The sequence below is a fragment of the Drosophila willistoni genome (genome assembly GCF_018902025.1).
Source record: "Drosophila willistoni isolate 14030-0811.24 chromosome 2L unlocalized genomic scaffold, UCI_dwil_1.1 Seg168, whole genome shotgun sequence".
Lineage (NCBI taxonomy): Eukaryota > Metazoa > Arthropoda > Insecta > Diptera > Drosophilidae > Drosophila > Drosophila willistoni.
In genome coordinates this window covers 1,069,973-1,205,621 of record NW_025814047.1, presented here as the reverse complement: position 1 = coordinate 1,205,621, position 135,649 = coordinate 1,069,973, and the positions used below count along the sequence as shown (strand labels likewise).

Here is a 135,649-nt window from a genome sequence, read left to right as displayed (position 1 = left end):
AAATAAATAAGATGAAATAGTCTGCCAGTATACATACCAAATTTAATATCTGTAGCTGTTATAATTTTTAAGGAAATTATTTTTATATAAATTCTGGGGACAAAAGGGGGCGTGGCCAAAATAAAAAAGAAACCTATATACTTACATAATACACAAGTCTACATACCAAATTTGGTGGCTCTAGCCATGGACATGGCCAGATCGAGTCGGCTGTTGATGCTAATCAAGAATATATATATATATATATGGCGTCAGAAAAGCTTTCTTCTGCATACATTTTGGCGACTTTAATATACCATTTCACCCTATGTGGGATTAAACTTTCCCTTATTATTTTATTTATTATTATTACTGGATGTAATTTCATTATATTTGTCTTTATTATTAATAAGTTTCTTAAAGGGATGTTATTTATTTTTAGTTGGACATAGCGATTTGATTGGACGTACTCGGTAGATCTGTTTGGTACACTTGATCTGTCTGGGCTATCTGATCCGATTGATGACAATTTTCGGACCATTCCATTCTATTCTGACCACTGGTACTTTCTCTATGCCTTTTAGTGGGTTAATTTACCACAGAGATTTGATTCTGAGGTTGATTCTGAATCTGATAATTAAGGGGATTTCCTTGTCTGCCCTGATTAAGATTTTGTTTAAATTCTTCTCGAAGCTGTTGGTTATTTTGAGGAGTAGGATTTGAATTATTGTATTGGTTGTTTTGCCTATAATAGGTTTGCCTTCAAATATTTTGGATTGATCTGTAGTTTGAGTTTCCTGAAGTACTTTGATTGTTAGTTTTGGTTTCCTCGGTGGAACTATTTTCATATTGACCATCTCTCTGAGCTACTTGCATTAAATTAGACACTGTAGAAATATCAAACTTCGCTAATGTCATGTAAAGTTTGTATGCTAATCTTTTGATAATAACATCTTTGATTGTGTTATTCATGGCATTTGTGTATAATACGGTGTTGGCCGCGTCGCCTTCTAATGCTAACCTATTTACTATAATGAATGACTTATGTTCTAAATCTACAATAAACTTACGAAGGTCTACTCCAAAAGAAGTGTGGTATAGCCGTCGTAGTAGTTCTTCATAAGGCGTTTGTACCTTATATTCGCTGATGAGGGCGGCCCGCAACTCGCTCCAATTGTTGGCTGAAGTTCGCTGTACTTCTCCAGTGAGCTGCATCTCTATAGTGCCGTACATCAAACTATGTTAGCAGACGTCCCTCGTCGGGTAGAGTTGTAAAATATAATCATCTCACCGTATGAGCGTGCTCAAGATCAAAGCGTTACCCTCGAAATTGGGCAACTGTCTAAGCATGGTGAGTGCCTGGTTCAGGGTGGCTTCTTCTAGTGCCATCTTGGATAATTTGTCCAACGTTGAAAAAAAAGAGTTCGAAATCATAGAAGGTTGTCGGTTCCATTATTTCTTTCCAATACTGTATTTCGAACTTCAAGTTTAGATGTCGAAAGATTCTTTTGCGGATAAAACGAAAAACAAAACATTTTTCGTGGGCTTTTGGCCTTAATTGCTTACAGCTCTTTATTGTTTTCATGTTTAGCACAAAAAGTCTCGATCACAGGCCAGATTTGATAACTGTAACCGTGTCTTGACACAAGTTTCGCACATTTATTTATTTAATGATACAAAAAAGTCTGGTCCATCAGGCAACCTTAGATTCGATATCCGTAACGGTCGCTTATACACACGTTTTGCATATATTTCGTTTTATCCTACCGACTGCGCCAGTTATAAATCCATTTCTTTTATTAATTAAAAAAAATATGGATTGGTGGAACTCAAAGAAACGATCTTTATTGAAAGCAAGCGTCTTGAGAACTAACTTATGATTATTCACACAAATATGTTTAAAGTTCGGTTAGAAAGCTTTTGATGTTAGTAGTGGGAGCTTTTGATCGGATGACAAGGGATCTTGAATTTAATTGGCTTATACACTTGCTCTCATATCTCTGCGTACACTCAAGAAAATTGTTGTATTTTAAGTTTGACCATCAATAATTCAAATAGTTCCACCGAGTAGAAACAAGATACCGAATTTTTTCTTTTTTATTTGTTTAGTTATTAAACTTAATATTTACTATCATTCCATTAAACAAAACTAAAGCATAATATAACCATTAGAAAAAACACAAAACAAAAAGAGACTTTCACAAAAGTCTGTGAATAGGGATTCCGGGAGAAGGAAAATAACCCAATCTTCATTCAATCTTCATTCGTTGAAAGACAAAAGTACAGTAGTATTATATTTTCTTTAGTGCATCTGATTTGATGAAGCCGCTTCAGATGGCCACGATGTTTATTCTTAAACAGTCTGCGTACATAATAAATGCTTAAAATGCTTTTTGGTTATGTTTTAATATGTGCTTGGATAGCCTTTTTTCTTTAGCACCTCCGCCAGACGTCTAGGCATTGATTCTACAAGCTTTCTAGTATCCTCTGTGGTTACTTAGCTCCTTTAGCATTGCTTTTGAGGTAATGGTATGCTGTCGTTTTTCGAGCACTTAATTCAAAAATGTATGTTTAACAATTACTTTCAGTCTCATTGCATTTTTTTTTTCATTGCATTGCGTTAGGTAATAAATATATTTTGCAATTATTTTTAAAGAAAATGGGCAAAATAAAACATAACTTGCCCAAAAAAGTATGCTAAGTATCTCATTAAACATAATATTTTCTTTAAATCCAGGGCCAAGATTCATGAAAAATCTAAAAAATGTTCTTAAAGTTGATCAATATCATTATCAGCACAAGTAATAAATACACTTGAAGCAAGCAACTGCTTCTGACGGCCGTGGAATTCGAGAAATGCTTTTGGAAGCTTTTTTCTACGCTTAAACAAAAAATCAAGAGATCTGAACATCAATTTTTATGCGAAAATCTGCGATTCTATTGTTCTTATTGGCCTGACGGTTTAGCTTATATGTATAGCAACCAGGAACTGTGTAGTACTCCATACCGCTTTCGGTAGCTAACCTTATTTTCTGATTCGTTCTCCTCTTTGTGTATGCATTAATGAGACAATAAAGTCGCGCAAACCATTTGTGGTCGTTTGCATCTGCCATCTAAAAAAATGAACTTAAAAAAAATTAAGTTAGTAATAAATATTTTAATGCAATTTACAAAAAAAAATATCAAAGAAGCTAACTTCGGCTATGCCGAAGTTTATATACCCTTGCAGTATACTTGGCAATAATATTTTTACTTTTTGAAATTTCTTTCCCTTCAACTCAATTCATCAATACACAAACAAAATATTATTTCTTTTTTTACCACAAGTTTTTCTTCTTCCATCATTTTCTAAGCAAAGCACGGCACGCATACACATACAGTTCATGTAGCGTTGCGTCTGTGTGTGTATGCGTGTGCTCTGTTGATTTGATGATGGCAGTAGTAGGCAGCAAGCAGCGCTGCCGGCAGCGTTTGAACCGATTTATATTGACTGTAACTTGTGTTCTATTTATCGGATCAGATTCAAATTTTGGGATCTGAGATTTTATATCTATTACTATCATATTGGTAAATTTCATGGGGATACTCCAATTTTTGCAAAAATGTTTCTTCTAGAGCTATATGATATAGTGGTCCGATCCCAAAGATTTTCATACTTTATCTCACCCGGGTAAAAAAAAGCTCCCAAAAAAAATTTCATCCCGATAGCTCTTAAGATGGCTGAGTAAAACGCGTACGCACCGACGGACAGACGGACAGACGGACAGACGGTCAGACGGACAGACGGACAGACGGACATGGCTATATCGACTTAGCTTCTCATGCTGATCAAGAATATATATACTTTATGGGGTTGGAAACGTCTCCTTCTGTGCGTTACAAACATCTGACCAATTTTATAATACCCTCTGCAAGGGTATAAAAATGCGAAATTTAGTTCTCCACCATGTTCTGGGCCTACCCACGATAGCTGAACGAATAGGCCGACACAGCACGCAATATAGAGACCGCCTCGAAGCTCATCCGAATCCCTTAGCCAATGATGTGGCCGTCAACACCTCCAGGCGTAGGCTAAAGGGTCTGCATCGTTTGGACACACGACCAACACGGATGGCCCAAATTCGATGTAAAAGCTGTCGGAAGCTGAGACAACAAATAAAATGAAGTAAGTAAGTCGTCTCGCCGACTTGGGTATACCATACACCAGGTGAAACACATATTTAAAATTTCGAAAACCAAATGTATGTCTTTTAAATTGCTTTAACATGCCTCTCATACCATATGCTATCTCGCTCACTCTACAAACACACGAGCACTCTAGCGCCGCCACTAGCCTACGACCAATTCTGCCCTTAGCGTAGCATTTTGTTACTTTATATACGTATATTTTGTATGTTTCTAGTAATTTGGTAGTTTGATAGCAAAAAATAAGATTTATTAGTCTGCCAAATTTGATCGCGATGGTCAAAAAAATGCAAGAGCCAATCGGTTTTTTCTAAATTATGGAGTGGCAACATATTAAAATATATATACTCTGCGCGCATACTAAGCCAGTATACATACTAAAGTTGGTGACTTTAGCTTTGTTAGTTTTGGAGAAAGTTTATTTTGCGGGGGCGGAAATGGGCGTGGCAAAATTTTTAAATAGTCAATATCTGCGCGTCTATTAAGCTAGCTTACATACCAAATTTAATGTCGGTAGCTTTCATAGTTTTTAAGAAAATCTGTTTTTTGTAAATTCCGGGGACGGAAGGGGGCGTGGCAAAAAGTTGGAACAATTATTTTCTCCGCGCTAACTAAACGAGAATATAAACCAAATTTGATGTCTTTACATACGGACGGACGGACATGGCTAGATCGACTCGGTTGTTGATCCTGATCAAGAATATATATACTTTGTGGGGTCGGAGATGCTTCCTTCTGCCTGTTACATACATTGGCGACTTTAATATACCAATTCACCCGACTTTCGAAAGTCGTGTGAGTAAATTCGGAAATGCCCTGTAGTACATATATAAATATGAGATAAGAATGAATTGATTAAATATTTTCGTACACAACATTTTCGTTTTGGTCAATGTCGAATACAAACACATATTTAAATTGAAATAGATTTTGCACTAAGAAAAGAATAAATTCTTATCGCGACAAACGACAAGACAATCCGAAAAATATATAATTCAATGAATATTTCAAAATTAAATCATTGCTCTCGGAGACATTATCTCAGCCGCAAGTGTTAACTAAAATAAACATTATCAAATCCCAATTTGTATATATTCTGGATTACTTTCCAAAATGAGAAGGAAAAGTGTCCTCCCACTTGTTGGCCTTATCCTTGTTCTTGGTTTCCAGCATGTAATCTCAGAATCTCTTCTCTCAAAGGACGATCACGGGGTAAGTGGCCAAGTGAATATTACAAAGTGAAGTTCAATCTAATTGACAAATCTGTTTACATAGGACTGTGGATTCTCCAGTGACGAGAAAGATTCGTGTGCCTTATATTGCTATAGGTCTATGAAACTCGGTCTAGCTTATATAATTGAGTTGAAAGAAAAAATCAAAATACTCGAAGAGAATCATTCTGAGAGGGAAATTAGTCAACTAAGCAAAGCAGTTGAGAATTTGCAAAGTAAAATTGATCACCAGAATATACAGATAGCTAATATTAACGATTTTATCACAAACTCAGTCAGGCAGAAAGAGGTGGAAGAGAAAGCCAAATCTCAAACTGAGATGGACAATTTTAAGAGACAAGTTGAACAATTGAAAGAGAATTTAGAAAATGTTCAACGTCAAGCAGCAAAAGATAGGGAAGAAAGCTTAACTGAACAAAAATATTTAAGAAATAAAATTGAACAAATCTTAAGAGACAAGAACACGGAAATAGATGGGGCTAGAAATAGAGAAATAGAGAATCTAAAAGAGAAATTAGCTTCCCAAAAATCAGATTTAGACAAAGCAATTAAAGACCTCGAGTCGAAAAACAAGGAATTTGAAGAATATCAGACTGAGGAAAAGAATTCTAGCAACAAAATTGGAGAATTAAATTCTAAAATCTCATCATTTAAGAAAACGTTAGAAGAATCTGAAACTCAGTTGACTGATTCGAATCATTTACTTGAAAGAAAATTAAGCCAAACTGCGGAAGATTTAGTCGAGTGTCAAAAGAGAATACGAACTGGTTGTAAAGGCCTCTCATCGGGAATTCATAAAATTGAAATTGCCGGACTTGATCCAATTTCTGTTCTCTGCGAGGGAGATATAGAAGGTGGTGGATGGATAGTTATTCATAAACGATTTGATGGCAGCGTAGACTTTAATCGAACTTGGACCGAGTATCGTAATGGCTTTGGTAATATGAAAGGAGAATTTTTTATTGGTCTGGAGAATTTGCATCGTATTACCAATTCCCAAACCTATGAACTTTATGTGCAATTGGAATATCACAGTAAACCTTCCGAATTTGCTAGTTATAATAATTTTACAATTGGCAACGAAACTACAAAATATAAGTTGGAGTCGTTGGGAGAGTTTAAAGGAACAGCTTATAATGCTATGGAGTTCAATTTAAAGCAAGCATTTTCCAGTTATGATCAAGATAATGATCAATGGGAAGGTTTTAATTGTGCTCAAAGGTATGGAGGTTGGTGGCATAAAAGTTGCACCGATGCGTAAGTAACCAATTTAATTATACAAGAATGAACAATTGTTAAATATTTTGTTTATCTTAATTAGCCACCTCAACGCAAAATATTTCAATAGAAAAGTCCAGAATTGTTCAAGTATGATCTGGTATTGGTGTAATTCTCTCAAATCTGTCCAGATGCTTATCCGACCAAAATAAAGATTAACTTCATTTCAAAATTAACAAAAAACATGTAAAACTATGCAATCAAAAAAACGTATATTTCAGCAACAAAAAAAGTAATTTTCAAACATAACTTCTGGACGGACCCAATCTTGAGTGGACAATTTCCGTTTACTGTTATGTCTCATTGTTATAAGACATTCGCTGTCTTCTTAAAAGAGTGTTTACTGTAGTTCAAATGTAAACATAATTTAATTTTCTGCAATTTACTGTAATAATGTACAAATAAAAAAAAAAATCACTCTAAAAAAATTGCGACATCTTTTTTTTATCTAAATAAAATGCGTTCTATTCAATTTATCTTACAGTATACAAATATGTCCTAACCAAGGAGTGAACCAGAGAACAGGGCTCACGATTATTCGATCATGCGGAGGTTTGTATACCGTTTCAAGTTCCTGTATTCGGTGATCCCTTGGCAAATTGTTGTGTCGAAAGAAAAGAAAGAAAGAGCATGACGAGGTGAGTTCATAAAGTTGGTTTATCTGCTCATCTGCCATTCCGTCTGGATCAACATGCAAACTATATATCCCGTTAAAGGTATAGCGCCAAGTCTAACCAGACGTCAATAGAAATACAATAAAATTATGGTTTTTATCTTCTTTTGATCAGAAAAACTAATAAATAAATAAACCAAACTTAGGAATATTTAATCGAGTCTCAAAGGAATTATAAACTCAATTTTAAAACAATAAATAAAAAAAAAAATTTGAACCAAGCCTCTTTAAAAAAATTGAACTAATAGAAAAACCAGAGGGCCGGGGCTAACTTCGACCGCGTCAAAGTTTGTATACCCTTGCAACTTTTTTGGTAACTCTTTCCTTACCAATATCCATCAAAGTGGAAAAACGTTTTATCTAAAAAAGCTGTTTCCGAAAGAACGGCCTACAATCTTAGCATAGCAAATAACGACGATATTGATCAAAATCACTGTTTTCCACCGATCGTTCCTATGGGAGCTATATGATATAGTTACCCGATCTTTATCAAATTCGGCACAGTCATTAATAGATATATTAAACTAACGAATATTTAATTTAAAAGCAATCACGTTAAAAATAACGAAGTTATTGACAAAAGTCACTGTTTTCAACCGATCGTGCTGTAAAGGCGCTTGTTGCTAGAGATTGGCAACATTTAAACAAAATGCAATGTTGCAATGTTAGCGGGGATGATTGTATGCCATGATCGTACGTTGCCAAGCACATATCTTCGGGTCAGCGCATGCCGCCTCTCTTGAGCAGCCTCTGTGGGTGCAGAGAGACGGCCAAAGAGAAGAAAACTTTATCTATGCAAATGAAGCAATAAAAATTCTCCTGTTGCTAAGGGAATGCTTTCTAATGGGAGCAAAAGAGAAAGGCAGTGGGGTCTATAGGACCGTTTTATAGAATCCAGGATGGCGGCGAGGTGGATACACCAAGCGTCTGTTTTAATAGGTTTCTAAGTTCTTCGGGCCATCTGTAGGAGTCATTGCAAATTGGTAATTCGGCAAAGTCAGACGGTTAATGGTCAAGTGATACTTAAAGCAATTAACTAAGTCGCTGAAAAAAAAAAATTTTTAAGTTAAAATCCCGCATAATTAATCCAAAAGAATTATGTACATATATTTATGGTTGGTGAAGTTCATTTCCTTTCAAAGTGCTTAAAAGTGTTAAATATATACATTTGGGCAAGCCCTCAAGAGGGCGGAACCACATTTGGTTTGCCAAGGCGATACCCGTCACATAAGGTGAGAAAGTAGAAAAATATAACTAAAAAAAAATAGGTGTCTGTCCTTCTGTTTGTGTTTTGCGCATAGAATTTTAGCAAACGTTTAATTTTTTTTTATCAGCATAACCAAAAAGAAAAAAAAAAAAAAAGATAAACACTTGCACTGGCGGCGTACCATTTTTCGCATACCCGAAAGCGCTAATCGGATAATCACCCCAAGAGACGCATACCAACTTACATCAATATACAAGAACATAACTATCAGCTGATCGAGCGAATGACCTAAGTATCCATATCTACCTATATTTCATCTACAGAAGAAAAACAAAGAACAAAGCGCAAATACAAAAAGATACCGAAAAAGAAAAGAACTTTGAAGGGCAACTAAGCGCTCGCCCGAATGCATACATAGGATGTCGATTGGTTAGCAGTTTTAGTTAAGCTAGGTTTAGGTATAGAAAAACGTATAAATTAAATTTTTTTTTGTTGTTAGTTTTTTTTTGCAATCTCAAGTCAAGTACTTTAATGATTAGATGTAAGAAAAAAATAATTAAATTTTGAACTATGTAAAGATAAAGGCAAGCAGCAAAGTCAGCAGAAAAGACATACAAAGACAAAAAAAAAAAGAAAAAAAAATAAAACAACTAAAATCTTTTATATACATGGATGGATAGGTAATAGCATTACAGGGTATGCATATTCGGTGCTAGAAAATTTTTTTTATATATTTCTTTCCTTAAAACAGCAGTACGGAGAAAGCGCTTTCGACGTTGGATAAAGAAGCTGTAAGTAATGTACACCCAATATTTATTTATGTAAAAACAAAAAAAAAATGTTCTTCACCCCTTGCACCTGCCCCTTTTTCCCTTAAAATAACTAAAGCAATATTCCCCAACATAAAATAAAAGAAAGAAGAGAAAAACAAAAAAAAAAAAAACAAAAAAAGAAATATTCCCGTTATCATGCGTGGGCAAATCGTGCCCTTGTATGTTCTTTTGGCTTAGCTACTTCTGCTAAATTGTCTGTGCGCCTAATCTACAACTGTTGCTAGCGCTAGGTCTTGCTTATTATTTGATGCTTGCTTATTATTTTTCTATCTTTGTTTTTTTGGTATTCTCTTCCTCTTGTCGCATGCACGCTCACTTTTAATAATATAATAATGAGAAAGGCAGGCAGGTCGATGAAAATATAAATAAATAATTGTGGTAACTGGATTTCGGCAGAACTACACCCCTTTTGTCGACGAGCTAGTGCCGGAAATTTACAGCGTGCCAGCCGATAGCCAGCTACTGCCAGACCCGCCCAACTATACGTTACCCGTTACAGTGCCTATGGGAGCTATATGATGTAGTCCCCGATCTTGATCAAATTTGGCATAGTCGTTTATATGTATAATAAAATCATTAATATTAAATTTCACGACAATAGCTCAGAAAATAACGAAGTTATTGAGAAAAGTCACTGTTCGTGACTTTGCCGTTTGTATGGGAGCTATATGATATAGTGATCCGATCCGGCTGAATCCGAGATATACAACGCCTGCAGTATATACAAGCCTACATGCAAAATTTCAGCTCTGTAGCTCTTACGGTCTAGGAGGAGTTTGCGTTGATCCAGACGGACGGACAGACGGACAGACGGACGGACGGACGCACATGGCTATATAAACTCGTCTCGTCATGCTGATCAAGAATATATATACTTTATATGGTCGGAGATGCTTCCTTCTATGCGTTGCACACTTCTGACCAAAATTAATATACCCTTTTTGCAACGGTATAATAAATACATACTATGAAGGGTATACATGACATGCGGGTGGAGGGCACCAGTCCGTCTCTGGTCTAAAGGGCAGCTTAACGGGCTGATGCAGCAGATTGAAGGCCAGTACATTATCAAAGGTTTCCATCCTGAATCATGTTGATGTTGAGGTCTCTGTGGATGACTAAGGAGACGCTTCTCCTATTCTTTGAGAAGTTTGTGTTGAAATCGTTGGAGATTTTCAATGTTAGAGCCTAAGGACGTGAACGAGAGAACAGTCAACACAGGTTTGGAAATGTCCTTTTTGCTCAGATCTCCTGTCGAATAGTGCATTATGTACAATTTCATGTCTTCTTTGGACATTAAACGGCTGTAAAGTGTGAAGCCCAAATACTTTACCTTATGCACACTCGGAAGAAACGTTCCGTTAAGGCTGACTGGAGGGCGAAAGCTTTCACGCCTGACATAGAAGAGTCTTTCTTGATTTCCTAGAAGACTGTCAAGGTAAACAAGGAGCAGAACACCGGCTAAGGCTAAGGGATAACACAATCCCCTGAACAATACTGACTTCCGACCAGACCCAACTTCACCCACAAATCAAAGATATTTTTGTTTGATTTATTTACCAATGTAATATTTTTATTGCAGTATAAACAAGCCTACGAGCAAAATTCAACCTTGTAGCTCTAACGGTCCAGGAGAAGTTTGCGTCGATTCAGATGGCCGGACGGACGGACGGACGGACATGGCTTTATAAATTCGTCTCGTCATTCTGATCAAGAATATATATACTTTGTGTGGTCGGAGACGCTTCCTACTATGGGTTGCACAATTTCGACCACAATTAATTTACCCTTTTTGCAAGGGTATAAAAAAAAGCCTTTAAAGTTTAAACATGGTAAACCATCGAAGAGGTTAGAAATTTCTTCAGAATGTTAGTCATTCGCACCCAAGCCCAAGAGGGTCCAATGTGTGATAAACGGTAAGGGCGGCGCGACAAAGAACTAAGTTACGGTTCTAACACTAATACTAACGCCTAGTTAATGTAAACCAAGTTAATCTTTTTTATAAAAGTGTATATAAATAAAGTCTGTTACACGAATGAATTTCAACCATATTTCAACCATATTGTGAAATGGTATATTAAAGTCGCCAAAATGTATGACGATCAAGTCATGTCCGTACGTCCGTCCGTATGAACACCTAGATCTCGGAGACTATAAAAGCTAGAGCTAGGTAGTGTCGTGTAGCATACTACGTATTTGGTAATTAGTAAATGCGTACATTTTGTATGTGCAAAGATTTTGCCACGCCCCTTTCCGCCAACGTAACTTGAAAAAAACTCGATTATCTCCAGTAATTTTTTACCTTGTGCAATTTTCCACCCTTAACTTTGATACAAATACCCAGTAAAATACCAAATTTGATCAGATTCGGACTAAAATTAGCCTAGTTATACACATAAACGTTATTCCATAAGGTCGGAGTTGGCCGTTGGCTGGTGGGGGCGCTAGTGAGCAAGATACTAAGATATGCTTGTAAAAAGCATGTGAACAGTATTTTTGAAAAATGCATAAATGCATTTGTTATTATAAATTTGAAATATTTGTTTTACTGGTGTATGGTACAGCTAAGTCGGCGAGACGACTTAATTACTTGTTGCAGAGAATGTCCTTCAACTAAATGATTTAAGTCCGTCAACTGAGATTAAGCGTTAACGTTTGAATTTAATTCTTTAATTTCATTCTTAGAACTCTTATCTTTAGCCTGACATTCCTTTAATTCGTTTTGTTTCGACTCAAGGTCATTCATCGCTTTATCAAGACTTGATTTTTGGTTTGCCGATTTCTCTTTTAAGTTCTCAATTATTTCTCTGTTCAATTTCGTTTCTACTTCTATATGCCTATTTCTCACCTCCTCTATTTCCCTCTCTATTTTCTTATCTGTCAAAATTTGTTAAGCTTTATTTCTTAAACTATTTCGTTCCACTTTGTTTTCATCTCTTTGTATTGCTGTTTCACGTCGAAAAGTTTCTAAAACAATTCATTCGTTATGGTTGTACAATTTCCTGCATACAGTTTACTGATATTTTATGTTGTTTCGAAATCAAAATGTATCCTTAGCTTAGTAAGTTTCTTTTCAATCTGATTAAAGGGGCTATTATACCCACATGGACTTAACAAAAAGTTTAAATATAGATACAATTGATTCCTCAAAAAATTCAAGCTAATCGGTAAAGTAATTTTAGAGATATAAATGAATTTGTAGACATTTTTTAAAGTCGGAAATCGGTTTTCCCAGAAATGGCTTATCCAAATAGGCTTAAGTCTTTAGAAAATATTTCACAAAACATTGATCAACGGATTAAAATAAATAAATCAAATGCAGCTTGGAGTTTCAGTCAGAAACGTGATTTCCTTTCTATCATTTTGTCTATCGTTTGTATTCATCTTTCGTTTTATAGAACACATTGAGATGTATAATTTCAGATACTCTATACGAACCAAGTACTTCTAGGACACCCTTTACCATTGAATCCATAAAATATTCTTCATCAATTTCTAATTGATCAACCTGACCCATTTCTGCAGATATAATCTAAAATATTAAAAGAACCAAACTCATCATACCAATACCATCATATACTTCACCTACTTTTTGTATACAACTATATGATATAGTGGTCTAATCCTAAAGATCTTCATACTTGACAGACCCCAGATAATAAAAATCACAGAAACAAAAATGTCAGCTCTTAAGATGGATGACATACAGACGGGCATGTCTATATTAACTCAGCTTATCATGCTGATCAAGAATATATATACTTTATGGGGTCGGGAACGTCTCCTTCTGTGCAATACAAACATCTGACCAATTTTATAATACCCTCTGCAAGCGTAAAAAATGACTTTTTATTTCTCGTAAAACTGAAATAATATATTTTGCATATAGCAGTCCTCGGTAGATGAGTTGTCTAACGGGCCCACAACGAGGGTCTCTCTATTTTATGTTTGCTATAAAAACAAACAACTGGTTATATTCTGATTGTGTAAGTCCAATATTAGAAATAAATTACTAGGGTGGGTTCACGAGAACGATGTGCAGGATGTATATAATGAGGCAACTTAGAACTTGGGCGTACTGCATCTTGGTGTTTGAATAGTGTCACAAAGAATGTGGAATAAGCGCCTATGTTACTGTATTAATAAATAATCTCGTCCTAATATGCAATGTAACGGGTTTTAATTTACTTCCTACTGATTCAAACCCAAAAGAATTCATTAGTTTTGGTTACACAATCTGTGGCTAATGCATTTTTTGTTTGTATTCTCACAGCTTCTCATAGATATAAGTGTGAAATCTTTAAATCTTTAGCTAGATATCAGCTAGAAAAGTATAAAATTTGTTAGTCTTGTTGATGCTATACGAATCATATAGACATTTGTTATACCATAGGGTAATATGGTAACAGGCAGTACGAACCCCATAAAGTATATACATATATTCTTGATCAGTATCAACAGCCGTCTGTCTGTCCGAATGAACGCCTAGATCTCGGAGACTATGTGGCAGGCCCGGACTGTCCCACCGGGCAACCGGGCAAATGCCCGGTGGGCCCTCAAGGTAGGGGGCCCCTTTTGATGAAATTTTATGTAGTAGAGTAGCAGTTTTTAGTCACTAGGGCCCTTCGTACGAGGTTCCCACTAAGAATCATTTTTGTAGCATTTTGGGCGCTGGGGCCCCTGTCGTTCACAGGCTCTGTAAGACACTCGAATTTCAGGCATTGTTTTCCAAAGCGCAGAAGTATTATTTAGCAGAGGTAAATGTAAATTTATTTTTACAAGGTTCTACTACACAAGGTTCCTAGTAAAATACGTCGCAGAAAAAGAAAAGGTTATCGGGTGAAAAAAACCGTGATAAACCAATCGATGAACCTCAACAAAAATTTACGGTAGAAGTTCACAGTGTCATTATTGATAAAACCATTTCTGCAATTAAATCACGGTTTACGGAACATGGAAAACTAGCAGCAGATTTCTCATGCCTCGACCCGAAAAAGTTTCCTCATATCGTAGCTGTTTCTTGCCTATAAATTTCTTTTGACACTTTCTTATACGCAAGTAGCTTGCGAAAGATAATTTTCCAAGTTAAAATATGTATGTCAAAAATAGATTGAGAAGCTGTTTGACGCAAAAGCATTTAGAAATTTCTTGCTTATGGCAGTTGAAAAAAAAAAAACTTGAATCAAATTGATGATGAACGAATTATTAACGCCTTATCCTTACGGAGCAATTTACTTGAAAAGCTTTTGACTGTTTAATGAGTGTTAAAATGTAGTAAAATTACGCCTTACGTAGAAGCGCATTGTGGAAAAAAGATAGGCAAATTAAAATGTTTGTTTGTTTCGTTTTATTCACATAAACGATCATACTTGATGTAAAACTCAAAAATGTGTACCTTTAATTTTCCTCGGAAATAATTTTTTAAGCATATAGTATAGGGGGCCCTTTAAGTTGTATGCCCGGTGGGTCCTTAGGGTCCCAGTCCGGGCCTGCTATGTAATATGTAAAGTGATTAAGTTTGTTCAAAATTTCTTCTACGCCTCCTTCCGCCCCGCAATTTAAACCAAAGTGCTTTTTATACCATACACCCATAGGGTGAAATGGTATATTAAAGTCGCCAAAATGTATGTAACAGGCAGAAGGAAGCATCTCCGACCCCACAAAGTATATATATTCTTGATCAGGATCAACAACCGAGTCGATCTAGCCATGTCCGTCTGTCCGTCCGTCTGTCCGTCTGTCCGTCCGTCCGTCTGTCCGTCCGTCCGTCTGTCCGTCTGTCCGTATGAACACCTAGATCTCGGAGACTGTAAGAGCTAGAGCCACCAAATTTGGTATGTAGACTCGTGTAGTATGTAGAGTGATCAAGTTTATTTCAAATTTTTGCCACGCCCCTTTCCGCCCCCGCAATTTAAAAAAAGCGTTTATCTTAAAAACTATTCTAGCTAGAGACACCATATTTGGTATATATATATTCGCTTAGTAAATGCACACATTTTGTATGTATACAAATTTCGCCACGCCCTTTTCCGCCCCCGTAATTTGAAAAACTTGATTATCTCCCGTATGTTTTTACCTTATGCAATCAAATTTGGCACACTTAAATTTAATACTAATATCTAGCAAAATACCAAATTTGATCAAAATCGGACAAAAAGCAGTCGAGTTATGCATATAAACGTTTTTCCATAAGGCCGGATTTGGCCGTTGGCTGGTGGGGGCGCTAGGGTGCTGATATGATTGAGTGAGCGAAATACTAAGATATGCTTGTAAGAAGCATATGAAAATGCATTTGTTTAACAAAGTTGAAATATTTGCTTTACTGGTGTATGGTATACCTAAGTCGGCGAGACGACTTACTTACTTCATTTTGGTATGTATTCTCGTTTAGTAAATGCTCACATTATGTATGTGTAAGAATTTTGCCACGCCCATTTGGCGGACCAATGTAATTGAAATCGGGAAAGCCGGAGCTAACTTCGATCGCGCCAAAGTTTGTATACCTCTCCAAGTTTTTGTTACACTTCATTTCCCTATAGCCGTAGAAAAGAATTTTTATAAATAAAAGTGATTAGTTATGGATCCAAGTTACTTTTTGCCACCAATCGTCTCTATGGAAGCTATATGATATAGTCACCCAAACTTGATTATATTTAGCACAGTCATTTCTAGCTATGTGGGAGCTATATGATAAGTCACCTGATCAAATTTGGCATAGTCGTTTTTAGGTGTAATAAATTACCAACATTAAATTTCATGACAACAGATTAAAATAAAGAAAGTTACTGAGAAAAGTAAAGCTATAAAAAAAGAAGCTAGATGATATAGTGGTCCGATCCGGCTGAATCCGAGGTATACAAAAGAATATACAAGCCTTCATGCAACATTTCAACCCTGTAGCTCTACGTTCTAGGAGTAGTTTGCGTCGATTCAGACGGACTGATCATATACTTTATATGGTCGGAGATGCTTCCCGCTATGCGTTGTACAATTCTGACCAAAGTAATTATATATACAAGGGTATAAAATGAATTAAAATGGACAGAATCACTGGTCACGATGGCTTTTGCACAGTTTGTCGTGGAAAGGGAGAACAGTTTTTTTAAAGTAAAGCATTTCATGGTGTGTGGATGCATTTCCAAATAAAATGTTGGATCTATTTTGATGCTGGAGGCTACAATTGACGCCGAAAAACACAAGGATTTCAAATGGCGTTGTACCCAGTTTGGAATGTATAACAGAGCGAGAACCAAACCTAATTTAAAGATGATTCTGCTCTTTGCTAAAGGCCCGTTCTGTAAATATCCTCATAAACACGAACCATTTAACCACTTTTTATACCCTTGCAAAAAGGGTATATTAATTTTGGTCAAAAGTGTGCAACGCATAGAAGGAAGCATCTCCGACCATATAAAGTATATATATTCTTGATCAGCTCGACGAGACGAGTTCAAATAGCCATGTCCGTCCGTCCGTCCGTCCGTCCGTCCGTCCGTCCGTCTGGATCAACGCAAACTCCTCCTAGACCGTAAGAGCTACGGAGCTGAAATTTTGCATGTAGGCTTGTATATACTGCAGGCGTTGTATATCTCGGATTCAGCCGGATCGGATCATTATATCATATAGCTCCCATACAAAAGGCAAAGTCACGAACAGTGACTTTTCTTAATAACTTCGTTATTTTCTGAGCTATTGTCGTGAATTTTAATATTGGTGAGTTAATTACACATATAAACGACTATGCCAAATTTGATCAAGATCGGGTGACTATATCATATAGCTCCCATAGGAACGATCTTTCGAAAACAGTGACTTTGGTGAATAACTTCGTTACTTTTGACGCGATTGCTTTCAAATTAAACATTTGTTAGTTTAATATATCTGTTAATGATTGTGCCAAATTTGATAAGGATCGGGTAACTATATCATATAGCTCCCATAGGAACGATCGGTGTAAAACAGTGACTTTCATCAATAACTCCGTTATTTCCTATGTAGGCCGTTTTTTCGCAAACATTAGCCTTTTTAGCTTAAACGTCTTTCCACTTTTGATGGCTATAGGTAAGGAAAGAGTTACCAAAAATGTTGCAAGGGTATACAAACTTTGACGCGGTCGAAGTTAGCCCCGGCCCTCTGGTTTTCAACTTACGATTTATTTGTAACCTTTAAATTACACGACTTAAACAAGACATGGGCATTTTTTCGCTGGATTAGGTAGGCAATAGTCCTAATATGAATCCCATCGAAAATTGTTGGGCCCATATGTCATCCAAAATTAAAAGTAAAGCCTTTAAACGTGGTAAATCTTAGGAAAACCTTCAAAGAAGTGTGGTACAACGAATCCACATCCATTCGCATCCATTTTCCATAAGTTCCAAAGTGTGATTAACGGTAAGGGCGGCAGGACAATAGTACTAAGCTACGGTTCTAGCACTAATACCAACGCCATAAATGACTATGCCAAATTTTAGCAAGATCGGGTGACTATATCATATAGCTCCCATAGGAAAACAGTGACTTTGATCAATATCTTAGTTTTTTCCTATGCTAAGATTGTAGGCCGTTCTTTCGCAAACATTAACCTTTTTAGCTTGGACGTTTTCCCATTTTGATGGCTATAGGTAAGGAAAGAGTTACTGTTTTTTTTAAAATTGTGCCACGCCCATTCCCCATTGTTTTGATCAAAAACTAATAAAACCAAGACCACAAAATTTGGTATGTAGATTTGTTTGGTATGAGTGCAGATAAGGATTATTTAAAATTTTTGCCACGCCCACTTGATAGATTTGATAATCTAGAAATACTGAATACCTGTCGCAATTTCTGGACTATCGAACCCAATTTCAGCACACTAATTAGCCCTATTAATATCTAACAGCCTACCAAATTTTAAAATCGGACTAGAAACTCGTTTATACGTATAAACGAGGCTTACTAGGTGGTCCATAAGGAAGGAGTTGGCCGTAGGCTGGTGGCGGCGCTAGAGTGCTCGCTTGTTTTTGTGAGAGTGAGCGAGATAGCATATGCTATAAGGGCATAACATACATTTGGTGTTCGAAATTTAAAATATTTGTTCACCTGGTGCATGGTATACCGATGTCGGCGAGACGACTAACTCACTTTCTTTTTTTATTTTATTTTATAAAATTAGCTATAATACATTAAAGTTAACAATAGTATAACTAATTGTTGGGAGGGGGGAGCGCTAGCGTCGAGGCCTTCGGCTCAATTACTTAATTTTATTTTGTTAATGTAGTAACTAAAACTGTATATGTAAATGCATTGAAAACTGTACTAGAAAGAATGTTGAATAGGGATTCCGGGAGAAGGAAAATAACCCAATCTTCATTCGTTGAATTCAAAATATGAACTGATTTTATTTACAAAAGTGTTGTGTATATAAATAAACTCTTAGACTCTAGGCGACAATTGTTCTTAAAAACACTTATTCTAATGACCCACGTTTTCGGGGGTTTAAAAATTGTTTATATTTCACGCTCATCGTTGGCTAATTGATAACGGGCCGCGGCAATATTTCATGCTTAGCGTTGGCTAATTGATAACGCGCCGCTGCAATATGGTCCAAAATCCAGATTTTGTGGCATTAACTAGAAGGAATGAAGTTACAGAGGTGAAACTTTGCACATATAACCATGTTAGGATGCATAATAAAAAATAAAAAAAATTGGAGTGATTTGACCACGCCCTCTTGACCTCCCATACAAGCCCATGCAGCGTATACGTAATGTGATTTAAATTAATTTGGGATTAAAATAATTATAGCAATTAAAAGTCAACAACTTAAATTTTAATATTTTATTTTGAACTGTTATTAAAAAAAAAAATTTTTGTTTTTATTAAGCAATACAAACTATAAATAAACAACTTTGATTTTATTTAAAATAAGATATTTTTGACGATTGCAGCGCGCTGTTATAATCTTAAGTGTTTTCCACAGAGTGTGGATGCATGTTTTGTTTGGTTTTAAGCAATAATTGTCATATGAATCTCTGTGACTTATTTTTGTGTTATGTTTTTGTTTCGTTTTGTATATTTCTTGGTGCATCTGATTTGGTGAAGCCATTTCAGATGAACACGATGTTTAATCTTAAACAAATGTCGTGTGACCCAAAAGAATCATTTTTAAAAAAAAGGTTGAGGTTAATATGGTAAAATTATAAATCTGCAAATAAAGTTTAACATTTCTTATTTATGCAAAAAATATTCAAAGTTCAAAATTCTCACAATTCTCACACAATTCGCAGAGTTTAATGATGTTTATCTGATCTCGTATGAATGGTCGCTCTTTTGGAGCATTTTTCTCAACAGATAAAAATACAAGGCCCTGAATTTTTTTTACGATTGAAAGTACTCTAAAAATACTTCAAAAAATTATTATTTATTTACATATTAAATTTTATTCTGCTTGCGAAAGTAGTACATATGTATATATAAATAAGAGATAAGAAACAATTGTTTTGACATTTTCGTACACAACCTTTTCGTTTTGGTCAATGTCAGAATGCAAACACATAATTGAATTGATATAGATTTTGCACTAACAATAAGAAGAGAATAAATTCTTATCGCGACAAACGACAAGACAATCCGAAAAATATATAATTCAATGAATATTTCCAAATGAAATCATTGCTCTCAGAGACATTATCTCAGTCGCAAGTGTAAAGTATATTGAACATTATTAAATTCATAACTTTCGTATATTCCGCATTACTTTCCAAAATGAGAAGGAAAAGTGTCCTCCCACTTGTTGGCCTCTTCCTTGTTCTTGGTTTCCAGCATGTAATCTCAGAATCTCTTCTCCCAAAGGGCGATCACGGGGTAAGTGGCCAAGTGAATAGTACAAAGTGAAGTTTAATCTAATTGACAAATCTGTTTACATAGGACTGTGGATTCTCCAGTGACGAGAAAGATTCGTGTGCCTTATATTGCTATAGGTCTATGAAACTCGGTCTAGCTTATATAAATGAGTTGAAAGAAAAAATCAAAATGCTCGAGGAGAATCATTCAGAAAATGAAAATAGTCAGCTAAGCAAAGCAGTTGAGAAGTTGCAAAGTAAAATTGATCAACAGAATATACAAATAGCTAAGATTAACGATTTTATCACAAACTCAGTTAACAGGCAGAAAGAGGTGGAAGAGAAAGCCAAATCTCAAACTGAGATAGACAGTTTTAAGAGAAAAGTAAAACAATTGAAAAAGAATTTAAGAAATGTTCAATGCCAAGCAGCAAAAGATAAGCAAGAAAGCTTAGCTGAACAAAGAAAAAAAAATAGAGAAATAGAGAATCTAAAAGAGAAATTAGCTACCCAAAAGTCAGATTTAGAAAAAGCAGTTAAAGACCTCGAGTCGAAAAACAAGGAATTTGAAGAATATCAGATTAAGGAAAAGAATTCTAGCAACAAAATTGGAGAATTAAATTCTAAAATTTCATCCGTACAGAAAAAGTTAGAAGAATCTGAGACTCAATTGACTGATTCGAATCATTTAATTGAAAAACATTCCCTACAACTAAACCAAACTAAGGAATATTTAATCGAGTGTCAGAAGAGAATACCAATAACTGGTTGCAAAGGCCTCTCTTCGGGAATTCATCAAACTGAGATTCCGGGGAGTGATCCGATTTCTGTCCTCTGCGAGGGAGATTTGGAAGGTGGTGGATGGATAATTATTCATAAACGATTTGATGGCAGCGTAGACTTTAATCGAACTTGGACTGAGTATCGTAATGGGTTCGGAAATAAGGAAGGAGAATTTTTTATTGGTCTTGAGATTTTGCATCGTATTACCAATTCCCAAACCTATGAACTTTATGTGCGATTGGGATATCACGATGGAACTTTCCTATTTGCTAGTTATGGTAATTTTAGAATTGGCAACGAAACATCGAAATATAACTTGGAGTCGTTGGGAAAGTTTAAAGGAACAGCTGAGGATGTTATGAAGCACCATTTATATCAAGCATTTACCAGTTTTGATCAAGATAATGATCAATGGGATCATGGTAATTGTGCTAGAGAGAAGAATGGAGCCTGGTGGCATAATTATTGTGGCTGGGTGTAAATAACCAATTTAATTAAACAATAATGAACAATTGTCAAATATTTTGTTTATCTCAAATAGCAACCTCAACGGAAAATATTTCAATGAAGAAGTTAAGGATCGTTTGAGTATGAGCTGGTTTGACTTTATTTCTCTCAAATCAGTGCAGATGCTTATCCGACCAAAATAAAGTTGGATACCATGCCAAAATCAACGAAAGTCTCACACATATATATGCAATTTAAAAAAATTTATAAATTTTGTAATTTAAATTTCATGAGTGCATTGCAGAAAGGAGAATTTTAAACTCAATTTTAAAACAATAAACAAAAAGTTTTTATTAAAAAACAAATCTGAACCAAGCCTCTTTTGCTGCAGCACAGTCAAAGTCGGCGGTGTATGAAGTATTGCGGATGGGACTCGGAACTCTAGACATCGACTTACATACATAGTAGTGTCTGAGGAGGTAGCAGTAATTAGACGCAAAGACCTGCTTGATTTCCTAGAAGACTGCGAAGGTAAACAAGGAACAGGACACCGGCTAAGGCTAAGGGATAATACAATCTCCTGAACAATACTGACTTCTGACCAGACCAAACTTCACCCACAAATCAAAGACATTTTTGTTTAATTTATTTACAAAAGTAATATTTTTACTATTTTATTTTTGTTACTTTTCCTTTTCGTTCTTTTTTCTTTTTGTTGGTTTTGTTTTTGGGTCTTCTGTTTTGAAATCTTAAAAGAAATATCTATAAATTGTTTGTTTTGTTCATGATGGTCTAGCAAACAGTTTGCATTTCTTTATCTTCATTTTGATCTCTAAGGACAACAGATTTTTGGATTTGAATGTGGACAACAAATGGAGTGGACCCATATATGAATATGGAGTGGCTTCCATTATCGTTGTGTGAACAAAAGGAAAACAAACGCTTGCCATGAAATCGATTTTCTTTTTTAGTTAACAATCGTTATCATTTCATCATTAACTTTGCATCTTTTGTTTAAACTATTAGCTAAAAGTAAATGGTTTTTGCTTTTGCTTAGCTTTTTGCATTTATTTTTTTTTTTTTTCTTTCCGTTTCTTGTTTTTTTTTTTGTTTTTTTGTTTAAATATTTTGGTTTGCTGTTTTTTTGTATGTTTTTTGTTTACTTTTTTTTTGTTTTGTTTGTATTTAATTGATATCGATTGGAACTGCTTATCGAGGCTGCGTTTGAACACCTAACGATTTCATTCGATTTCTTGCTTGCTAGAGTTTTACTTTCTAATATGTAATAATAATCATAATAATAATCGTAATAATAATAATAATAATAATAATAATAATATGCCATATTGTATATAGTAATAATAATATGCGTGGGCCTTGTAATAATAGTGTATATATATATAATTTGCGTTTCATCATTATCAATTATAAACAAATTTCACTTTGAATCAATTAGCCTTAATTACAAACTACAATTCGCGTATAATTCTTTCGATCCGATCCAATCCTGATCGTTTAATATATATTTCTATATATATATATGTATATATTTATATATAATTGTATTAATAATTTTGTTAGGTTTTTCTTGTTTATTTGTGGCTTAAATACTTAAATTTTTCTTTGCTTTTCTTCTTCTCTATGTTTTTAGTTTTTTTTTTTTTTTGCTAGGCTTGTGCATTTGCTTAGCTTGTTTCTTGTATTTTGTGTCAATTGTTTATGCAATTTCTTGTTTATCGTTAATTGTATTGTTTAATTGGAAGTCAGCAATACAATTTTTCATCTGCCCTAGTCATATGATGTCTATGGCCTCAACTTATGGACTTATGGAATTGATCTAATTGGTTTTCTCTTCATTCCTTGGCTCACTTTCTTTTTCTTCTTCTGTTTTATAATAATTTCATAATCTGGAATCTCGGCGTTTAAGTGTGTGTGTTTGTGGAGGGGGTGGCGAGGGGGGCTAGCTGTTTTTGGGGGGGCGCATGGCTTGGCCAGGCTAACTTAGCTAACTTTTCTCTCTTTTTATTTTAAAACTTTTCCTTTTGTGGTGGTGGCTTTTTAATGGAACTTATCATATTAATATTCATAATTATTTTTTTGTTTCGTTTATAAATTGTTAGCGCTGATCAATTCTATATATATCCCAAATATATATATGTGTTTGTGTATATAAATTGATTTGCATCTATATATGCTTGTATGTATGTATGTGTGGATGTGTATATATATATATATATGGATTTATTTAACAAACTACTAATATTTTGGTTTCTCTACCAAAAAATCTACGCATAGTTATATATATATATATGTATCGTTTGATCGCACCCGATAATATATTACATATATATACATAAATATGTATATAAGTATGTATATGTATGTATATGTATGTTGTATGTGTATATATTTGAAATATGTTTTCTCTTTTGTGTTTTCGCAATTTGTTTTGCACATATTTTTCTTTCTTTTCCCATTTGTTGCTTCGCATTTTTGTTTTATGCAAAAATTTCAAACATAATTTTGTAAAAAAAAAAAAAAAAAAAAAACAACAAAATATATGTATATATATATAAAACAAGAGAACCAGATAATCGGGTTAAGGTCGGCTACACCGAAATTGTTATACCCTTGCAAAATGTACAATTCAAACAATCATTTAAAATGTGAAAGAATCAATTTCGGCTACATTTCAACCTGAGAAACAAATAAAATGCATTTGGACCGTTGTTTCCCTTAGGGGAACTATATGATAAATCAAATATATATAACAAATTTTTCTTGTAACAGTTATCGCCATATATTTTACATATAATATGTGTCTAGTCCACAAGACTTTTACCTAATCATGTGTATTAACAGAATTAGTTACTTTTCTATATGGCCAATCTCTGTTGCAAATATTTTCAACATAATCATTTTCAATACGAATAATAATTGCTCTTCTTTTATTTGTTTTCTCAGGCCAAATTCCACTGGCATTTGCCTACAAAATGTTTACTCTTCTTGTTTGATTTGCTTTTGTCATTTTTTTGTGTTTTTCGTTTTTGCATTTTTCTTTTGTTTTTTGTTTTTGTTTTTTTTTTTTTTGCTTTTGTTTTAAAATATCACCAATATACATATTTCATGTTGCTTTTGCTTTTCGACTGCCAGTTGCATTTGTTTTGTTTTTGTTTTGTAAATTTTTTTATGTTTCTCCTTTTTGTTTTTACAAAAAATGTTTTAAATAAAATTAAATACAATATAAAATGTACAACTATTTTGTGTTTTTTTTTTCGTTTGTATTTTAAAAAATTTGTTTGTTGGTTCTTTGCTCTATTTTTAAACGAATTTCTCTCATTTTGCAATAAAAAAAAAAAAAAACAATGAAATATTTTTTCTTTCTCTTTTTGTGTGGTTTGTGTTTGGGCGGGGAGGGCGGTACGAGCAATGCACTGGGCGTGGCCAAATATTTTTGCTTTAAGTACAAGTGCTTAAGTTGGATTGGCTATTTTGGTTTAGTAAATAAATTTAATTAGATCTCTCATTTAAAGTACTTGCAAATACTTTCATTTTTTCTCTTTTTCCGTCTCAATGTCTCTCAATTGATTCGCGTATTCGAAATGGAATGTCTTTTAATGCTGCCACGCCCACGTGGACATTGCCCCAGCTTGGACCGTGGACAGCTTTAAGTGGTTTATCGATTATATTAATACAATGTACAGACGATGCCAAGCAAATTGAACTGTTACCAATGTTTAGGTAATGATAAGGAATTGTTGAATTGATTTAAACTGTTGCACACTAAACTAATACCGTACATTTTAGTGTTGGTAAGCGTTATGAAGTTTTTTAGATTACTGTTGCTTTCAAAATTGAGTGCAAAAGTCATAAAAGGACAGCAAGTGAAGGAAGTTAACATTAAACATCTCACAAAGGAATCAATTAAAGCTCGAAAATAGAATTTCAAACCATAATTTTAGAGATTAAAGTTAAAGATGGCCATTGGATTGACATTGGTAACAGTTTTGTTATTGCCGCAATTCTGTAGTTATAGTTAGTGGCGATGATTTACATATACAATACAAGCCCGAGGAAAATTTCGAAATTTTTTTTTAGAGTACAATGAAAAACGAACTTAAAACTTATGCATACAAAAAAATTCACGCACAAATAACAAACAAATTAACTTCGAGTGCGGGCGGGCAGGGGGCAGGGGTAAAGTGTTTTTTTCTTAATAACAACAACAGGCAACAAAATCTTAAAAAAAAAGAAACCTAAAACAAACTGAGACAGCCAAGGGCCTAATACACAGTGTTCCCAAAACTGACTGCAATCAGGTGAGGATCAGTTATCTTTGATCAGTGATCTTTTGATCAGTTATCGTTAGTGATCTACGGTATATTAAAGTCCTGCAGATTGAAGTTGTCCGTGTCCAGCGAATTGATTAGATCTTGTGTAGAGAAATTGGCATCCACGGGAATGTTGCCCAAAAGTTCGAGGCACAAATCGTTGGAGTTGGCCACCACCGAATTGATGGTCTGACTTATGGAGCTGGCACTGGCAATTGTGGTCGAGGCTACTCCAACTCCACCGCCGCCGGCTCCATTATTGTTGCCAGCTGAACTCATCTGGAGTAGTTGCTGCTGCTGCTGCTGTTGCTGATGTGTTGTTGTTGTGGTGCTTTGGACAAATTGTTGCTGCTGTTGCATGGTGATCTGCTGTTGTTGTGTCTGTGACATGTGCATGCTGGACATTTGCATTTGGCTGGCGGTCATCATGTTGCCACCGCCTCCAGTTTGTGGCTGTTGTTGCTGCTGCTGCTGCTGCTGCTGTTGGAGTAATTGCTGCATCTGTTGCATGTTGTTACCACCACCAGGAACCATTTGATGTTGCTGCTGCTGTTGTTGTTGTTGTCGCATCAATTGCTGCTGCATTTGCGCCGGAGTCAATTGCATTTGTGGCACATTGGGCCCAGCCATCATGCCACCATTGCCGCCATTTGGTGCCCCGCCATTGGGTGCTCCACCATTGGGCATAAAGTTACCTAAAAATTAAAAATATTAGAAATTGTTCTTTGTGTTTTCTTACGGGCCAACTTACCGCCATTGAATCCACCGGGTCCCTGGCGCATTGGTCCGCCTGGACCGGCTCCTGGTCCACCACCAAAGCCCATTTGTTGCTGCTGTTGTGTCATCATCATGTGACGCCATTCCTGTTGCGAACCCATGGGCATGCCGTCGGGCGTTACTTGGACATTCGGCGGTCGCTGTTGTGGTCCACCCATTGGACCGGGAACACCTGCACCGCCACCACCTCCGCCGCCGCCGTAAGGACCCATGCCGCCACGGGGTCCTGGGCCACCAGCGCCTCCGCCATGTTGCTGCATATACATGGCAGCCGCTGCATGCTGTGGCCGCATCATGGGACCCGATGGTGGTATCGGTTGTTGCGTCATGCGTCGCATGGCCGCCGCCTGGGCAGCACTGTTGGGGAACCGACCACCGCCGCCTACACCCACACCGCCGACACCATTGCCGCCGGGCCCTCCGGCGCCTCCGACGCCACCGACTCCGCCAACGCCTCCGCCCACCGTCTGCTGCATCATCTGGGCCTGCATCAACTGCGCCTTGTTGTACTCCGGCGGCGGTGGACGGGCTCCGGTCATGTGCTGTTGCTGCTGCTGCTGTTGCATTGCCTGGGCACGCATCATCTGCTGCTGCTGCAAGAACTTGGCCTGGTTGGGTCCACCCGGACCGCCCATCATCATCTGGGCATTGGGAGCTCCCGCATTGGGATTCATTTGCATGGGATTCATTGGACCGCCGCCCATTTGCATGCCCGGCATGCCGCCCATAGGTCCACCCAATTGATTCATTGCACCATTGTTGGGCACTCCGCCGCTGACACCGCCAACTCCACCAGCTCCGACGCCCACGCCCACGCCCACACCAACGCCGACACCAACTCCTACACCAGGACCGCCTTGTTGCATGAGCGGACCATTTGGTCCATTCGCATTGGCCGCTGCCTGCGCCTGCGCCGCTGCTGCCGCCGCTGCAGCTGCCGCCGCCTGAGCCTGCGTCTGACGCTGTCGCATATTTGGAGGCACCTGCTGCTGCTGCTGTTGTTGTTGTTGTTGTTGTTGCTGCTGCTGCTGTTGGGCGGCCGCTGCTGCTGCTGCTGCCGCTGCCGCCTGTTGCTGCTGCTGGGAGAAATTCATGCTTTGGCTTTGATTAAGCGAGAAGCCATCGGAGGGTACTGAAGAAAAGAACCAAAAAGACGCAAAGATTAGACGATTGCAAAGAGGTAATCAATATTAAGAGGTTTTGGTTTACCATTTGAATTGTTCATATTTTGATTTGGTTGCTGCTGCTGTTGTTGCTGTCCCGTATTCGGACCACCAACATTGCCACCTGGCTGTTGTTGTTGCTGCTGAGGATTGGGACCATTATTGCCGCCACCCGGCTGCTGTTGCGATTGCTGCTGCTGCTGCTGTTGGGCCTGTTGAGCCTGTTGTTGGCTAAAGAACACACCTTGCTGGGCAGCTACGGAAACATTGCTCTTCATGTCGCTACTAAGATGCAGATGCTGACCAGCCGACACCTTGAATCAAAAAAAAACAAAGAGAAAACAAAAGAATGCATTGATTACAAAATTCCTTACATCACAATTCACAATTCAAGTGGTCTAAATCAACAGATTGACTTTCTGTCTCGCTCTTTCTCTCTCTCTCTCGCACTCGCTAATTTGTGTGGCATTTTAGGGCGCAAAGATTTGAAGCTAATACGCAACACATTGCTTGGCATATCCAACACCTACTCCATTTTCAACTGTCTTATTTGCTGTCACCTCTTACCCAGCAATGAGATGGCAGGATACTCACACACACACACGCACACACACACTCACACAGATGGAACAGCTTATTATCGCCATGGCTGCATTCCCTCCACACATAAATCTCTTGACACTTTTTTCATAGTCTACTTTTGTGGGCAGGCAAAGCTTCTTTCAGAAGCATCATTATGGACTGGTTTGGGTAAGGAGAGAGAGATAGAGACATAGAGAGAGACAGAGAGAGAGGAGCGCTTGAATGAGACTGGGAGCTGAGGGCAAAAAAGCAACAAATTTGCAATTTATTTGTTGTTCTAATGGGGAGTAGAGTGTCGACTCGACTAGACGATCAATGCCAAAGCACCTTGTCCTCGTCGTTGTCCTCGTTGTCGTCCTCGTCGGTCCCCGTCCCCGTCCCCATCACCGTCCTTGTCCCCGTCCCCGTCCACGTCATAGTCGTCGCCTTTGCCAATGTCCTCGTCGACGTCTATGTTTGTGTTTGTGTTCAAGTCCATGTCCTCGTCACTGTCGTCTCTCTTTCTCTCCCATTTTCTCAACTTATAAGGCAAGCCAATAAATCTTTGCCACACTCATCCATGTCACAGACTGGTCACAGTGTTGCAAGATTTTTGCGCAATTGAAACTCTAATTATTATTAGTAACTTGTGTTTAACTAGCTAATTGAGAGCAAAACTTTTCATCAATCTGTCAAATTTCATGCAAAATTTGTTCATTTGCTTTGCTTTACCTGTGCACTGTGGGCAAAAACTCTACAGTTTTATGTCGTTAAATAACTAAAATGTTCTATATATATTAAGAAATATTTTCCCTTGATTTTGGATTATATTATTAAAAGGAAATCAGCTGTTTTAGACTTGTTTATCTCTATCGATTCTAAATGTGGTGTGTAAATTATTAAACTATTGAACATTTTAGTAAGTCATAAATAGGTAAAATCTTTCATAAATAGTTATACATAAATGTATATATTTTTTTTATTTCACTTCTTTTGACTAATTTGCCTTTTTTTTGGTTGACTTTCAATGTAATTTGGGTAGTTTTGTAATTTTAGGTTCATTTTTTTGCAATATTTTGCCCATGTGTTGTTTTAGGAAAAGCGTAACAAAATGTTTTTATCGTTTTATGGATGCTAAACTCATGTGCATAAAAGAGTAAACGTATAAAGTTATTAACAAAAGTTTATTGAATTTTCAATTATAGAAATTTTGTATGTGTGTTATGCAAAAATATTTGCTATTTGATGTTCTTGTCTTGGGAAATTTGGCAAAGATTTTGTTCTACTTTAACCATTAAAGAACTTGAAAGAAGTTAAAACAAAATGCATGTAAATTATGTTTTTCTTTCTGTCTTTTTATATATGTATATGAACTTTTTCCACATCTAAAGACAATATACATACAAATCTGAAGAACATCTTTAAAGAATCAGCTATTTCCATTTTGCTATTTGACAAATGATGCAAAGATTTAGTAGGGGATTTCAATAATTTCTTACTTCTATTTTACTCTCTTTGAAAGTTTCGAAAAATTTTAAAGTCTTTAGCTGTCAATTGACAATTTTCGCCCATAGTTCTTATGGCTAGACTAGTTATTCGTTTATGTCATTTGGTTGCCTCACTGCCTCCGCCGTCTCCGACCCGCCCGCCTTGCTTTTGTCAAAATTTTGTTTGGTCCTGGTTTGTTGGCGCTTTTGTGAATGCGCGAACTAAGCAACTTTTGTGGCCATCGTCGCGGTGTTTTGTGTTATTGTAATTGCTTGTTGGTTTAATTTATTGTTTTGTGTTTGTGCAGCAGCTCACGCATTTTCCATTTGCGTGTACGTGTGCGAATGTCCTCGTGTGCGTGTGTGTGTGTGTGTCTGTGTGTGTGAGCGTGGCATAAAGTACACTGATTAAAAGTCATGGACTCGTTGGGCTAATTGAAGTTTAGTGCCATAACCGCCATTGTCCATGAAGGTTTCGGCAATGACTCTACTCTTCACCTTCCCCCCGTTCCCTTTTGGTTTGCTTTTTTTGTGCTCTACCTCTTCTTGGTCGTAAATCATTTGCATGCATGTGCCACCTCGCGCTCTCTCTCTCCCTCTCTCTCTCCCTCTCTATCTTGATTTGAGGTGTGAAAAAGGCAAACTACCACACAAGTGCAAAAGAAAAAATGGTCATGAATAAATTGCTTAAATTGATGGAGATTTTTCCAAGCACTTTAAACTAAAGATTAATGATTTTCAGTTCTTCTTTCTCTTAATTATATTCCAAATTGTGCATTTTCGTTAAAGTGACCTCGTAAAAGTCTCAATAAGGTTTTCGGTCAACATTGAAAGACTAGCTAACATTTTAGTAGCATACTTTTTAGCGCCAAACCAGGGGTGGATTTTAGATCTAGAGGTTAGACGGCTAGAGGAGGGGAGAGAGGGCTGCATGGCTATATGAGTTCATAAAACAAATCATTACAGCAGCTTTCATAAAAGGGCAAACATACATGCCCAACCCTCTATTCAATCTATAAGAAAGAAAGAGAGAGAGAGAGAGAGAAGGGGAGAGGGATAAAGGACTGACTACATACATAAAATATCAATAAAAAAGTTTAAAGGTAACTGCCGACGATGACGACTTGACGGCGGCAAGGAACAAGAGCAGGAGCAGTGCCAGTGCCAGTGCCAGTGCCAGGATTCAGGACCACGGACCAAGGCTCGGGTAAGCCTCGGAATACCGCACGAGCGCGTAAATCCTGCAGCTATTACCCCAACGTCGCCATATTGATTGCGCTGGAGACAAGGCCCCCGCCTTCGCCCCTTTACACACACACACACACATATGGTAGCGACAAGGACTCTGGCTGGCTCTAAGCAGGAAATGCGCATTTGACAAGCCAAAAAGATTGCCCCTCCTCACACCCACGCGCCACGTCAAGGGAATGATATTTGAGCAAAGAATATAGAGATTGGGGTGCCCCTTGCATAGAGAAAGAGACTTGACAATGATATATGTGACTATTCTTGGTAGTTGTATGTGTGTGTGTGTGTGTGTGTCCCAGTGTATGTTGGTATGACACAAAAAAAAATGTATAGAAAGCAAGTAAAGAAGAAACATCAGAAAGAAATAAAACAAAACTCCAAAAGGGGCTGGTTTTCTTTAGTCAGTTAGTTAGTCCAAGCACAACTGTACCGACATCGTCTTCAACTCCCCATCCCACTCTCCACTCCGTCCCTGTTTTATCATAAAATTCATACTTGTTGCCCGGGCACTTAAAATAATTGAAAAGCGAAACTTGCCATCCATGTCAGAGAGGCAACGACGTGCCGCATCAAACTCCAAGAAATTTCCACACGTTTTAATTGTTACAACATTTTGTGGCAATTTCATTTTCTTGTGATCGATTTGCCTAGTTTTCCTTTTGGCTTGAGACCACTTCGCGCTCATAATTGAAAGTTACTTTAAAACAACTTGGCAGACAGCCCAAAAAAAAAAGAAGAACAGACAGACAAGAGAGCGAGTGGGTGGGATTCGCGGGCGGAAGGGAGTCAATGAAATTAGCAAAACGACCACGCCTACCATCTATAACGCCCACAATACGCCTAACCATTATAAGTACCCCAACATGATTTTGTCTGCGCTTTGGCTTCATTTCTTTTTAGTTCTTCTCTTTCTACTCGTGTTTTTTCCTCCTTTTTTTTTTTTTGGCACAGAAGCCAAAAAATCCAAATGAAGCCAAGAGAATGTGCAGCAGAAGCAGGAGTAGAGCAGACAACACAGGGTGGTGATGTTGCTTCACCCAGTTGTTGTTGTCCGTGAGGCGAGAGGAGCAGGCGGGGGCATGGGGCATGTCATTGGATATTTGTGTGACACAAAACTAGCTGAAGCCTCCTGCCAGCCAGCCAAGTAAGTATTCGATTCTGCCACTCCATTTGCCTCTTCAGGAGGAGCTTGTTGCGATATTTAACGAAATTATGACAGGCCAAGGAGGAAAAATCGTAAAGGACGCAAAAACCAAAAAAGAAAATGTCATTTGGCATGGCGTTAAAGCGAAGCGAATTTGATTTTTAATTGCCAATGACAAGAACCAGAAGGGAGCGAGAAAAACCCAGATGAAATGAGACTAGGCAAAAGAAAGCAAGTAAGAAGGAAAGAAGAAAGCATTAAAGCATGATTGGATTGACTAGGTTAGTCGATAGGTCAAGTAAGCGAAAGGCAGTAAGAGTTTCAGGAATCTTTAGGAGCTTAAATATGAAACTCATTAATGAGCTTGCAAAGGACTTAAATCATAGAGAATATTTTGAGAATATCATAAATTACCGCTCTTATATAACCAAACAGTATTAAATCTAGATTTTAAATGGATTTTGGATAAAGCCAAACACATTGGTCAACTGTTAATCCGTTTCCCTAGAACTGAAGAACTCCAAAGATACAAAGTTGGATTACCTGAGAATTTTTCACAATAAAAACCTGTTTAAGTCAAGTATAGAAGAGTAACTAACTAACTATCTTTTAAACTAAAGCTGTACTAGACTTTAAAGTCTTGGAAACATAAGATTTTAGTACTATCGATGGGGATAGAACTTCATAAGGTTTTTGTTTCTTAATTTTCACATTATATTTCTTTGATTTGATAGCAATTCTTGCTAAAAATAAACTCTTTCAAAGGGCTAAGCCATCCAAGGGCAATCCTTTATCACTTCGTAATAGTTGCAACACATAACTAAATCGAAATGGATATCTAAGCTGTATATCATTGTGTCTTGTATTATCTCATGCTCATTATCTAATACCAATTCACTCCTTATGATAACATGGTATCATTCAAGGCCTAAAGCCTTTTACTTTATCAATTTTAGATGATAATATTATCAAATCAAGTATTCCTTTAGTCTTCCTTTAATTGCCTCAAATGTGTTACTTCCTTAAACAAGAAAGTTAGAGGAACAGATTTTCAGATGCTAGGATCAGAGACTAGTTGATTGCTTTGCATCCTGAACAACAAAAGTGAATGCTAGTCGAATCCTGTTTGGTTATAACTTTCATCAACTGGCCAACAAACCTCATCAGGATTGCGTTTTGCTGTTGCTGGCGTTTTGGCCAACTTTCAACGCGCATTCACAACACCTCCCCCTGCCCCCTCAAGCCACCCACAATTTCGCTGGCCTCAAAGGATTTCAATTCCCAAGCTTAGTGGAAACGAATGTGGGAGTGGAAGGCGAATGTCAATATGTGTAAAAGAGAGACAGCTAACGAATGAGTGGGCAATAGAAAGGAGGAAGGGAGATGCTGTATGTGAGTGAAAACTTTTGAAACAGTTGCAGTTTCCACACAATGCAAGGGAATCTCAGCCAAAATGAGATAGAGAAATGGTGGGGGGTGGGGTGTTCAAAAAGGGGGCATACAGGCCCATGATATTTGACTGTGGTTCTCTCAGTGTCTCTTGGCGTACATGTATGTGTGTGTGTATGTGAGTGTATCAGTGTGCATTGCAGCCTGTCAATGATCATAAATTAAACTTGCAATAATTATAAATTAAATTTTGGCATAAATGGCCATGAGAGCGCCATATGCATATACATATACCCCCAAAAACAAAAGAGGGGGGAATGGTATGGGGTGGGGGATAGTAAGGGACACAACCACCACCAGCACCAATAATAACACACACACACACACACACACTCACACACAATATGCAACGGCTGTCGGTTTCGGTATCCAAAATGGACTCATACATATGTCAAATTGTACGAGAGAAACAGAGAGATAGAGAGAGAACGAAAGAGAGACAAACAAAAGGGACCAACCGATTGAGGGGTCTAAGAGGTGAGTTTCGAATTCGATTTGTGTGTGTTTGTTGGCTTAATTTAAAAGGGTTTTATATGAACCAAACCCAATCCAATCGTTAGCTTTCTCTCTCTCTCTCTTTCTCTGTCGTTTTCTGGCCCCCCTTTTATTTTCAAAAAACACTCAGACGCACCTGTGAAAATTTATGAAAACATTTTAATGGATCGTCTGTCAAAGTGTACAATGTGTTGTTATGTCCAGTGCGCCTCATGCCAATGTTGTTAGCCAAAAGAGTTGCCAAATTAAGCTTTTATTAGCCGCATAGAAGTGTTCTATTCTGCTCTGATTTCAAATGGGATAAATTTCATAGATACTGCGCTTAGAAATTTATTTAAAATTGGAGTTTAATTTGATTTAAATCATCTTTAGAATATTGGAATATAAAAAACAATTCTTTCAACGCCTAAACAAGTTGAGAATTACAAGCGAATGTTCTCCTACGAATTTTTGTAAGTTTGACTCATTTACAACATATTTATCTTAATTTTAGATATAAATGATATGAAGCAGTCTTAAATCATTATAATTTTAAGAATTAAATGACTATGAAGTGAAGTCAAAAAGAGTCAAAAAGAATTTTTCGTTTATCTTGGCTAAAACACGTTTAGGTCAAGGCATATCATAGCAAAAATTGTGGCATTAGCTTAAAAACAAGCAGAGGATCAATAATTATCGACTATAATCGACATAAACTATCAACATAAAAGTTATTTGATTACAATCATTCAATTTGTAAATCATTAATTATTTTCTCAATACTAAATAGGGCAAAGAAAAGCATTAATTTAGCTTTAACTGATTAATGCTAAAGTAAAATATGAAAGACAATTCAAATTCTAAGTCTCTACTGTCTTTTATAAATTTGAATTGCCATTGCCTGTTTCTTCCTCCTTCTAAATTGTTGTCCATGTGTCACATTTTTGTCATGGGCCTAACTAATGGACTAAAAGAGTAAAACGGTAACCAGACTTAACCAGACTTAATCTGAACTAATGCGTTTTATTCCTATCAAATTTTCATTGATTTGTCCTGCTGTTGTTCATCCTTACATGTTTCTCTGATGGTCCTTTGCAATTTGCATTGGTTTTTCAGATTGAATGAATGGGACAATTCCGACACAATGTCAAATGAACATTTTTCGAGTTTTGCATCTTAATTTAATTGAAATTTCAATTGGTTAATCCATTTGCAGTTTACTTTGCCATAATGAGTTGTCAAATGGAATTCAATCATATTGCCATAATTGAACCCTATTAAAGGAAAAAGAAGAAAATCATATTTGACCAGTCATTTGGAAAAATTAATTTTTGTCGTTTTTAGTGTGTGTGTGTGTGTGTTTATTTTTTGCGTGTCTTGTTCAATAAAATTGCAACAATTGCCTGGCTAATTGGATTGTGAAAGAGAGAGAGAAATCCATTTATAGAAACAAGAGTGAGATACCCTAATTATCTGCTTATTATGATTACTTCCTCAACTAAATAACATGTGAGAAAGAGGCGACAGAGACAGAGAGAGAGGGGGGAGAGAGAAAGTCAAGGTGATTATGTCTTGTTAGTAAACCTTTATTTTTGCTAAACGATAACGAATAAACTCAAAACAGCCAGCCAGCCAGCTAGCTCGCCATAATGCATTCATTTTCGTTCAGTTTGGATGACTCAGGGCAAAAGTATCTGATAGATAAAACAGCTGCATGGCAACGATGACAAACACTGAGCACAACAATGATTCTCGCGATTCGAAATCAAAATAGCAATGAGATGAATTCTTATTCTTACCCCCCTCCACCCTTTCCACACAACGAAGCTTCCATCTAGGCGATCTAAAGCAAAGCCATCTGATGCAATGCAACATCTGCTTAACGATCAAGAGGCAAAAAGGGGAAGTGCCTCCGACTACTCATCACTGATTCAACGCACTACAACTAGTGCGACGACACTACAACTACAACTACGAGAGAGATTGAGAAGCACAAAGAGAGTGAAACATAAAGGAAGAGATGGGCCAAGTGAGAAAATCACAATTTGCAATCAAGTGTAGAGCAGGGGTAGGCACAAAGAGAGCCAGCTCAAACTGTCAATGTATGCGTGCGCTTGCTTGTGTACGTAAGCTGCTTTACACTGCGCGAATCGTATGTGAAGAAACGAATAAAAAAATTAAACTGCAAGTGAAAAATAATAATTCCGACCTAATTGTTGTTCAGAAACTCAACTATTTCCTTTACTTCTATATTGTTTGGATAACTTTTTATACGAAGGAGATCTTCTAAATAGCTATCAGTAAGACTATTTCGAATTGAATCTTTAATTAATTTCATTGTCGAAAATGTGGATTCGCTTATATTGTAATATACTTTTTACCCTATTGGGACAAAATATAAATAATGGCAAAATATTTTTGTTGTTGCCATGTAAGAAAGTGAAGCATTAATTTTTCTGCGTGTAGCTGCGTAACAAAGCGACATAGTACTGCTTTCGTCAAAAGTCTGTGCGACACTAGCTGTTTTTTTATGCACTCAACTTGTACTTCGTGCTCACATCGGCATGCACACAGACGGCCACACGAGCAATTGCCGAGCAAAAGTGCCCGCACGGGCTATGGGCGCCTACCTCTGGTGTAGAGCATGGAAATCTATGAAAAATCGTATGTAATATGTTCCGTTTGACAATTTTTAGACTTTTCTTGCAAGATTTACATTTTAGTTAGGAAATGGATTTAATCTCTGAAGATCTAAAATTAAAAAAATATGTTTAAGTTTATATTTGAGGACTTTTTTGAAGAAAGAAATATTGATTTATTGAGATTATAATCAGATATAAATTTCTCATATAGCTAAACATTCTCATTGAAGTTCTATGTCCACTTACTTTCTTTTTTCTTTTCCCTGAATTAACTAAAGTTAACCCAAAGCTTTTACTTTTGGGTTTTTATGTCTGTTAGTTTTTTCTGCTCTCGATTTCAATTATAAATTGACAAAGCAAATGCCTAAAGACCAATTTAGTTGCAAGTATAATTACTTTGATTATTTGTCTCTTTTGTTGTTGAATTTTGCATTTGGTATTTGAAATTCTGCTGGCGTTGCTGCATTAGAAAGTTCAACATTCATTAGTTTTATTTACACGCATTTCCAATACAATGACACACACACACGCACACACACACACACACAGATAGGAGTACAACAAAAGGCAAATACAAATGAGCGGAAAATGCATGGAAAATTATTGCAAATTTGGCAAAATGTCCGCCCAATTCAGCCACCAAATAACAATTTGAAATAAGAATCACCTGAAATTTGCTTTTTATTTGATGCTGATTTTCGATTTTCAATTCAATATGTATACATGCATTTTCATTGCAGAGGAAAATGCAAATTGAAAATGGAGAGAAAATAGTGTGATGAAAATTAGATGGGCGGAAAGTGCAACATAGTGTTAATGTTAATCTCTGTTTCATGGAAAAGCCAATAAGCTAAATGCGTGGAAATTTTATTGCAAAAGTTGGAGAAATACACACAGAGAGCAAGAGAGAGAGAGAGAGAGAGAGTGAGAAAGAAAAAGGGATAAAAAGAGGTTTGATTGGGGAGGTACAACAACAATCGGTTAAAGTTAATTACTTAATTTATTAGTCCAAACCGCAATAGCAACAGCTGACAGAGTTTTTGTTTTACTTTGTTTGCTTGCGTTTTTTTTTTCTTTTTTTGTTTTTGTTTCTCTTGTTAATGTCGTTGCCATTGTTGTTGTCGTTAGTGATGCATTAAAACAATAAGCAATTAATAATAATAAAAGCAAACAAATACATTTGGTTAGCCACAAAGTGTGGCCAGGTATGACATGGTCTTCTGATCCTGCAAAACTTTACTCTACGCATACCCTGTATCCAAATAGAAGGGCATATAAGTACTATTGATTGGCATCCAAATTGGGTTTTCTATCTCTAATATTCTGTGATTCAGTCAGTTATTGTATAATCCTTAGTCCCTACATATTTGGCATTATAAAGTTAGATCGAGCGACTCTATATAGGGAAAATTTAGATGTTTTTCTATATTTATATGATGGACTACCATCACTTGTGATAAAACTATTAAGCAAGAGGCAAAATCTTTTCCAATTCGTTGGCAATTTCCAAGGAGTCTTTGGTAAGAGCAACAGGATATTGTAAAGTCGTCACTTTGTTGGTTTTTTTTGTTTCTTTTGTGTGTCATTTGTTTTTTTCTCTTTTTTGCCCATTTACATTTTCAATTACTTTGTGAGGAAAGTGATGAAGAGTGTGGTCGGTTGGGCACGCACTTTTGGCCACGCCCACAAAAAATACATGGAACCAAACCATACTAAATGGAAATACATATACATACATATATATAGATATATAAAGAGAGATGTAAGTCAGCAGATTTTCAAGAGAAGCAGAAAAACGAGATCAAAAGTAAGCGCTCAGACAATATATAAAATTACACATACGACCCGTTGGCCACCCCATGCCCCCGCCCAAACTGCAAACTCAGTTGGACAAGAGTGACTATCTGTGTGACTTGTTTGTTCGTCGTTGCGGTTTCATATTAGAGACACGGAATGAGAGGAGTTGGCTTTGCCCTTTTTAGATTCTACCTACATGTACATATGTATATATACTTTTTAATTACAGGCTGCGTTGTGTCCTCGTCACAGAATGAGACAGTTGTCGTTGTTGCTAGTGTTGGTTACCTTTAGTTTTTTTTTTTCCTGTACACCTTTTGCAGTTAAACATTTTGTCATTTGACAGAGACAGACAGTTCCATGGCCCAGGCAAAAATTACTTTATTAGCGTGTTTTGAGTATTTTGCGGCCCCTTTTTTTTTACATTATTGATTTTTTTTGTCTTGCCCTCTTTTGGCACATTGCTTCATCTAGTAGTTGGACATGCATAACATTTGAACTTTAGCTAAAAGAATCGCCATAAACTGGCCTCAATTACTCATTCTTATTTTGTAGAAGAAGAATTTTTGTTTTTAGTTTTTAAACATTTATATGTTTATCTGTAGCTAATCCTTTTTCCAGTGTGTATGTGTGTGTGTGTGTGTGTGTATAAGAGGTCCCTGGATTTTATGGTCATGGCAATAAAACAAGGCAAATGTAAGTAAACACAACTTTTTGACCACTTTACTTCTCCCCCACCATCTGGCTTTTTGAACATCTCATGCTCTCCCCATTTTTGGCGCCCTTGTTTGTTGTTGAAAAAGTAATTAATTTGATAAAGTGGCTGGGCAAAACGCTTTTCAAGGGGCCAAGTAGTATGTTTGTGAGAGATTCAAGGTGTCGTTATAAGCAGCAGCTGGAATGGGCGTGGGAGTAGGAGTAGGAGACAAAATGGTAGACATATTTATGACCAAATATACAAGGCAACAGATTGTGCAAGTTAATGAAATGAGTTTTTCGTCTGCTGGGTCGGCTGTTGCTGCTTTTGTCATTTCCAGCGCGATCTAAAAATGGGTACACACCAATTGTTTTCTGTTGCAAGTGCAACTGGAAAATTTGTGACCAAATTTTAATGGAATTTCAAATGTGGTGCATCATGTACTACTATCATTCCCACCTCCTCTTCCCCCATCTAAAGGCTTTGCTCTGTATTTTTTCTCTCACCAGCTTTATCACTCTGGTTCAGTCCTTTTGTAACAATTTACACTTGACCAAAGCTCAACCCGCTCGTTTGTCTTCTGTTTGTTTGCCTGGCTGGCTGGCTGACTGCCTGCCTTTGACAGCTGCATAGAGCATCGAACCCTTCTCCCACCCACCCGCTCTTCTTTCCTATTTTTCCAGTTTTAGTCCTCTATCTCTTTACCGAACATTTTATATGAATTTCCGTCCGAGTGGCATGAAATTTAAACAAATTGTGCAAATACTTTTTGATATGAATGTCTCGTCGTCTCATCTCTCTATAGTAAACTTTGTTGTTGTTGTTTTTGGTTTTTTTATATTCAACTACTACTAAATGTATGCAAGTATGTATTTGTGTCGGTGTGTGTGTGTATTGGCCAATGCCGGACAGAGGGCAAATAAAAACTAATTTGAATATTCAAACTGCAGCCAGTGATAACAAACTTTGAACTGGAACAGGCCTAAGTAAATGCCCTTGCCAACATTTCTGGTCTTATTGTCGACAAAGAGTCGACCAACTGGATATCCCTTGTAAATACCCTCTACTTATGGCCACATATCTTTTGCAAATTTCAAGGGGTATTAACCAAAAACCGACAGCAGAAAGCAAAACCCGTCAAGAGACTCTCTCTTTTTTGGACTGTTTTGTAAATCTTTTGGCAAGCGACTTTAGTCTGAAATCGCTTTTTATGCCTGGCAGCCTATAAATATGCGACGTGAGCTGTTTGCAGAGAGCAATCACATACACACACACACTCACACTCACACAATATTCCTTGCTGCCCAACCACCACCCGCACATGGCGTAAAAATATAGCATACTTTTTAACGCTATTTGTTTGCCTGTTTTGCTGGGCCAAGATTAGAAAAATATTCAAGTTAGGGTAACAATGTGTTTTCTTTTTTTCGTGTTTGGTTGCGGCAACAGAAGAAATTATACCAAAAATGAAATGGCAGTGTACGAGAGCAAAGAAATAACAACAACATCAACAAGAAAAAGTTCGCGAAATATCCATTAAAATAGATTAAAAACTAAAATATTTATATATATGTTTGCATATATTTTCCAAAATCCCCAAAGGCGTATGAGGGGGGTAAAGGGGGCCGAAGGTGGGGCAGATGAAAAAGGTGAAAGTATTAAAAGTACTTGCTGTTGCTTTCCCGAAACGTCAACGCGTTGTTATATCAAGCAGATTACACGGCATAATAATCACGACGAGGCGAGGACACACACACACACCAGTCGTTCCTGCCCCCCAAACACACTTTCTCACACACACACACACACTCCCATTGAATTGGTTAAAGTGTGGGTGGGATGGGTGAAGTAGTACGTTGGGGTTAAGCACACGCGCAAATATTAAATTTTATATGCCACGAAAACGAGAAAACCAAGCCCGTCGAAGAAGTAGAAAAAGTAGCTAGCAAAAGGAACACACACAGAGAGAGAAAGAGAGAGAGAAAAGGAAGAAAGAAATGGGTATTGAAGTCCTGCAAATGGCAATCATCCAGTATCCAATACAGGACAGGTAACAAAGTAAATAACTGGGGATAAGCGTTAATAAAAGGCCAAAGAAGAGAAAGAGTAAAGTCTGATTGAATTCGGTTGGTGTATTAAACAGCAGGATAATCAGAGCAATGATACTTCCACAAGGATCTCTTTCGGCCAACGATCTATAAAAAGTTTTCCAAAAAAAAAATCACCAAAAACACGTACGCAAGAATATGTTGAGTTGTGAAAAGATTTCTTTCATCGCTCGCTTGCTATCTCTCTCGGGGAGCAGGAACAAAAATATACAAAAAAAACTTTATCAACTTTTTTCACCTTTCCCCATTCTCTCTTTCGGTGCTTTATCTATCTATCTCTGTCGCTCAACACCTGTCAAATTGATTGAAACGAAGCAACAAGAACAATATCAACTGCGAGTAAAACATGCAAAGGACAAACTTTTGCTGCGTTATAGTTTTTTTATACCCTGCAATGCATTCACGTTTTGACAATTGTCGCATCAGGCGAAGGCAACAAAAATTTAAATCCAAAATCTAAATTGACTATAGATGCTTCATTTTATTTCAGTGTCCTTTTTGGAACTCTAAAGTTTACTTCTCATTTTGTCATAGAAAAATCTTTGTCATCAATCATTTGGATCAGCAATATATACCCAACATACGAATTTACATTCACTTGGTCAATGATTGCAAAATACAAATTGGTAATGGCCGAAAAAGGAACCAATTTCTCTTGGCCAAGAAAACTACATAACACATTTTGTTGCAAACATTGCGATGCGCCAAAAACCATCAGGCAGCCTATAGCCATCTTTAGCCCCCATCCCTTGCGGGGACCCCTCTTATTCGCTATATATCCACAACCCGCTTCCCTTTTCATTATTGCCGCTTCTGTCTAACCTACTGCCCACGAATGGGAATATAAAAGGTAAATAATGTGACCTTTGAGAGCATCAAATGCGTTGTGTAATGGCAGCCTAAAAACAAAATGACGCGGGGGCCAACAGAACCGAAACCAGAGCCAAAAAACAGGACCAAACTGAGAGAGACCAAAGAGTCCTCTGCATGGGGGGGTGGGGGAAACGAGATGTAAGCTTGTTAGACGATAGGGATAGGGGAATGAGGCAGGCTCATCGTTACAGTTTGATAGGGATGTGCTAAAGTGGCAACTACACCAACAACAACAACAGCAACAACAACAGCAACAATGGGCAACAACAAGAGGCAAACATTTGGTGAATTATGAATGCATGACGCACAGGCAAAAGAATACGCAAAAAAAAAAAAAAAATAACAACAAAGCGCAAAGAAAGTAAAAGGAAAGAGAAAAAGGAAAGCAACATTTCAGCTGTGGCATAGATTTTATGTTGCGAGCTGTAAAAGTTTAAGCCGTAAATATTTTAGGTGATTTCCTTTTTTGCTGCTTCTTCTCTCCTCTTGCTTCTACAAATTAGAAGTTAAACTTAGTTTGCCCGCCCCCCCATTCAATTGATGTTGGGCGGTGCAAAATTTATAGAGGTTAACTGTCATTAATAGTACTAAACACAAGTTTAGAATCTAATCCAAGCAGGCAAATGGCATCTAGGCGAATTATATGTCATGTGGAAAAACTTTTCAGAACTTGATATGCCTTTCGTTTTGTTTCCTGCCTTGGCGCAGGCGCTTTAATGTCCAAAATGTTCTCTATATCTCTCTCTCTCTCTCTCACACACACACGAGAATTCTCTATCTCTGTTGGTCATTATGTGTTTTTGGGTTTTGCTTTTCGGCTAGATCTTTTTGTTCTTGCACACACACACACACACACACACATTATGGTTATAAATTATTTATTGTTTTTTGATACAGGGCTGTGTCGTTGTTGCTCGTGGTCGCATGTGTAGCCTGGGCAACTTCATTAAGTCACAGCGGCAAAGTCATAAAATCTCATAAACCCCGCCACCGACCCCCCCTCTCTCTCACACTCCCTCACTCTCACTCTCCCTCTCTCTTAGGAATGAAAGAAGAAAATATAATTTCCGCACATTTTCACGTTTTGCACATTTCCGTTGCATACTTTTGTGCGCCCAGGCATTTCAATGTTGATGACGCTGATGATGGGTTCGCTCGCCTGCTCATTCGTTCATTCGTTTTGTTCAAAAAAGAAAAACTCTCTCCTCGGTATTATTGTATTTTATACAAATTTGTTTGGCTAGCTAGCTATATACTATACCCTATACTAACTATACAATATATGTATGTATGTGTGTGTGTGTGTGTGTATAGCAACTACAACAACTGTCAGTGGAACATTGTTTGGCATTCCATTCCTGCGGCGACCACCCCCACCCCACCCTCCCTCTTATATCCACCCACTCGTTACACCCTGATGTTATTGTTGCTCTTGGCATTTTAACGAGTTAATGCAGGACATGCAAATGTGAACATTTTTGAATTCATTGAACTTTTACACACGACGTCGCGACATCGTGTGTCCTCGTTGGTCGTAACAACAATTTTTTTTTAGAGTAATCTTGATTATATTACTTATATTTAAATGCCAAGTTCTCTTTTGGATTATTCGAAATAGTTGGGAAAAGCTCATTAGGCAAATATTTAACAAGAATATATATTTCCATTTTCCATTTTTCTTGCTTTCTTCTGCTGTTTTATGGCATCAACCCTGATGGCTGCCTTCTTCTTGTTCTTCTTCTTCTTCTATGTTTTTCGGTCTACGTTTTGGGGTTTTTTAATGAGTCCTATGCAAATATATCGTTAGCCTTAAGTGTGTATACGTGTTGTTGTTGACTTGAGAGCATTTTGTCTTTTGTGCTGTGTGATAAGAAGATTGTGAAAATGTGCCAAAGCAAAAGTCAATGCGTTGATTTGACCAGCAAATAACAACAGAAAATACGATTAAATAAAAAAGGGGGTGTTGGATGCAGGAGCTTAAAAGGAGTGATAAACTAGACGCTAATGCCCTCAAGGGTTACCATAAGACTGGGGTGGTGGAATGTTGCTAGGGTGGCTCGGGTGGCCAGTGGCTAGAAACCAGAAAAATTTCAATCTCAATCGTCAACAAGTTTTTGCCCTCACTTTGGTCACTTTGGTCCTGACTGCCACACCTCCCTCCTCACTACACCGTGCGCCCACTCAATTTTCATCTTACCAATAGCGTACAGAACTCTCAACTCTTGGCTCAACTATTTTTATATGCAGAGAGTGAGCGAGCAAGTGAATACAGAAGGCGAGGAGGTAAAGTTGGGTCGAGGTTTGACGGGGGGCTTGGCTTGGATAATGCATAGACGAAAAATTCATGGCAAAACTTGAGCTGGGCAAGTGAAGGAGCCAAACGGAGGACCCTTTAGCCAGAGCAAAACTAAAGCTCAAAACGGAAATTTCAACCGTGTCCTTTTTGCACACACACACACACACACATAGGAGGGAACGTCCTGCTCTTGGTAGCTTCTCCTTTTACTCTTTTACGTTTTCTCTATTTCGATTTTTTTTCCTGTTGTTGTTGTTGGTTCCCTTTTTTTTGGCTGTTTTCTGATGAAAACTACTCAACGACATGAAACTTAACTTAAAAAGTTTTGCACTTTCATTTTGTAAATGAAATGTTGTTGCTGTTGTTGCCGCCGTTGTGAAATAACAGGAAAACAATTTAGAGCGGATAATGAATATGGGTTAGGTTAGGTTCTATGCTATGTAAAGCAAGTGATATGTACATATACATATATGAGTGAGTCTATGGGGAGAATCATTAAACAAATGCAAAAGGCAGGAGACAGGAGAACAGGAGGAGACAAGAGTCAGTAGGCAGCGGCATTTGAAAAGAGACCCATGAGAAATGAAACAACCAAAGGGGATCGTTGTGCTGTTGATTATATAAATGAATGCACATATGAATAGCCTCGATTAGTACAGATAAAGCCAAGGTGTATAGAATATACATTCAGGAATCAATAAATCGCGTTTGTAATCTCTTTTTCTTTTCTCCCAAATGACATCTGAACTAAGAATCACTTCATCATCTTTTTGTTAACGATTACAACGTCCTTTCTCTGCTCGCAGCTCGGCAGCAACAACTATTCATTTCATTTCATATCGTTTCGTTTCGTTGTTGGCTTTTTTTGTTTGTTCTCATTTCATTTCATGGCTCACGTAATGAAAATGGCTTACACATGGCAAAGCGGACGCTCAAACGGTCCGACGTCGCAGCGTTGTGCTCATCGGTCGTTCTGCTTCGTGAGTCGACAACGACGAACTGAAGCCGAACACCAGGTCGCAGGACAATTTTATGAACAGATGTGTGGTAAAATTAATGGACAGAGATAAACTTGAAACGAGTGGAATGGCGGTGAGGGGGGAGGGAGGGTGGGTGGGCACGGGTAACGAGTGTGCCGTCTAAAGGGGGTTAAATGTCTGGCTTAAAGTGTGTGTGAGTGTGTGTGTGAGAGCACGCTACGTGTTCAGAGAGTCTGACTGGTCTGAGAGCCAAAGAGAATTAGCGAGTGAGAGCAACGAAGGGGGGGTTGGGTTGGGGTTACCAGACCAAAGGGTCGTTTGCTTTTGCTTGTTTGCCTGACATGATTTATGATCCCAAGCAACCGAATTGGAGTGAAATGTTCTTTGAGTGGAGTAAACCTTTGAGTGAGTGAATGAGTGACTTGACGAGCAAAAGAGCAAGTTAAGCCACCCTCTTTTTCACTCTCTCTCTCTCTCTCTCTCTCTCTCTCGCTGTCTCTTTGTCTCACCCTCTCACACAAGAGTTCGTTTCTGTATTTATGTCAAATGTATAGACAGTAGAATGGGGGAGGGAGGAATCGGTGGGGTCGTCGGGCCGGAGAATTGTTTGGAATGAAACTTTGCTGCTTTGCTTGTCGGGATTTTTGTCAAAGCTGTTGACTTCGTTACGCTGATAACTTAAATATGCATGGGAAATTTACATACGTGTCAATGGTATTAAGTGGCGTTATGTTATTTGGGATAAGCGTCATCTATGAAGTCCCCAAGTGGTTGGTATATAGTATGAAGAAAGGGATGGGGGGACCAATTGTGGGCATATGGACCAACTATTATTAGCTAAAAACGTTCTTGTTCTTCTTGCACTCACCTGTATGCCATGAGCTCCGCCACCCTGTTGGCTTATATGAAGCTGTTGTGTCTGCTTCATTTGCAATGTTGTTGTGGTTGCCTGTTGTTGTTGCTGCTGCTGCTGCTGTTGTTGCTGGGTTGAGTTTGTTGCATTGCCAGCATTGGGATTATTTTGCTGCCCATTGCCACGCTGTTGCTGCTGCTGCTGAGGTTGCTGCTGCTGCTGTTGTTGTTGTTGCGGGCCTCCCGGCTGTTGTTGTTGCTGCTGCTGTGGAAGATTTCCGCCGGGCTGCTGATTGCCATTGGGACCATTGCCACCTCGAGGCGGACAATTGAGGAAGTTGGCAGCGGCTGCGGCGGCAGCAGCATTGGCGGCATTTTGATTGAATGGCGAGTATTGTTGTTGCTGTTGTTGGAGTTGTTGTTGCTGCTGTTGCTGCTGTGGCACCTGTTGCTGCTGCTTGGAGAAATTGGGAACGCCTCCCATTTTCGCTTGCTGCTGTTGATGATGTTGTTGCTGCTGCTGTTGTTGTTGCTGCTGTTGCTGCTGTTGCATCGCCTGTTGTTGCTGCAGACGCTTGAGATCGAAATCATTTTGTGAGGAATAGAATAGTTCCTGCTTGATATCTAGGAAGTTCTGCTGTACATTCATGCCGGGACCAGGCACAGGACCTGGACCAGGACCCTTTTGATGGAATTGTGGTGGCAAGTGTTGCTGTTGGGGCTGCTGTTGCTGTTGCTGTTGGGGATTGTTTGGACCGAGACCAAAGTCATTGGGAAAACCACCGCCAAAATCATTATAGCGTCCTCCTCCTGGCTGACCGCCCATCATCTGAGCATGTGGTTGCTGCTGTTGTTGTTGCTGCTGCTGCTGTTGCTGCTGCTGATGTTGTTGCTGCATGTTGTGCGGTGTCGGCCTTGGAAAGCCACCCATGCCACCCAAAGCATTCTTATGCTGATGTTGCTCAGCCATTTGCTTGAGTGTCTGGGCAGCCATAGAGTGCTCCTGCATGACGCCAGCTCCACCATTGCCACCCGTATTGGGTCCATTTGGTCCGTTCTGGAAGCCATTGCCACCGACACCGCCACCGCCACGCATTTTCATGCCACCTTGCTGGCCACTGCCATCCACCATGCCACCGCCCATGCCAAAGCCACCGAATCCATGACCCAATCCGCCTTCTGATTTCACATTCAGACTGTTGATCAAATCCTGAGCATTCGGCGGCTCCACTTTGATCCCATCTTCTGTCTTGATATCCAACAGCGGCTTCTCATCGAAGCCATCGAGAAAACTGGGATTAAAGTCCTGCAGATTATTGATGAGATCCTTGAACGTGTCATTGTTCTCTGAATTATCATCGCCCAGCAGATCGGGAAACCCGGGAAATTGTCCATTGCCACCATCTTTGTCCAGGCCGGCCAAATCGGGAAAATCATGATCGGGTTCCCTTTTGCATTCCACTAAATTGGCCAAATTGCCCAAAGCGGATTTGCCTTGCTGGCCTTGTTGGCCTGGCATGCCGCCGCCACCCATTCCAGGATGTCCGCCCATGCCACCGGGTCCCGGCACACCGCCGTGCATGCCGCCACCCCCAGGACCCGCTCCTCCTCGTCCATTATTGCCGAGGCCACCCAGTCCGGTGCCTTGTTGTTGCTGCTGTGAGTGATCGTTGCCGCTGTTTCCACCACCACCACCGCTGCCTCCTCCGCCGCCGCCGCCGTTTCCTCCTCCTCCACCACCGCCGCCCACTCCTGGTTCACTCTTCACCGAGGTATTGGTGAGAGCTTTCACCGTAACATTCGTACTAATCTGTTGCGGCTGTGAATTTGCCGCCGATGTGGTAAACTCCAGCTGTTGCACAATCTCCACAGAGAATTTGGTTAGATTCTCAGAACCGTTGTTGTTGCCATTACCATTGTTGCCACCAGTGTTGTTGCCATTGTTATTGTTGTTGTTATTATTTGTATTATTGTTATTATTGGGCAATTTATGCGGCGGTTCATAATTTTCGGCGCCATTGTCAACATCCTCCGCTGGTCGTTTTAAGAATTTTTGTTGCTAAAAAGACACAAGCGAAAGAGAAACATTAGAACATTAGATTGCTTTTTACATTAATTATTTTACACGTCAAAATTCAAAATTTTTCTTAGAATTCCTTGAAATAACACAACATTGATTGATTTCTTATTTCAACATCAGTGAAAATAATTACTTCGAGTATAAAGTGTCCTTTTTTTTTGGCTCGACCATTTAAAAAAAAACAAAAAGCTTAAATGAGCTTAAAATATATTTATAGAAAAAGGTTTGTCTACAATTAGACAACCCTACAAATTATCAAATTTCTTCGTTTCAATTAATGACATTTTTTTGATTGACCAAAGTCCTGAGAGTAATTTATATTACTAAATATCTCAGAAAGATATTTTAAATTAAACAACTTGGTCAAAAATGAAAAATTAAACATTTTTAGTAGTCCAAAATAACTAAAAACGGCATAAAGCAAAAGCCAAATCAAATTTTATTAATGTAAAATGAATTTTAAGGAATTTTAGATCTTAAATCTGTGTAAGATTATATCTTTAATACGTATATAATGATCAATTTGTTTATAGTTACATTTCGCTTACCCAAATATTCATAGATAGTTCGTTTTTAGTAGATTTGTTGTGCTTAGTTTAAGTTTATGTAGATGTAAATTAAGCATAGAAGTTTCGTTTTAAACTTTGGTTGATTTTGGCTTTACTTAAAGAGTTAAGAGTTTTTGTTTTTTTTTTCTTTTGTTGGTTTTTGTTTTGGTTATTATTTGTATTAATTAAACATTAAAGTTCTGGAGGAGATTACTCTTTAGATTTATGTATTTTTTTGATCAGTTTAGACTTGCTGATAGAAGTGCGAAGAGTGTTGATTTTGTTGCTGTTGTTCTTCTTGTCGTCCGACGTTGCTGTGAGACATTGACAGAGTTGCCAAATGTCGCCAATGTTGCATTTTGTTGCGTTTACTTCGTGGATTTCGCATTTGGCTTTGCTTTTTTTTTGTTTTTATCTCTCAATAATTCTTTCTGGTTGGTTCTTGATTAAGTTCTTTTTGTCGTATTTAATTACAATTTGATATTTTCTGCTTATATATAAATTCGATTAACACTTATTCAAATAGGTTCAACAATTACAACAACAACAAAAACAGCCAAAAAGGCCAAAAGCACGAAAATCAATTCGCTGACTTGGCAAATAATCAAAAGAAATTCAACTTGCAAGTACGACGTGCACAAATTATTGAAAAACCATAAGAAAAACACAAAGAGAAAAACCCCAGAATAACATGAAAATTGCAACAACAATAGAATCTTCATTTTGTGACATTAACTCGAAGCCTAGATACCCTTTAAACGTTTTGTTGAAAATCAATATATTTCAATATATAAAAAAAAATCTTCTTTTAAGATTTCAAGTTAAATTAGAGCTAAAGTTTTGACTTTAAGGTTTCTTTTCCATAATTTTAAAACAAAAATTTTAACTTTTCTTATTCCTCTTAAAATACAAAACATTTATACAAAGCGTTTTGAGTTTTGCTTTTACCTTTAGCTGTTTAATCGATATTAATCTTTCCACATATTTCAGTTTTATCCCCCAAACCCCAACTTTTGTGTTAACTTTAGTTCTAACTCAAGGATATTAAGCTTGATTAAGAACTCAAACCAATTATCTAATTAGGAAAGTATAAGCTTCTCTCGCCTCCATCGATTGCAGGGTATAACAAGTGCCTTTGCCTTCTTTTCTTTACACACTTCTTTTTCATTTTCACCCACCTCCAGCCAGCTTCTTGCTCACTTCTAATCAGAGCGCCAAAAAGAGCGCGTTAAACGAACAAGTGGGTGCAGAATAGGTAGAAAAGAGCAAGCAAGAAAGAGATAGAGAGAGAGAGAGAGATGGAGAAATGTCTGACTTTGCTTTTGTTTTACTTTGCTTGGTTTATTTTTTTGCATTGCAAAGTGAAACAATCACATTTAAATCAGTCTGAGTTTGCCTTTTCTTTTTGGTTTTTTTCTTCTTCCTAGCTTTTTCTTTTGTTGTCGCGCGACGTTTCTGCTGTTTATTTTGCTTTTAATTAATGCAAAATGTATACAAAATAGCTGGGCACCATCAAAACAAAACCCAACAACACCCAACGACATCCACAACAACAATGTGTGTGTATGAGCGCGTGTCTGTGCGTTTAGAATGGACACTGAGCTGTGTGTGTGTTCCAGCACTGAGACCAAGCAGAAGGAACTTCAAGTTGAACATGCAAAGGAAATTCAATCCAAATTCAATTACGAAAACGAAATACCTTGGCCCTTAACAAGGTTCTCCACACCCTTTCCCTTGCCTATTCATGTTTCTAAAAAGGAAGCTTCATTAAAAAGTCATCTGTGGTTACTATAAACTGCTCTTTTCAATTTCAAAGGAAAGAAACCGAAAATCTGTTTGCAATTTTTGGAAAACTAAAACTCGCTTGCTTTGAGGTAGAATTTTCCAAGAGAATATAGCTACATATGAATGTGAAGAATTCGTTGAAACTTTATGTTTCAATTTTATATAGGTAAAACTCAGATAGGATGGGCTATAAGATACACCCGAACCATTTTGACTATATACATATGTATCTAGCAATAGTTTATCGTCTAAATCTTAAAAATTTAACAAAGGTTTATTCAAAAACTAGCATTTTACACGAATTATCATAAACTATAGATTTTAATCCAAGTTAATATTAACTTCAAAGAGCTCATAAGCTAGATTTCGAATTTCTCTATACAAATTTGTGATCCATGGGAGATACTACAGTATATATATAATATCGACAACTGATTTTATTTGGTCACTGTGAACACAAACGTTGCTAAAATTATTATCGATTAATAAACAAAAGGCAGATTTTCAAGGAATAACTACATTTTTTATTCATTGAAAAACTTTTTTAAAAAATTTCGAAAGTTATCCATTCAAAATGGCGCAATAATTGAGAAAAAATTTCATCTATCTCCTTTTGAATGCATAAAAAATTATATAACAATTTTTAAATTAAATTTCGATAAATTTCTCTGATTTCAGCTTATAAAATAATGATGGAAAAAACTTGATAAAAACATTAAATTCTATCCACTTATGTATCTATGGCAACTAATCATATTAATTTGATTGTTTTCTGTAATAATGACTTGATAGTCTTAGGGATATCCTTTTTATTGTTTTTGTCTTCTATGTGGTTACAATCAATCAAAGTGATTTACTTTCCTCACCAACCCCTTTCAGTTACGACAATTTCGCTAATCCTACTAATAACTTGATGAGACACTTTACAAAGGCACCCACACGCACACACACATACACACGCAGGGACACACTCCAATTGGACTCTTTTGGACTGGACCATAAAACCGAGTCGATACACGCGCCAACACTTTTCCCATTTCGCTTGGCTCATCATTATGAATATGGAAAGCTGTTTCATAAATTTGTTTTTCTTTTTCGGGGCATTGCTTCGGTATCATCACCCTGTCTCTCTCTCTCTCTCTCTCTCACTCTCTTTTCTTCCTCTATCTCGCTGTCTTTCTCTCTCTCACACACTGTGTCTTTGTATCTCGCGCATTTTGTCTGTTTCTCTCTCGTGATGGAAACGTGACGACACAAAGAATGCAAACTTGCTCTGGGCTAGCAAGGAGAGGAGAGGAGAGGAAGGGTACACACATACAATCACACACACACACACAGAGAGACACATAGAGACAGATAGTCATATAGCATGGTATAGAGCAGAGTCAAGTCCAATACCAGAGACTCGCACAATTTTACAAACTTAAAAGTAATTTAGTTTTTTACGACTCCGTTGTGGTAATAAAAATGTTTTACTCACTTACTATAGCCCTCGCATTTTCGCCCTTTCTCTCTCACTCCCCATAGCCTCAGCTCTTTCCCACACTCTCCCACTGTCTCTCCCCCTGTCTCGCTGTCTCTCTTTCTCCCCGATAGTTCCCACCTACAACTCTATACCTAAACCTTTTGCTCCCCCCATCATCCATCTCCCCCCTCTTTGGCCATTCTCCTATTTAACTGCATTTACATTTATCGATGCGTTGCTGCGTCGGCAACGACAACGATAGCAGCGACGTCAGCGTCGGCATTAGCGTCGACGTTGTCGTCGTCATGGCTGCTGCCTGTTGGACGTTTTTTTATGTCTCTAGCCTAAGGACGGAGAGTGGGACTGCGGCTTGACTTTAAAAATACTGTTAAGATTTACGCATTGACATCGTTAAATACTTGAAAAATCATCCAAACAATTGTTTGCCGTAAATCTCTACAAACTCTACAAAACGAGTTGGTAGGGATAACAGACTAGACTTTGTCACAAAAACAGTTATAAAAACTCATTAACTCTACAATGACTATTAGAAGTCTATAAACTAAACGAAACTTGCCACCTTCCCCTCGGTTCCTCTGAAGCATTAAACTTTGAAACTTTACAATTTATTTAAGGTAATTTATTTACAAACTCTCCAAACTCTACAGTAATTTGCATAAGCCAGGGCACAATCATATGAAAACTTTACAATCTCTATAAATTACTTAAAGAGACAATTATAAGAAGTTTAAGTCTTTGGTATGCATCTCAAGTATTTCTGCAAAGTCTCCAAAGTCTACACTGCTTTTAGAAACAGACTTAAGCTTTCACTATCAATATTAATAAGTATTTCCATTAAAATACCATGTCAGAAAGTATGTAACTACAAAAAGTCTCCAGGCTCTACACCGCAAACTTAAGACTCCAGTAGAAAGTAGTATTATTTCACACTCTCCAAAAATGTCTCCAATTTTTACAAACTTTACAAAGTCTTAACGAGCGGCGCTAGTCTTAAATTGAATTTCAAATGACCCAATGCCCTTTCAATCAATTACAGATTCATTTCCATGTGAACTTTTCCAAAAGTCTCCAACTATTATCATGTCTGAGTTTTTACTTGCAACAACTTTTTCAAAGTCATTTGAAATCTGCACAAATCTCCGATTAATATTACGTTTTGCTATGTTTGTATGTAGAAAGAAGAAAGTCGAGAAATATTGCAGCTCATGTCTCTGAAGCTGACGCGTGATGGCTTTTTTAGGTTTTTTTTTGTGCTTTTGTTTTTGTTTCTGTTTTTGCTCTTTAACTGTCTGATTTGAAATGAAATATACTTTTATTTTTTTCTGTCCATCTGTCTGTCTGTCTGTTTTGCTATATGAAGCGAACAGCAATGATGATGAGAAATAATACTATTGCTGCTGCTGCTACAGTGAAAAACAGAGAAAAGAAACAACAGAGAGACAACAACAACCAGAAAAAAATTATGCCGCGAACCTTGACACATTAAAATAAGCAACAGTCAGAGCAGCAGCAGAGCAACTACATACATAACTACGTCGCATTGTGAGTAAGAAGACGGAAAGTCGTCAGAGTGAATATGTTTTTATTTATTTATTTCTTTTTTTTTTTTTCGTTGGCGTGTAAAAATAAATGCGAAAAGCTACGCGCTAAAGTTGTTTTTTTTTTCTCTCTTTTTTTGTTCCTCTTCTCGCTATTTTCATATTTTCAATGAACGAAATGTTCCGGCGTACGCGTCGTATGATTAATGCGAATTAACAGAGGCAAAGTAAACTGAACTGAACTGAACTGACCAACGAGGGCCACCCAACAGTGAGCGAGCGAGCGAGTGAGTAAGTGAGTGAAATGAACGGAAATGGTGGCCCAAAATTCATGGAAAGCCTTCGGCTTTTATGTTCGTAAATGCCAGTGCCGAGTGAAGCAGGAGAATGAGGAAAACTATATACATATACATATATATCTTTATTGAAAGCTCTACTTGAGCGATTCTAGTGAAGTGAATCATATTTTAGATAATACCTCATACAAGATCAGTTGAGTCAAAACCCAAAGTCTTATTTAACACTATTTACTTTCTACTTTATCAAGATAGTGGCTTAACAATTTTCTTTAACTCTATATATTCAATGAATCATACTTGAAATACGTGATACAAAAATAAGATATGATATCACTTGAAACCACTAAAGATCTATCAATTCATCGAATTAATCTTTAAAACATGTATCAAGCTAAAGTTATTAAATGATGTCAGCTTATGATGATGAAGAACTAGCTTAACTTCCTTTAAAAACATATCAGTTACATAAGATTTAGATATCTAAAAACCAGTAGTAATTGAGATTCATTTCAAAAAATGTAGTTTAAAGCAAACTTTTTTGTTGTTGTTGTCTAGATCTCAAAAGTTTTTTCTTTTCTAATGAGCGATTGCACTTAGTCAAACTCTATGAACATTTATTCACAACAATTAATTAAAAATGTAACATAAAACTCACTTTCAAGTGTCAGACTATAACTACATTTACCCCCCACCGCAATCCCTCCATCTCTGTCACACACACACTCTTTTCCTCTTTTATTTTTTGCTATATATATCCCACCTTCTACTTAGTATTCTCCAATTAATTCTTGGCTATTTCACCAAGTTGGTTGGTTCCCTCATTCTCGGCTGACTCCCATCGAATATACACGGCGTATGCGTAATATTTTCATTTTTGTTCCCCCCCTTGCTCACTCTCTGCAGTCTGAAGGACTGACACGCCCCCTACTTGTGCTCGCATTACATTTTCCATAATATTAATTTTGCTTTGTAGGGTAGAGCAGAAGGGGGGAGGGAGAGAAGAAGTTGGGGGAAAAAGAAAAAAACCAACGAAAAATACAAGGAGATGAAAAAAATTATAAATCATTTTTCAACTCATTTAACTGAGTGTTGCCTTGCGAAAAACTAATGAGAAATTATGATGGCGAAAATTAATTAAAGGCTGCTGTAGCCATTCAAAACTGTAAAATCGCCAACAATAATTACGGCCAATAAAAGTAATGCATTTACATAAACATAGTATCTATGTTTGAGTGTGAGTATGTTTGTGTGTGTGTGTATCTATGTGCACTTAAAGTTGTATGTGATCGGCAGCCGCAATTTCCGCATCTTCAATTTTTGTCTTTCTCTCTCTCTATCTTTCTCTTTATATATCAACTGACTCCAAAAATTTGGCTTTATTTCTGTTGTTGGCCATTTGGTTTGCATACCCTGTATTTGCAATAGCTGAAAGGGTATATTCGACTTAGCACAAGCAAAAGAAAACCAATGAAAAAGTCATTTGAAAGCTAAAATAGATAAATAAACCTCAGAGCTGTGCCTTAAAGCATTACCATTACTTTTTCATTAGCATTGAAAACAAAAACAAATGCTAATGAAAATTGTTGCATTGGCATTGAAAATGAAAAGTAATGACAAATTTTCGTTTGGCATTGAGTAATGCTAATGAAAATTAACAAAATTTCAAATCAAAATAAACATGAAATTTTTCTTAAATCTGACTTTAGAAAGAATAGCAGAGCCCCGAACTGCTTTATCCAAGTAAAAGTAAGGGTATTTTCTAGTCGACTACATAATTTTTACCACTGATTGCTGGTTGTCGAGCTGCTGCTGCTGCCTGAGAAATTCTTGTGTCTTGTGTCCATTCAACCAAAAGACAAACACGACAAAGGAATGCTCCTAGATGTAAAATGAACGACAAATTTATATACTTAAAAAGTGAATCAAAGTGAAGTAGGCAGAAGTAATGCACGATCGACTGGCACTTGATTGTATGTATGTATGCATTTCTGATTATTCTTAGGGTGTTCTTCTGTTCTAAAATTATCAAACTTTTGAATTCTGAAATGGGGAACACAAAGAATACAACCCAAAATCACAATTAAATGTTTTCCATTTGTAATTATTTCAAATTAATGGTCATAAGATTATAATCTGAAAACCAAGTTAAACTTTTAAAATTGCAATGAAGTTTTAAAGTTTTTTTCCTTCGAGATCTGCAAAAAAAAGATCTTCAAAGACGCCCTAACAGAACACAGAACACAAAACCCATAAAAACCACTTTACAACTTTGAATGATGAAACACTTAATAAGCACAAAATAAGCAAATAATTTGCAAATAAAACATACATTATATGTTTTAACATTTAACGTTGTTGACTTATTTTGGAAGTTTTATTTTGCATTTCATGAATTTTGTACTTGGATTTAATTGGCTTTATTTTCTATATTGCCAAGAAAATGGATTTATTTTTCTCAGCAATTTTCGTTATGATTTATGCATGGCGAATTGATTTATTATTTTTCAAAAAAACAAATTTTTAATTTTGTTCTTTTGGCCGGGGGTATGGGGAAGGCGAGGGGGGAATCTTATTAGTCGTCGGCACCTAATAAATTTTACATTTGCTATGCATAATTTTTCACACAATAACACACAAAATAAAAACTAAGAGATACAAATGTCAAATAAATAACACACACACACTCACACTAGGAAAAACCCCTACACACACACAGAGAAATGTTTGCAAATTATTTTCAAATTGGCCAAAAAGTTACTAAATCGTTAATCTCTGCCGTAAAATTCTTCACTTCACTTTACCAAAATAAATGAGATTCATAAGAATTTTTTTTTTTTTTTGTTGACTGATTCTTTTGAAACTGAATTTTACCAGAATTCTATATTGTTTGGTTTTTTTCTTTTGCCATTTGTTCTGAATCATAATTTTGTTTTTTGCTGGCAAATTTGTTTTATAATTTGTTTGATAAGAAATAATTCTTATTATATATATTAAAATATATTCCGTATACTGATACGATATATGCTATAAATTTTTAATTTCGTTTCATTTGAAAACTATGATCATACATTTTAGAAAATTAAAAAAACCAATTAAATTATTTCAAAATGGGTTTAAAATTTAATAGTTGTTATTGTTGATTATTTATTTTGACTTTTTGTTGTTGTTGTTGTTGGTTGTAAGATTTATTTGTTGCTATTGTTAAGAAAAATGTTGCTTGCTGTTGGTTGAGCCGCTTTTTATGCCACTTGATGTTGTAGTATTATAGTTTTTTTTTTTGTTTTTTATCGCTTAGGAGGGAACACGAACGAACCGCAATGAAAATGCACACACACACACACACACAAACACAACGCGAAACGAAACGCGACACAACAAAAAGAAAAAATCGCTTTTCTTTTGCTTTTTCTTTTGCCTGTCAGTTGGTGTTTGGGTATTGCTGGTGCTGCTGCTACAACTGATGATGATGATGGTTTGTTGTTTTTTTGTTTTTTCTTTCTTGTGTTTGGTTTTCTGTTTTCCGTTTGCTGCTTTAGGCCGCTTGGGGTGTCGTGCGCCGTTTGGCAGTCGGTTGAGTACTGGCACGAGCCGTTGTCAGCGAAACAGCACGAACCAAACAACAGCCGCAGCCGCGGTCAACAACAGCAGCAGCGGCAGAGACAGAGACAGCGACGTCGGCAGCGTGAAAGTTTGCGTTTTGCATTGTTGCAGTGTGCGTATGTATGTGTGTCTATGGAGAGAGGTGGGGTGGTGGTGTAGATGGGGGATGTTATGTTGGGTACTGTTAGGTCTTAACATTTTAACAGAGAGGCTGTTGATAAGCTTCGTAGTCACTGTTAGCATGCTGCATGTCACTCGTTCTCTATATCTATCTATCTCTCTTGTCTGTTGTCTCTCTCTCGCTCTCTCTATCTCTCAGTTGGTTTGTCTCACTCACTCTCTCTCTCGCTCGCTTGGTCCCACTCTCCCTCTGTGTCTCTCTCTTTGTAGCTCGCTCATTTCGGCTTTCATGTTCAAACCAATTCGTTTGTCATTTGTTTAATGACACAAATATTTGTACAAAGTGTTTGCATTTATGTATGCCGCGACCCCCGGGCGATCCCATCGCATCGTGCCAGCCCGCACCCCTCCATCGCCATCTCCATCTCCCTCAACCCCAACTCTTTTTCAATTTCCATTTGCAATTTGATTTTGGCGTCAGGAAAGTTTTCTCTCTGTTTCTCCTTCTATCCATAAATTTTATTACCACTAATAGACTAATAATAATGCGGCTAATGAACAATCAAAAAGAGAGTGAAGAGTGAAATTATTTTTACATACACACACACAATATTGTAATATTTCGTCGAGGCTTTCAGGCAAATTGAATTGGTGCTAGGACACTATCCCTCCTCCCTTCTAACCCTGCTGAGTAAAAAAAAAAACAAAACTGGACCAACAACAAACAAGCAGCAGCAACAACAACAACAACAACAAGGTAAACAACTAAATAAGGAAGTGACACCGGAAGGAAGCAGGCAGCGAGAGATTTGAACGTCGACAGCGACGCGTGGCGGAATGCGCAAAGGAATGTCAAAATGAAAGGAGACACCAGCTTAAGAAAAGGAATAACAAGAGTAGGACGATGGGAACCGAGGATGAGAAGGAGGAGTAGCAGAAGAATCACTCAAAATGTTTGAGTGTCTCTCGCCTTTGGGTTTCTCGCTCTTTCGAGCAAGCCAACGACACCGGCCGGCTGAAACTAGTTAAAGCCACTGTGCGTCTCCTACCCAACCGCGATATGCTCCATTCCCACTAGCCATCATCAGCCAAGCCAGCCATCCAGCCAGCTAGCCATCCTTCACTCAGGTCCATAGCGTAGCCACACACAAACACACTTACACACACTCCACACTCACACTCTGTCTCTCTCCCATTCTGCTGCTGTTGCTGCTGCTGCCGCCGCCACGCACTTTGCAGCTTAACCTATAAAAATTCCACAGCAACAACATTCAGGTTCGGGGTACCGACTACATTGAGCGACGACGGCGACGACGACAAACAACGACGCCGACGATGACTGCAGCATGGAATAGTACGTAGGTCCACATGTACGTAGTATATGTATCTGTATCTGTATCTACATATTTTATATGTTACTTTACTCTCTAGTTAACTCTGGGCGCCTGTTACACACGCGACGAAGTTGCCAACACATACACGCATGCAACGGACAACGGCAATAGCAACAGCAACAGAAACAGCAACAGCAACAGCCAATGTCGTTTCATTCGTCGCTCTGTTTCTGTTTTCTGTTACGAAGCTGTTGCTGCTAGCTGGCTGGCTGGCTCACTTTGTTTGATTTTGTTGTGATTATGCGCAGTGGCCAAGCGACAGCTACAACGACAAAGACTACATCAGGCACCAGAGACAGAGAGACAGAGACATAGAGACAGAGGCAGGCAGGCAGCAGGCAGCAGGCATCATTGTTGTAGTCAGCGACCCATGGAGGGCACACACCAGCCAATACAGCAACATTGGGCTAAAGACACGCAAAAAGATTCCACTTGCCGCAAGTCAGTCTTCGAGGTTTTTTTAAGTAATGATCTTTTTCTTTTTTTTGCTTTTCCTATCCTAACGCTATTCACAAACCAAGTTCGAGTTTTATCCATATTCTTCTCACATCTCTCCCTCTCTCTCTCTCTCGCAACAACAAAACGCTACTTCTTTGTACCTACGAGGATTAGTCTTTTAGTTTCATTTAAGGCAAATCAATCTTCATTTATTTTTGCCAATATTTTGTTAATTTTGCAAAATTTCACCCCGACCTTATCAGTTCTAATGAGGAACTAATGTTTCCTGCACTAAAACTTGCTTTGTTTTTATCACTTTATGACGTTTTTATGGTATTTTTGGGTTAGATGGTTTCCTGTGGTTTTTCAATTCATGTGATGTAGTTAAAATAAATATTCAATGACTAAGATTAAGATTTTCTACAAAGACAACCTTTGATTTGTTAACATTTCTTTTGGAGTCAGTCAAAAACGAATTTCTTGATAAATGCATTGGCAGAAACTATTGGTTTAACCCTCGCATGTATTTCTGTTGTGGTGGCTCATTGTAAAAATAAAAAAAAAAAAACATCTCATTGCCAGTTTGGGGCGGCGCTCAACTGGAAATGTAGCCAAGCTATGAGGTTGCTGCTGCTGCTGCTGCAGGTGTCTACAATTCGTCCCCACACACAAAGATAGCTATATAAATATATTTATACATACATATATATATATATATATATATATGTATATCCTATATAAATTTCTTTGTATTGCTTAATTAGTAGCTGTTTTGCTGTGGGACGACGACTTGTAGAGAATTCTCGTCGCAAAAACTTGGCTACCATTTATTACATGATTTGACTAATAACATTGATTGGAAGCACAGAAAATTTTGCTCATCCTGCATCTCCTTCTCTCTCCTGCTCTCTCTCTCTCTCTTTTTAGCAGGTAAATTGATCGGAACGATAGCGTATGGTGAATGCATTGAAATTGCGTGCCGTTATCTCTTTGGTGGGCGTAAATTCGGCCCTCTCGATAATTGAGCGAGGACTGCCAAAGTTAAGAAGCCAGAATTTCAGTTCATTGACCCGGGGCAGTGTGCCCTCCAATTGACCTTTGACCGTTCCTTGATCGGTATTCATCACCCAGCCACGTACATTGTTCAGTGTGGCCAATTCGCGTGTTTCTCTACGCAAACGTACACCCTGGACTTTGCCAAATATCTCAAAGCCGCATGTGAATATCTGATCCGACGGTTTTTGCATGATTTCTGATTTTTTAATTTTAAAATTTTCTTAAAAAAAAATAAATAAACAAACGGAATTAATTCTTCTAGTACTCTGTTTTTGGTTGTATTTTTTTGGTGTTTTTTGTTTTACTCTGTGTACATGTGTTTTTTTTTTTTTGATAACAAACGAAAAGTTAGTTAGTTAGTTTTGAATTTCATATGAGTTGAGAATCAATTGAAGCACCCTTAAGCTAATGACATTATATCTATTCGTCGTAATATATCTGCCATATCTTAGATATCAGCTCAAGGGACTCATAAATCACTTGCCACACTCGCTTTTCTCACACACACACACACACACACACACACACATACGTCGTCCGCCAAGTTCATCTCATAGCAATCCAATCAACTGGCAATGCCACAAAAGTTTTGCAACCACCGCAGATGGTAACGCATCACCCCCGCTGCCCCTTGATTCTCCCCCATTCCTTCTACCACCTATGTATGTATATGGGCTACAAACAATGTTAGTCACCACATGGACTTGGGAATACCCTGCAGCAAGTGCATAAATTTCTCTTCTCTTTGACATGGGAAAGAAAGTTCCCACTTTTCTACATAAAACTTTACTATTTTCATAAACTTTACATATTGATTAACTAAAATTATTAGAGAGTGTTGGAATTTAATAGATAGTTAATAATTTATTTATTGCATTAAAATTCATTAGATTAAAAGAAATTTGTCTCCAAATTCCGCCCTCATGGTCTTCAAGATCTCAAAGTTTAATGAAAATCATGAATAGAAGTTAGGAAATTCTGCTTCTTTTGGCGATTTTAATATGCCCTTTCAATCAATGGGTGCCGAGTATAACTAAGCGAGATAAACAGACTACATTTGGCGCTAATGCAAACGGCGACTCATGACAGCGACTGAGACGGGCGACGGCGACGACGACGACGACGATGAAAACGACGACGTCTACGGCGAATTCTATGGCAAATATTTAATATGATATTTATGGCCAAGGCAGACGGCAGGCAGGCAAGTAAAGGAGTGTGTATACGGGGGGGTGGAGGTTTTTGCAAAGAGCCCGGTGATAAATGACTAGAACAACGATGCCTATAGTCCTCCTTCACCCCCGACAATGATGCCTACTGCTCAATCCCCTTTTCGCTTTACACTGTTTCCCCTAGTTAAACTCAACTCCAAGTCCGTTTCCAATTCCGATGCCAACTCCACAATGTGTATATGTATGTATGTATATATATACATATATTTAGGTTTATATGTGTACCTTGCCGTGCTCATTCAAATGTAACAGCACGAGTTGCTGTTTCTGTTTCTGTTGCTGTTGCTGCTGCCGCTTTTGAGCCGAAGGTGAGCAAGCCAAATCAAACAAACCGAAGCGCAAAACAAAAATAATAATAATAACAACAACAATGCTGAAACGCTTCAAGGGATTTTGCATGCATTGTTGTTGCTGTCGCAGTTTCTGCTGTTGTTGTTGTTGTTGACCAGAAAACTGCGCTTCAATAAAAACTTGGCTTAGGCAAGGCGAAGCAAGCCAAAAAACTGTGTGTGTGTGTGTGTGTGTGTGAGCAGAGAGCAATCAAAGCTCTGTTTAATAACAGAGGGCAAAACAAATCTCTGTAAAAAAGCTTAACAGGGCAGAGAGACAAGAGCGCATTAACAGAGAACTCAGACACGAGCCAAAAGCCATCACGAGACGACGGCGACGACTACGACAAGAGCTGGGCTTAAGCTTCAAGTTACAGTTAGTTGCAATATTTTTACATTTCCGTCTACGTATCAAACAGCAACTACAACAACAGTTTGACATTATCTTAACCAAGATTACCGATTTAGACTAAAAACTTCAGATAGTGTTGGAATTATAATGCTTTACAGTTAGCTCTATCAGTTAATTGTATGGAATTTTCTTTCCAAATGGAAATTGGTAAGAAGAACAACAAAAAAAATGCCTGCTAATATAAATGGCGGCGCCACACAAATCAAAAAACTGGCGCCATCTTAAGGAAAGTCCAACCAAAAAAAACAGAACGCACAAGCAAAAAAAACAAATTTTAATTGGAAAATGAACAACAAAAAAAAAGAAATAAAAAGTACAGTCTCTCATTTTTCTAATTGAAATGCAAATGAAATAAAGCTAAAATTAGCTTTAACAAACGAAAATCAAAGAAAAGAACTCAAAAAAGAAGAAGAAGAAAAAAAACACAACAACACTAAAGAAAATTCAACGATAATTCAAATGCAAAATGTAAACACTTCAAATCGGTGAAAGAAGAAGAACAAAATATAAGTATATACACAGACACACAGATGTGAGCGTGTGTGTGTGTATGTATCAACGACTATGATATAAATGCAAATGTATTGGGTGGCGCGCGGCTATGAAGGCAAATTGGTATATCAAGAAGCAGAAACAGAAGTTGAGCGCTATGAAGAAGAGTTTGCTCGAGGAGGCAGAGGAGGAGGAGACCACAGAAGATGGTTTTGGTGCAATGTTGCACACGCAACGTAGACGACGCGACGCTCACACTAACAGAAAATGGCCACGTGGGTGAGAGAGGGGGGCATTCTGTGTGTGTTTGTGTGCAAGTCTTAGCTTGGCTTGGTTTGCCTGACTGACTGACTGACTGCGTTTGTTTATGTAGATGACACAATTCTCAATCTCAATATGTATGTGTGTGTGTATAAGTGCGGGTGTATATGAGCCTGTTTGCAACTACATATCTTGGCATCTAACTATATACATATATATCTATTACTAAAACTGAGCTTTGTCATTTAATAAGGTTGAGACTTACAAGGTGATTTAATCATTTATTTGGAGTTGACATTTGACAAGGTACAACTAGTATTAATACCAACTAATTAATATCGAGCAAATAGTAAGACCAATAAGGGCACAAGGGAGATATGATTTCAGGGTCACAAGAACAGAGAACCTGAGAAAATAAAGATGTCCCTTGTGCAAGTTATCACTGTACACTGTCAATTCCTTGAGTTATTTCAATAGAGAAAAACGTGTTTCATAGAGCCGTACGATGAGCAGTTTAAACGGCTATTACAAGAGACTCAAACTAGTTTTACAATTTCACAGATATAGAAATTAGTATGGTAGAAAAAATAGTTTATTTCAATTGTTTTGCATTTGTTCTTTACTTTCTTAATTTTTAGCTTGAACTCAAACCAAACCTTTAACTTATATTTTCAGATTTTAGAGATATAACTTTAATTCCTCCTTCCTCCTTCCTTCCCTTTAATTCAGATTGACCAAGTTTATTTGTTGTTGTTAAGAACTTAAAGCTGTTAGCTTCTCATTATATGAACGGCTGTTAAATTGCTGGGATTGTATCTGTTATGTAAACTTGCAGTCACTTTTCTCAGGCACCGCCTCCTCCTATTCAATATTCATTCTGCGAAATTTACCTGGGACAGAAGAAGACAAAGTCAGAGAAGGAGAGAAGCAGAGCCAGAGAGGGAGAAGAGAGAAAGAGAGACAGAATACTGATTAGCAACAAATGCAGCGTAAACGCAATTCGAATGATAAATCAACTTGGCTAAAAATACAACAACAACAATAACAACAAAAACAGAGTCAGCGGCCAAATAAGGCAAACAATTGCAAAAATCTGCATGTGCCTGTTGTTGTTGTTGTTGCTGTTGTTGATGTTGTTATTGTTGGCTTTGGTTTTTATATTTTCTTTGGGTGGTCAAGTTGGGGCGCTTGGGAGGGTAGGTAGATAGACGGGGTGAAGCAAAGCTAAAAATATTTCACTTTGCTCGCTTAGAAAATCCAAAATTAGCTGGTATGGGCTGCACGACGAAAAGAAGCACAGTGGAACCACAGTAAATGATGTGGCAATTTGAATGTTTTATCAATGAATAGAAGTTTACATTAAACTGTATGTTTAAAGGCGATTGCTAATAGTTATTGATTAAGAGTAAATATTATTTTTAAAATCTCAAATGCCCTCACTTCTTGGCCATTATACTCATTTTCTCAAGGCTATCAATTGCTAGATTTATAACTGCAAACTTGTTTCATAGAAAAATAGAATTAATCGAATGGCAAACACAAATACAATGTTACTTCACTTTATGGCCACTGTGCGACGACGACGTCACTGTTGAGCGCGCAGCGATGTCGACGTCAGCGTTGGCGGCGGCGTAGTCGCCAACAGCATGATGGGCAGCAGCAGCAGGGTGGCAGAAAGTCTGCCACTGATAACGGGAAATGGCATGCCAGCAACAACTACAGCAACAACAGCTATCAACAGCTACTGCTCTCTCTCTTCTATCCCTCTATCTCTTACTCGCCTGCACTCACTCACATATTCACTCACCCACACACACACAAACACACAGACACACACACAATACTTTGAGACTCACTCTTGCGTACGCTCACTCGCTCGCTCTCTCTCTCTCTCTCTGTATTTTTCTGTTTTCACTCTTTTGAACTGGCAACGGGCGCGCGCGCTCACACGCCAAAATAAACAAAACAAATGTAAAGTGCACCCTTTGGCCCTCCTACCCGAGCATCACCTAGCCTTTTCACTCCACCCTTGATACAAGAGAACCACTTCCCACATCCATCCCCCATTCCAACTTCTTGTGTTCCTCTTTGTATCCTTCTCACCCACATTTCCTAGGACACAAGCCATGAAAATAAATATGTGGGCATAACAAAAATGAAAATTGTACGCGAAATGTGCCGCAAATGGCAGGCAGATTTGCCATTAAAATTTATACAAGGGATCAGAATGGCGTTACACCACCCTTCTCCATTGCCCACTCTGTAGGAGTCGTAGGCGGAGGTAGGGAGTAGTAGCAGGGTTGTTGGTTTTTGTGTTAAAGGAAAACATAGACCAAACATTTAGTCAGTTAGTCGCTCAACAAACAAGAAAACATATCATAATGGCGCATAGCCGAATCGCTCTGTTAAATGCATGTTAAGCTACTGTTAACTAACATCATAATCATTCTATCACAAATCGCCTTTCAAACAAGCTAATTCCTTGAAAATTTATCGGCTTTTGTCTTAATTTTTGATTTTTAATTCAATTTTTGAATTTTTCATGTTGGAATTGTATTTCACTAAATTGGGAACAATGTAAGATTGAGATTAAGAGTTACTAAAAGCAAAAAGAAAATGGAAATTTTAAATTTTACTTGTTTTTTTAATATAATATAACACAGAAACCCTGTTTATGAGTTGTATATGAGTTAGGTATACAAATTTAACCAATATCAAGGATTAAGGATAATAAACCAGGACAGATATCTAGATTTCTCCAGAGAAATCAATTTCGCAATCGAATTTACCATTTTATCATATAATTTCTCTCTTATTTCATTTTAAACACAAAAATACTTTCATCTCCTATGGCAAACCTAACTTTATTAAGTGCTGGATTTTTGATATTGCAATTTTATTGTTGTATTTTTCAGTATGTAGTTTTTTTATGCATAAATTAAGTGATGGCAATTTTTCAATGATTTTTCTTCATAAATCAACTAGAACTGTAGTGCGTTGGTTGTGGTGCGAATGAAATGCGGATGAAATTGAAACTCACTTTGGCATATGTTTTGTAAATTAATTAATATATTTTACACGTAAGTGGCAAAAATAAATCATCGACAATAGAACAAAAACACAATACATACTATGTATGTGTGTGTGCGTGTGTGTGTATGTGTATGGATGTATGTAAATTATGGACTTTGACAGTTTCCCACTTATTTTTTGTTGCTGTTGCTGTTTTTGTTTTATTCTTTTTTACTGTTGTGTCGCGTGAAAAATGGCAATATCATAATGGCAAGTGATAGCCTAACCAACAGTCCCAGCGATGTGCTGACAAATTCAATTAGAGTTAAAGTTACAGTTAAAGTTGAAGAGGTGCGGAAGAGGTAATAGAGTAGCGCTGACGACACACACACACACACACACACAACATCATCATCAACAACAACAACAACAAAAACTGTAACACTAAGTGAGCTTTTATTGCTGTTGTTGTGAGAGAGCGAGAGCGAGAGTAAACGAGAATCAATTTGCAGCGCATCATATCACGAAAAGGTTTTAACGTGCTCGGATTTGTCAATGGCTCTTCTGTTTATTGAACTTTTCACAAGTTACTCCCATAGCTCTAGAATATATCAAAGTGCCTCTTGACTTGGTGTAATAGTTTCTAATTACTCGACTAGTAACGCTCATATTACAACAAAGATCCTTTCGTTTACTGACTTCAAAAATTTCAATCGATTTTTGATAAATGTCAACTTTTGAATAAAAGTTATTATCCATATTTCCTTGTAATTCAAAACCAACTAAATTTGTTTTTAGGTTTTCGTATCATTTTAAAATACGCTAATTATATTGCACAACACTGCGTATACGTTATATATAAATATGAACCAAGAAAAAACATAAAAATTTCCAAAGCACATTTGGATTTCTAAATAATATAAAAGGATTTTGATTACATTTTTCTAAAATATTTCGGTTAATAACAAATGGCCTTTAAAGACAACCGTTACGTTTACGACTCGGTTAATAATTATTCCTTTACGTAACGGTTTCAATATATGTATATGTATATGTATGTGTCATATTTTTACACTGTAGTTTAACTACTTGTTTTGCATAAAACTGCGTATACGTAATATGTTAATGTGAACTTTTAGTTTGACTACTACAAAAACCATTTAAATAATATATATACAGAGAGTGAACTGCTAAATGATATACCTAACTAACTATATAGTTCAGTTTTGAGACATTTTAAGGCAAATCAGATTTAAAAGCTATACTATTAATATTACGTATACGTAATGTGACAAGGCAATTAATTAATAAACAATAAACATTCTCGTGAAAAATCACGAGGACTTGACTTGACTCATTCGATTTGATCAATTTTCTGATTGACATTTTCTATATAGACTTAATTTCTGTATTATTTATGTATAACTTCATTGATCTTTTACAGTTTTTTTTTTTTTTTTTGCAATCAAATTGATTGAATTTTCTTTTGTTGCAACAAACGAGAGACATGAGAGATGTTAGAGGGTTGCTGCTCGATTGAAGGTGGATGGTTCAAAGAGAAGATGGTGGAGCGGGTTAAGACAAACAACACAATTGTTGCTGCTATTGTTGTTGCTATTGTTATTACTTGGTGTGACGCCTTTGCAATTGTCTTAGCTGCTTGTCGTCAAGTGGATTTTCTAGTCTAAAAACGCTGCTGCTCGTCGTTTCTCGTCGTCGTCGACGTTGACGACGTCGACGTCGGCGTTGGCGTTGACTTTGTCGTTTGTCGTGCTGCTACTCGTTGTCGTTGGACAATATTCAATTAAGTGATGTCGTCGACGTTGCCGTAATGAAATGAAATTTTACTCCATTTATTTATTTATTCTCTTGCTGTGTGTTTATGCTGGTGTGTGTGTACTGTGAGTGTGTTTTGTTATTTGTTTATGGCGCAAAAACAAATCAGTTAATTCGATCAAAAAATACAACAACACAACAACAACAAAAAATACAGAAATAATAAAGATGAGAGGGCGTGAGAGGTTCAGGAAATCTTAACTTATTAGGGTCAAAAGGAGAAATGAAAACGAAATGAAAATGCTGAAGAAAAGGCCACCAATTAACAGTTAAGGGTATAAAGGAAAAACTTAAAACATGCGCACATAAGACGCCTTTGCTTAAAGCCAGGCCACAAATTACCCAAAAGCAAAAAATGGCCCCAGAAAACACACACAAAGGGAGAGGGAGCGAGAGAGAGAGAGAGAGAGAGAGACAGAGGCCAAGGGGAACAGGATGCCTCTTAAATTGGTCCTTGTTGTGTAGAGAGACACAAACAAACAGACGACGTTAGATAAAGACGGCAAACAGGAAATAGTGAAATACCGTTAAGGTTGTTGCCTCAAAACTTCTAGATTTCTGATAGACAAGATACAGCCAAGGGAAAATGGTGGTCGGTATGTGTGTATGTGTGTGTGTGTGTGGAGACTGTTGCCATATGTCCTAGAAAATGTGCGACGGCTGCTCAGAGCTTCGCTATTTTGTGAGACAAATTTTTATCACTTGCTAAACTTTGCGGCCAAGGAGTGTAAAACCAAAAGGGGGCTAAAGGGGAAGAGAATGGGAGGGGACTGCTAGCTTATGGTGGTTAAGATTTTTGGCTTGTTGACGTTAAATAGGCTGTTTCTAGCTGTCGTTAATAATAATAGTTATGATTATGCTGATGCTGATGCTGATGATGATGAGGATGATGATGGGGGGGAGAGAAAGAAATGTGATAACACCCAGGGATAACACGATGATCAAGAGTGGGAGAGACCGTAAGACACTGTAAAATGATAAAAATTATTAATTTAGAGCTCATTCGTTGAGCATTTTACACAAAGGATTAAATGAATTTAGTGTAGGTGTATAAGTAAAAATGCTGCGAAAGGCAACTAAGCAACAAAATTTTCCCTCTCTGACAATGAGGAGTGGAGGTAAAGGAAACGAATACTTTTCAGTTTTCGTCAGTTCTTTCAAAGATGCATATAGTAAGCAGAAACAAAAATAAAGCTAAAAACCTAAATATCAACCTATAAAACAGATAAAGAATGACTAATGAGAAGCTCAGGTATCGAAATAGGATATATATTTTCAATATATATTCTGATATAAGAACGCGAAATAAATATGCTAAAACCCGAATTATTAGCCTACAAAAATAAGAAAGAGTGACTAAAACGAACCTCTAAACTAAATAAGTAAACTAGAAAACAGATATACCATTATTAATACGAAGTATTTATATTTAAATATAATCCAAATTAAATAGTAATAGCAAATGATGCCTAAATACTGAAGTAAGCTAAGAGCAGCTAGTCCTTAAGCTGGATTATTCTAGATTAGTCTGTCTAAAATTACAAAATGTAATTACATTAAACCAGCAACAATTCTCTAAATGTTAAATTTATGCACGAAGACATGAAACTCAACAAATTATTATGATCTTAGGGAATAGTTTATAATTAAAACACTTATTCATAGACCGTAACCTTCATTTGATTTCCATCATTTGGCCATCTTATTGTGATTTCTACTTTCTCTGGCATTTCTCTTATTTCTTCAACAAGTTTTTCGCCACTTTTCTCGAACAACTTGAATTTACCTTCAACTTTGTACACACAAACTGCAAATCAATTAAAAAACGGAAAAAAAATCTGCGACCCAAATTTGTTTAAACAAATGAAGCATACATACACCTACACAACCACACACGTATCACACACACACACACATGCATAGTTAAGTATGCACTAGTTGTTCTTCCTTTTTTTTCTGGGGGCTGGGTTGTCCTGCATTTTGCTTCATCTCCATTTGGGGGTTCCTGTCCCTAATCACCAGCAAACAAAAGTCAAATCAAAAGAGAAGCCAACGCAAGGCGAGGCAACAACAAGATTTAACCACAGTGCTGCAGCAAGCTCGAGTGGTGGGGGGAGGGGTGGGGAGGGGAGGGGAGACAAGAATGAAAAGGAGCAAGACGATGGCGAATGGTGGAGATGGTAGTAGGAAGAGGAATACTGTGAGTACTGTGCAGCAGCTAACAAGCAAAACGTCAACGTCGACTATGACTACGACGACGACAACATCATCGTCAACTTCATCATCATTCTCATCATGATGATGGTTGCAAGCGACTTCCAATTATTTTTTATATTTTTGCAGCAACAAAAGGCTCGGCATGGTGCCCCTTGGCATGGGCGAGAGGGGCGAGGAGGTATGCGAATAGCATAAAGGGAACTGCAGGCAAAAGTGGATTATGTGGCTGATGGTTTGTGCCTTTAAAATGTTGTTGGTTTCTTTCTTTTTAACTTATTTTTTCCCCCATTTTTCCTTTCTTTTCACTTTTTACCCTTCTAGGAATACAATAAGTGGGCCAACAACAAAGTTTGCCAGATATTTCTATCATTTGTATATAAATCATTAGCCATATCGTTATATATACATATACTTATATATACGTGTAAAAATCATGATCATAAATCGATGCTAATTAAAACACAATTTTTTCACTTGCCAATTTCGAGAAATCAGACTATAAATATTGAAGTCGTAGAGCTAACAAAGCTTTTAAGCTTCGTTGAGTTTGCACACACACACACACACACACATACGCTGAGTTTGAAGAGAAAGAAAGGGAACCTCAACCAGACACCGACACCGGCGCCCCATTACATTGCAAAAGGAAGAAGAGAAGCATACACAAGTGATAGAACGAGTGAGAGCTAGAGGGTGAGAGTGTATGAAAGAGAGGTGTATATAAGGCCGAAGCCTCTGGTTGGGCACACGTTGCTCGCCATATGCGCCCCACACAATTGCCAAAGTGCAGGGAATATAAAGGGAATTGGGGTAGAGGGTCTTGGTAGAGCACACAAACTGCTGACTGACTGAATGTGCTGTAAAATCGTTGTTGTCCACCCTCCCTCTTTCATCTCTATCTGTTCTTACCCCCACATCCATATAGAAACACTGACTAAAAGAAATCTATGCCCTAGAATAGCATTAAACGGTAAGGAAATGCAAAGCTTTTGCTTAGTAAACTTGTTTCAAATCAAAATCTGGGATATAAAGAGATGTATTCATTTAAAGCGGTACCACGTGGCGTATGCTTGATTTTAGATATGGCGACTAGGAGAATTTAACACAATAAAAGTGTAATGATAGACAGCATACATATGTATAATAATATATGCAAATAACGGCATGAATAAATGAAATAAAATGAAAATATTTTAATGTTATTATCTTTATAGAAGACAAGGTAATGAATTTGTTTAAGAAACTTGAACTAAACTGAACCGCTTAAATTAAAGCGTTCCACAGGACGTATACTTAATTTAAGGGTTTCTTTATCCAAATTATCATTTTAAAGAAGCATTGAACCCCTTTCACCCCTTTGTAACAATATTACTAGGTAATATATTAATTCCATATGAATTAACTTGGTAAAATAAAAATTATAATGAAATTATTTTTGCCTATTTGATTAACATTAAAGCAAATATGTCAAAGACAAAATATTTGCCCGAACAAAATAATTGTTAGATAAAATTTTTCCAATTTTCGTCAATTACATTATTGAAAATTTACTGACATTTCTACAAGAAACTATTGAAACTTACAACTGGCAATTTGATTTGCAATGATGTCTAAATATGATTACTTGTATACAAATATTGTCTATATATTGCTTCATTGTTTATGGTAAAATAAAAAAAGCTTGGAAAGTTAACAAGAAGCAAGTAAAATGTTATTAGACCTAATGAAAGTTATTTAAATTTTAGTATTCGTCCTGATTTTGTGCCAGCTGTCGCCTCTTTTAGACTAGCTAATATACATATTTCTGTCACCCAAGCAAATTGAAATGGCATTAAAGACTATTGCATGCTCTTTTTTTTCAGCAGCCTCTTCCTTAAACACAAAGAATTCCCCTCCTCAAATACTGAATTTTATTTTTAGTATAAATAAAAGACTTACCTAATTGAAATCATATAAATAAACTCTTATCTATGGCATATCACATATATATGTATGCTAAAAATTCCTTGAGAGTTCATTTCAATTCTCATAACATTTTCATTTGAACCACTGTGCCACGTGTCGTATACTTGATGTTACATGTGCCACACAACTCTCGTTGCCTTCTTCTCACTCTCTCTCTTTCTCTCTATCTCTCTCTATAAATATATATATATATGAGGCCATCTCTGTCTCTGTCTCTTGTCGAGTGGTGTGTGTCATTGTGTGTGTGTGTGTGTGTGTGTGTGTGTGCCTGCTGCCTGGCCTGGCCTGCGTTCTGCAGACAAATTTCTATAAATTATGCATTGTGTGTGTAAACACGACAAGTTGAATTGAAATTACGGATTTAAATGCGTACCAAAAGCGAAGAAATTTTATGGCTGTCACTGTATTTACTAGATATATACCAAACTCTATATATATATAGTTCCTCTATATATTTATTTGCTTGTGGCTGCTGGCTTATTAAGTACCTTGTGGCAATAATATCAACTGGTAACCTTTGCCTTTAACATTTTCCCATATCTTTCATCTGCCGCCAAAGAAGAAACAATCTCATAAATTTAATTGTTTAAAGTCAATTTTGCCGACCAAACTGACCGAACATTCATATTGCAAATTTTATATGCAGTTAAAAATAAATACACAAACACAAAAAAAAAAGCGTCCAGCCAGTCGCTTGATGTCCCTTGTCTTTCTCCTCTCCTCCCCTCTTTCCTTTATTTCTTTCTTGTTTCTTGTCATTGTCACCTTTTGAACTTCCGTTTTTATTTTGTATTCTCCGTTGTTGTTTTGCCGACGTCGTCGTCGTCGACGGCGGCGGCGTCTGTTGATACATTTGACTGTCACCCAGTCCGGACGGTCGCTCAGTCGGTTGGTCGGCAAAAGTTCACTCAGACGTAAATTTTTCCTACATGTCAGACGGCCGCCCGGCTCATTGTCTATATGGCAATGAATCTACCCATCTATCCTCTCCCCTTGAATATCCACTTGCCATCCCCTCTAAAGCCACCTCACGATTCATTTAACTTTTCTATTTGGCTGTTGGAGCTGCTAAAGCGTTGTCTTTATTTGCAAACATTTCGTCACCGTTGACATTGATGACGACAACAACAACGACGACGACAACGACAAAGGGGAGAGCGAAGGAAAGGGCAATGATGACGCCGCCGACGCCAACTACGTCCAGGAACAACAATCCACAATTCGTTTGTCTGATGACTGATTGTGAGCCTCATTGCAGTGACTTTGCTTTGCTTTGTTTTAAAATACGTAAATTTATTTTTGTAAAATCCAAACAACAACAACAAAAAACCCCCCACTGAAAGCTCGCAATGAAAAGTGTTTCGAAATGTGTTCAAATAGATGATATATGTATATATATGGATGAAACCAATTTATTTCAAGTCAATATGCTCTATTAAGCAGACCTTAAGGGCTCAATTTCTATCATAAGCTACTGAAAGTTACTAATTTTGAAGTTTGTTACACTATTTGAACATTACTCATACGACATGTTGACTATACAAAAAATATTAATATTTTAGAAAGGGCCAATGTCTTTGGGAACTAAATAGTAAAATTTCAAAAATTGTTTTGCAAAAATCTAGAAACTAGATGTAGCATGTATTCTTAATTTAAAACTTATTTAACTTATTAAGAATCCTATTTTTAAAAAATCGCCCATTATTTTATTTGTGGGGTTATCCCATTTGCAAAATGTTGGTTGTACAAAATATTTATCACCAAACTTTTCTATATAAAATGAAAACAAAAAAATGTTAATAAAGTTTATTTAACTTAGATATTTTAATATCATTCTCTCAGCATTTCAATTATGTTTAAGATTAAACATAGTGTTGAACTGACTAGAATTACACGTTGTGGGAAAAACGCTTGTAATTCGAAACTAACCCAAGCGATCACAACGGCAGGATGTCAAGTGGCCGAAGCCGTGGCCAAAATAATAATAATTTTTCAACCCTCGAATACATGGGTGTGAGTCGTACTAGAATAAGATCTCCTAAGAACAATTGTTACCTTTTAGAGCCTAAGAGTCCCTAGTTCATATTTTGAATTCAACGAATGAAGATTGGGTTATTTTCCTTCTCCTTCCTTCTTTAAGCCCCAAAACGTTTTCAATAAATTTTTTGATGATGGTTGTAACAAGGGAAGTTAATACCCGAATTTGAAGGATTAATTTTCAAATTTTTTCCACAAACCGGACTGCATTTTCTATGCTGAGAATATACTTCAACAGATACTCAAGTGTGTAATTAAACTATGAAAACTAAGAACTTAAATTGCCTTTGTCCAGCATCAAACAAAAATAAAGAGACTAGTCTTAGATCGCCTTATGTAAATTCAACTTTTGAAGAAATTTGATAAACCATTATTGTCACTTGCAATCAGGGTAAATACATATATATGTAGTCATGGTCATTTTGACGAAATACGCAAATGTATTTTGGCAGGGGAGGGAGGGCTCAGAAAGGCAGCATCGGCATTTATAAAGAGACTAAGTGTAATGTTAAGGGGAGTGAGGCAATTCCGAGGAGTAGGGGCCCTCTGACCATGCAGTGTAATGAATAATTGAGCACACACAGAGAATGAGACATGTGTACGTGTATGTGAATCGTGTATTTGTGCAGTTAATTTGCCATTTCCGCTCTAGTAAAGTAATGAAAAAATTTTTTTTTTTATTTTTTCTTTCTCTGTTTTTGTTTTTCTTTTTTTTCGTTTTTTTGTTTTTTATTCTGTTTGCACTGGCAATTCCACGAAAAGCGCCCTGGAAACACAATGCCAATGCAAGTGGTCAACAGTTGAAGTTCCATTTCATTGTTCCAAGAGTTAAGCCGAAACGCTAATCACCCAGGATGGTCGAGAATCCTTACTTCTCCGTTCTCCCTTGTCCACAACTCTTTATCTGTTTGTCTGTCTCTGTGCCATTCCAATAATCAAACATGACGGTGGGGCAGCAGAAAAGCTCATTAGAGCTCTATAGCTTTCCCTCCCACCTCCGCTTGCTTGCTTGCTTGTTTTAATCAATCCCCTTGCCAGCCCCTTATTCAATCTCACTTTCGCTTCTTTCATATGCAAATTGGCTAATGAAGAAGACAGCGGGAGTTCGACCATTGAACTGCAGGTGAAAATTGTTCAAGTGGAGAGGGTGAGAGGGTGCTCGGCCGATGGTGCCAAGGGAGAGGTAATCAATTTTTCATCATGCTGTCATCTCTGACTATATTATGGATATTGATTTCCCCCAATGGATCTTTCAATTTGCAGTGATTTAATGTAAATTTACTTTGATTATTGATTCATTGCGTGTTAACAGTCCAAGCGAATCCTTTCGGACAAACGTTTTACATCCAAGTGAGCGACAAGTGCTTAGTGCTCACTATTCACTGTTCACTGTAATCGATTCTCGCCAATCGCTATAATGACCTCAAATTGGATGCCCACACGACAATAACAAAGGCAACAACAACTACAACAAGGAACCACAACGAAGGCAAATGGCGGCCAGGAAAAAGGGACAGAAATAGTAATAACTACATGGGCAAAGGGACAGGACAAATCGAATGGAGTGTCGGGAGAACAAGTGAATGCGAGAAATTGCGTTAGATTGCGGTTGTGGTTTGACATTTGGTTTTAGACAGGCGTGAGACTTTTACAAAAAATGACAGAAACAAGTTAACTCACAGGAGAAGCAAAAAGATAATTGAATAAGTGCGAAATATTCTCTTAACTGTGTCAATATTTGTTGTGAATATTTTTCTTTGAAGTAAGTTCTTGAATGTCTTAATGAATTTATCAGTAAAAGTCTTTAAAATAAGCTACTTTTTTTGTTTTCCTTCTTTTAGAAACTTTTTAGTTTTCTCCAGTGGTGAAGTATTGCTTTATATTCATAAAATAGACATTCCCGGACTTGATTCAATTTCTGTTCTCTGCAACGGAGATATAGAAGATGTTAGATGGATATTTATTTACAAACGATTTGCTGTTAGCGTGGACTTTAATAGATCTTTGACTGAGTATTGTACTAGATTTGGTAATAAGGAGGGCTAACTTGCCACTTGCGACAATTTAAGAATCAATTGAATTAAGTAATCAATTCACTTATTCAACATAAGAATCAAAAATGTTGACATTTTTATGGTATCATTGTTTGCCGATCTAGCGGAAAATATTTAAAACCATAGAGCCGGGTCTAACTTCGACCGCCGCAAAGTTTGCATACCCTTTGCAACTTTTTTAGTAACTCTCTCCCTACCTATAGCCATCAAAGTGGAAAAACGTTTTATCTAAAAACGCTAATGTTTGCAATGGCCTACAATCTTTGCATAGGAAATAACTAAGATATTGATCAAAGTCACTGTTTTCCACCGATCGTTCCTATGGGAGCTATATGATATAGTTACCCGATCTTTATCAAATTAGGCACAGTTGTTTTTGGGTGTAATAAACTCACCAATATTCAATTTCACGACAATAACTCGGAAAATAAGAAAGTTATTGAGAAAAGTCACTGTTCGTGACTTTGCCGTTTGTATGGGAGCTAAATAATATAGTGGTCCGATTCGGCTGAATCCTGTGCAGTATATACAAGCACACAAGCAAAATTTCAACTTCATGTCTAGAAGTTGATTCAGACGGACGGACATTGCTACTTAAACTTGTCTCGTCGTGCTGATCAAGAATATATATACTTTATATGGTCGGAGATGGTTCCTTCAAAATTAATATCCCCTTTTGCAAGGGTATAAAAATCATTGTTGAATATTGGTATTTAAAACCTTTTATCTATCTTATCTTTCAATATCCTTGTATTATAAAATTCATCAGAGGTTTGTAGGGCACAGAAGGAGACGTTTCCGATCGCATAAAGTATATATATTCTTGATCAGCATGACGAGACGAGTTCATATAGCCATGTCCGTCCGTCCGTCCGTCCGTCCGTCTGTCCGTCCGTTGGATCAACGCTAACTCCTCCTAGACCGTTAGAGCTACAGAGTTGACATTTTGCATGTAGGCTTGTATATACTGCAGGCGATGTATATCTCAGATTCAGCCGGATCGGACCACTATATCATATAGCTCCCATACAAACCGCAAAGTCACGAACAGTGACTTTTCTCAATAACTTTGTTATTTTCTGAGCTATTGTCGTGAAATTTAATATTGGTGAGTTTATTACACCCAAAAACAACTGTGCCTAATTTGATAAAGATCGGGTAACTATATCATATAGCTCTAATAGGAACGATCGGTGGAAAACAGTGACTTTGATCAATATCTTCGCTATTTCTTATGCTAAGATTGTTGGCCGTTCTTTCGCAAACATTAGCCTTTTTAGATAAAACGTTTTTCCACTTTGAAAAGGAAAGAGTTACCAAAAACGTTTCAATGGTATACAAACTTTGACACGGTCGAAGTTAGCCCTGGCCCTCTGGTTGCTTTTTTATATTAAATTTTATTCTGCTTCCGAAAATCGTGTGAGTGATTTCGGAAATGCCCATATATATATAAATAATAAGAGATAAGAATGAATTGTTTTAATATTTTCGTACACAACCTTATCGTCGTAGTCAATGTCAAAGTGCAAACACATAATAGAATTGAAATAGATTTTGCACTAAGAACAGAATAAATTCTTATCGCAACAAACGACAAGACCATCCGAAAAATATATAATTCAATGAATATTTCAAAATTAAATCATTGCTCTCAGAGACATTATCTCAGTCGCAAGTGTAAAGTAAATTTTAACATCAAGAAATTTTTATATATTCTGGATTACTCTTCAAAATGAGATGGAAAAGTGTCTTCCCACTTGTTGGCCTCTTCCTTGTTCTTGGTTTCCAGCATGTAATCTCAGAATCTCCTCTCCCAAAGGGCGATCACGGGGTAAGTGGCCAAGTGAATATTACAAAGTGAAGTTCAATCTAATTGATAAATCTGTTTACATAGGACTGTGGATTCTCCAGTGACGAGAAAGATTCGTGTGCCTTATATTGCTATAGGTCTATGAAACTCAGTCTAACTTATATAATTGAGTTGAAAGAAAAAATCAAAATACTCGAAGAAAATCATTCAGAAAATGAAAATAGTCAGCTAAGCAAAGCAGTTGAGAATTTGCAAAGTAAAATTGATCAACAGAATATACAGATAGCTAAAATTAACGATTTTGTCACAAACTCAGTTAACAGGCAGAAAGAGGTGGAAGAGAAAGCCAAATCTCAAACTGAGATAGACAATTTTAAGAGACAAGTTGAACAATTGAAAGAGAATTTAGAAAATGTTCAACGTCAAGCAGTAAAAGATAGGGAAGAAAGCTTAACTGAACAAAAATATTTAAGAAATAAAATTGAACAAATCTTAAGAGACAAGAACACGGAAATAGATAGGGCTAGAAATAGAGAAATAGAGAATCTAAAAGAGAAATTAGCTTCCCAAAAATCAGATTTAGACAAAGCAATTAAAGACCTCGAGTCGAAAAACAAGGAATTTGAAGAATATCAGACTAAGGAAAAGAATTCCAACAACAAAATTGGAGAATTAAATTCTAAAATTTCATCCTTACAGAAAAATATTCAGAAAGAAATGGAAGAGAAAGCCAAATCTCAAACTGAGATGGACAATTTTAAGAGAAAAGTAGAACAATTGAAAGCGAATTTAGAAAATGTTCAATGCCAAGCAGCAAAAGATAAGGAAGAAAGCTTAGCTGAACAAAGAAATAGAAATAGAGAAATAGAGAATCTAAAAGAGAAATTAGCTACCCAAAAATCAGATTTAGACAAAGCAGTTAAAGACCTCGAGTCGAAAAACAAGGAATTTGAAGAATATCAGACTGAGGAAAAGAATTCTAGCAACAAAATTGGAGAATTAAATTCTAAAATCTCATCATTAAAGAAAACGTTAGAAGAATCTGAGACTCAGTTGACTGTTTCGAATCATTTAATTGAAAAACATTCCCTACAACTAAACCAAACCGCAGAAGATTTAGTCGAGTGTAAAAAGAGAATACCAAAAACTGGTTGTAAAGGCCTCTCTTCGGGAATTCATACAATTGAAATTGCCGGACTTGATCCAATTTCTGCTCTCTGCGAAGGAGATATAGAAGGTGGTGGGTGGATAGTCATTCATAAACGATTTGATGGCAGCGTAGACTTTAATAGAACTTGGACTGAGTATCGTAATGGGTTTGGAGATAAGAAGGGAGAATTTTTTATTGGTTTGGAGAATTTGCATCGTATTACCAATCCCCAAACCTATGAACTTTATGTGCAATTGGGATTTTACAATGGAACTTTCCTATTTGCTAGTTATGATAATTTTAAAATTGGCAACGAAAGTACGAAATATAAGTTGAAGTCGTTGGGAGAGTTTAAAGGAACAGCTTATAATTCTATGGAGTTCAATTTAAATGCATCATTTACCAGTTTTGATCAAGATAATAATCAATGGGAAGGTGGTAATTGTGCTGAAGATCTTGGAGCCTGGTGGCATAAAATTTGCACCAATGCGTAAGTAACCAATTTAATTATACAAGAATGAACAATTGTCAAATAATTTGTTTACCTTAATTAGCCGCCTCAACGGAAAATATTTCAATAGAGAAGTCGCCGATACTTCAAGTATGAGCTGGTGGTGGTGGATTTCTCTCAAATCTGTCCAGATGCTTATCCGACAAAAATAAAGTTGGACTTCATCTCAAAATCAACAAAAATCATGGAAAACTATGCAATCACAAAAAAAAAACAAGACAAATAACTTTCAAACAAAACTTCTGGACGGATCCAATCTTGAGTGGACAACTTCCGTTTTCCGTTTTGTCTCAACACTGACTGTCTGCCTAAAAGAATGTTTAGTGTACTTCAAATGTAAACATAATCTAATTTTCTGCAATTTACTGTAATGATGTAAAAATCAAATTAAAAAAAAACCAAATACAACTGCGACATCTTTTTCTTATCTAAATAATATAAAATGCGTTCTATTCAATTTCTCTCACAGTATACAAATATGTCCTAACCAAGGAGTGAATTTTGTAAGTATAACCTTAATTTGTATACCCTTTCAAGTTCCTATATCCTTGGCAAATGGGCAAAACTGTTGTGTCGAAAGAAAAGAAAGAAAGAGCACGACGAGGTGAGTTTGAAAAGTTAGTGTGTCTGCCCATCTGCCATTCCATCTGGATCAACATGCAACCTCTATATCCCGTTAAAAATATAGTGCTGAAATTACAATTTTAAAGTTTACTTCTTACTTTTCCTCTTCTAAGTCCAACCAAACGGCAAAACAAATAGAATGAAATTATGTTTTTTATCTAATGGGTTCGGAGATAGGGATAAAGAATTTTTTATTGGGTTTGAGAATTTGCATCGTATTACCAATTCGCGAAACCTTTGAACTTTACGTGCAATTGGAGTATCACAATGGAACTTTCCAATTTGCTAGTTATGATAATATGATTGTACGAATTATAAGTTGGAGCCGTTGGAAGAGTTTAGAGGAATAGTTGAGGATGCTATGAATTAAATTTACCATTTAAATGGATCATTTTCCACTTTGGATCAGATAATGATCAAAGTGAAGATGGTAGATAATTCAATATATCAATTCGAATAACATAAATCTATCTTAACGATAGATGGAATAAATAAATAAATTAATGGAAACAACCAGAGAGCCGGTGCTAAGTTCGATTGAGTCAAAGTTTGTATACCCTTGCAACTTTTTTGGTAACTCTTTCCTTACCTATAGCTGATCTAAATTAATATACCCTTTTTGCAAGGGTATAAAAAAAGTTGTCAATTATTTGAATATGATCTGGTGGTACAGTACGCTACTCTGGAATCTTTCCAGATCGTTATATCAAATATAGTTTGATTCTACCGAAAAACCAACGAGAATCTGGAATTAAATCTATTTATATTTATTTATAAAGGTTTTCTTTTAGAGGTATAGAACTTTCGCTGGGCATAACTGTAAGTCACCTGTAATTCCAGGCAGCTGTCTTACAAGGGGAACTTGGATTTGGATGAATTTTAGATATGTTGTAGAATACCTCGTCATTTGAAGCTGTGTGAAATATTTCGGCGCACTATTCTACAACATATCCAAAATTCATCGAAATCGCATACCTTGTTAGACTTTTTGTTCAGTATACTTTGACAAATCACCATGCCAGACTTACATACTTCTAAAACAACGTTTACGTAAGCATATAGTTCGAAAAGCATATACTTTCTCTTAAATCAAGATTTGAGCCTTTAACAGTAACTTTAACTAAAATTTTAAGCGCAATAGAAATGTGAAATGAAATAAAACCTTAGGTTCTAATTGTGCGGCCTTCAAATAAATACCGCAACATTTTAATCAAATATATAAGTCTAACTTCAAAGCTTTGAATTTTAAAATAATTCTTTGACCTTAGACAGTGCGTAGGCAATTTACCAAGACATTTCTTCTTGACATTCTCGAGGTGCAAATAGAAAAGGCCACCATCAGCACTCCAAACATACATAGATCAAATTAGTATTCACTATATATACATAGAGATATATGTATATATAAACTTGGATGATGTATAGTATATAGAAAGCTGGTCTCTTTCTCTTTGTATCATAAAAATTTAATTAAATTAATTAGCTAAAATGCTGTGCGCATCAAGCAAATTTATTGCAGACTCAAAAAGCAACAGCCGCAGCTTCCTTTTGCTCACACACACACACACACACACACACACTCACAGATACACACTTAGAAAGAAACGAGAAGCTTTAAAAGAGCTGAAGCGATTTGTGGGTCGCCCAGTGGGAGTGGAAGGCGAACAGCCCAAGGGACTGTAGTGATGGCGGGAAGGAGGGAGGTTAGTAGGCACATAGAAAATAAAAGTAAGTAAGAGAACAAGGCAATACAGGAGGGAATGAGTGTGTGTGACTCTCTGTGTGTGTGTGTGTACAACTTCAAAATGAGTTTATCGATTTTAAAGACTGCCACAGAAAAAGGGGAAACTCAAAGAAGCGGCCACACATTTTCTTCACCTTTCCCTTCTTCAGCACCTCCATCATCATCATCATCAGTCTCTCTGTCTCTGTCTCTGTCTCTGTGTGTATATGTGTGTATATTTCCCCTTTTGCAATTTTCAATAAATCCTTAAAATGTGCATAAAAGGGAAAAAAAGTGCAAAAAAGTATTCACATTATTACTTAAGGGTTAAAATCTGCATAGACATATTCGTGTGAGTGTGTGTGTGTGTGTTTAGGGAGCTTTGCCCCCAAACCCTTTTTCTTTTTGGTTACGCCCATCGAAGGGTCCGCCTTTTGTTTATTATTATTCTGTGCCCTGGCAACAACAATAAAAGCGACAAAATGCTCGAATGTCAAGCAATTAAAATGTTTAAGACAATTGGCAAAAAAGACAGAGCCCCAAAAAGCTTTAGAAGCTTTATCTGCTTTATCTGCTTTATCACTAGAGAACTTGTGGGACCTCTAGCCGGGGACGCGGGGGAGGGGCCGTAGAGGCAGGTGGACTGGTTTGCCGCCAAAAGCTCGTGTTCTCTATATAGAGCTCAAAAGTGCAAGCTGGCAAAAATTGCATTATTAATATGCAATGAAATTTGCCAAACATCATAAATAAAAGATGTAAATTTTCTTCATATAAGACTGGCAAAAAACCCTTCATCGTTCCCCCTACCGCACTCTTTCTCTCTCTTTCTCTCTCTCTCTCTCTCTCTCTCTCTCTCTTCTTGCTTATCAGAAGAGCCTCTTCAGAAAACCCTTTGAAGTGTGTGTGTGTGTTTGTGTGTGTGTGTGTGTGTGTGTGTGTGTGCCAATAGAGTAAGAGATGAGCCACCCTCAATATAAGCTAGCTTAAGCCGCCTGTTTGACATGTGAGCCGTGTGAATTTTGTCGTATAAGGAAATGATACCCTAAACATAAGATGAGCATTATAAGATGGTCCGAAAAGTGGACAATAGACAAATTACAATTTGAGACTCGATATTTCGAATCACCTATCTGTATAAGGATTTGAATTTCTTATACATGGTGGGCAAAAAGAAGTCATCCGATATTGTTTGGCTCTAAGGTTTTTTCTAAATAAAAAAAACTTATCTTTATTTGACCAATAAAATTCTCAAGGTTTAAATAAACATCATTTAAAAACAGAACCAAAATTTTTTATTAAAAACAAAACAAAAGATACTACCATTAAATGTTAAGTCTCTCTAGAAATTCGAAATGCTCTACTACTATTATATGTATATCCATTTTTCCTCTCTTTTTTAGATACTTAAGAATCCCTAAATGTAAGTTTATACTATTACTTTGATATACAACGATTTTAAAAACATTTAAATTGAAACCTTCAATAGTTAATTGAAAGTTTCCACTTGCATTGTATGGATTTTCATTGCCTTCGCATTCAAGTCATGAAAATCGGCAGTAAAATAAGTCGAATACTCGTACACACTATGTAAGTATTTGTTTCATTCAATCAGAATTTAAACTTAATTCGAGTTATACGACATTCTTAAGTATTTGCAAAATTCTAAATTATTCTCATATTTAATTTTATATGAGTTCTTGTTGTTGTTCTTGTTGTTCTTATTGTTAAATGTTAATTTATGTTTTTAATTTTTTTTTTTTTTTTCTGAATACTAGGTATTACTGTTTGATCAGAAAAACGTAATCGAATATAAATCACTATTTTTTAAATACAAGTCGGATATGGGTACTCAGATATTTATTAACCTTACTTTGTTCAAACTCTATTTTCAAGTTTTTTTTATAAAAAACTTACTCTTAACCTTTGATGAACCGAAAAATCAAGCATTCATAAAAGACTAAAAATTACTTTGACACATTGAAAAATAGGCAGTAAAACTTTTAATTGAAAGAGTATGAATTTCACAATTTCCAATTGTAATGTATTCATGCAAAACTCAAAGATTTTGTATTACAAACAATCGACACAAAATGTATAAATCCATTCGAATACAGAACGAAATTGTAGTAAATCAAGCAAAAAAGTGTTTAGAGCGTAAGAAATGAAGGGTGACTAGCTTATTGTTAGATTTAAATAGGGAACATGTCTTACTAGTTAGTTTTCATGGTTTAAGGCCAACTAAACTTCCACAGTGCACAGTGGAAAAAAACAAGTGCAATTTTTATTTGGACTGACTTTGAATATGGCGGAATTTCTGTTGAAATGTGTTTTTTTTTTTTTGGTTTTCTGTTCTCCTCCATTTGTCGAAATGGAATCGATTTTGCTTTACCCTTATACCCCGAACCCAAAAACCAAAAAGAACTGAAAGAAAAGTGAAGAAAAGATACCAAGCACGCAAGGGGTGTGCACACTACCCTATACGAGTGTGTTTCTATGTGTGAGTGTGTTGTGTAAGGTGAAGTTATAGGTACGGTAAGAGGGGAGAGGAGAAAGAACACTAGGTGGGGGATAAGGGAGACGATTGGGTAGCTTTAGGGCATTTTTCGTCTGCGTTTGCGTCGACATCGGCAACCAGACCAAACCAAACCAAACCAAAGATAAATGATGCATTTTCGGAAGGCAATAAAAATGTGAAATATATTTTAAAACATAAATAATGAACAAGAAATATTTAAAGCCACGCCCCCAGACAGACAAATATGGCATATACACATACAAACAATGTTAATGTATTTAAATGAGTTTTCTGTATACAAAACTTTAAAGAGTAAAACCAATTAAATAGGTATAATAGTTTATTAACAAAACTATATTTTGGGGGCGTGGTTAAAAAAAAAAGGGCTGAGCGGAAGAGTAAGTTGATCAAACTTATGTATTGATTACTCTACCCTTGACTAAAGGCAAGCTTAACTTGAAACGATATGCCAATAATATGTTGTCACTTGTCAATCAATGGAACAACCTGAAATACTAGCAACCAAACTAGCCCAGTGCAGGGGGTGGTAGATGAAGCTGCCATTAGGAGAGGGGGGTTGGGGTACACGACTCTTTGAGTGACGTCTGTCAGAAAATGCCACACGACGGCGTCGACGACGACGACAACGACGACGACCAAGTGAAGTGAAGTGAAAATTGGCAACAACAATTGCAACAAACAATGAACAACAAACGCAAAAGACGCAGCAACAAAAAATAAAAGAAAAGAAAAGAAAATTGCAACACGCGACTTTCCCAAATAAAAAACGCATTATAAACAATATGTTTTAGTTTTACTTGTTTTGCATGTTGCCACCGTCGTTGTCGCTGTTGCCGCTGATGCATTTGAAATTTCACTGCCAACCGCAGCAGCAGCAGCAGCAACAGAAGGAAAATCCAAATTAAAAAGAAAGGAAAAAGTGAAAAGCTTAAAGGAAAAGCAACCGCTTTAACATACAAAAAAAAAAACCCCTCAACGCACTTCACTCCCTCACTGCAAATAGTAGTTGGTCAGTTAGTTAGTTACTTAGTTAGTCAGTTGGTCATTAATTCATTTTGTGCATTTTTAATGCCAAGAGTCTGAATGGTTGACTGACTAAAACTCTCTTCTTCAAATGGGGGAGGGGGAAAAAATTACAGAGATCGAGAGGGCAGACTTAGAGAAAAAGAAAAGTTCTTTTCAAATTTTAATGATTTACTTTACTGCTGACGTGTCATGCTTAATAATACAGAAAGAAGTGTGATTCAATTCCAATTTCAATTTCCATTCGAGTTTCAGTTTCGGCAGCTGCTCAACTTTGTTTTATTTTCTGACTGAACACAACAACAACAAAAACAAACGAACAACAAAAAAATAAAACAAATTTGCATTACGCAGCACAACACAGAAAACCGAATGAACAAAAGCCTTTTCAAGCCAATTAAAATTAAACAAAAAAAAAGAGAAAAAAAAAAAGTATATGGTGTATATAGATAGACACTGAGCAAAAGTATGGCGATTGAAATGAAGGAGGAGGTGAGGTTTTTAAGGGGGGGTAGCGGGGGCTTTTGGATGATATTGGGAAGGGGAATGATTACGGGCGCACATGACACAAATGACATTGCAAGCGGATGCGGAAAGAAGCTGAACAACAAAAAAAAAACCAAAACGCTGCCTTCGACTTGATGGCGAATAACTCACGTTTGCCAAGATAAATAATTCCAAATATTCCATTAGATGCAACGACTACTAAATACCCTATACTCTTAACCGATATATAGGCTATAAAAACAAAAAGTAAAAAATTAAAATAATTTCTAGTTCTATTTCTATTTGTTTTTAAGCCTAACTGACATTTACTTTGAATAAAAAACACATTTAGTTCATAGATTATATTTTTAGAAGTTAAGACTCTGCAAATTTGACCACAATCTAAAGGATATATTATTTATTGATGTAGAAAAAATATAAAGTGTTGAGTTAGTCTAAATTTTTATTTTTTTTCAACTTTTTTAATACATTCATTATGTTGTTCCTACATAATATGTACATCTAATTGAAGTTCTGTGATTATATCTTCACATCTTTACATAAGCACATCAAGAGTTATGAAATGGGGGAAACTACGTTTGTTTTTAGCAAATTTATAACTTTTCGGATGCCTTGTAATTTTAAAAGTTGATATAATCTATGTTTCATTTGGAGATTATATTTTATCCACAAAATACTAACAAAAATTCTCTAAAAGGATTAAAAAAGCGTATTTAAAAGTTGATATAATCAATGTTTCATTTGAGGATTATATTTTATCCACAATATATTTTAAAAATTATGTCAAAGGATTCAAAAAGCATATTCTTCGGCTCCTTAACTTTACTTTTCTACTTTAAGAAGCCAAGTTTCTCCTATTTTAAAGCCTAAGAGCCATTAGGATAATATTATTATGAATTATAGCCAAAACCTTGGTTATACATGCTAATTAAGTTTAGATATCTTTTGGCAGATAGTATTAAACGATTATTCCATATTCTTCTGCAATAAACTATTAGATCATCTCTTTTGACATATTTTTTAACATTCCTACTACCACATAAATAATTTTAATACTTTCAATTCAATCATAAGAAGGTTTTTGACAGTTTTCATTATTTACTTTATGCTTCATTAGTTTTGACATTTTAAAAGTAGAAATCAGTGAGTTTTAGTCTTTCGATTGCCTTCTTTTTATTATTTGGCAATTTTCAATATTACTATATATACTCTGCAAATCTATTTGTAAAGGGTATTTGAAAAAGAAATAGAAACTTGGTCTTGTAATTGCAAACGACGATGGAGATGGAGATGATGATGATGACGACGACTGTGACTGCAATGTCGACGACTGTGTAAATTTGCAACAATTACACGGATTCAGTTGAGAATTGCAACAGTTTGGCGAATTGGTCTGTCGTTTGGCCGGCCAGAACCCAACAATTATATAAACTAGAGTTAAGGCAATCAGTCAGTCAGAGAGTCAGGCCAGCCAGCCGTCATGACGCAAGATTAGACTCAACTACTGAGCAAAGTTGAGAAAAATCTTTATAAAAAAGAAAGAAACAAAAACAACAACAAAAAAGAAAAAAAAATCATTTTCAAGGTATTTAAAATGCACACACATAAGAAGCCAGAGTCAGAGCCAGTACCTACAGCAACAACAACAACAAAAACAATAATAACAACAACAACAATTGCTTGTAGCTACAGCAAATGTATCTTGTAGATACAAGTTGGCACATAGCAGCAGCAGCAGCAGCGCGAAGTGAAACCGAACTGTTGACTGAACTGAAACCGAATGAAGGAAAACAAAAAAAAAAATCCAACAACAACAACAACAACAGCAACTAAAAACGCTGACCTCATTATTATTTTGTGTATATATATATATACTTGAGCATACATACATAGTATATAGATATATGTATATGCATTTTGTATGCCGCTGGCTTCATTTTTTTCTGAGCTCAGTGAAGCTTCGTTGTGTGCACCAGCTCTAATAACAACAACAACAACAACAATAAGCCGTAGATATATTGACAAACTGCCCAAGTATCTTTCAGATACATTTCGAGTTGGGCTTTTCATTTGCCAATTCCACTTAAAAGTGATCACAAAATTCAAGAATATAAAACTAAGGCAAACGATTTATAAAATCCAGAAATATCTTGAGGTCTGACCGAGTTACAAGTAAAGAAACTACATTTTCTTTTTCTTCTCTTTAAACATTCTACATATTGTCAAATTATTTTCCGCTTGTTAACTACGTTTGCATTTTTAGATCAATGAGAACTAATGTCTTAGTAGAACTAAGTTAGATTGCAGAGACATTCTTAGATAGTTATTCTTTAAGGTTGTTTAATTTAATGGTTAATCAAATAATAGGGTTAGGAAGTTAGATTGTATCATATCCGCTTCAAAGGTCATTACTTTACAATCAACTGCATACTTTTCTTTATTGCCCCAATAGGTTTAAAATATATGCATACCCCTTTAAATATACAATGAATAGAAATTATAGCCTGAATCCTGTCAAGTTTCTATTAGAACTCAAATAATGGTTTTTGGAGTTTTTCAAGTTTCTGACTTTAGAATTGTTCTAATAGAAACTTATCTACTTTTTGCCAATTCTGAAGTCAGAAACTTCAAAAACTCGAGAAACCATTTGAAAGATCTTTTCATCATTCAGAGTTATTATGTCTATATATTAATTGCTATAGTTTGCTAAGAAATCGTGTAACTTGTTTCATTTTCTATTAACTAAATGTTCCGAATATGCTTTTCTTAAGAATCTTTAACCGACATAAAAAAGAAATATTATTTTATCCAAAAAGGCAATCTTAATGTCTGAAAAAAGCTTTTTTTTATGAGGATTTTTCTTTATTACTTTAATACGAACTGTCATTATATTTAAATCCTTTCATCTTTTATGAGGATTTTTCTTTATTACTTCAATACGACTTGTCATTATATTTAAGTCCTTTCCAATCTTAATGATCAACCTGAGCGAATTGCCAAAAGTGGTTTAAATAGTTTAAAAGTAGTTAAAAGAAGTTAAAAGAATGTTCTTAAATATCAAAAAGTTTAAAAATGAAGATTTACTCGCTGAAAATTGTTGTCAAACATAAGAAGAGTGACTTAAGTAGCCATTTCAAAACGAAAATGAGATACTAGAAATTTCCACCACGACAATGCTCGTCCTCTTGTTGCCTTGACCCGTTCGACTAACATTTGATTGCCAAACTGGCGCAATTCTTTTGAAAACAATCTTTTCAATGCTATTGAGCACGTTTCTTTTCTTTTCAAATAAAAGAGTTAAGTTAACACTTTTTAAATTTAGATAATACTCTTTTAAAGCCCCCAGATTATACTCTTTCTGCTCATATTTCTCTAATAAAGCCGAAAAATGAAGTCTTAATAAAAGAAGTACTTCAGATGCAATGTTAAGGTGGGCTTTAGCCATTTGAACTACTCATTTCAAAAAGTATTTCAATCTCATTACTATAATTTGACCATGATGAAGTCACAATGGCCAATAAGCCATGCGAATTATGCAATAGCAATGAAAATTACTGGAATAATGCTATAAATCCTCATAAATAAATCCAATCATCATTACCCCAAAGTATTAAAAAAGTAGTTTTGATGTAAGTGTTTCTTTAAATTGATTCTTGAATCGACTTACCACATGGACACTGCTCTGCAGCTGGCCGGCTAACATTTGGGTCTGCTGATGCGTCTGCTGTTGCTGTTGGGGCGGTTCCGGCAGCTTCTTCTCAGTCTTTTTGGCCGCCCGCTTATTTTTACTTTCGAGAAAACGTTTCTGAAGTGCAGTTGTCTCCTGATTCTGTTGCTCGCACACTGTGTTAAATGCCTGCTCGTACCGTGGTACGCAATCCGTTTGACGTCTCCGATAGTTTTCCATACGTCGTCGTAGACGGTCAACAATTGGTTGTCGCTTGGGTGGTAAAGAGTTCGAGTTGTCGTTGTTGAGGCTGTTGCTGATGTTGTTGATGGTGTTGTTGATGCTGTTGATATTGCCGTTGTTGTTGTTGTTGTTGCTGATGTTGTTCCCGTTATTAGAATTTGGTCCCGTTCCTGGAGCTTGAGCGCCGCCAGTTCCGTTTCCGCCAGCGACAAGGCCGCCAACAATTGATCCGGTTGCATTATAGGGCGAGTGTTGTTGTTGTTGTTGCTGCTGTAATTGCAGCTGCTGCTGCTGATGTTGCTGCAAATGGAGTCCCAAATGTTGATGCTGTTGATGTTGCTGCTGATGCAACTGGAGATTCAAGTGTGGATGTGTTTGTTGTTGTTGTTGTTGCTGCTGCTGCTGCTGTTGGGCGGCTGCTGCTTGGCTGGCGCTCTGAAACACTGGCAGGCCGCCCGCATCCATAAATGCGTCCGTGTTGAAGCTGCTTTTGGCTTGGTTCTCGTTACTTCGCTTCTCTCGTCCGTGACAGTCACGACGAAATCACGAAGAACAAGACAACAAGCGGGCAGGCCAATCGGCAATAGGCACTACTATATAGATTCAATCTTCTTTTGTTCAAGTCTCTCGTTCTTAATATTAATAATTTGCTGCGTTTTTTTCGTCTCTTAGTAGATTGCTCTCTGTATTGGTTCTATAATACCAACAGTGGCGGGGTATGAGGTAAATCGCAAACTGTTGCACATCTTTAAATACCTAAAAAGAAAAAAAACAAAATTTATACAATGAAATTAGTAAATCGTTATTAAAATATCAAGTAATAGATTAAGAAATTCTTTGAAGTAATAATGTAATTTTTAAATCAAGTTTGATAAATAGAAATAGAGAATAGAGAGAATAAATAGAGAAATAGTTCAGTAATATTTGTTTATTATATTACTGAACTTTGGACAATTTCATAATTATTTTATTTTCCATTTCATTACATGCATTATTTCCTTGATAATTAAAAGTAGCTTAAACATACATATATAGATTTCAGAGTTTAAACATATAATATCTTTTCAGATATTAGAGATTTCATAATTATTTCAGAACGTTATAACGTATATTAAATTTAAAACGTCTGGAATAAAAAAATTATCCTTTTTATCGAAATTTCAAATATTTTTTGAATTGAATAACTCAAGATTTTTATTTCTTTATCAATTATTAGTTTCTAATTGAGATAATAAGTTTAAGAATTAAAATATTTTACGAAATTTCAAATTATTCGGCCAATTGGTGTTTCCGTTTATGTATTTTACTATTGTTTTTGTTTTGTTTTTCTAAATTTTTTTAAAATCGTTATCACAATTTTTTACTTCATACTTTAAAATATTTAGTTCCCAATCCAAGCTGATATTTTTGTTAGAACCATTAAATTAGCTAAAGTTTGATTAGCTTTGTAATTAGTTTGTATTTGTTTTTTCTCAATTCCATCTGGATTTTTGCATTTCCCTGTTCGATAAACTGATAAGACACAGACTTTTTAGTCTAGGTACTTATGACAAATTAAAGGTGCTACGTGCCAGACAGCACACACACACACACAACCAAACACACACACACACACACACACACACACTGACATATAAAAACAAAATAGAGCCAGCGGTAGTAAACAAAAAAAAAATTAACTTTAAAACGATACATTTAGTTTGTTACGAGATTGCTCCCAATTGTTGTAACTGATAGCTAATAAATTGAGAAATATTTTTAAACGGAAATTGAACATTAGATCTGGTTTATATATATATATATATATACTTTCAATTTGGTTTTTGTATTTAAAATTTAAAAAAAAAACAATACCGATAAACAAATAAACAAAAACGCATCCGACATAATTCAAAGAATATCAGCAACAACAACAACAATAACAATAAAAAACTGTTTAACAGAAACCATTTTAATCGCTGGCAAATCGACGAAAATGGCAAAAATTTACCAACTCTGAACTGGCCTGCTTTGCGGCTGGTTGCTGAATGAATGAATGATGATGGAGTGGAGCTGTGGCAGTGGAGCTAGAAGTCAACGGTCGTCGTCGTCGTCGTCGTCGTCGTTGTTGTCGTTTCTGTACGACAAAAAAAAAAACAACACAAAAACCGTTTGCTATGTTGCAGAGGCGCCCAAATGAGCAAAAGCCAAACCTTTTGCAACAACTGCCGCAGCCTATGCAAGGTGGCACGTGGTGGGACAAAAGGGACAGGGCAGGCAGGGCTGGCATTCAGGCCGACAGACAGGGTCTCTCTTAGCCACCACAAATTGAGCTGTAAACATCAACAAAAACTGGTTTGCATGAAGAAAAATTGAGCTGATGTTGCCGCCGCCGTAGCAGTTGCTGCTGCTAGTTGTAGAAGCGTCATGAAGTCGCGCGACTTTACTCGCGTTCGATCGAACGAGCAACTTGCATACAAACGAACGGCGGTTTGGCCGAACCCTGTAACAGGCGACCAGCAATTTAAGTTAGTCGATTCGTCCAAGAAGCTAACTAACGCGTGGGCGAAAGAGAGCGCACACACTCACTTATGTACAACGAACGAATGAATGAGCGAGCAGGCGAGCGAGCAACTGAGCGCAAGTGACGAGTGAGCATAAACGAAATGGAGAATATACGAGTAAAAGAGAGCATCATTGTTTACATTTCTCTTGCCATAAGTCCACCCCACAGGTGGAAGCAGTGCTGCTGGTGCTGGTGCTGTGGTGCTCGTGCTCGTGCTAGCGCTCTCGGTGGTGGGTGTTTACGGGGAGCGCAGAATATTTTCGGGGGAAAACTTACACTCACACACACACATACGAAAAAAAAGGTCAAATTGGAGGCAAAGCGAGCGAAGCTCATTCCTCTATTTGTTTGCTGTTCTTTCCTAATGTTGTTATTCTTGTTGCTATTACGACTTTAATTAGAAAACTAAGCCATGCGGTTTTAACCCATTTAGTACTCACATACGTTTGTATAAAACACCGCAAAAATCAAAACTAAGTGAGAAAATTTTAATCAAGGAAAATGCTAAATTTCTATCTAGAGTTAGTGCTGATTACCTTAGATTTGGCTTAGCTTCTGATGAACATTTAAAATGATATTCAAAAATTTACTATGCGTTAAAATGTGTTTTAGCATGTTAAGTACAGGCTAAGTGTTTTTATTAGAGTCACCACAAAGGCAATAAAGAAGAAAAAAACCATTAACTAATTTAAAGTGTTAAAATCTAATCTTTTGAAAAAGGGAAATGGGTTTTTACGTTTATGCCTTTGAATTGATATCTTTAGATATTTCAACATTTATAGAAAACTTAATACAAAAATTGTCAAAGAGTAAAGATTTATTATATGATTTAAAGAGTAAAATAATCTATTAATTGATTTTATATTTTTTTATATAAAAATTTTGACGAAAATTGAAGTCGTCTTAGCTAAATGTTCATTTTATGATGTAATAAATAAACCATTTTAGATAAAATATTGAAACTATCAATATTAACTGTAAAATTTGACTATCTTAAAAGAACATTTGCTAAATTTTGATATTTTATAAAAACATTTTTTTTAAATTTGGTCGATTTGAAAGTTTTTATTATTGATTTTTATTGATATTGATCTTACAAGAACATTAGTAAAATTTTGAAGTTCTATAGAAACATTTTCTTTAAATTTTCTCAATTTCGAAGTCATTATTTTGAACTTTCCTTGAATCGTAACAGCAAAAATTATTCCACCTACAAAAGACCTTAAATCGGGTTGTATGTTACCGTTTTGAAACTGTTGAACGAGTATATTTTGAATTTCTGCTCTGAATTTTGTCATATTAGAGACAAAGTACCTAATATATGATTTAATTATACATATATTTGTATTTATTTGTATTTACTCGTTAAGGGCTCCTAAAACGCTTTTGGACGAAAGTCATTAGAACATAACTTTTATGAATTTGAGGGATTCTAGATATTAAACAGACGATTAACGTATATGTGTATAATATATGCCTAGATAACTAATCTACGTAAAACCAAACCAATTCGCCAATCCATCCAACGCAGGCAAATTCTCGGAATATCTGTACGTCATTAGCCTGATAAGAATTTCTAATAAAAACTCTCGTGTAGGCGTTCTCGTTCACATGTGTGTGTGTGTGTGACGTCAAGTGGCACCGCCACCGCCACCGCCGCTGTTGCAACCAGCTCTCTACCTCATTCCCTTAGCTCAACTCACTCATCAGTAGAACAAATGCTAATCAAATTTCGCGCTGTCGTCAAAGTATACTAGTAAAAACAGCGTCGTCGCTCAATGTATAGCTGGCTGTTTTATGACTAAATTTAGTACATAAAGCGTAGAGTGTAAGTACAGTACGACAAACAAAAGCCCAAGCCCCAAAAACTCATCCAGTCATCCATCGATAGCACAATTTAACGGCTTAGCATTTTAATTAAAAGCAAAAACAAAAGACAAACCCAAACAGAACTAAACTGAATTGAATTGACAGGGGTTTTTAACAACATTTTGCTTAGGAAAAGACACGCTTAAGGGGGCCAAGGAAATCGATAGCAGTCATAAAAGTTCATGCAATATAAAATCCTTCCTACAGCAATAACATTTTCTTTGCCTTTGTCGTTGAATACTGCAGAAATGAAAATGAGGCCGAATGAGATTTTTGCAATCGACATTTGTCTCATTATCATCATCATCATAATCAGCAACAACATTGTAAACGTCATTATCAACTAAATCTGTATCTCAGCATCTTCATTATGAGATAATGGTTGCAGACAGACCAGAGAGACATACAAACAGAGCGAGTGAGAGAGAGAGAAGACTTAGAGGCAAAGAGACAGAAATCAAGAGAAGACTATGAGAAAGGCCGCAGGCGCAGGCAACAAATGTTTAAGATTCAACAGTGGTTCCATTCGTTGGCAAACTTTAGTATGGTTTTACCCAAATTTTTAAAGATTTCTGTTCATTTATAACTTAGAAATTTCTACAAAAATTCAATTTTTATATTTTTTATAATTATTTAAAAATTTTAAATCCCAAAAATCCCTTTATCCTAATGATCTTATCTTTCACTTAAGAATATACCAGAGAGGGCAAGAGAGAGAGAGATAGAGAAAGATGTACGGAGCGAGAGAGGACCTACAAAATTACTCTCACATGACAGAGAGAGAACATACATACATGGTCTGTTGTCATCAATCTCTCGAGCGACTCTGTAGAAACTTAACATTCACCGCCGGCGGCCCAAAACATTGCAAAATCGGCGCAAATCACAAAAAAAAATATAAAGTCGTCGCCGGCGACGAAGACGTCGACAAACCGCTTGTCCCGGTTCGTCGCGCGATTCCGCAGCCCCAAAAAAGCCCCAATGAAAACAGCCCCAAAAGCAAGACAAACAGCAGTAGCGGCGACTTTTTCAGGCGTCTATCGCAAAAACGAACAGGCGAACAGAAAGTAAAGCGAACAGATCCGAAGCCGCAGACGTACAACAGTTAATGTTAATGTTAAATCACTATATCGCACCGCTCAAAGCTATGGAGAGAGAGAAATACAGAGAAAGAGAGAGAGAGAGAGAGAGCAAGCAAACAAATTCAAATATGTTCACTCACTGTATCTGTCTGGTCTTTCTCTCTCTCTCACGCTCTCTGGGTGTATATGTATATATATGAGTTTATGTATGTATAAGTGTGTGAGTTTGGTTTATGCTATGAGCAACAACAAATTCATTGGTAGAAATTGATTTTGTTTTCATGGCATTGCATCTTATTATTATATGTACCTACTCTTTAGAGAAAGATATATTAGTTTTTAGATTGATGAAAAATTGTGATAATTGTTTTTTATCTACATTTTATAAACAAAACCATTGTTAAATTTAAAAATTATTTCAATATTTTTACTTTTGACATGAGTTTGAATCGATAGCATTTAGAAAAAAAGTGTCAGGTCTCATTTGATCAAGCAGGTGCAAGCGAGATGGAACGACATCAAAAATAATTACAATTTTAAGTATCTTGTTAAATTTTATTAATCTTCTGGATCTATTTTATTTACAAAATATGGATAATTCAAAGGGTAATAATGTTTTTCACACGATGTTATCATTCGTTCGTTGGCTAACTCTACAGACAACCAGGTTTACCTAAGCATGTGAAAATTTTCGTTAAGCTTTGAGGATCTTTCTTATATAAACATTCGTCAAATCATTATTTGTGACTTTTAAGATACATTTTAGGATATACATATGTAGTATATGTCCACATAATGGAAGAATCTTTCTTTATTCTTTATAAAGAAACTATTAAATTTAAACTTAAAGTAAAAACGTACTCGTTTACTTTAAATGCAAGAAACTAACAAAATGAACTAAAACAAACAATGTCTATGAAAATGTTGTCTTAAGGCGATTAATTTGTTAGAGTATTAAAACTTCGATGAACTTCGACTACACAAACTCTGCTTATAATTTCATTACTGTATAATTTTACGACAAACTTTGCTAGAGAGGAGATTGTTTTGGGGGTTAGAGTATAGACAATATGAGTTGAATAGATAATCCAAGTAGAACATTAAAAAAAAAATTGTTGTATGCTTTGAATTGTTATATAAGAATTTTTAATTGAAATTCTATATATACTTTTAGCACTCTACTATGCCATTTCCTGTTTTGTAGTTCACACAGATTCTCAATTAGATCATCCCCCAGCACCAACCACCACCTACTCGTTTAGTAAATTTCCAACAGAAACAATGACAAAAAAAAAGCATATTTTGCATTTTTATGCTAGACCACAATTCACAACTGTATGTAAAATAACCAAGTTTTATGCGAGGCAATAAAAACAAAACCGAAGAAGACAAGAAAACAAAAATAAAACAAAGCAAAAGAAACGCTGCTCCCAAGGCTAAAGCTTCAATCCCCATTTCGAATCCAATCCGCACTCTATTCGCAGCAAAAATCCGCATCCGCAGAGAGCTACTAGCCCGAAATCGATGCGCTGCAATGCTGTTGGCCCATTAGAAAAAGACGCCAAACAAAATGGTGCCCCGTCATAGACTTTTACAGCCAAAACAGCTAGGAGAGCTGAGTGACGAAAGCGACAAACAACGTCGACGGCAACGGCGACGGCGACAAACGACAACCGACAAAAAGTCAATTTTATCGGAATATAACAGGCAACAAGCAAACTTAACACACACACATTGGGGGAAAAACCGAAATGAGAGAGAAAGAGACACAAAGAAGGGGAGAGAAAGAAAGAGAAATAGTGTAAGTGCGAGTGAGTGTGGGAGTGGGGGAGGGGGAGGAGAAGCAAAAACAAACATATTGTGCACCAACATGGCGCAAATGAAAAGCAATGGAAAAGCGGAAAAGCCAAAGCATATACTAGATTGTACTGGAAAAGCTCTGCAACCAAAAAATTGCGTCGGTCATCTCTGAGGTCTGTGCGCCTAATCCAAATTGCGAGAAAGATCCGCTTTTTGGAGAGCCCACCACGTTGAAAGGAGTACGTACAATGAAAAAAATTGGCCAAGTCTAGGACAATGATGCCGATGATGTGATGGCAAGTGGAGAGAGTGGACAAACACATCCACCATGGCCAAAGGTGGCCAGCATACTGAAGAGATACTTTGCCACACACACCGCAAACAACCACAAGAAGCATCAACAGGAGGGATGGAAGGGGATGGGAAAAGGTTGGCACTGCTGAGAGAAAAACCTCGGTCGATGCCGTCTTCTTCTTTTGGGATGCTGCAGCATCCCAAGGCAGAGGAAGAGCAATTAGCTTAATTGTCTTCTCGCCTGTTTCTCGCACATGCGCCTGGTGGAGAAGTAGTCACAATTTACCCTTGCCAAAGACATGAAAGGAATAGCAACTGAAAATCATTTCAATACAAGGACAATTTAATTGTTTTTCTCTAAGAGCAGTTTATGCTTTTCCTGCTCAATTGCCAAAAAAAAAACGAAAGAAGGATAACATTAAGATAACAGAGAATGGCAAGCAATTTGGCTTACGTTTTAAGAGCTTTTTAAGTAACTGACAAATGATTTAGATTATTAGCAAGGAAATCTTTTAAAAGGACTTGCATATAGTTTTCTGTTGCGTTTACAAAATGATTAATTTGTTACATGGGCGGATCTTGGGGGGTACTTTGACCCCTAAAGTATTCAATAAGGTGGAAAATAATTCGCTTTTTCCAATAACTAAACAATTCTATTTCAAATGTCTTGTCGATAAGAAATAATCCTTGTTGTCTACAGATCATTTTTAATTTATATGGCATACAAAAACTTAAAAATTTGTTCATAAATACTTTTCCAGTCTAATATCAAATGTTTATTAGAGTAGTTTATGTCTATTAGAGCTCATGAAATCTAATTTTAAAATATTTGTTGCTTCCATTAGGCCTACATCCTGTATTGTTTTTCCAATCACCTAGGAAAGCTTTTAAGTTGATTTCTTCTTGTTCACACGGCTGAAACAAACCGCAAAAAAAACAGAAGGAAAGCCCACAAGTAAAAAAAAAAAAAAAAAAAGGCAGAAACGTAAATCGTTCAACGACGACTCCAACTGTTGCCCAGCTGCAACATGAGCAACAGCAACAAGCAACAAGACTTTGACTCCCCAAGCTCCCTGTGCAGTGACGTTTGCGAAAAAGAAAAAAACAAAACGAACAACGAAAAAAAAAAACAGATGTCGTCTGGGGGCTACTTTTAAACGTCTTCGAATGTCTTCACATGTGGCAGACACCAACAGCTGCAACAGCAACATGCAGCAGCAGCAACAGCAACATTTGCTGTCCGTGCAACTTCTTGTGATGCTGCAACATTGCAGAGGGCGCCACTGTTGTTGTTTTGTGCCACCAGCAATGCGGCGCACAGCAAGTGCCACAGAGCCTGGGCCCAAGAGTGGCAAATTATATCTGTGGGGATAAATTGCTGAAAAGGAAAATTCGCAACTAAACAAGAAACACAACAGCAAACACGCGACAGCAACAACAAGTAACGAAACCGGTTCGACAACAACAACGACAAAAACAACAACAAACTAGTGCAAAAAGTAGACAAAAAGTGGCCACAACTCTGACTCTTACTCCTCTCCCTCTCTTGGCCTCGCGCCCTCTCTCTCTCTCTCTCTCTGACCCTGATCACTCGTCGTTGGTTTTCTGTTGTCCCGGTTCATTTTTTTTTTCTTTTCGTTTTCCTCTTCCTTCTCTGTAAAGCTGTGCTCCCATTGGTCTCATACAGGCAGGCGCCCAGCACTATTAGCAAGGGGCGGGAATAAATAAATAATCCCGTTTAATAAAATTTGTTTTTTGTTTAGTTGAAACCATATCTTGACTTAATCAACTACGTTTTATTTTTATATTATATTTTTAGCAATGTCAAATTCATGGCAATAGCTTTGAGCTTGAGCTTTCGTTTCGATTGCTATCAACTGCCCTGCGGGTTATCTGATTCTGACCCTCAAAACACTTCCATATTCGTTTTCATTCGAAATATATTAGAAGCTAGACAACTTTATACTTTTGAATTTTTCACAAGAAGATGCTTTTGATGCTGACATTTCATAAAGCGAATCTATGACTCAGTTGCCAACAATTAGAAGTACAGTAGAATCCGATTATAACGTCCATCCGGTTATAGCGACTAAAGTTGGATGAGTGATTGGTTGGTCCCAATACAAACTTATATGAAAGTGCCTCCGGTTATTACGTCTTCCGGATATAACGACGAAAATCGTAGGTCTCTTGAGCGTCGTTATAACCGGATTCTACTGTAGTTATATTCACGAATGGCAAGACGATTCATTTATCGCAAAAGAATCTTAAAGTGGTTAAAAGAACTCTTTGGCCAAATGGCAATATAATGCATTTAAGGGTTAAGAGTTTAAAAATTACTCTTGGGGTAGGAAATTTTCTATATTTTCCTCCCCCGTAGAAAGAGACCCCTCTGCTCTGCCTCTGCTTCAAGTCAGATTAAAGTATTTTCAAGCGCAAATTATATTTAAGCCAATCATCGATTCGTTTTCTTCATATTTATAGAAGTTATTAACAGTATTTTCTTTAATGGTCAATTTGGGTTTTCGGGATAAGCTAACACAATGCGCTTATCGGTTTTTAACGCCCTTTGAGAAAGAGTTTGAGTTAGAGTCTTTTTTGTTGATCTTTTTTTGTATTTCAGAGGTATCCAAAATGATTCATTACCCAAAATTCATCGACAGTCTTTGACATTTAATGATCAGTCAAGTCTCTGTAGACAAAGTGGCACTATCCCTCAGATCTATGTAGTACATGGAGTTGAATAGAAATGGCTCATTGTCAAATGTCAATTCAAGGGATATATGTGTATATACCTATAGAAAATTAATTGAAATTAACAACTATGGAGAAATAACTGCAAAACGATGCCAGGCAAGCGTCCGTTTATTCATTATCCTTTTTTATTTATTTTTTTTTTTGTTTTGTTTTGAGGAAAAAGTCACCCCCGGTAATAGGCTGGCAAACAGGCAGGCAGGCATGGTCGTCACAGTGCCACAGAGTGGTGGCATGCACTACATACATATATATGTATCTATATCTGTAGGTCTCTCTGTGCGCCTTTCGAGTAGACACACATACAGACACACAAACAAAACACCGCATCGCTGAGTGGTTGGCCGTTAAAATGTTGTACAACATGCGTTAAACGACGCAGCTGTGCAACGCCGGGGCAAAACCGAGACGCTGTCTGAATCGGTATTGGAGTTTAAAAAGTAAAAAACTTCTGTTGGGTGGAAGCCCAAGAAGTGGCAGATCATCTTCCTGCCCCTCTTTCTCTCCGACACTCCAGAAAGAGAGAGAGAGAGAGAGAGAGCTCTCCTTCTTCCGTGTCTTTGCAAGTTGCGCTTGACTGCTTTAATGGCCAAGGAGAAGGAAGGAAGTATCCCTTTATCGATACTTTGATGGCCACAGTGGTTGGAATCTAAGATTAAGTAACATTTATCAATCGTTTTCAATATTACTTAACATTCATTTTGTAGAAATTCATTTTTTAACATTTAAAGCCAGTTTGCTGCCTAAAACCAAATCCTATTTCCACAATGTGCTGTATATTTATAGACATTTCGAGTCCTTAGACTTCCTTTTGCATACACTAAGATGGTTGTGTGTGTGCTTGTGTGTGTGTTGTATGTAAATATAGCCAGAGCAGGTGCGAGGAATGGCACAAGGCCCTTTAAATGGGAAACAACTGTCTCTCTCTCTCTCTCTCTCTCTGTTGTTTCCCTCTCTTTAGAATCGTTTTTGGTTGCTTCTCTTTGATATCCTTTGAGGATATTTGTGGCCCCTTTTAAAACCCTATCCCTTTTGAAAAATATTGCAAAAAGACGACTGAAAGACGGTAATGAAGTCTAAAATTGCTTAGTCATTTTGCAATGCTCTTTGCTAAATTAATACACACACATACAAATACACACTCATACTCACACATAGAGAACGCGAACGAGAAAAACTATAAAACCCAGTCCGGTCCGGTTGGTGAGTCTCTCCCCCCCTTTTATTGCCCTATTCCCCCACGCTTAACTTTTGCCTCGTTTCGCTTAAATATTTATGAGCTACACGTGATGCCGACTACGAGAAACTGTCGCCAGCCAACTGTCTTGCTAGTGTGTCTGTCTTTCAATTGTTTAAAACAGAAAACTACAAATGCAAATACAAATAATTAAAAATATTTAAGTAGAATCCCACTTGGTAATAATATTGTTTGTTTGTTTTGAAAGGGTGTTTTAAGACAAAACAAAACAGAAATTTAGATTTTATTAATGCGGAAGGAAGGTTTCTCTTTTTCTTTTTCATTTTATTAGAAACACGTGTGTGTATGAAGTTAATTTCACACAAAACACAAGATCAATCCAAACAAATGTTGATTTATTCAGATTCAAAATAAAATCTGCACTATAGAGAATTGGAACGCGCACAAGTGTTGATAAGAATTAAAGTACATATACATATATACAATACAATACATACATATATGCATTTCCATATAGCCTTCAAGCGATGTATAGATACATTTTACTCATATACATAAGAGTGACCTCAAAACCGCTCAATTCTAAAAGATAACAAATACAGTGAAACCTCGATATAACGAACTTCGTTATAACGAAAAACCCAATATAACGAATTTTTTGTTAAGTCCCTTGAAAGGACTAAGGTTTTACATTTCAGTACCTATAGCGAATCAATACATATATCGAATAATTTTGCGATCCCCCTCAGATTCGTTATATCGAGGTTTCACTGTATATGTATATATTGTGCATTACTCATATTGGGTGAGGTAAAGTCAGAAAGAAATGGGGGATTTCTGGTTTACCGCTAGTTAATATGGTAAGTATTCTGTAGAAATTGAAGCAACTAGTTTTTAAAAACATTCTATCATAAGAATTTATTGTAAGAAATGTTTTTGTTTTTTTAAATGATGATCTGTGCATCGATCTGTATTAGTTTTAATACTCTTTTAATGCTCAATAAATTATTGAACTACTTATTTAATTGTAGATACATACATTTTCGGTTTGCAAGATAGTTCTATTTGACGAGAAAGGCTCTAGGAAGAATGTACGACGTTCACCAAACACCTAACATAATCCTAGATACACCAAAAACAATAGTTAGGCATCGTGGCATATGCATAATAATATTTTGCATGCTTTTCTTACAACTCCGTTAGCCCTACCCATGTGATAAACGGAATTATGGATAGATATGTATGTTTATGTAGATATATTACGAAATACAATGCTACCATGTGCCAGTTGGAAAATAAAATGGACATTTCAACAGGATAACGATCCGAAACATACCAGAAAGATTGGTTTGCATCCAAAATATCGATGTTATGCTAAGGCCACTTCAGTCACCCAGATCTTAATCCGATCAAGGACTTATGGGGAGATGTTAGGCGGGTTGTGGCAACATCAAATCCATCAACAAAAGCTGAGCTTTGGCAAATAGCTTAGGAAGTATGGTCGCAAATCCTCTTAAAGCGTTGTCAGGACCTTATCAAGTCGATGATCCGCCGATGCGATGACGGTATTTAAAAAAAAGGCTATACAACAAAGTATTAGTATTAAGTAAGAACTCAAGAAATAACTTTTGAATTAAATTAAACTGTTTTTTTTTTTTTGCCTTCTTTGTAACCACTACTATAATTATGAACAGGCACTTTTTGGTGTATTTCGCATGAGTCATTAAAAAATTATAAAAACCAAAGTAAAACAACGGAAATCTAATTACTATTCTCATCTTTATATCCTATTCTTCGAAAAATATGAAATAAAAATTTAATTTTTAATGTTTAACATGTCGAAAAATTAATATAAATGTTGCAAGGTGATGCGCTACTATATTTTTGAACATAACTGTAAGTATACCTACAAATATAGAATTTAAATTCAAGTTTTTTTTCCCTCTAGTTTGTTCTCTAGCATTATTACTACATTGTAAACAATTTTAAAATAATTTTACTATTTAAACAAATATATGTTTAATATTTTCTATGTAAAAATCAGCTAAGCCATCAGACTTTACCATAGATGCAGATTTATTCAAACAGCGTTGGGTTATGTAGGAAAAAAATGCATATATACATATATACACCTTGGACTCTTGATTTTAATACATTATACTAATAAATCAAAATTCTCATTTAGATAGTCAAACTAATGAATGAATTACTGAATAATGAAATAAATAATTGACACAAAATTGTCATTTACTAGTAACTCGAAAGCCCAATGACAAATGAAATTCATAAAATTAGGTTAATCAAAGCAATAAAAAATATATTTGTAATCCTAAAATTTGATTTTCAGTTGGACACCTTATAATTTTGATTATACATATGTATGTATGTGAAAAGACTTTGACTAAGTTTAATTGTTTTTAAGATTCTAATTATTTTAAAATAAAATTTGAGACTATCTACATAGTTTCTGATTATTTTTGAAATAAAATTTGAGACTAATTTTATTTTAAAAATAATCAGAATCTTATTTGTTATAACTTTTATTTGGCAAAACAGTTAAAGCCATTCGATTATGATGAAACTTGATAGAATTATTTTGTAAACTGCCAAAATTGGTCAAGAATATATTATATTAGATTTATTTGTATTAAGTTTGACTTGTCTAAATTTGAGAAAAACAGTTAGCAAGGACTTGAGGAAATTTTTAGCATGTATTAAAAATTAAATATTTTAACACACAAATGAAGTTAAAGCCAAAGTCAACGAAGATGGGTATTCGAATCCCAGGCTAGTATATAAATGTAGTTTTCGTTAGTTGCTAGTGCTTGCTAGGTTGATAGTTAGGATGATAGTATACAACTATTTCCTATACTGATAGTAATAATTTAAGTCCAAGGGATACGTAACTGTTCATCCTAAATCAGCTCACGATCCATCTATTAAGTTCTAATATACAAAAACAACTAAATATCATTTAAAATCAAAAATAACCATTTATTATGTGTATATAATACATAACTTTACTAATACCATCATTAATCCCCTCTCCGAAACGCATTTTTGTTTTAATTTATCTCAAATTATCAGCTTAGTTATTCAAGTGTTAACAAGAATCTCCTAAAAAACAAAAAAAGTTCCATTTGATATGCCTCGCGCCAACTATTAAATTCCATTTTCAACTCTACTAATCATTTGACCATTTGTTGTTCTTTCTGTTTTTTTTATAGACCCAAAACTTGATTAGCATTAATTAATGCATGCTACAAATTGAGCAAATGAGACGAATGAATGACATTTGGGGTCTGTACCAGATACAGATACAACAAGATACATGGATGTATAGATAGATAGATATATCTATGGTGGGTGGTGGAGTAGAGGAAGGGCTGGAGGGGTGAGGGATGGAGGGATGGGCCATGTTTGACCCAGTAATTTACGCATGTTTAGCAAAGCATTTAATAAAGCTAATTAATGAAGTGCAGTTCATCAGTATTCGACTGAGAATACAGTTCATCCAACGCGGTCTTTCTCTCTCGCTCGCTCGCTTGTCTATCTATCTCTATCTGTCCATCGTTTTTGTGGTCTCTTTTGCTATCACTCTGGCCCGTTCCAGGGCCAACCTGTTTGTGTTGTGCTGTGTGTGTGTGTATGTACACAACAAAAGCAATTTCATGGAAAATATTTTTTAGTAGATGCAACCAGCAGCAAGAGTAACAGCAACAAACAAACAAACGCTCGAAGGCTGAAAAATTAAACGCAAACGCAAAGCGGCCGCAAATGAAGCAAGCAAAGACTCAAAGCCCCCAGACCGACCCGACCGACCCTCTCTCATCTCACCGATCTACCTCGCTACCTCACTCTCCCTCCCTCCCTCCCTTTCTCACTCTCTTCCTCTTGCTCTCTCAATCTTTACTACCTCACTCGCATAATGCACATACGACTTCGAGGACAGAAGAAGCAGAAGAAGAAGCCGCACAAAAAGGCGTCCGAATCAACGTCCAAAACGACGTCAACGTCGACGACGTCAACGTCGACGACGACGACGACGACGACAACAACGACCACGACGCATTCTGAGAGCAACAACAGAGACAGCAGCGTGGGAGTCTGTTAACAGCTGTACTACACACCAAAAAGCGGAAAGTCGTCTCATTCAGTCTCATGGCTCGCTCTCGGTCACGCTGTCGCCGCTCTCGATGGATGTTTGGCTTGGCTCTCGCTCTCTCTCATTCTGTTGGGCACGTAACAACATCCCTGCGGATGCGTCACACGTTGTTATTGTTGTTGTCTCTGCCGCTGCCTTTTTGTCACAGGTCGTTGCACTGCCGACACACACACACACACACACACGCACTCATGCACACACACAAATGCTGTATTCTCTCTGTGTTCTCTGTGCAATGTGTGACACATGCAGGCCATCATCATCTTTCCTAATAGTTTTTCTCCACCCCGTTGCCTCCCCCAACATAGATAGGTTTATAGATAATATGCAGATAATTCATTGTGATTTCCGAATGACCCTTTTCACTCTGCCTCTCTCGCGCTCAATCCGCCAAAAATCATCTCAAGTTGTTAAATTGAAAATATACAAATTATTATAATTATACATCGTATGGAATATTACCACTTCATATGCTAATGATTTGTTATTGAACTGCCCACTTAAGACTAATAAATATCACACTTATGTATCTATATCTGGTAAGGTAAGTTCCCATTATTATTCTGATAAACTTTAACTACTTCATTAGCAGGTTCACTTGCCATAGAAGGAGGGGAGGTGAAAAAGTTACGATTACTTACTTGCCTAAACTGGCTAGAACTTCTCAGAACTTGTTAAAGTTGGATTCTAATAAATATTTTTGTTTTTCTTTATTTATTTGATGGCAAGCAACAAAGTTGTGAATTCAGCTATCAAATAGATATAAAATATTAGTATTAGATCTTTATTAAATCAGATACTGCGACTCTGTAGGATTTTAATTTTTCGAATTTTCTTTACATTTTTCAACATTTTAATAGTTTATATTAAAAACGTTGAGCTATGGGACTTTTTAAAAAGATCTGGTGACCCTGTAATACGCTGTATTTCAAAATTCTTTCAATAGTTTCCTATAAGTCCTAAATTACATTACTTTATTTACTTCTTTATCCATATATACACAAACATGTGTATATGGAGCTGGGTGGAAAAAATTGGTCCAATAATAGATACTGATCTATTAAACTACTTTCGCACTACGCACTCCGACATATCACCATGAAAATAACCCTTAAATACTCTGCATATAGTTATCACTATCAGAGTAATCATGTAGGAAGAATAAATGAATATTTATTTATTATTTATTTATAATCTTTACTTGCCATTTAGGACAAAAATAAACTGCTGATTCGTCCCCAATGGGCCAAAAAAGCTGTACGACTTTCATCTTTTTGGCATGTTTACCCTTCCAAGTATTTGCTTATTGTCCATTTAGGATAATTGCAAATAATCTATATAAGAAATTAACACAATTTCTTTGTATACAAGATTATATGGTCTAAGCCAATTTTATAACACTTTTGTAGAAAATTCATTTCGGCACTCGTTCGTCAGGAAGGAATGCAGGGAACATTTGGGTACACGATTCTTACGTACAGTATGTTAGATGATTAAGATTCTTATGGAATAAACTCCTAGAACTTTTGACGAGTATGTAACATTATGTGCAGGTTTGTGAATATACCTTATTAATGTATTGTATAGTATGTACTAACATTTTTTCTCTTCGAATTAGTTCTAGTTTCTAGTTCGATATTTGCTATGTGCGAAATTCAATTCTCCACCACGACCTGGGCCTACCCACGATAGCTGAACTAATACCGCCTGGAAGCTCATCCAAATTCCTTAGCCAATGATTTGTCCGTCAACATCCTTTGGACAGACGACCAACACGGACTCCTTGATAACAATTGCGCAATTTATAAAGCCCAAATTCGTTTTAAACAATTTATTGACCATATTACCAGCAAGATACGAGAATGCAGTAAAATACTGCTGCTAGTTAGCAATTACCCTTAGATCTACTGACTTAATATCCATAATCTATTACCTGATATCCCTTTTTTCTTGAGTATTAAGTTTGTGATAAACTTGTTTAAATACTAACTAATAAAAGTCCATAAAGTGGACTATCGGCTAGTCGATACAAGTGTTTTTAAACTTCTGAAACGATAAAACTTACCAATAATCTATTATTAACTCCTGGCAATCTTTTACCGTTAAAATATATGGACTTTTGGGCAAAAATAAAAAACACACAAAGACAGACAAACACAAAACAAAAACTCGTTGATTGCTTCAGCTGCTGGCAATGTAAACATGACCGAAAAATAAAAGAAAACAAGAAGAAGAGGAGCATATTCCATAAATATATAATGCGACCACTTGAGAGTGGACACACGCCACGATGCTCATGGAGGGAAGGGGGCAACTCCATTACGTCTCACAACCCTTTTCGATTTGGCTTTTTGCATTTAATGAAAACATCAAAAACGCCCAATTAAAAAAACAAACCATGAGTGGGTAATCTCAGTTTTTGTTGTTGTTTTTGGCTACCTCCTGCCGAGGGGGCGGAGTAGGGAGAGATTTTTGGAGCGCGCCAAAGCAAAAAGTCAAGTATGAACGAAAAGTATGCTCAAGTGTATGCTGTTGCATGAATATTTTCTGTGTGTACCTACGATTGCCACTAATACTACTACTAAGAGGCCAAAAGCGCAGGAAAATACAGCAAAGAAAAGCTATTTCTTGTTGTTGTTGTTGTTGTTCGTGTTGCAAGTGCAGCCGCATGCTTAAGCACACACACACACACAGAGAGAGAGAGAGCACAAGAGAGACAGAGGGGAATATAGCCAAAAACGAACTGAAAATTCATCCAGAAAACGTGTTGAGTGGCCTCAGAGAAGCAACTCGCTTTTGTCTCTATACAATTCATGTGATTCCAAGTGTGCAGAGTTCTCTTTCTCTGTCTTAATTATATTTTTCAAGAATCCTTTAAAAAAAACAAATATATAATGATTAAATGATTTGATTTCGTCCGACTCCTTAACATTTACTCACAATGTTTGAAATTTAAATTAACAAAACTTTGAAAAAAGAAATGATTAATGCTGAGCCTCCTTTTTCTGTTGTTAGTGGTTGCACAATGATTGATTAATTAAAAAGTTGACAACCGAAAAGGAGTGAAAAGATAGAGATACATAAGCACACCCTTAACTACATATGGACATATTGACGAGGGTTAATCGAAAAGTTTACTTAATTGAGAAACAAAGAAACGAGAGTTGGCTAAAAAGTTTATGAAACATTTTGAAGATTTAATGTGCTTTGTAAATTAATATTGAAGGACTTTGATTTTTTCTTTTAGACTTCAGAACTAAAAACCGCTTTGTAAGCAAAACAAAATCATAATGAATTGTTATTTGTGTTAACGGGTTTAAAATCTCGGCCCAATAATGCATTCATAAGCTCAAAAAACAGTCATTAACCCATTCATTCCAGTCAATGGCCTCTTTAAGTATTAAATAACTTTTAGCGCGCATTTAAACATGAACAAACAAGATAACAGGGAATACAATTGGCTTATAGATCAAACAATGTACGACCTAATGAGTCATTGTTATGAATTCTTTCCCTCTATATGAATAAAATTCTTACTGGCATTGAGGACACTAAGGATTTGTAGACTTTTCTGTTTTAGTATTTGGATTTCAATTGGGACTTGGTATTGACAGAAAACCAAAGCTGAAAATGACGAAAAGTTTATTTCAATTATTCAACGAAAGATTTAACGAGAGGGCCGAGGCCAACGTAATCACGTCAAAAGTAACAAAGTTTTTCACAAAAGTCACTGTTTTTGACCGATCGTTCCTATGGGAGCTATATGATATAGTCCCACGATGTTGATCAAATTTGGCAGAGACGTTTATAAGTATAATAAACTCTTTAATATAAAGATTCACGACAATAGCTTAGAATATAATGAAGTTATTAGAATGTATATACTTTATATAGTCGGAGATGCTTCCTTCTATGCGTTGCACACTTCTGACCAAAATTAATATACCCTTTTTGCAAGGGTATACAAATTATTAGTGGTGAATTTGCGCAAAGATTTGATTTTTGCTTTCACATATTAAATTTTATTCTGCTCCCGAAAATCGTGTGAGTGATTTCGGAAATGCCCATATATATATAAATAATAAGAGATAAGAATTAAATATTTTAACATTTTCGTACACAACCTTATCGTTTTGGTCAATGTCGAATACAAACACATATTTGAATTGAAATAGTTTTTGCACTAAGAAAAGAATAAATTCTTATCGCAACAAACGACAAGACCATCCGAAAAATATATAATTCAATGAATATTTCAAAATTAAATCATTGCTCTCAGAGACATTATCTCAGTCGCAAGTGTAAAGTAAATTAAACATCAAGAAATTTTCATATATTCTGGATTACTCTTTAAAATGAGAAGAAAAAGTGTCCTCCCACTTGTTGGCCTCATCCTTGTTCTTGGTGTCCAACATGTAATCTCAGAATCTCCTCTCCCAAAGGGCGATCACGGGGTAAGTGGCCAAGTGAATAGTACAAAGTGAAGTTCAATTTAATTGACAAATCTGTTTACATAGGAGTGTGGATTCTCCAGTGACGAGAAAGATTTGTGTGCCTCATATTGTTACAGGTCTATGAAACTCGGTCTAGCTTACATTATTGAGTTGAAGGAAAAAATCAAAACACTGGAGGAGAATCATTCAGAGAAGGAAAATAGTCAGCTAAGCAAAGCAGTTGAGAATTTGCAAAGTAAAATTGATCAACAGAATATACAGATAGCTAATATTAACGATTTTATCATAAACTCAGTTAACAGGCAGAAAGAGGTGGAAGAGAAAGCCAAATCTCAAACTGAGATGGACAATTTTAAGAGACAAGTTGAACAATTGAAAGAGAATTTAGAAAATGTTCAACGTCAAGCACAAAAAGATAAGGAAGAAAGCTTAGCTGAACAAAAATATTTAAGAAATAAAATTGAACAAATCTTAAGAGACAAGAACACGGAAATAGATGGGGCTAGAAATAGAGAAATAGAGAATCTAAAAGAGAAATTAGCTACCCAAAAATCAGATTTAGACAAAGCAATTAAAGACCTGGAGTCGAAAAACAAGGAATTTGAAGAATATCAGACTAAGGAAAAGAATTCCAGCAACAAAATTGGAGAATTAAATTCTAAAATCTCATCATTAAAGAAAACGTTAGAAGAATCTGAAACTCAGTTGACTGATTCGAATCATTTACTTGAAAGACAACTGAACCAAACTGCGGAAGATTTAGTCGAGTGTCAAAAGAGAATACCAAAAACTGGTTGTAAAGGCCTCTCTTCGGGAATTCATACAATTGAAATTGCCGGACTTGATCCAATTTCTGCTCTCTGCCGGGAAGATATAGAATGTGGTGGGTGGATAGTCATTCATAAACGATTTGATGGCAGCGTAGATTTTAATAGAACTTGGACTGAGTATCGTAATGGGTTTGGAGATAAGAAGGGAGAATTTTTTATTGGTCTGGAGAATTTGCATCGTATTACCAATCCCCAAACCTATGAACTTTATGTGCGATTGGGATATCACGATGGAACTTTCCTATTTGCTAGTTATGATAATTTTAAAATTGGCAACGAAACTACAAAATATAAGTTGGAGTCGGTGGGAGAGTTTAGAGGAACAGCTTATAATGCTATGGAGTTCAATTTAAAGCAAGCATTTACCAGTTTTGATCGAGATAATGATCAATGGAAAGATGGTAATTGTGCTCAATGGCATGGAGCCTGGTGGCATAAATCTTGCACCAAGGCGTAAGTAACCAATTTAATTACACAAGAATGAACAATTGTCAAATATTTTGTTTACTTTTAGTAGCACCCTCAACGGAAAATATTTCAATAGACCAGTTGAAGATGTTTCAAGTATGAGCTGGTGGCCGATTTCTCTCAAATCTGTCCAGATGCTTATCCGATCAAAATGTTGATAATTCAGCAACAAAACAAGTAATTTTCAAACATAACTTCTGGACGGATCCAATCTTGAGTGGACAGTTTCCGTTTTCTGTTTTGTCTCAACACTGACTGTCTGCCTAAAAGAACGTTTACTGTACTTCAAATGTAAACATAATCTAATTTTCTGCAATTTACTGTAATGATGTATAAATAAAAAAAACAATTGCGACATCTTTTTCTTATCTAGATAAAATGCGTTCTATTCAATTTATCTTACAGTATACATATATGTCCTAACCAAGGAGTGAATTTTGTAAGTATAACCTAAATTACCCTTTCAAGTTCCTATATCCTTGGCAAATGGGCAAAACTGTTATGTCGAAAGAAAAGAAAGAAAGAGCACGACGAGGTGAGTTTGAAAAGTTAGTGTGTCTGCCCATCTGCCATTCCAAAACTGTAACACCAGCTTGCAGTCTTCAGTTGCGTAGCTCATAACTCTTTTCGGAGTTAACCTACAATGATGATTCTTCTACCATTTGATTTTGTAACTATTTAGCTCTCTTGTCCAAAAGTTGGAAGTCATTTGGTCACCAAGACTAGAAATGGTAAGCAAAATTGAAGAAAAAGCCAAATGTTACAGTTTTGCACTCTCTTAGTTTTCAAATAAAGTATTTATTTTTTTTTTTTTAATTTTTAAAGGGTATTAAGTGTTTTTAAAATTTTTGTTGTGTAAAATATTCAACTCGACATACATATGTTAACATCATCATCGAATAAAATTTCTGTAGATTAGCCCTTATATATCCTTTGGTATAGCTTTAACTCTATCAAGCCAAAAGATGGAAATTCTTATTTAATTACTCGAAATTTTTTTTTTAATTTCTATTGGATTTATTTATGCCAACACAAAATCCATTTTCTGCTTTTATAATATTGGGTTAAAATTAAATATTGGTCGAAATAGTGTTAAAAAATTGATTTATAAACGCCAGGACTTATTTTTTACTCCGAAAAGTTATGAGCTACGCAACTGAAGACTGCAAGCAAATACAATGAAATTATGTTTCTTATCTTCTTTTCATCAAAAAAACCTAAATAATAAATAATCCAAACTAAGGAATATTTAATCGAGTGACAAAAGGAATACCGAAAACTGGTTAAAATTGGGATTCCCGGGATTGATCCGCCCTCTGTCCTCTGCGAGGGAGATATAGAAGGTGGTGTGTGGATAGTAATAACAAAATATAAGTTGGAGTCGTTGGGAGAGTTTAAAGAAACAGCTGATGATGCTATGAATTAAATTTAACATTCATTCATCATTTCATCATTTCATTTATCATCATTTTTACTTTAAATCGTCGAAATGTACTTAAATTTAGAGAGATAACTCAGTCAATAACTCAAGAGTTTAGTCAAACCCAAAAACTTCGTAGATTTCCACATATCGGCTAGACAACTTCGAAATGCTGACAAAGTAATCAGATTTAATACGTTACTATTCAAAATGTAACCACTGAGTTGAAGCAATTGTTTAATTAACTACATAATTAAATGTCAAAGTTTACGTAAACGAAGAAAAACAACAAAATGACTGACAAAAACAAAACGACATTTTAGTGCTCTCAGTTGTGGAATCTCTTAGGATGGCCCTCGCACACCCTTACCTACACACACACACACAGACGGGTGTATATGTGTTGTAGGTATACAGATTCTAAAGTGTGTTTTTTTTTTTTTTTTTTTTTTTTTTTTTTTTTTTATTTCATTTAAAACATTGCTAACATAATTACAAATAACATAACAAGGGAACAAACATACGAAGTCGGGCATAATGAAAAAAGGATTACGGTTACTGCGGGACGACTTGTCGGTATTGCTTCGCAGACCGTGTGCTTCTTTAATTCGCCGACCTTTCCCTCTCCAACTGCCTAAGTTTCTTCATCACGTGTGCGGCGAAGGCGGCGGCCGCCTGCCACACGTTAGAGTTTGCGACCATCATCCCGGCGAGGTTACACTGCGTCACCGGCTCGCCCATGACCCTCTCCAACCGGTGTCTTTCCTCGTCAAATCTTGGGCAGTGTTGCAGCACATGACTCGCATCTTCTATGATGCCAGCGCCGCACCATGTGCACTCGTCGGAGACATCGTGGTGGAACCTCTTCAGGTAACTCCTGAAGCACCCGTGGCCGCTCATGAGCTGAGTAAGGTAGTAGTCAACCTCACCGTGCTTCCTCGACACCCATTGTGTGATGTCCGGGATTAGTGCATGGGTCCACCGTCCCTTGGGCGAGGAGTCCCACCTCTCTTGCCATCTGCGCATGGAGTGCTGCCATGCCATGAGTTGCGCCTGTCCTCTTGGTTGGGTTATGTTGCTGCCACTAGATTGCCTTGATGCTACAAACGTGGCCGACGCAATTGCCGCACATTCATCGATGGGCATCATTCCAGCGATCACCAGAGCTGCGTCATCGGATATGGTGCGAAAAGCGCTACACACCCTAATAGCACTTAGACGATGAGTCGACTCGAGGCTCCTCCTGTAGCTCCTAACCTCCACACCTTTAATCCACGAAGGAACTGCGTACAGGGCAGTGGATTTTACTACGCTCGATAGTAGCAGGCGCCGTCCTTGCTTCGGGCCACGCGTATTCAGCAGTATACGGGCTAGGGACCGGGCCGACGCAGCTGCCTTGCTACTGCAGTATTCTAAGTGCTCCTTGAAGGACAATCTAGTGTCAAGCATGACACCTAGGTATTTAATGGCACGCTTGGATACCACGAGGGAGTCACCTACTCTGATTTTTGCGGTTTCGACGCGCTTCCGGCTGCTAATGAGCACCGCCTCGGTCTTTTGCGCTGCCAATTTAAGCCCTGCGGCCGATAGCCAGTGGCCAACTTTGGCTATCGCCACGCTACAACGCTCTTCGGCGACGTGAAGGTCCTTCGCCGAAACCACCAGAGCGACATCGTCAGCAAACCCGACAATGTGTGTGTGCTGCTCGAACTCAAGGCGCAGGACTCCGTCGTACATGGTGTTCCATAACAAGGGGCCCAGGACGGATCCTTGTGGAACACCAGCCGATACCCCTCTTTCTTCCAGGCCATCCTCCGTTTGGTATCGGATTCTCCTGTCGCGAAAGTAGCTCCGCACGCAGTTCATCAGGTAGCTTGGGATATTGAATGTTGCCAGCGCGTCCAGTATGCGATCCCACCTTGCTGAGTTAAACGCGTTCTTCACATCGAGCGTCACCACGATACAGTATTCTTTACTGCCGCCTTTCCATCTAGAGCCGTCGATTGCCTCAGCTGCCAAGTGAACCACACGGTTTATTGCGTCGATTGTGGATCTGGCCCTTCTGAATCCGAACTGGTGCTCGGATAAGCCCCCGCCTGCTAATATCGCCGACTCCAGTCTCGAGCAGAGCAACGACTCCAGCACCTTGCCAGCTGTATCCAACAGGCAAATGGGCCTATACGAGGATGCCTCGTCTGGTGGTTTTCCGGGCTTGGGCAACAACACAAGGTTTTGTAACTTCCACCTGGTGGGAAAGACTCCTTCTCTTATGCATTTTGAGTACAACTCCGTGAATACATGAGGGAGTATCGTTACTGCCAGTTTAAGTGCGATGTTGGGGATAGAGTCGGGACCCGGGGCTTTATTTGGCTTTTGACGCCTCACCGTCTCGATGACCTCAGCAAGCGAGCATTCTTCCACTTGAAGGTGTGTCCCCAAGGGAGACACATGCGATAACTCCGGGGCGTCGGGAAATAGGCTGCTGACGATGGAGCGTACAGTGGTTGTGTCTGATGGGGATGACTGCCTGTTTCCGTGTACTCGTTTGACCACCGTCTGGTAGGCTTTGCCCCAAGGGTCTTGTTCTGCCGAATCACATAGCTCGAGGAAACATTCACGCTTGCTATCCCTGATCGCCACCTTAAGGGCTTTCCTCCGCCTTCTGTACTCCCGACCGAGAGCCTCGAAGTTGAGCGAATGTCTTGCCCGCTGATATAGCCGTCTCGCTCGAAGACAAGCCCTTCTGGCATCAGCGATTGCCTCGTTCCACCAGCAGACTGGGGTGTGGTGGCGCGAGAATGACCCTCGCTGGGCCATGCTGGCAACACACGCTTCATCGAGTCTCGACATGATCAGGTTCGTAGCCTCTTCTGCGTTTGTGTTGGGGCACTCCGTGAGTCCTTCCAGGCTTTCAGCGAACAAAAGCGGGTTGAAAGCGTCCACCTTGAAGGATTTCCGAAGCGGTAACGTTCGCGCTGGCGGGTGCCTGTTTCTGCCTACGGAGAATGTCACTATTTCGTGGTCACTGGCAGAGTATGCCATGCCTACGCTCCAAACAGCCGAAGCAGCAATACTGTCGCTGGCGTAGGAAAGATCCACCACCGATCCTGTGCCGGCCCTTCGGAAAGTGTGTTGTGTACCGACGTTAAGCAGAGATATGCTCAAGTTGGCAAAACCTTCAAGGAGAATACGGCCGCGGGCGTCAGTACGGGTGCTGCCCCACTCGGTGGCCCAGGCGTTGAAATCCCCACCGATGATGAGACCTTGGCGTCCTCTTGCGTCGTTCGAGATGCTGTCTAGAATGCTTCCGAAACGCTCCAGTGACAGGCTGGGTGCAAGGTAGCAGCTGTACACCCAGTTTCTGCCGATCCGCGCTCTGACAAAGCCGTCCGCAGATAGGACGTCCTGCATGACTAGCACGTTACTACCGCAGCACCAAATTGCTGCTTTGCCGCACGCTGCTTTGGCCCAGCGACCACTTTCTCCTACTCTGTAGGGCTCACTCAGTAGAGCTATATCCGCCGACAACTCACGCACAGTCTGCTGAAGCAGGTCCTGAGCCGCTATGCAGTGGTTCAGGTTCAACTGCAAGAACTTCAAATGGGGCTGGGTCATTTGGCGTCTTTCTGCATCCTCTGGGCACCACTGGATGGGCACGCGCGGCTACCCGCTATGTGGTTTAAGGGACTCAAGCCCATCTCGGCACATAAAAAGCACTTGACGGCGGCCGAGCAGTCTGCAGACTTGTGACCAGGATTGCCACACCTGAAGCAGCAATTTGACCTATCTGTGTCGCTTGGGCAGTTTGCGGCGATGTGGCCAACACATAGGCATCGAAAACAGCGCGCAGGTTGCGCTTCTAGCTCCTTTATTCGGCAGCTATCCCATCCAATTCGAACTCTGCCCACCTCTAGGAGTTTTAATGCCACTGCCTCGGGAGCACAAACCACGGCTGACATCGTATTCCGAAAAACTAGACCGGAAGCTTCTTACTCTAAGCGACGTCGCCTCGACTTTGGCTTGGTCAGCCAGCTTAGCCACTAATTCCTGGGGCGTCGCTTTCTCGTCCATGCCGTGAATGGCTACAGCCTTATGGCGGGTTAGAGCTTTCACACCTGCCTCCTCGCCAAGGACTTGACTGATCGCCTCCTTAAGGGACTGGGTTGTGTCCGCTGTGCATTTCCGGAGTTCCAGAAGAAGCCCATCTTTAGCGGTGCGTCGAACTCGCATTACGTGCTCACGGACGTGATCCAGCTGCCCGTCAGTGCGCCTCGTCACGCGCTCTAAAACTTGGCTATAACTCAAGCCTTCGTTCGCCTGAATTAGTAGCGCCTCCGGGCGGGATTTCTGAAGTTTCCCACTGATTTTCGCTTTAGGCTTGCGGGAGGACCTCGAAGGGCCCACCTTTACCCATTCTTGGCTGCTTTGGGGATTTTGCTGTGCCCTAGGCTGCTCCACATCAGACGGGTGTAGCTGCTGGTGCTGCATGGCTTGTTGCTGTGATCCAATTTGACTGGATTGGCTCTGCTGACGGAGCTGTTGCTGCCCCTGCTGGTACTGCGCCGTCTGAAGCCGTGTAGACGACTTCTGTGGGTGTTGGCGATTCTTCTGTTGCGTCTTCTGCTGGTGTGGCCTCGCTTGGTGACGACCTGAGTCATCGAATGGTGACGTTTGACACAGATTATCCCGCTTAGACGGTGAATTCACCAGTTCGGTTTGCTGTTGCCTACTCACACGTTTAGGTGGAGACATGCTGCAAGTGGCACACGCCACTGGCAATTGCGAGATCGGCCCTTTGTCTTGAAGCAAGCCGATCACTGCTGCGTGCAGTTCTCGCAGCCGAGCAACCTTCTCCCTAAACTCGTTAGTGATGCTGCGGTTAATTTTGCCACTAGCATCCTTATCTCTGCTATAATGGGTAGCAATTGAGGCCAGAATATGGCCCATTTCCTCCAACTCGTTGCAAGTAGGCCGCACCTGCCCCACCTTGCTTTTTTTAATGCAGGCCCCGTTATTGGCTGCCTCGCCATCGGTCCCCTCAGCCCCAACAGATGGGCTTCTAAGCCTTTTCGGCGTTGCCTCGTGAGCATCCACTACTAGGGCAGCGTCTGGTGTTGCCACAGGCACCGACGAGGCGGGTGCAAGGGGTCTTGCCACCTGCTGCCGCTGCGGTGGCGGCGTCCGCTTCATCATTATTGACTCGGCCGCGCGTTCTAGAGGCAATTTCCCTCGCAGGACAAGAATTTCCTCTTGCCGCAACGCTGGGAGTTATGCCGCTCCAACTCGGCGGCGACACCAACAATTGCCCCTATTGACGCAGCCCGACAATAGACAAGGAACAGTAAACAGAACTATGTATTCAAAGAAACTACTATGGAAAACAAATTATGGCCAGACTATACAAATTTAATTTCGTTTAAATAAATAAATAAATATGTAATAAAAAAACGATATATAGAAGTTTCCAAGGGTGGGAGTCGAACCCAGGAATTTTGCACCAGCGGCTAAGACTCACACCCAACGCCAAGCAGACCGTTTGCCGCCGCGCCCTCAGAACTCTGCTAGTATCCGAATGTCTGTTACGGCGAATAACAGAGACAGCCAGGAAGTATGCAGAAGAATTTATTAAGGGCAGAGCGTGAGTTGCGATCAGCTGGTTGAGGCGAGCCAGACAGGTGCTGGTAACTCAGCTGATTAGATTTATATCTATGTGTGGCAAACCTGGCAGCAGCTGGTATTTTTTTCTGCACGTGCCAAAGGAGGACACAACACAGCTAATGAGCGTGAAAAAGTCCACCTCACCAATACCACTTGAGCTGCAAATGGGCGGGCAAAGAAAAAGGCCCCCCGCTCCCCTCCGGCAGGCCCAGGAACACCGACCCAGCGACCGGGGGAAAAAAAAACTGAAGATCAGAATCCCAGCAAGCAGCGACGGAACGGCAGACCAATGGGCATACGTGAGTAGACACTTGCACTTGACACCGGCGATACAAAAAGTTCCTAAATTTCAGGAGGGAAAACGTTCAAACTTGAAAAACACAGACGAAGGCAAGTAAACGCGTCCGCACTTTTCTCACTCCTCTCGATTCTAAAGTGTGTGTGTGTGTGTGTGTGTACCGAACTGTCGGTCGGTCGGCACTCTTTCAGTTTTGAGTTTTATAAATTAACTGCCATACTCGTTACGCTCTCAACTTCTTGTTGCTGTTGTTATTTTCCTCAAAGCATTTTCCAATGAAATTCGTATACGTGTGTGGCCAATGGCTCGGCCTTGATTGATTCGATTCCCAGAGCCCAGTGTAGTATAGTATGGGAGGTGGGGGGAGGGTTAACAACTGAAGTTGTATTGCTCCACATTGACATTTTGTTTGATTAACTGCCAAACTGGCAATTAATTATGCTCGACAATTGAATATGTTATCACAAAAAGGTGCTGGCCAAATCAATTGGTAGGTTTTTAAAGATAGATCGATATCAGAAAGTTCATCCATACCTTTCTCCCCCCTCCGCCCCTAAGCCCGTTACCACCAAGATCAATGCATATTCATTTTCGTCTCCAACATATTGCAACTTCCCAGCCCCATCCCCATCCTCCATCTTCTGCGCTCCAAATTCCATAGCTAAAGACAATGGGCGGCCATTCATCTTTACGTAATTTCAATAAAAACAACCTAAAACAACAACAACAACAAATTGTATCGTTTGAAACAAAGCAGGGGGAAAACAAAAGCAACAACAAGAAAAAGTGAAAGTCTAACCAGGCGCAAGACAGCGACCCCATAGTAACAACAACAACAACAATGAGCACAGAAAAGATCATAATTATGCATCTGCAAAGTAAATTAAACAAAATACTAAATATAATACTCATTACTCACAAATAAAAAATGTCGACCTTGCAATTACCCTGCTTCATTAATATAAATTTTCAATTATTTCAAACTAAATTGACTTGGAAATTAGCTCATGAGTGAGTGAGTTTTTCACTATCTTTACCTTTCAGTTCTTCTATTCGGCTCACTTGTTCTTTTGTGTTCACTAAATCATAAAATATTATTCATAATATTAATATTCAATTATCAATATGAAATTCGAATGCCTATGCTAAGCAACTGAACAAGTGAGCAATGTAGTGAGCAACTAAACAATTGAGCAGTGAGCAATGTGAGCAAATGAGTTGATGCACTTCGTAAAAATGAACAAGTGAACTTGAATGGATAAACAAAATTGTGTAAAATACTTTTTATGTGATTTTGAAAAGCTTTCATCTTACATTTAAGCGACTTTAATATACCATTTAATCCACAAAGTGAATGGTATAAAAAACACTATAATGACCCGTAGGATCAAATGATAAGAAAGATCAAATGAATCAGAAAGAAATTGGTATATATTGTACAATACCTTTGTACATATGCTTCTATATATACATATATTTATATGAGATAAGAAACAAGCGTTTTAATATTTTCATAAGAAACTTTATGTAATTATATTTTTGGCAACTAAAAATTTTCACAGAATTCTAATCACTATACGCCAATCGCAGACTGCAAAAATATATAATTTAATAAATATTTCTAAACTTAAATTATTATTCTTAGAGACATTATCACAGTCACACGTTTGCAGTGAACTTAGCTTGAAAATAATACAAAAATGTTATATATTTTGGATTATTTTGAAAAATGAAACTACTTGGCGGACTCTTCCTGATTCTTGGACACCAGCAAGTTATCTCAACACTTCCTTCTAGATCTTCTGGATATCAGATGGTCACTGGGTGAGTGCGAAAATGAATAGTAAAAAGTAAAGTTTAATCTGATTGATATAAACATTTTAACAGGATTGCGGCGTATCACTAGCATATAACATTGATTTCAAATAAAGAATCAAAAAACTCGAAGAAAACGATTCTAAAAGGGAACTTGAAAATATAAAACTTGAAAAGTTATTACTTCAAATAAATGAGAATACTCAACAAAGCAAAGCAATTGAGGATTTAAGTGTCACAATTGTACAACAGAATATTCACATGGCTAATATAGAAAGCAATTTAAGAAACCTGTGAAGTCTTTTCAGATGCTTATTCGACTAAAATAATGTTTGCAATCAAATAAATGTAACATCAAAATAGGGAAATCTCAAACACTTCTTCTAGGTGGAGATACATATCTGTAGCGTGGACAATTTCTCTTTTTACTGTTTTTCTTGGGCTATCTGCCTAGGACATTTTCCCTGCAATTGAAATTCAATAAAAATTTAATCCATCTTGCAAGTTCCTAAATTCCTAGATTCCTACATATACATACATATATACGAGGGTGGTCCGAAAAGTACTTAGCCTCACCGTCCGATGGCGTCACTATCGCAAGAAGAGTTTATTATCAAGTAGAATCTTCTTGTAGACGACTAACTTCAAAATTTTAGTCCAATCGAATTTGTGGTTTTGTTTTGGCTCCGTTTAGAAGCGAAAGTATAGGCGTATTTTAGGAAAATGGAGACAGAGCAATATCGGTCGGTGTTTCGATTCTTGTTTTTGGAAGGTAAATCACGAAGTGATATCAAAGAGCGGTTGGATGCTGTGTATGATGACTCTTCTCCTTCGATAGCGACCGTCAAAAATTGGTTCATCGAGTTTTAAAGTGGTCGCAATTCGGTTTTTGATGAGCCACGCCCAGCTGCTTTGAAAACTGCATTTTGGGCATGAGAAGACTGGGTGCCGCGTTTGCTCAGTCCGGACAACAAGCACAACCGTGAGAATTGGTCGAATTGGGCTACGAACTGCTGCTAAATCCACCGTATTCTCCAAATTTGGCCCCGTGCGACATCTTACTGTTTCCAAACTTGTAAAAATCACTCGCCGTGCAGAAGTTTCAGTCGAATGGGGAAGACATCGCCGCCACGGAGGCCTATTTTTCAGACCTCGAGAAAACTTACTTTTCAGACGGATTAAGAAAGTTGGAGCATCGATGGGCCAAGTGTACTAACCTTAAAGAAGACTATGATGAGAAATAAATCGACACCTTCAAAATTTGTGGTTTTCATTTGTAGGCTAAGTACTTATCGGACCACCCTCATAAATCACTATCAAAATGATTTTTTTTTTGGTATGTAGCAAAATCAACAAAGTTATGGCAAATATATATGAAATAAAAATGTTTTATCTCGATTTAAAGTTTATATTAAATTAAAAGCAACAACTGAAGAACAGGAAAGCATTGTAAAACATTTTGTCTATTTTGTCTGCTTGTAAAATGTTTTTTTTGCCAAGAAAAAATGAATTAGAAAATTTTCATTCCAGTCCTTGGCACTTGTTCTCATAGGAACAATCGGCCAAATATTGTGCTCTTGCTCAAAAGCTTTGGTATTCCAAACAAAGGTAATTTCTAAAGTATTTAATGCTCTCTCGCTTACTCTTGCTTTATCTCTATTTCTTTGAAGATTTCTCTAACAGTTTTAATACTCTTTCCGCATGCAAAGAATGCAAAAGATATGTACCAAAAAAAATTCCCACGCGCACATAACCAAGTTAAACATGATTTTTGGCTTAATTAAAAATGCAATCAACGTGGTGGATACATAAGCATGTTGAAACGAGGGTTAATCGTATAGTTTTAGATAGGTCATAGAATTGTGCGCGTGCCATACAGATTGTTTGTGAATTTGCCAGAGAAATTCTCATACATACATATATTTTGTTAAAATATTTTCATTCGAAATAATTCGTATTGAGACTGATTTGTATTAACCAACAGAAGCAGCAGCAGCAAAATACGACAAAGAAACAAAAGGGAGGCGGGAAAGGAGGGGGTGGGGTGGGGGGGGGGGCAAAAAAGTGTATAAAGCGACGCACGTTTGATGTTGTAGATACTTTTTTTTTGTTGTTGTTGTTGTTGTTTTAAAGTGTATTGTTGCTGTGCGAGTATCTCGATGCCTCGGCCGAGTATCTTGTTCCGCGACGACGACGCCACTCAGCACGTTCATTATGGAATTTTGTCAGATACAAATTTTCAGAGTCTCGCTCTCGTCTCTGTGTGTGTGTGTTTGTCTGTGTGTGTATGTGTGTGTGTGTCTGAGTTTCTGCTGCGGTTTGTTGAGCGATAAGCATACGGATATGTCAGTTAATTATTTGTTTATATTTTTTTTCTCTCTCTCTTTTTCTCTCTCTACACTCTCTTTGTCTACCCCTCTCCCCATCGATGGTTCTCTCTTTCTGTCTGTCTTCTTTTAATGTACATGTGCTTTGTATGTTTGTTTGTATGTGTATGTACATTATACATAAATATACAATATAAACTTTAGTTCGTCGCCATTTGATGTGAGTATTTTATACCTATATATACATATGCATATAAAACATATAGACTAAACAGATTTCGCCAAAAAAGATTCTGATTACCGATTAAAAAGCAAAAAGCTTTTAGCTATATAAAGAGCAAAATCATATTGACAAACATAAACGGATTACGGATATACCTAAGTAAGTATATTCAAAACGGACTTCAAGTGATTTGATTTAATTTTATCATCATTGGTAAAAGTTAATAGTCTATATCGTAATATTTATTGTTTCAGATTTCTCTACGTGGTAAATTTTTTAAAAATATGATCACATTTTGTTAGATACTACGAAATTATCGTTAAATGGTGGTAAGAGGAGATCTATCGTGTCTTTATGGTCAAAACTGCATTTGGTGTGGCAAATGTGCATTTATTTTCAAACAAAACTCAGAGTCAAGTAGTGGAAGAAAGTGTCTATATTGACAATCAAAATAAGATTGGGTTAATTCGATTTAACCGTTTCAGCCATTGAGAAAACTAAGCTGCGGTTGTTGTTGCTTAAAGCGCCCCCTAAAACCTAATGGAACGAGAACATTTCTATATCTAAAGAAAATATTAAAGAAGCTAACTTCGGCTATGCCGAAGTTTATATACCCTTGCAGTCCTTAACAATAATAGTTTTAGATTTTTAAATTTCTTTTCCTGCAACTCAATTCACCAATACACAAACAAAACATTATAACTCTTTTTACTAAAATTTTTTCTTCTTCTTCCATCATTCCCTAAGCAAAGCACGGCACGCATACACATACAGTTTATGTAGCGTTGCGACTGTGTGTGTATGCGTATGCTCTGTTGATTTGATGTTGACGTAGTAGGCAGCAAGCAGCGCTGCCGGCAGCGCTTAAACCGATTTATATCGACTGTAACTTGTGTTCTATTAATCCGATCAGATTCAAATTTTGGGATCTGAGGTTTTATATCCAATACTATCATATTTGTAAATTTCTTAAGGATACTCCAACTTTCATGAAAATGTTTCTTCCAGAGCTATATGATATAGTGGTCGGATCCTGACAATTTTCATACTTTATTTTTCCCGGGTAATAAAAAGCCCCCCAAAAAAATTTCATCCCGATAGCTCTTAAGATGGCTGAGTAAAACACAGACGGACGAACGGGCGGACAGATGGAAAGACGGACATGTCTATATCGACTCAGCTTTTCATGTTGATCAAGAATATATATACTTTATGGGGTCGGAATCGTCTCCTTCTTTGCGTTACAAACATCTACCAATTTTATAATACCCTCTGCAAGGGTATAAAAATGAACCAAGTGGACAACTCTGTACTAATATTGGGCCAAAGAAGAAGAAGAACCATAAACAGCTGCAAATAGTCAAATATTAGGCCGCTCTTTGGAAAAATTGGGGTTTAATTAATTATGTATGCATTTTTAAATGAGAATTAAAAACTTACTTTGAAAGTAGATGGAGAAAACAAAGCAAAACTATACATGATCGAAGAAAACTATTTCAAAGACGCAAACAATTGAATAAGTAGTTATATAATAAACCGTTAGTTGGCTTTGCTCTAAAATGGAATTAAATTTTTGTCAATTTTAATTCAGTTAAAAAAGTAAACAATAGCGACTATATTGCGCGTGACTGATATTTTTAAATTCTTGAGTTTTTAATATAATAATAATTCGTTCAACAATTTCGAAAATTTTTTCGTTAAGGCTTATGTGCCAATCGATATTAGTGACTTGAAAAATAGTTCCAAAAATGAAATATCTTTGATTTCTGTTTGGTAGATTTCCAAAACAAACTGCCTCAAAATCTCTAGAGTATTCTGCGACATCCTTGTATATTTCCTGGAAGTTTGAAGCAAATCGTAATCCTATTTGTAAATACATATATACGTTTTCAGTATTTTTGTCCTGCAGTTGCTAACAAAATGAATATGTAGTTTTATATACAGTAGAGTCCGCATATATCCGGTGTTAGTAAGATTCAAAATCAAGGCTCGCTTATTCTTTTAATCGTTCAACTTGTTGCATTGCCTCGTTGTAAGTTTTTATTGAGTAAACTGCCTGTTTAATAATAAATATCTTCATCAAAATAACTTAGTTCAATGTCACTTTGACTAGTAATATTAATTGCAATGTTGTTGTGTTTATTAGGTAAAGAGCAATCTACATTCAAAACTTATTCAATATTGTCTGATTTTAAAATTAAACTCAAGTTTCAAAATGTCATCATTATAACAAAAGTCTTTAGCAGCTTTAATTCTAATAAAAAGTGTTTTTTTTTTTGTCCGCCAGCACTAGATGTTTTGTATAGAAATGTATGGATTTTGTATGAAAATCAAAATCAAGTCCACGACTAGAGCTTTCACTGTAGTTGAATTTGCGAGGCCAATTTCAAGAGCGTTTTACTCTAAATCAGGTTTTTTTTTTAAATTGATAGCCGAAAACTAATTAACCGATTGTCTTGCAATTTATGGGTATTCTGTACATCATTTTTTTTAGCTTTTTTTCCATTTTTTTCCTTGCTTAAATAAGGTAGTCCAAAAATTACTCCCAAAACCTAGATTCAGTATCTATCTTTATAGTTTCTTCATTTCATTTAACTTATCAGGAGACGCCATTAGTTACATCGGGATCCCAATGATATTTAATTACTCCATATGATTTTTATTAATTCTTGACACAAAAACTAAACAAATTTTAAATAAGTTTGTTGTTAGCTAAATGGTTAAAGCCAATGACTAAATTTAAGCCACTTCCTATTGAAAGAATTCTCGAAAATTATGTTTTTCTGCGATTTTTAATGAAACTTTCTAAATCAGTGCAAATTTCATGACTTTTTTCCGGGATTATTGTACAACAATTAAAGGTTAGACCTCAACGAAGTTATACAAATATCCTTTTTTTCTGATCCCTATTTTTATATATGTATACTTAAATGCTTAATGATTCAGCAAATTGCAACTAAATGTTAAAAAGAAATTGTCAACTCTCCGGCATCTCGTTAAGGGGTGCAGGCAGCAAGAGGGTGGTAAATTATTTTACAATTTCTTATTGCCTGAAAATGGCCGAAAATGATGAGGACGCAGCAGCTGTTTCTATATTGTTGCAGCCATGAAACAGGCGACTAGAAAGAAAGCACAAGCAAAGCAAATGGTTGGGGGGGAATGTGGAAATGGATGAAAACCGGTGATGCCCCGGACCAGACCATCGTTGGTTGCCTTCTCCACATTTCCATCACCTTTCGTTTGTTCGTTCGTTTGTTCGATGGCTGGCTGGTTGGTTGGTTGGTTGGTTACTTGCAACCGAACCAAAACTGCAACTGCAACAAACTGAGCGCCTGATACGTGGCGTTCGCTGAACACCTGGAATGGGGCAAGCAAATTCAGTTACGGGATAGCTAAGAGTCTCCGAGTCTTCCCCCGATTCCAGATCCAACTCCAGCTCCAGGTTTTAAGTCCTTGGCAATTGCAAAGGGGATGATTTTTATTTTTCACTCAAGACAGTGAAAAAAGGGTTCAATGAGCGATGTGATGATGGCAAACGCGCCGAAATAACCAAACAAAAAAAAAAAAAAAAACTAAGCTTCGTTCATTTGTTCGTTCGGTAAACCTGTTTGGCCAGCAGCAGCAGCAGCAGCAGCATTGACCCCAACAACTGAGTCAACGACAAAATATGCGCCACAGACGACGGAGACCAGGTCTTCTCTGTCTGTCTCTGGAATCGAAGCAAAAATAATGCACAACATGGTGCGAAATATTTAATACAAAAATGTGTTGCCAGAGATGTGCGAGAGATGTCTGTGCAACAGGCAGTCAACTGGCAACTGGCAACAGGCAACTGGCAACAAGCTAGCTGGCTGAATGTCTGATAACCTGTTTACAGGGTCTCCTCCGCAATTTGAGCTTATGGCCCACCTACATGATAGATTTAGTCTGAGCTTCTTCTTATTCTCTTTTGGGAGTGGTGAAGGGGTCTAATCTTAAGCCAAAGCTGAGTTATCTTTTGGCTTAATTGGGTCATTCACACGCGCCACTTGCTTGAACGACTTTGACTACACAGAGGCAGAGACACAAGAAGCAGCAGAAGCAAAAGCAAAACTTTTCAGCTACAACAACTTCCGGTGTGTAGTATAAAAGACAAACAAAAAACGAAGGCGTTCAACATGGTAGACAAGGTATAAGGCGTGCCTAATGCCCAACAGAGACAACACAGAGCGAAGAGCGAACAAAGAGAGAGAGAGAGAGCGAAAGACAGAGACATCAAATAGGACAGGTAAACTCAGTAGAATTCCATAAAACACATGTGAATAATGTTCAAATTCAGTCCATTTTATAACAACAACAAAAACAACTCCCTTTTTTAACTCACTTTCTTGTTCACTCACTGACTTAATGACTCACTTGTTCAATTGTTCACTGACTCTCAATGTTATACATCACCTTAATTGATTTCTTTGTTTTATACTAATTGAATTGACAATATTTTATGCCAAATCGAATTTATAAGCTAGACTTTTTGTTTGTTAGCTTCAAAACTGATGAGCAAGCGGACTTAAACTAAGGTCTATCTAAGATATAATCACCTTTTCTTTAATCTTTTTTATTTCCTTTGGAAACCTCGAAAAAAGAATAAAGTCACTGAACAAGCGAGCAAACAAATGAGTTAGTAAATTAATTTGTTCATTACTTCAAAAAGTTAACTCGTTCATCACACTGACTCGTTCGACCTAAAGCTTTTTGGTAGTAAGTAAAGTTTCAGATCATTCTATTGGAAAACAAGTGTCAATCCGTATGTAGAATGAATCTGTAGAAAGCATTTCCGGGTAGCTTTATCTCTCTCGCTTTGTTAACAGTTACACTGTTGACTTCTTCTTGTGTTTTTTTTTTTCTTAATTCGCTGGTGCTACAAAAAATCAAAAAATTCGAAACCTCGATAGTGCTATCGATAGTTTGCCAGCTCTAGTCTACATTACACTAGTCTACAGTGTAGACCATGAGGAGAAAATTCGCTAGAATCTATGTATATTACTCTCACTACTTTGCTGCGATTAAGAAATATTCAAATTCGGCGATCTTTTCTTCACAACCGATAGTTAATACATCCCTGATTATATATTTATCAACAGGTATCGCCGTCTTTTTACCACTATTGGTAAAAACAGGTATTCACCTACTTAAACGCAATCAATTCCCATTATTCATTATTTATTTATTCACTCAAAGTTCGAGTTTTGAACTCGATTTTTATTCTCATTCAGTTCTTATGTCTGTTTATGTGTATTAGCTACTTCTGTGTAAATCTTTCACTTGGATATATGTATGTACATATATTGGAGTTAACAGAGAAGATAAAAACAATCTCAAACTCAGTTGACTGATAAAAATAATTAGTTCAAAGACATTCTATTTAAAAAAATTAAACTGATAGTAATATTAGGCTTGAAAAATTTATAACTTAAGACTTAACCCTACGAAATATATTATATGTTGGAATCTTGGGAGTTTAGGGGAAAAGCTGCGAATGTCACGCCTTGCAATTAAATCAAATGTTTTTGATATATGTAGTTAAAAAGTGAAATTTGAGAATTTTAAATTTCCAAATTTTAAATGACCAAATTAAATGACTCTTATCTTAAATTAAATATTTAATCGGTTGTGTAGATATGAACTAATAATAACTTAAATATTAAAAAACTATGAAACATTTTGCTTCTTTTCTAACGAAAGTAATTTGCCATATGAATTTCGGTATACTAATCGAAATAATTAGTAGTTAAACAAACTGATCATTTGTGTAGAATATATGTAATAAAGTCATTTGATCTCAATTAAAAGATTACTTTTCAGCATTTCACAAAATTTGCATTCCTTTTGAAGCCGTTGGCACTTGCTGCGGTTACTCTGCTTATAAATTTAAGGAGATGATCCCGAAATTGTGTCCGTCCTAACGATGGCAAACGATTTTTATACAGGAACCATCCATCCAAAGTATCTTTAACCAATTTAAAAAAAAAGTCAACTTTTAAAGAATTTAATGCTCTCTCGCTTACTTTTCTTAATCTCCTGCTTGATCTCTATTTCTATGATCATTTCTTAATCGATCTTATATACTCTTTCCGCATGCAAAGAATGCAAAAGATGTGTACCAAAAAAAATTCCCACGCTTTTATAACGAAATCAAACATGATTTTTGGCTTAATTAAAAATGCAATCAACGTGGTAGACACAAAAGCAAGTTGAAGCGAGGCTTAATCGTATAGTTGTGGCCTAGCTGATGGATATACAGTGAAACCTCGATATAACGAACTTCGTTATAACGAAAAACCCAATATAACGAATTTTTTGTTAAGTCCCTTGAAAGGACTAAGGTTTTACATTTCAGTACCTATAGCGAATCAATAGATATAACGAATAATTTTGCGATCCCCCTCAGATTCGTTATATCGAGGTTTCACTGTACATAGATAAAATGTTAGATAATAGTCCAAAATATATCGGAATAATGTGAGTATTAGCATGGAACTAGTGATCTAAGGTTTTAAACATTATAGAAACTATTCAAGACTCTCGTCAAAAATCTCCAAACCAAACTCTATATAAATGCATTTATGGAGATTTTTAAGGAATTTACTTCAAATAAGTAGACAAAATCTCAACAAGCTTGGTTAAAGACCCCATAAAGTATTCAAGACATTCAAAAAACATTCAAAGAGAATATGAAATATATTACCTATTGCAAAAGTCTATCAAAACCAAATGAATTTCAAATCTTAAACATTAGTTAATAGCAGATTTCTATAATAAACAATGTAAAACTCTCTTTCCCTTTCTCTCTCTCTTTCTTTGAGCCAAATTGGTTGATTGCAAAAAAAAGGCAGGCAAAAGGAATTTCATTAGAAAATTCCACCCTCTCCAGTGCTCTCTCTCTAGCTCTCCATATTCCACTCTCTCGCTGGGTCTCCCTTCCATTGATCCCTCACTATGCTCACTACGGCTCTCTCTCACTGTTGCTACCTAGAAAAAAGGATCAGCCAAGGATAAGCAGAGAGCGCCCACTAACACAGTAGAGAGGGAAAAACTATTGAAAACAAAAACAAAGTCAATAGCCCGAAAAGACAAATCACAAAATGAAAACGCGCAAAGGCAAAGTAAAAACTAAACCAACAAGTTTTCGAGCAAACACACACACACAGGGCAGAGAGGAAGCGAAATAGAGAGAGAGAGAGAGAGCGAGAAGGATAGAGAGAACTAGATAGATAGAGATTGAGCGAGAAGTCTTCCAACATTCATCATTTGTAAGAAAATGCAGTTCATTGCTTGTCTTTGAAAATTATTTTTGGCAATTGTGTGTAATACCCTTTAGTTAATCGTAATTGAAGTGGGTATATTAGTTAAGTCAACATCTTAAAAGGGATAGCTTTTATCTCCCACTGTCGTGTTTTGCCTTGGAGACTTTTGTTAGAGATAAGAGGGTATCGCAAATTCGTTGCTTATATTTGATGTACGAAATTTTGTGTTGTTGTAGTTCATCAAACTGGTCTCAATCTGAAGCTATTTTTAACCACAAGTTTCTACTACGCTCCATTCCCGTCTCCAACTCCACCCACTCTTGCCACTGCAATCTCTACCTGGCTTAAATACTTCTGAATGCTGCCGACCATCACCCTCACCCGCCCCCACCAGCCACCCACCCACTGACTACACCAATCTTAAGAGACATCAATCAAATGAAGTTCTAATTTCATTTTCAAGGTCTTATCAAAACTGGTTTATGGTCCGTATGTACATACACATAGACAGTTTTTTTATGTATGTATGTATATAAATTATGTATAGTATAATACAAATAATAATTAGGCGATAAGAGCTTTACTTACTTAAGCTTTTATGACGATAATCCAATTTGATTTCTTCGAAGCTTGTTATTTGATTTCAGATTGCAAGCGTTAAAGCGAGACGCAGAGATACAACAGTGAGTGGTGGGAGGAGAGGGACGATCACCACTTGTATTTATGTGGCAGATGCTGGCCTGCAACATGTTGCATGTTGCAAATGTAATTTTCAATTACACAAACACTAAAACACAATCACACACACACACTAACATATATTAACTAACATAAACAATTATCTATATATTTCATTTTTTTTTTTTTATCGAAATTCTCCGTTGCGCGCAAAAACACAAAATTCACTTTGCAAAGACACACGTAAAGACAAATGAAACGGTAAAAAAACGCCGCCGCCACCGTCGCCGCGTCCGTGTGTTTATGTGTGTATTTGTTTTTGTTTGTTTGCTTCCTTCTTTGCGCGTTGCTTTTTTCTTCCTTTTTCCTGCAAACACCAAACAATATTCACTTAGCTGTCTATATTCTCGATTTAGTTCACACAGTTTAATTCAATTTTACACATTAATTAATAAACATTCACATTTACTATTATTACGCGGAATAACGCGACAAAAAACGCAAACGCCAAGACCAAAGACACATCAACGCTCCCGCGCAGTTTCAATGTTGTTTTTCGACTAAAAAAAAAAAAACGCGAAAAAACAACAACAATGGTGGGTGAGTTCGATACGAACCACCAGAAACCACATCGAACTCTTTGCCAAAACACAAAGCCGGCTAGCTCATACTCTTGGCATAATTTCTATTTCAAGGATTAACACAAAGACAAAACTCATTAACTTGCAACTTTTTCTTTAAAATGCTATTAGCCACAAATCTGGTAATTTTAATTATTTTTGCTAGCAATTTTAGCAACTTTATTATAGAAATAGCAATTTTTATATTTGATTGAGATTATGAGTATGAGTACTTGACTCAAATTACTGGCAATGATAAGTACACCGATGTATGTGAAGAAGCTGACGAACTGGATAGTATTTTAAGGATTCTGTAGGTAAATGTAATTATAATTGGTTAAGATCATGTTCCTTATTAATTTAAGAGTTTTGAATTTCGATTTTTATTTTTGTGTATCTTAATTTGTTAAAAATTAAAACAATGGGCTTAGCAATTTTTAAAAAATTTCAATATTTTTTTTTTAATAATCAAGCATCCTTAAACCTGCCTACGAATACCCTTCCGAACCACACCGAACTCCTTGAAATCACGTCGAACTCGAGCCATTTAAGTCGAACATGCAACAAAAGAGCGAAACATCGAGCAATTGATGCCAACGTCATACGAATGAGGCCAAAAGCAACCATTGATCCCAACCGATGAGCCGAACTGCAACATGTTCGCACGAAATGAGTGTTTTCGCCCAGCCATCTTAAGCGTCTAGAGGTGGAAGCGGCGAAACTGCGATGCAACTATCGATACATCGATGGACGAATTCGCTTGACACTTTGCTCGATAACCAAAAATACTTCAAAATTCTCCATTTAAACTGAAAGCTCAATGTGAGCAAAATTTAAACTGAATTATATTTTCCTTTTAACCCAAATAGAGTTTTGAATTAACTTTAAGGTAATATACCACTAAATTATACCTCAGGTGCGGGAATATCAAATGTACATTGATAATCTTGCAGAGGGGTTTATAAAATTGGACAGATGTTTATAACGCAAAGAAGGAGACGACGTCGACCCCTAAATTATATGTATGTATTATATATTCTTGATCAGTATGAGACGCTGAGTCGATATAGCCATGTCCGTCAGCAAAACTGTATTAAATATTCCTTTTAACCCAAATAGGGTTTAAAATTGTAAATAAATATAAAATTATAAATCGATGACACCGGATCGCATGTACAAAATGTTGTCCCGTTCCATTGGATTTTGAAGGGGCGAATCATATTGGTATATGTAAGTGTATTTAAGAAGTTAAACACTAATTTTAAGGTAATATACCACTAAATTATACCTCATGTACGGGAATATCAAATGTATATTGATACTCTTGCAGAGGAATTTATAAAACTGGTCAGATGTTTATAACGCACAGAAATGCCACATATATATACATATATATATATTTATAAATAAGAGATAAGAAACAATTGTTTTAACATTTTGGTACACAACCTTATCGTTTTGGTTAATGTCAAATTGCAAACATAATTGAATTGAAATACATTTTGGACTAAGAACAGAATAAATTCTTATCGCAACAAACGACAAGACAATCCGAAAAATATATAATTCAATGAATATTTCAAAATTAAATCATTGCTCTCAGAGACATTATCTTAGTCGCAAGTGTAAAATATATTCATATATTTTCATATATTCTGGATTACTCTTCAAAATGAGGTGGAAAAGTGTCTTCCCACTTGTTGGCCTCTTCCTTGTTCTTGGTTTCCAGCATGTAATCTCTGAATCTCTTCTTCTAATGGATGATCACGGGGTGAGTGGCCAAGTGAATATTAAAAAGTGAAGTTTAATCTAATTAATAAATCTGTTTACTTAGGAATGTGGATTCTCCAGTGACGAGAAAGATTTATGTGCTCTTTATTGCTATAGGTCTATGAAACTCGGTCTAGGTTACATTATTGAGTTGAAAGAAAAAATCAAAATACTCGAAGAGAATCACTCAGATAGTCAGCTAAGCAAAGCAGTTGAGAATTTGCAAAGTAAAATTGATCAACAGAATATACAAATAGCTAATATTAACGATTTTATCACAAACTCAGTCAGGCAGAAAGAGGTGGAAGAGAAAGCCAAATCTCAAACTGAGATAGAGAAATATAAGAGACAAGTAGAACAATTGAAAGAGAATTTAGAAAATGTTCAACGTCAAGCAGCAAAAGATAAGGAAGAAAGCTTAGCTGAACAAAGAAATAGAAATAGAGAAATAGAGAATCTAAAAGAGATATTAGCTTTTCAAAAATCAGATTTAGACAAAGCAATTAAAGACCTCGAGTCGAAAAAGAAGGAATCTAAAGAATATCAGACTGGGGAAAATATTTCTAGCAACAAAATTGGAGAATTAAATTCTAAAATCTCATCATTAAAGAAAACGTTAGAAGAATCTGAAACTCAGTTGACTGATTCGAATCATTTACTTGAAAGACAACTAAACCAAACTAAGGAATATTTAATCGAGTGTCAGAAGAGAATACCAATAACTGGTTGCAAAGGCCTCTCTTCAGGAATTCATAAAATTGAAATTACCGGACTTGATCCAATTTCTGCTCTCTGCGAGGGAGATATAGAAGGTGGTGGGTGGATAGTCATTCATAAACGATTTGATGGCAGCGTAGACTTTAATAGAACTTGGACTGAGTATCGTAATGGGTTTGGAGATAAGGATGGAGAATTTTTTATTGGTCTGGAGAAGTTGCATCGTATTACCAATTCCCAAACATATGAACTTTATGTGCAATTGGAATATCACAATGGAACTTTCCAATTTGCTGGAACTCTCCTATTTGCTAGTTATGATAATTTTAGAATTGGCAACGAAAGTACGAAATATAAGTTGGAGTCGGTGGGAGAGTTTAAAGGAACAGTTTATAATTCTATGGAGTACAATTTAAATGCATCATTTTCCAGTTTTGATCAAGATAATGATCAATGGAATGGTAATTGTGCTCAAAGCAGTGGAGCCTGGTGGCATGGTGAATCTTGCACCTATGCGTAAGTAACCAATTTAATTATACAAGAATTAACAATTGTCAAATAATTTGTTTACCTTAATTAGCAAACTCAACGCAAAATACTTCAATAGAGAAGTCAAAAATAGATCAAGTATGAGCTGGTGGTGGTGGTGGTCTCTCAAATCTGTCCAGATGCTTATCCGACAAAAATAAAGTTGGACTTCATCTCAAAATCAACAAAAAAACATGTAAAACTATGCAATCACAAAAAAAAATTAATATTTCAGCAACAAAACAAGTAACTTTCAAACATAACTTCTGGACGGATCCAATCTTGAGTGGACAATTTCCGTTTTCTGTTTTGTCTCAACACTGACTGTCTGCCTAAAGGAATGTTTACTGTAGTTCAAATGCAAATATAATCTTACTTTTTGGAATTTACTATAATGAAATATAAATAATAAAAAAACAAAGACAACCCAAAAATAATTTCGACATCTTTTTTTTAACTTGACAATATAAAATGCGTTCTATTCAATTCATCTTACAGTATACAAATATGTCCTAACCAAGGAGTGAACCAGAGAGCCTGGCTTATTCGAGC

General features: G+C 36.9%; 3 protein-coding genes and 3 long non-coding RNA genes across 9 annotated transcripts; 3 read left to right on the top strand and 3 right to left on the bottom strand.

Moving 5' to 3' along the window:
* Positions 1 to 13,264: 13,264 nt before the first annotated feature.
* On the bottom strand, positions 13,265 to 13,534 carry LOC111518740. The gene is made up of 2 exons (XR_002724064.2): positions 13,401 to 13,534; positions 13,265 to 13,338 (listed from the first exon to the last, which is right to left on the bottom strand). It is a non-coding gene; the product is annotated as an uncharacterized LOC111518740 (long non-coding RNA).
* An 11,289-nt stretch (positions 13,535 to 24,823) lies between these two features.
* Positions 24,824 to 131,604, bottom strand: LOC6643228 (neurogenic protein mastermind). Of its 2 annotated transcripts, XM_047009715.1 has the most exons (6): positions 131,373 to 131,604; positions 90,059 to 91,057; positions 46,333 to 48,375; positions 27,755 to 28,022; positions 26,520 to 27,677; positions 24,824 to 26,463 (listed from the first exon to the last, which is right to left on the bottom strand). In XM_047009715.1, exons 2-6 carry the CDS (start codon positions 90,764 to 90,766, stop codon positions 25,811 to 25,813), a joined length of 4,830 nt encoding a protein of 1,609 aa, XP_046865671.1. In that variant the 5' UTR covers positions 90,767 to 91,057; positions 131,373 to 131,604; the 3' UTR covers positions 24,824 to 25,810. The 2 variants fall into 2 exon arrangements, with proteins under 2 accessions (XP_046865671.1, XP_046865672.1); XM_047009716.1 differs by lacking the exons at positions 90,059 to 91,057; positions 131,373 to 131,604 and adding an exon at positions 48,945 to 49,431.
* On the bottom strand, positions 60,177 to 60,975 carry LOC6643310 (acylphosphatase-2). The gene has a single exon (XM_002066133.4). The coding sequence runs from the start codon at positions 60,849 to 60,851 to the stop codon at positions 60,528 to 60,530; it is 324 nt and encodes a 107-aa protein (XP_002066169.1). The 5' UTR covers positions 60,852 to 60,975; the 3' UTR covers positions 60,177 to 60,527.
* Positions 62,538 to 71,010, top strand: LOC111518745. 3 transcript variants are annotated; one of them, XR_006953865.1, is made up of 3 exons: positions 62,538 to 62,597; positions 70,578 to 70,683; positions 70,773 to 71,010. It is a non-coding gene; the product is annotated as an uncharacterized LOC111518745 (long non-coding RNA). The 3 variants fall into 3 exon arrangements; XR_002724067.2 differs by lacking the exon at positions 62,538 to 62,597 and adding an exon at positions 62,715 to 62,780; XR_006953866.1 differs by lacking the exon at positions 62,538 to 62,597 and adding an exon at positions 66,651 to 66,760.
* Positions 110,348 to 111,753, top strand: LOC124459834. Its single transcript, XM_047009575.1, has 3 exons — positions 110,348 to 110,462; positions 110,526 to 110,774; positions 111,673 to 111,753. Exons 1-3 carry the CDS (start codon positions 110,364 to 110,366, stop codon positions 111,751 to 111,753), a joined length of 429 nt encoding a protein of 142 aa, XP_046865531.1. The 5' UTR covers positions 110,348 to 110,363.
* Positions 120,786 to 121,083, top strand: LOC111518744. The gene is made up of 2 exons (XR_002724066.2): positions 120,786 to 120,960; positions 121,024 to 121,083. It is a non-coding gene; the product is annotated as an uncharacterized LOC111518744 (long non-coding RNA).
* Positions 131,605 to 135,649: the final 4,045 nt, after the last annotated feature.

Excerpts from the sequence above, each read along its gene's own strand:
- LOC6643310 (XM_002066133.4), bottom strand. The coding sequence starts at position 60,851 with ATGCAAAAACCGTCGGATCAGATATTCACATGCGGCTTTGAGATATTT.
- LOC6643228 (XM_047009715.1), bottom strand. The coding sequence starts at position 90,766 with ATGGATGCGGGCGGCCTGCCAGTGTTTCAGAGCGCCAGCCAAGCAGCA. Across the intron at positions 48,376-90,058 it reads TGCAGAGCAGTGTCCATGTG|CAACAAAAATTCTTAAAACG; the intron begins GTAAGTCGATTC and ends GTGTCTTTTTAG. Across the intron at positions 26,464-26,519 it reads ACCCGGTGGATTCAATGGCG|GTAACTTTATGCCCAATGGT; the intron begins GTAAGTTGGCCC and ends TTTAATTTTTAG.
- LOC124459834 (XM_047009575.1), top strand. The coding sequence starts at position 110,364 with ATGAGAAGAAAAAGTGTCCTCCCACTTGTTGGCCTCATCCTTGTTCTT. Across the intron at positions 110,463-110,525 it reads TCCCAAAGGGCGATCACGGG|GAGTGTGGATTCTCCAGTGA; the intron begins GTAAGTGGCCAA and ends CTGTTTACATAG. Across the intron at positions 110,775-111,672 it reads CAGTTAACAGGCAGAAAGAG|ATAATGATCAATGGAAAGAT; the intron begins GTGGAAGAGAAA and ends GTTTTGATCGAG.